At 34.5% G+C, this 134,032-nt stretch overlaps 4 protein-coding genes and 3 pseudogenes across 5 annotated transcripts; 3 read left to right on the forward strand and 4 right to left on the reverse strand.

Moving 5' to 3' along the window:
* The first annotated feature begins 3,828 nt into the window (after positions 1 to 3,828).
* LOC120180465 lies at positions 3,829 to 6,816 on the forward strand (annotated as a pseudogene).
* A 1,558-nt stretch (positions 6,817 to 8,374) lies between these two features.
* Positions 8,375 to 14,860, reverse strand: LOC120180441 (annotated as a pseudogene).
* Positions 14,861 to 28,458: 13,598 nt separating this feature from the next.
* Positions 28,459 to 32,044, reverse strand: LOC120180447 (annotated as a pseudogene).
* A 23,422-nt stretch (positions 32,045 to 55,466) lies between these two features.
* On the reverse strand, positions 55,467 to 58,608 carry LOC120180426. The gene is made up of 5 exons (XM_039185748.1): positions 58,133 to 58,608; positions 57,265 to 57,335; positions 56,995 to 57,170; positions 56,127 to 56,235; positions 55,467 to 55,826 (listed from the first exon to the last, which is right to left on the reverse strand). The coding sequence occupies exons 1-5, from the start codon at positions 58,458 to 58,460 to the stop codon at positions 55,635 to 55,637; spliced, it is 876 nt and encodes a 291-aa protein (XP_039041679.1). The 5' UTR covers positions 58,461 to 58,608; the 3' UTR covers positions 55,467 to 55,634.
* Positions 58,609 to 60,497: 1,889 nt separating this feature from the next.
* Positions 60,498 to 67,254, forward strand: LOC120180425 (protein LAZ1 homolog 1-like). The gene is given in 11 exon segments (XM_039185747.1): positions 60,498 to 60,582; positions 60,986 to 61,067; positions 61,970 to 62,540; positions 62,660 to 62,716; positions 63,606 to 63,714; positions 64,813 to 64,997; positions 65,095 to 65,183; positions 65,339 to 65,594; positions 66,210 to 66,455; positions 66,594 to 66,684; positions 66,687 to 67,254. Coding segments are annotated over 9 exon segments (1,446 nt in total). The 5' UTR covers positions 60,498 to 60,582; positions 60,986 to 61,067; positions 61,970 to 62,324; the 3' UTR covers positions 66,884 to 67,254.
* A 2,502-nt stretch (positions 67,255 to 69,756) lies between these two features.
* LOC120180427 lies at positions 69,757 to 100,808 on the forward strand. 2 transcript variants are annotated; one of them, XM_039185749.1, is made up of 10 exons: positions 69,757 to 70,085; positions 70,190 to 70,255; positions 98,126 to 98,224; positions 99,252 to 99,332; positions 99,448 to 99,501; positions 99,583 to 99,651; positions 100,051 to 100,113; positions 100,377 to 100,459; positions 100,556 to 100,621; positions 100,720 to 100,808. In XM_039185749.1, exons 1-10 carry the CDS (start codon positions 69,840 to 69,842, stop codon positions 100,757 to 100,759), a joined length of 867 nt encoding a protein of 288 aa, XP_039041680.1. In that variant the 5' UTR covers positions 69,757 to 69,839; the 3' UTR covers positions 100,760 to 100,808. The 2 variants fall into 2 exon arrangements, with proteins under 2 accessions (XP_039041680.1, XP_039041682.1); XM_039185751.1 differs by lacking the exon at positions 98,126 to 98,224.
* A 3,014-nt stretch (positions 100,809 to 103,822) lies between these two features.
* LOC120180452 (dof zinc finger protein DOF1.2-like) lies at positions 103,823 to 105,031 on the reverse strand. The gene has a single exon (XM_039185773.1). It carries the CDS (start codon positions 104,970 to 104,972, stop codon positions 104,034 to 104,036), a length of 939 nt encoding a protein of 312 aa, XP_039041704.1. The 5' UTR covers positions 104,973 to 105,031; the 3' UTR covers positions 103,823 to 104,033.
* Positions 105,032 to 134,032: the final 29,001 nt, after the last annotated feature.

Below are 134,032 nucleotides of genomic sequence, written 5' to 3' on the forward strand. Positions count from 1 at the left end.
TATGAACATGTTTGCTTCAAATTTTGGCCTGTAGGATAGATAAGTAAATTGGTTCAACCAAAACACTTGAGTAAGAAGGTTTATCAAATCGGCAAGTACAGAAGATTTCAAATTAAATGAACCAGTAATTAAATAATTGATTAGAAAAAGAAGTCTTGAATCACCGCAGAAGATACACGTTGATTCAGAAAATAATTACTTTGGAAAATATAATCAATTTGGACAGCCTTGGAAAACAAAAATCGACAATCTTGTTTTAGTGCAACAAAATCCTGACTTTTCGATTATTGAGATCAACATGATTCTTAAAAGAAAATCTTTATCTCTTCAAATATTCATTCATGATAAGATTAATAAATAATATATTAAATTTAACTTTAAACAAAATATAACAATTAATTATGTAAAATAAGCCGAGGCCATTGTTGCACCGGTGACCAAATTTAGTATTAGAGTTTGGGGTTCAACTTAAAAATTTAGATGTTCAAATTAAAAATTTTAAAAATTGTGAAGGGTTAGGTTACATTTTTTCAAAAAAAAATTGAAGTCTAACTAAATTTTTTGAAATTTTGAGAAGTTTAATAAGAATTTTTAAAATTTATGGGAATAATTTAATTAAGAATATTAAAAAAATGAAAGATTAATATAAAATTTTAAAATTTTATTGAGGCAAATTTAATATTTTAAATTTTTTAAAGGTTTAAATTATATATTTTTTGAATTAATCAACGGTATCTGATCTATTGAGCGACTAATCCAGATCGGGTACTTCAGAGGCGAGGGCGACCCTCCCAACCCAGTTTGTTTCATTCGCAAACGCCAAGATTCAAACCTCTGACCTTGTTTAAGGGACTTAGTACATCATCCCACTAAACCAACTTATTGTTGGTAAATTATAATTTTTTTAATTATATATAAGTATATATAATGATTATTTAACATTCCAAATCAAAGTGGGTAAAGATTATACAATCAAATACGGATAAATTCAAAATTTTATGTTAAGGAACTGGTTTTTAAAATAATAAGAGACAAAAACATAATTAATTTTTTTAAAATAATAGTCTCCGTTACCCCTTTGGATTTATCCATAGAATCAAGCCGCCTTGATTCCTTGGTAGATTAAATAACCTTGTGTTTCATATGCTTTTGAGGGTAATTTTTTTTTTCAAAATTGGTATACACTGAGAAGTTGGAACGGTTATTAATATATAATATATTTCAAATAATTATACCTACCCATTTTCATATGCACACAAATCATGTTTACAGTTATAACATTTTTTTTACAAACAGTTGTAACATATTTTGATTACATTTGTTTACAATTAATTATATTAGAGTGGTCAACGATCTTTAAAATAAGTAATATTCATTTAATATTTATCTTTTTCTTTAAGTTATAAGTTTAATATTTATTAAGAGAAATTTTTTTCATATTTTATCTCTGAATAGAAATTGTAAAAAAAATGGCAGAGTACACCACCTAATAACTTTTCATACTTAATCAATAATTAACCCGACCTTTCTACCCAATGTAAAACAAATATATAATTTGTTGTAACCCATAACTAAATATGGCATTAGTCCAGTGGTAAGGACGCTCCCCCTAAATTCAAAATTCTTTAATTTGTTTTCTCTCGAATTCAAAATCAAATGGTGATATGTGTCATTGTTTGATTAGAGAGAAAAATTATTAAATAAAATAGTAGTAGTAATCTCTAATTGGGTGATGACATGTGTTATTATCATATTGGAGGATTAAATTTATTAAATTAAAATTATGATTAAATTGCTATAATATGTAAATAATAATGACCAAATATATAATTATATCAATTTTTAACTACCACGTCAGCTTATCTATTGAATGTTAACGTTAGGTGGTTTGATTGATAGTATTTAAAAAGTTAAGTGGTTTGATTGACAACACTTAAACAATTAACTGGTCAAAATAAAATCCTCCCATAATTAAGTGATCAGGATATAATTTACCATTAATTTTAAGTAAAATATAAAATAAATTTGTAATTTAAATTATTATTTCCTGTTCGTCATAGAGCAAATTAGTAAAATAGATTGTTATGCTTTCCTTGGGCCATATCTTACTGTGGTTGGTACATTATTCACTTTAAGAAATGGATTGAGTTTCACCCATTATTGTTCTTTTTTATTCTTTAAAAAGCCTTTGGGTTTTCTCAGTCCTTAAACCATATTAGTATTTTCTTTTTTTCAGTAAATAATATGAAAAGTCTCTTATACGTTTTACCCGACCAAATTTGATCACTAGTTCAAAAAAGTAGTTTTAACCCCTTATATTTTTTATACGTTTGATTTTAATCTTTCAATCGTTACCTCTCGTTAACTCATTAACGAAATTTATTAACGGAAACCTAATTAATAATTAAAAATAAAAATAAACTATGTGTCTTCTTCTTCTTCTTCTGTAACTACGAGCCTCCAGCTCAAGCACAGACCAGATTCTTTGAAACTTCTTAGCTCCATGGCTAGAATTCGACACTGTACCAACTGTCGCTCTATATCTAGTATCAATCAACATTTGAATACCAAACAAATCATCAGGTATGAAAGCATTAAAGAAATTAAATTCATCGAGTTAATATTTGATCGAGTTAAGTCAAATTATATAAAAGAATCTAAATTAATAGAGTTGAAGATTATTATTATTTTTTCATTTAAATTCTTTTTTAAATTCTTTTTAATCAAATCAAATATATTTATTCAATTTTTATTTAAATTTAATTATAATTATTTATTATATATAAATAAAATTTATAATGTTGTTTAATAAATCAAATATCATTTATATTTTCTTATATTTTTCTTCATAATTTTTTCACATGTATATCTAAAGTGTAAAGTTGACTTTATAAAGAATATATTTTCTTTTAGGGTAAATTATGCATTTAGTACCTAAACAATCAATTTTGATCCATTTTAGTACTTACTTTTTGTTTCATTTTAATATCTCGTCTTTAAATTTTGAAAAAAATGAAAGTCTAGAGGCCAAAACACGTTTAGTACCTAAATCGTACTTAAGTTTTGAAAAAAATAAAAAAAATTAGGTACTAAAACGGATTAGAACTGATAATTTAGGTACTAAACGCATTAAGTTTTTAACGATAGGGTATTAAAATGAAACAAAAAGTAAACTTTAGGTATGATTTAAAACAAATTGAACGTTTAGGTACTAAAACAAACTAAAATTGATAGTTTAAGTACTAAATGTGTAATTTACCCTTTCTTTTAACCATTTATATCATTGGTTTATTATATCTCTATATAATTTAGTTTGATATATTTTATATATTATAATTTTGAATGGTAAATATATTTAAACATATCTTTTATTTTTTGAATAGTTGAAAATTATTTTAAGATAATATTTGTTTAATTGCTTTTAACTTGTGATAATAGATGCATCTTAGAGACACCATTGTTTGAATAAATTATCAGATAAAATATTATTTTATCAATGAAACCAGTCAATAAATTCTTAAGTGTATATTTTTAAATTTATCGTATTTACTATCTAAAATAATGATTTATCTAAATATCTTCTTAAAATATATTAATAATATTATTAAGTATTTAAATATTAAATCAAACTTTTAACATTTTTTTCATTTTTTTAAAAAAGCGATGTTAAACTAAAAAAACGCTAAGCAGAGAAAAAGGAGAACAAATTCTTTGAAATTTTTAAGAGATGGTGAAAGTCTTGTGATGAAACAGGTTTCTGTGTATAGAAAGTAAGAACTAAGTCGAGTTCAAGGTGAGTTTCTCACTACTTTCTTCTTCCTTTTACTTTAGATTCCGGAATATTTGATTTCTTTCATTTATGCTATTGAATATGAAGTCATGGAATATTGATCTGTTCAGATTTGTGTGTATGGTAGCTTTAAACGCTTTGCAATCCACCTTTATATTTAATTAAATATTTCCTTGTCTGGGTCTTGTTTTTTTCTATTTGTTTATTTTCTTCCTTACAAGTTTGGTTTTGTTTCTTCTTCTTTGGTGGGGTCTGTCATCTCATCCATACCTAACCTCATAATCTACAGTTTCCTCTTCTTTTTTTAATATATTATTAAAGAATGAGAATAAATGAAGAATATTTGCTTTTGGGCTGGTATTTAATCACTTCAATACAAGGTCAAAAGCCTTTGTTTTTCTTCTCCCCTTGAAACACAATTCTGCTGAATTGCTGGATTTGACTGTAGAAATTATCATCTTTGCTGCTTCCTCTTGATGTCTTTCTCATGCATCAGGTTCAGTGGAAAGCCTTGGAAGCTTTTCATCTTCATTGATTTCCTTTTTCACTTTTAGATCTTTGTTCAAATGATATCATCAGTAACTTATCTTAGAATTAATTATGTTATGATCCTATTGATGTGTTTGTTCTTCATAGTCCTGTTTGATGCCAGTTGTTCCTATCTTAACGAAACTAATTTGTAGATTTGTTTGATAATGCAATCTTTGGTTATGTTCCTCTTGGGGTTTATGCTTGCCCCAACAGATTGTTCTTTTCTGAGGGATATTTACCTGAAGATTGCCAATCTTATTCTATTACTATGTCTCCAGCATCGTAGATCATCTACCTGCTGTCCTGCTCTGTTATTTATGCATGAATGATGTTACCAAATCACGGGCAAAAATGTTCTATTTTTCCCTTTATTTCGCTCCTTGGCATTGTCGTTAAGATGTTTCTAGTCTCGGAATGCTGAAATTTCATTGTCGAGTACGATTTTTGTTTAGATCATCTTGATTTACCTTTCACCATCCTCACTTGTGATCTTCTGGGTTGAACTTCAATTAGTTAATGTTTAACTTGCACTCACAATTTGTTCTTCAGGATTCATTTTGCAATAAGACCACCCCGAAAGTCAAAACCATGTCTTTAGTAAGATCCGCAGAACCAGCTATTGTGGCATGTAGAAACACAAAGCTCTATTCAGTGCAGGGTAGTGGTGACAGTTCTGCCTTGTCCACTCAAATGTTTGGCTTTGAGAAGCAAAAGCCAGTGCATGATTCTTACAGCAGTGAGAGCTATGAAAAGTACTTCGATGACTCCCCTTCAGAAGAGCTTACGCATCCATCTAGTGCTGAGGTTTCAGGAAGTTCGTTTCGCCCGCAGGATGTCTCTTCTGAAGAGGTACTTCAGTTCTCTCCATAACTGCTCAAAAACCATTGAACACTTCTATTCTCTGATTTAGATTTCTTTCATCAGATTACTTGGAAGTCCAAAGTGCAAATATAATAGATTCCGATACAGATAAGATGAAATTGATGCTTCTAGAACTGGAGAGAGATCTGCTTGCTGATAATGATGTTGATGTAGAATATATGTTTGGCACTGATCTGAACATGGAAATAGATAGTGAATGGTCCAATCCTATCAGGACAGAATCGATTCATGAATCACCAAGGAGTCATCCTCGGATTCTAATCTCAGTTGCATCAGCGGCAATAAAGAGGTATCATATGTTACATCCAGAACTCCTAAGCAAATGCTTATCGAGTGCTGCTGTACTCTCAGAAGGCAACATTGAAGTAGCTTCAGCCATAATAAATGAACTTCGCCCGCTGGTGTTGATTCAAGGAGATCCTCCTCAGAGAATTGCAGCATACATGGTTGAAGGTCTTGCTGCTCGAGTGGCTGCACGGAAAATATCTTTATAAAGCTTTAAAATGCAAAGAGCTCCCTCCTTCTGATAGGCTTGCAGCCATGCAGATCCTCTTTGAGGTGTGCCCTTGTTTTAAATTCGGGTTTATGGCAGCAAATGGTGCAATTATAGAGGCATTTAAAGATGAAAAGAGAGTACATATAATAGATTTCGATATAAATCAAGGCTGCCAATATATTACACTGATCCAATCGATTGCTAAGTTGCCTGGTAAGCCACCTCACTTGAGGTTAACAGGGATTGATGATCCGGAGTCAGTTCAGCATCTTAATGGAGGTCTTGAAATTATCGGACTAAGACTTGAGAAGCTAGCTGAAGTACTTGGTGTGTCATTCGAGTTTCATGCTGTTGCCTCTAGGACTTCACTTGTTACTCCATCTATGTTGGATTGCCGGTCCGGAGAAGCACTTGTAGTGAACTTTGCATTTCAGCTCCACCACATGCCTGATGAGAGTGTTTCAACAATAAATCAGCGAGACCAGCTTCTTCGGATGGTTATGAGCTTAGATCCAAAACTTGTTACAGTCGTCGAGCAAGATGTGAACACAAATACATCTCCCTTTTTCCCAAGGTTTATTGAAGCTTATAGTTACTACTCCGCTGTCTTTGAGTCCCTGGACGCTACACTTCCAAGGGAGAGTCAAGACAGGATGAATGTTGAACGGCAGTGCTTGGCACGGGATATAGTCAACATAGTCGCATGTGAGGGAGAGGAAATAATAGAGAGGTACGAGGTTGCAGGAAAGTAGAGGGCAAGGATGATGATGGCTGGCTTCACTTCTTGTCCGATGAGTCCAAATGTGATGCTATCCGGAAGCTTATCGGGGAGTACTTGACAGGTACAAGCTAAAGGAGGATTTAGGTGCACTTCATTTTGGTTGGGAAGGCAAAAGCTTGATTGTAGCTTCAGCATGGAGGTAGGATTATCAGGTTAATGTTTCGATTTCGCCCGTACCTGGCTTCTTTATTCTGTTTTGTATGGCATTGTAACTATAAATTTGTGTAAGATCCAGATGCACTTCTTTTGTGCTGATGTAAAAATCTCAGGGACTGGTTTGGATTGCTGATTATCTAACATTTCTTGAATAATATGTTTCTATGTATTTCTTCTGAACCTTGTACATTTAGCAGGATGTTGCAAATAACACAAGCACTCAGGAAGTTTCAACACAGGTTACAAATTTTTCCCAGTATCCAAACAATAACAACTGCATTCTTCCTGGAAAAAAAATTCCAGTTTGACATTCTTCAACATCCATCCAACTATAAAATATTTGTTCTATTGGGTTCTCATGTTAGACATTTTCAAAGTTTATAACCCAATGAAAAGCCCACAGTTGAAGGCCTACGTTTTGCAATTTTTAATGGATGAGAAATTTGTGGTTAGCCAACATAGGAGACTTTTCCACTACCTTGTGATATATTTTTCTCTTTTTCTCAATGTAAAAACTCACTAAATGCTATCCACTTCAATTTCTTCTACTTTCCCTGCACCTCACATTCGTTAAGCCACAAATTTAACATTTATCATCCTTGAAAACTGTTTCCAATTGAGCTCAGTTTGCACCACAAGAGCTGCTGTGATACAAAGCTACCGCTTTCGTTTTTATCTGTGAGAAAATTCAATTGCAGGCATTTCGAGGGTTGAACAAACCCAATCTCTCATTGTCTCCGTCGTCTTCATCTTTTGCTCATTCATTCAATGGCAGATGCCAAAATCCAGGCTCATCTGCAAAGCTCGTGAAGCTGTTGATCAAGTTATGAGGCTATTCCTTTTAATTAAAACATTGCTTTTTTACTTAAAAAAAGTATTTCTTGATATTCAATCTCAAAGTGTGTTCTTTTGAATCCGAATGTAGTTAAAGTTAAAAGAATTTGATTAATATTCAGCATGCACTTTTGCAGTTGAAGCGGTAACAGAAACAAACTGGAGAGAGGTCGTGCTGGGGAGTGAAACTCCGGTTCTGGTGGAGTTTTGGGCACCATGGTGCGAACCCTGCCGCATGATTGAGCCAGTGATCGCTGACTTAGCAAAAGAATAAGCCGGAAAGATCGCTTGTTACAAGCTCAACACCGATGAAAGTCCCAACATTACAACGGAGTTCGGGATCAGGAGCATCCCCACCATGCTTTTTCAAGAATGGGGAGAAGAAAGCATCATCGGTGCGGTACCCTAGTCTACCTTGTCTGCTAGCATGACAATATATTGATAGCTGAAACAGATCAAAGTAAATGATAGCTCTGTCCATGCAATCCCACTTTTTATATATAATTCATTCAAAACGCCATTCTGTGAACATTTTCTTCGTTTACTTATGATGTGAATATTACTAATCAAATACCCCTTTCACATTTTCATTGTGACGATGATAAAAGGAAATGTTAAGATCCGAGCTCGAGTAGCTACATGTGTAATGTGTGCATTATCAATAGGCTGAAAAAGACTCTGAACAAATAATGTATATTCCATTACTTCTTTTTTTCTGAAATAAGTACAAAGTGGGAGGAAAGCCCTTAGAATTATCATAGTTTCGCACCGTGAATCTGATAGAACCACGGGCATTCTGCTGATTCTCATGCTGAGAAAACAGTAGTTATAATGGAATAACCATCAGCTTTGGGAGATCCTTTCACGAGGAAGGTTTCCAATTAAATTGCGAATGTTAAAACTATTAACTGCAGCTAAACTCACTAAGTAGCTGGTTCCCCAACTAATGGTAATCCATACCTTGATCCCGAGCCATAGGTGTCATCCCTACCCTTCCATTCACAAAATGGTTATCGCTCATTGCAGCTCTGATTCCATTGACCATAGCAGATTGCCCAAGCCCACCACCACCGTAATTATGGTCGACTATTCCATTCCCCACAAAACTGTTGTCACCATTGAGAACAGTAGAGTTACTTGTTGGTAACATTCCGTTTACACTTTTCAAATCATTGCCTTCAGCATCAACCCCAACAGTAGAACCCGTGGCAGTAAATTGGCTAGACAATATTTCATGAATAATTTTCTGAAAAGAGCTTTGGAATTCCCAAGGGTCAGTTTCACCACCAAGAGCAGTCTGTTGCATGGGTATATTCCCATGAGAATTCGCAGAACTCGTGTGACTAGAAGCTGGCAAGGAACCATGACGAGCTTGAGGAGAATAATTATTAGAAGAGGGTGTTGGTGACTGAAACGGAGAAGGATTGTGTGTGCCTGTTGTACCGTATTTGATGAATGAGGAGAAAGAATCTGAACAGGATGTCCAGCATAGGGACTGCTTGCATTGTTCATAGAATTCTGCTGCATCGAGTTCGTGGAATTCTGTTGTTGAAGCTGAACAATGGTGGCAGCAGATGGTGGTGCAGATGCTGCATTAAGAGAGTTATTTACATTATCCGCACCAGCAACCTGGAAGCCTGGTCAGAACTTCGATTACATTATCCGGTGTCTGCTACTGCTGTTGTAGTCGTTCCTCAGGCTGTTCAGCTTGACCATGAAGAATACCATATGAAGTCCTGGTTCTATGAGGGAACTTAGTCAAACTCTCTGCAGAAAAATAAAACAAATGATAACAGGCCCTCTCAGATGTTAAGCCTAACGTAAGCATAAATATCCCCAGGTATCAAGAGATTGGCCCCTCAAAGATCGATTCATGCTTTTTTGATTCTTATCTAGCATTCTGTATTAACTACTATCCTAGGATTCGCCATGACTTGAACATCTTTCTTCTTTAATTCCCTTTTAGATTCATGTTAGTGCAAAGTTATTAGCCTAACCATAGATTAATTCTACTGACGAGCTTTCAATTTCCTTCAAGTGCTTGTGACCTTAACCAAGCAAATATCATCTGCTTAAATACAGAACATTAAGTTGACAAGAAGGCCTACAAATATCCCATCCAATTCCAATATAAGATGATTGTATAACAATCACCATATGAATCTGTGCTAGTTGAATGGGAAAACCCAGTATTTTCCGTCTTCCCACTGTTTTTTCAACTTGAGAGTTCAGTCAGTAAAAACGATGCAATGAAAAGGCCACAAAAGGATCCCCCCCCCGGAAGGCTAAAGGCTTTAATAACCTACACGATAGATTGATTCAAATGTATTCTAGCTTATCTAGATAAGAAAAATGGTTTCTCAAGAAAATCTTAAGTGAAAATTGAAAGGATGGCTGGATTAGCACCTTCAAACATTTGAAATTATATATTTACAACAAAAAAATGCAGCTGCGAAGATAAAAAATTATAAATTTAGCAAACTTACCCATGGGCCCTGTCCTTGTTTTCTCTACTATAATCAATCAAGTCTTCCATACTATTAATCACTTCAGCTATCTGTTCAAAGAAAAAAAAAAGAAACGTTGCATTATGAGACTATAAATTTCAATAGCATGGTTCTTTAAGGAGATATAACTGTAAAACTCATCTTCACAACTTACTTTTCCAAGTCATACCATGATAACAAACGTTTCAGTCAATAATGTATATCACAATGACATAGTATTACACTTGGTCTTCATAAACGCAACTGCTAAAACACTTTGGTGATGCAAGTACATTCAACACCACAAGAACTTGGGAAGAATGTGGAAATACGTAATTTGTAGGAAAAAGTTCCCAAGTAACATGAAACGATATAAAAGACATCAATGATCAATCTGCCTTAGAAACGAAAGGAAATTTTGGGCAAAGGAAGAGCAATCTCAAAGTAAAGAGAGATAACACAATAAATCATCAAAGCTTTGTTAATGATAGGTATTAGCTGTGATTCAGCTTTCCTCAAAAGAACTAGAAGCATTTGCTGGCTCATCGATCAACAAAATTGTTTTACATTTTCTCCGGCCTTTATCCAACAGCCACTGGGAGAAAGACCCAATTACATGATTTCACAAACTTTCTTATCAACAAAATGTAGCAAAAAAAGTACAAATACAAATTTCAGTTTAGAAATTAGAACAGTAAGAAACAAAGAGCAATTAATAAAAAATATATATATTAACAAAGTAGACATTAGATCATTGTGAGAAAAATTCCAAATATATGAATCTTCCCAATATCCAAATTTATAGTAAGCAGAAGCAGGAAATCACCTGAAGACACCGTACATATCTCTTTGTATAAGCCAGATCATTTACCAATGGCACGTCCAAGGCTTTTGCCAATTGCCGAGCTCATGCTACAAACCTAAAGTTTATTAATAGTGAATTAAAAATCGATGCAAGCAGTAGATGTCACACATATAATTTTTATTATTTAAACAAAAAAAAAAAGATGAATCTACAGCAAGTCGATTCCATGCCCAAGTGTGTATGTGTTACCAAGATTCCTAGCCAGGATCTTTCCTACCAAGAACACTGCACATCTTTTTCATCTTTCTATTTTCTTACTCCAATTTTCCATCCTTCAATTTTTCTTTCACTTAACCAAGCAAAGCCAAAATTACAATCCTCAAACCTATGAAACAAGAAAAAACGATGTCGATTAAGGGCAAGTGTGAACACAGAGGAACTTTGGAGTTGCAGCTTTTCTTTTAAGTTGGACTGGTTTAGGGCCTTATTTAAGCTAAAATTGATATCAGACACATGTAATTCATATATATATGATCATTAAGAGAAGTTGGTTGCTTCTAGTCCATGATGTCTTTTCGTAATAGGGAACACTATTATTCTGAAATTTTAAGGTGCACTAGAAGTTGAAGATCTGAATTTAATAGCCTCATTTTAGGTTCTTGTGCTATTTTATTTCATTTTCAGTTCAGATAACTGTGCAAGAGTTTCAGCCATCACCTATAAGGAAAATCATCCTCTCACATCTAATTAAACCCTAAAACCATATCCATTTTTTTATGTCCTCAAGGAACAAACATTTACAAAGTTTTGTTGCCTACGATGTGTTTGCATCAGTAGCATGCATCAGTAGCATGCATCCCTTGCATACCATGAAAGATATATTTACGAGGAATGGTACCTAGTCAGAACTATAATATTCTCCATTATAAGAATCATCTATGACAGCTTCACAGCAGATCATCCAACTAAGAACACCAAAAGTATGTCCTCAAGGAAGAGCAAGTAGGAACAAAGAGGTTTCAATCTGTATAAATCTTCAAAGCTGCAAACCGGATGCCTACTTTCGACTATCAGAAATGAAGCGTATTAAGCATACCAAAACGAAACAGGGAAAAAATGTTTTACCAAATGTCAAGAGTTTCACACAAACATAACTGGCAACATCAATGTACGTGTTGTGACTGATACAGCACATATCCCTAGGTCATCAGTAAGCGGAACACATATGGCATGCACAGACTAGAAGATTAAAAAGGAAGAAAGGAGAGAGTTACCAAGCCAACCACCAAACAAAAACGAAAGAATAGTCCATTCAATCAGAAAAAGCACAATAATAAAGATCGTACAAGTTACAGTTATTCTGCAGCTCTGGAGCAGATAGATTTGTTGATGCATTGTGAGTTGCTGCTTGACACTTTTGAGCTGTAAACCCAAGCTGACTAACCTGCACAAGCCACATTACTACCATCAAACATGACCAATACCCCCAAACAAGTAGTAATAATACTCTCACAATCCAAACAAAACCAAAAAAAAAACAGGAAAGATTCTATTAAAGAGAAAAAGGATTTACACATAATTTTAGAGAGGATAAGAAAGAAGAAGAAAGATGAAAACCCAGCATCATCATTCATAGTTGAGCGTGGGAATCAAGCTTGTTTTAATTAGGTAAACAAACCTAATAAAGTAAGCTCAAATAGTTCAATTTTTATCCCAAATCAAGCTCAAGCTTTTAAAATGGAACTTGATTGACCTTGACCTGAGTTTAAGACATCATAACAGTCTTTAACCACCATAGAGTCATAGACTTGTAGTATCTTTGAGAGAACGAAAATGACGGAGTGCTATATGCTGTCATGAAAAGTTCCACTCGTACCGCTCTATTTGCTCGACAGGTTTTATACAATTCAGGCATACTATGCACACGTCAATAGCATATACGAGACGTTTTCAAGCTATAGAGAAAATATTTTATCACAACCTGAGGTATCAACAATTTTCTAGGGATGAGTTCTTCATGACGCCGAGCACAAAATTCCCAAGAGTGTATCTGGTAAAAAGAAAAAAAGAAAGAGCAATGAACTAAGTTAATAAGGCCTCAATTTTTCAAAGTCGGTAAAAAACCATTACTCATTTTGTAACCTTCAGATTTGGAGAGAAAACTATCCGAAGCTGACCATCACGAACAACACGAAGTTGCTCAAAAAGACTTTCTTGTATTGCTTTTGCATAGTCCAACACAATTTGGCCGGATGGATTCTGATACTCACGGGTCATATCAATGTATAGTAGTTCTTCCAAAGTACCACTCTCATATTTAATTTTGAAAAGCCTAGGGAGTACCTCGGAAGTCGCCTCTAAAAGCACAGTAGAAACATATTAGATATGTAAGAGTTATTATATATTAAACTGAAGAAGCAAATCCATGCCAGTTTAGGCCAAATTAATATGACAATCGAGTACGTTGACAACCCCAAAGAAAGATGGCAAACTAGTACATTGACTATAACCTTAAAGACAGATGATCAACAAAAAAGGGGAAAGGGGGGAGAGGATAACATACCAAAACCACGACCTGGCTTCCGATTGCATATTTCACACTGCCATACATCCTGTAATGTTTTTACAAGAGTTCAATTATCCTTGCATTCATACCTCACTATTAAAACCAGAAATAACAGGCAAAGATACTGATGACATCCACAGGCCAAAAAGACTGAATAGAAATTTCATTTTAAGCATACACTTAACAAACATTACTGAGGGGACATAGCAAACTAACAAAGATACAAAGTTCCAAAGATGATAGACCTCATTCAATTTTATAAGATGCCAATTGAAAGATGTTCAGACTTCAGACTTCAGTGTTGGAAGTTTCAGCAAGATTTTCTAGAAACAGACCTGAGGGAAAATACCAGTTGTTTGGCGGCCATTTCCATACATCGAAACACACCACTTCTTTTTGGCATTGGGAGCAAAGTACTCAGCAACAAATTTTCTCCAAAATTCAATATTGTTGTCCTACATGAAAAACTGGAATGTTACATACACAGAGCCATTGACTACATGTGGAATACAGATATTCACACCATGGAGATCTTACTTCTGGTCTATGCCGCTGCTGATACATGTAATGCATCAGACGCCAAGCACACATCCCAGGCTCATACACCGGTTTCACAAGAGATCTCAAAGGCAAAGTCTGCTGGAACTGTTGTGATAATTGAGTCCTTTGCTGAGGCAATGCTTTCAAAAGTTGTTGTAGGTGTATCTGCAAAAGTCTTTGTTGATGCAAAAGATTAATTTAGGCAGCAGCAGCTTGTGAGGGCTGTCGTGACATCTGCTGCAACTGCCGCTGCTGTTGTTGATGGAAAAACAATGATTGATCTGAATGCTGGGGTTCCATTTTATCTGTGCCATAGTTCTCATAGGTGGGATTTGTCGTGGTTCCACTTTCACTAGAGCAAGATTTCACCGTGATTGCAACTGCTGTTGCTGCTGGACATGCTGATCATTAGTCCCTTGTGGCTCCGATTTGATGGCCCCAACACCATCCAACCCTCCTCCAATAGATTGAAATGTTGCTGCTGACCTAGATGGCTGTTGTCGGAGGCAGAGAACTGTTGCATTGCTTGTTGACCATGTTGTGACTCAAGTTGTTGGGATTGCTGTTGATCTGGTAAAACATGGTTGCCAGAAAGGTTTCAAAATTGCTGGCCTTGAACTTGACCAGATGAACCGGTGATAGAAATGTTGATGGAAAAAACAATGATGAGGAAGAATTTAACCCCATTTCACTTACTACATTTGAAAGTGGATCGGACTCAGTGCCGGAGTCAATTCCTACATGCTAGCTACTTCCAGGACGCTGAGGGTTTGAACCCCCATTTCCGAAAGACTGATCAAGAAGGGAAGATGACCCATTCCCAAGCATATTTATATTATTAAACAGAGTGCAAGGTGACACTAATGAAGGGAATCCAGTTTGAGAAGGAAGACCACCCCCTTGAGCTCCTAGCATCCCTGAATTTAACCACAAAAGATAAGGCGGAACAGACTGCATGCCACCCATAGGAGTAGAAGGCCTAGACGGTACCATGTTTCATGAATCGTTCTATAACAAAGACTCACTAAAACGCCACAACTATCCAAAACGACATGAATCAAATGAATAACTACGGTTAGAAAATGCAGCTGTAGAGCACAAGGCGATCATCGGTTTATCCTGACCAGGATGCAAGGTGCGTCATATCACTTCTTGTGCTCAAAAAAGGTAGAGTAAGTTCTGTGCCTAAGCATAAAGCTTTCGGTTCAACAATGTAAGAGGCCAAGATCAAAGAATACAGAAAACCATGAAGGAGTTTGATTCTGAGCATTTCAAAGTCGCACTCATCCATAAGCAAAACTAGAATGAGTTTCGCATGCATTCCTATATACAAAACAAGAATTTTCAGATCGGGAACAAGCTGTGGAAACTGGTATGGTCGGGTTTGGCACCACCAAAGGTAGAAGCGTTTTTGTGGAGACTTTTCCAAGGTCGAATTCCGGTTTGGGCTGAATTAATGAAGCGTGGAGTTGGCAATTTATCTTCGGATTGCTGAGTTCTGTGCAACAAGGAAGTGGAAACCATTAACCACCTGTTCTGCCATTGTGAAGTCTCTTGGAAAATATGGCAGAATTGGTGTGGCCTTTAGAACATTCAAGTCATCGTTCCCTTGTCGGTGGAGCTCTCTGGCAGGTTGCTTTCCTTGGTCGATTTGGGTAGGTATGAATGAGGTGCTATTTAATAATAAACAGTGTATTCAATCTCGTATCTATGATCTAGCGTTGCTTCGGATTGGTTTATGGGCAAAGAATAAATGGCTAGATGTTAGGTATGGCTCATAAATATACCAGTAAAGAGGATAGGAGATGGAGCGGAGTGAGCGAAGCGAACATTAACCGTCCTTACAAAAAAAGTCTCGTTGTGGGGTTACGAATTATGTGGGTTGGGGGTGCGGGGGCGTAGCCCCCGCGGTACGGTACATGGTTAATTTTGTAATTATGTACCAGGGTTTTCTATTATAAATAGAGATGTAACCTAAACCTAAAATATCATTGAATAAAATTCTAGCGCCGCCTAGGCACCGAGGACGTAAGCACATTGCCGAACCTCGTAAAATTCTCGTGTTCTTTTGTTTTCTTTACCCGTTTTCGTCAACAATTGGTATCAGATGTCAGGAGCAAAATTCGAAGTCGCGAAATTCGATGGTCAGGGTAACTTCGGATTATGGCAAACGAGGGTGAAGGATCTATTGGCGCAGCAAGGGATCTTGAAGGCTTTGCGACCTACAAAGCCGGCGTCGATGGATGAGGAAGATTGGGAAGAATTGCAGCAGCGAGCGGCAGGAACCATACGATTATGCTTGGCGGACGAGGTCATGTATCACGTCATGCATCTATCGTCTCCAGACGAAATTTGGAGGAAGTTGGAAAGTCAGTTTATGTCCAAATCCTTAACGACAAAACTGTATCTGAAGCAGCGGTTGTATGGGCTGAAGATGCAGGACGATCACGATTTGGCGCAACACGTGAATGTCTTCAATCAAATCGTTTCTGATCTGGCTCGGCTTGATGTGAAAATTGAGGATGAAGACAGAGCGATGATTCTGTTGTGTTCGTTGCCTTCCTCTTACGAACACATGGTGACTACTCTTACATATGGGAAAGAGACTATCAATGTTGAGGAGATTACTGCAACCTTGTTGGCTCACAACCAGCGGAAGCAGAATGCAGGGGAAAGCTCTCAAGCCGATAGCTTATATGTCAAGGGTAATCGAGATCGTGGACGGAAGCCAGAGAAGGCAGGGTCCGGGAAGCGGAATTCCAGATCCAAATCCAGGGATAAGAAGACGATTCACTGTTACAAGTGCAAGGAGGCGGGACATATGAAGCGAGACTGTCCGAAGTTGAAAAAGCAGACTGATGAGAAGTGTGATGGCTTATCCAAGTCTGTGAACGTGGTCGAGGATGATACTTCTGATTGCAGTGAGGGTGATATGCTTTCTATTTCAACGACACAATTGACGGATGCTTGGATTCTTGATTCTGGATGTTCTTATCACATCACGCCAAATAGGGAATGGTTTTCGACATACAGGCCGGTTAATTCTGGTTCGATTTATTTGGGTGATGATCGATGTTGCAATATTGTTGGTATTGGTGATGTCAGAATTAAGATGCACGATGGCTCCGTTCGGACGTTGAGTGGTGTTCGACATATCCCAGACTTGAAGAAGAATTTGATTTCCTTGGGCACTTTGCACAAGAATGGTTTTATCCCTAAGGCTGACGAGGATAGGGAAACCATTCGGATTGTTAAAGGAGCATTGACTGTGATGAAAGGCAAGATGACTGCAGGGAATATCTACAGATTGTTAGGGAGTACCGTTGCAGGTGGAGTTCACTCTGTTGAGTCCTGTGATGATACGACAAAATTGTGGCATATGCGCCTTGCTCATCTTAGTGAACGTGGTATGGCAGAATTACACAAGAGAAACTTGTTGTATGGTGTCAAAAGCTGTAAGCTCGACTTTTGCAAGTATTGTGTCTTGGTAAACAGACTAAAGTCCGTTTCAAGACTGCGAAGCACACAACTCAAGGGATTCTTGATTATGTGCATTCTGATGTATGGGGGCCTTCCACGACATCGTCTTTGGGTGGATCTAGGTACTATGTTACTTTTATTGATGATTTTTCACGGAAAGTTTGGGTGTTTTTTGAAACAGAAATCTGAAGTTTTTGAGAAGTTCAAGCTGTGGAAAGCTGAGGTAGAAAACCAAACAGGACGAAAAATCAAGTGTTTGCGGTCTGACAATGGTACGGAGTACACAGATTCACAGTTCCTACAATTCTGTAAGGAGCATGGGATTCAGAGGCATTTTACAGTGCGCAAGACACCACAACAGAATGGTGTTGCGGAACGAATGAACAGGTCGTTGAATGAAAGAGCCAGATGTTTGCGGTTGAATGCGGGGCTTCCCAAACACTTCTGGGCTGAGGCTGTTAACATGGCGTGTTACCTTATCAACAGATCGCCAAGGGCATCGCTGGCTGGAAAGTTGCAGAAGAGGTATGGACTGGTCATGATGTTAGTTTTGATAACTTACGGATTTTTGGTTGTCCTGCTTATGTGCATGTACCTGCTGATGAGAGATCCAAACTTGATGCAAAATCGAAGGAGTGCATTTTTCTGGGTTACAAGAAAGGTGTCAAAGGATTCAGTTCTGGGATCCAGTTGCGAAGAAAGTTGTGATTAGTAGAGATGTCGTTTTTTATGAACAATCTATGTTGCAGCAGAAGCAAGACACGACAGTGGTAGATTTCGAGCAGTTTCCATTTGAGAAACCAGAAACTTCTCAACCGACTTCTGGTGGTTCCACTATGGATGATTTGCAGGATTATAGTCTCGCCAGAGACAGGGTGAGACGGACGAATATAAAGCCTCCGAACATATTGGGTTTTGAAGACTTGGTATCTTTTGCACTTACTGTTAGCAGTGATGATCCAGTTACTTTTCATGATGCCGTTACTAGTCAGGAAACGACAAGTGGATGGCAGCCATGGTTGAGGAGATGGAGTCTTTGAATCACAATCGCACATGGGAGTTAGTTCCCCTTCCTGAGGGTAAGAAGCCGATTGGTTGCAAATGGGTGTATAAGAAGAAACCAGCAGTAACAGAAAAAGAGGGGGAGAAGTTCAAGGCTCGTTTGGTAGCGAAGGGTTTTTCACAGCAGAAAGGAGTTGATTATGATGAAATCTTTTCTCCTGTGGTCAGGCACACTTCAATCCGAGCAGTACTTGCATTGGTGGCTAGTTGGGATTTGCATTTAGAGCAGATGGATGTTAAACTGCTTTTTTGCATGGTGATTTAGAGGAGCAGATCTACATGCGGCAACCTGAAGGTTTCACTCAACCTGGAAACGAGCATTTAGTTTGCAGATTGAAGAAATCTTTGTACGGGTTGAAACAGTCTCCGAGACAGTGGTATAAACGGTTTGACTCCTATATGATCAAGATTGGCTACAACCGATGTGAGTATGATTGTTGTGTCTATATTAAGAGCCTTGATGATGGTTCTTTTATTTTTCTATTACTGTATGTTGATGATATGTTGATTGCTGCGAAGAACATGGATGATGTTATCGGTTTGAAAACTTTATTGAGTCAGGAATTTGATATGAAAGATTTAGGTGCTGCAAAGAAAATTCTTGGAATGGAAATTTGCAGGGACAGAGACTCAAGGAAACTGTGGCTATCTCAACGGGGTTATGTTGAGAAAATGCTAGAAAGGTTTGCGATGAGCAGCGCAAAACCAGTTAGCACTCCATTGGCGAATCACTTTAAGCTCTCATCAGAACAGTGCCCCAAGACAGATAAGGAAGCTGAAGATATGGCAAAGGTTCCGTATTCTAATGCTGTTGGCTGCTTGATGTATGCGATGATATGTACTCGTCCTGATTTAGCTCATGCTGTTAGTCAAGTTTGTAAGTACATGTCTAAACCTGGTAAGCAACATTGGGAAGCAGTCAAGTGGATCTTTCGGTACTTAAAGGGTACTGTGGGACATGGAATTGTTTTTGGGAGTCAGCGGGATAACCCTTTGGTTGTAGGATATGTGGATTCAGATTATGCAGGTGACTTGGATAATAGAATATCTACGACAGGGTATGTGTTTATTCTTGGTGGAGGGCCTATTTGTTGGAAGTCTACTGTTCAATCTGTCGTGGCACTATCTACAACTGAAGCTGAATACATGGCAGCGGCTGAAGCTGCAAAAGAAGCTTTATGGCTTACTGGTTTAGTGAAGGAGTTGGGTGTTCAACAAGGTGGAGTTCAGTTGCTTTGTGATAATCAAAGTGCTATTCACTTGGCTAAGAATCAGGGTGTATCGTGCTAGAACTAAACATATTGATGTAAGGTTCCACAAGATCAGAGAGTTGGTTGCATCTGGAGAGGTTTTGTTTCAGAAGGTACATACTGATGAGAATGCGCTGATATGTTCACCAAGCCAGTTACGACAGACAAGTTCAAGCATTGCTTGGACTTGTTGAATGTTTCGAGTTGTTAAAGAATCAAGGTAACCCAACCCACATTGAATTTTTCAAGCGGCAGGATATTCGCCAAGGTGGAGATTTGTTAGGTATGGCTCATAAATATACCAGTAAAGAGGACAGGAGATGGAGCGGTGTGAGCGAAGCGAACATTAACTGTCCTTACAAAGAAAGTCTCGTTGTGGGGTTACGAATTATGTGGGTTGGGGGTGCGGGGGCGTAGCCCCCGCGGTACGGTACATGGTTAATTTTGTAATTATGTACCAGGGTTTTCTATTATAAAATAGAGATGTAACCTAAACCTAAAATATCATTGAATAAAATTCTAGCGCCGCCTAGGCACCGAGGACGTAAGCACATTGCCGAACCTCGTAAAATTCTCGTGTTCTTTTGTTTTCTTTACCCGTTTTCGTCAACACTAGAGTCGATCCCTTCCATTAATGAGTTCATCAGGTGCCCTTATGGCATTTTTTACTCCCCTCCCCAAAGCTCCTAGACCTGTAGCTAGTGCTTGGGTTGCTCCCCAGACTGGAAATCTTAAGTTTAATGTTGATGCTGCAGTACAAGGAAACTTCGGCATGGCTGGCATCGGTGGTGTCCTCCGTGATCACAACGGTATTACTTTTATCCGATTCTAGAAATCCTTAAGGGAGCTCGACCCAATTAGTGCAGAATTGAACGCTATTTTAGAAGCTTGCGAGATAATGTCTGCCTCATCTTAGGTTCACCATAGTAAGTTGACAATTGAATCTGATTACCTTTCTGTTGTTTGTTGGTCCAACAATCCGAGACTATCGCCCCCCCCCCCATCTTGTTGCTTTAGCTAGTAGATGTAAAAGTTTACTGAAATTCCTGGTATATTAAATTTGTGCACAGAGAAAGGAATTTAGATGCTCATTATCTAGCCAAAGAGGGCATTAGAAGACATGAGCCGTTGTTGTAGTTGTTGTTGGATGAAGCGGGGCCGACATTCTAGCTGGTGCATGTAGTTGGATTTCTGTTTCAGTAAAGGTTGTTTGTTGATGCAGTGACTGGCTAGAAGAAGTTTTGCATGGTCTAGTTCGACGACTTGGTTTTAAATGCCGTTTTGTTGGTTTTAAGTTGATGTTTCTGCTAGTTTGTGTAATGGAGTCTGTTTTTTGTGTGCTGGTTTGAATGTTTGTGCTGGTTGGGATGCTTAATAGCTTCCATCTTTAACTCGGAATGTGGTAGGAGTTGCTGGCTTACCTCGATGGTTCTGGAGCTACTGGTGTATTGGAAGATCCCATAGCTGCCTCGTGTTTAGCTCTGGAATGGCCTAATCATGTTCACGTTGCTAGTTCTTGAAGTTCTAATGGTAGTGGTGTTTGAATATGTTTAAAGTATAGTGTTTTTAAGTGCTGTTCGAGCAAGTATGTGGGTGTTTAAAAAGACGATATTTTCGAAGGTGGTAATGTTGCACTTTTTTTCTTCATATAGGGTAAGGGGTAAGGAGGTTTTTTTAATGAGGTACATGCAATTATCCTGTTTTTATATGTATTGTTCTAATAAAACATATAAGCATTCCCCTTTCAAAAAAAAAATCAAAAACGTTTATATTTTAATTCTTTGTTTTCTCTTTGTATTTGTTTTAAATGAAACTCACTTAAAATGAATAAAAAATTCATTTAAAGGTTCGACGTTCTAACACTTCGATCTTATCTGATGATCGTCTGACGAGATTAATTTTGAGATATATCATTTACCTATTCGAAAAAAAATATTTTTTTACTATTTATATAGTTAAGCAGACGCCTTAAATCCTTAAATTAGAAACCCATAAAATTTGTCAATAAAACTAATAACATTGAATAAAAAAGAAAGTTCCCATAAATTAAAGAAGAGAAAATTTAAGAGTAAGGTACACAAATGTTTCCGGATATAAGATACTATTTTTTTAGTACTCTAACTATTAAAAGTTACAAAATCGTCCTTTAAATATAGGGTGTTGCTTTGTTGAGTCTCTCAACTATTAAAAATTACAAAATTGTCATCCTATTGTTTATTGTGTTCCAAACTCGTATTTTTCGTTAAAAAATTAACAATCATCTGAGCTGGACATTAACATGATAACTGAGATATGATAGTCGTTTGATATTATTAGATCAGATTTTATCATACATCAGTCAGCAAGTTAATGTTCAACTCATATTGTTGTCAATTTTTTAACGAAAAATGACGAGTTTGGAACATAATGAATAGTCGGTGACCATTTTGTAACTTTTAACAGTCGAGAGACTCAACAAAGCAATGCCTTATAGTCAGAGGATCATTTTGTAACTTTTAATAGTTAAATGACTCAATAAAATAGTATCCTATAGTCAGGGGACCATGTGTGTATTTTACTCAAAATTTAATTAGTGACCATATTTTAAAATGCAAACAAACGGCAAAAGGTAGTTATCGTCGGAGTCGGGGTGACGGATGAAGAAGAGATTTCGGTGGAGATGGGCCGTGGAGGAGGGAAAAGGAAGGTTTGAACTTCGTAGAGGAGGACATGGGGAAGTGAAAAGGATATTGTGTAATTAGCTAAATATTATTTTTGGCTAGTTTGATGGTCAAAGATAAATTTTATTTTCATTAAATTTATTGCAAATTATTTACATCATTTAATTAGTTGCAATTAATTCAATAAAAATAACTATTTATAATTAATTTAAGGATTAAAATTATTAAAAAATAAAATTAAGATAATTTTTTGATAAAATGTTAAAAAGTGAATTTTGACATTATATAGATTATGAAAATTCATTCTTCATTAAAATACAGCAGAGTCCAAAGTTGACATTAAAATTTCATATACATATATAGGTTAGGATCCACTTACACAATGTAAAATTATTTAGTTTTACACAGATTTAAGACCATTAGATGAGTGAAAACAAATAGTTGTGATTGACTCCTTGTTTTTTTTAGTAAATATCTTTTTATTTCCTACTGTTTATCTCAACCATCTATTTTCACTCATCTAAGGATCTTAAATCTGTGTAAAACTTAAAAAGTTTTAAGTTTTACATTGTATAACAAGATCTTATACTCATATATATATATATATATATTTCCAGGGAGTTTGTTGATTGAGAGAGAGGTCAGATGCAGCATACAGGCTTTCAATTATAATAAATCGTAAAACAATGAATCAAACTACATTTTCTCACAAATTCAAACACCAACATATTCACTCCATGCAGTTAATCCTGGTCATCCATTTCAATCAGATGAAGGCTATAGTCCTACAATCAAACACTCCTGTCAGTCTCGGCTGTTAGATTTGTCTAGAAATTAAGTTGACAAGTTAGAAATTTCATCTTGGTTGGTGGCCAACTTATTGGAAATTTTATCTTGGTTGGTGGTTAAACTTTGAACATGTGAATTTCATATTTGGTGGCTAACTTGTACACATTGGAAAATTCTTTGGTAGGTGGCCAAACTTTGAACATATTATTCTTGAAACTCAACTATAAATAGGCCTAAGTATTTCCATTAGAAATCATCTCAAAAACAAGTTATCTCTTCCTCTTGTATTCTTCATTCTCCCACTTTGGGAATTCCAAAGAATTTCATTTGTTGTAATATTGGCGATATAGTGAAGTTATCATCCGGTGTGGTGCCCGAGGAGTAGACGATATTCTCGTTGAACCTCGTAAATTTGGTGTGTTCTCTCCTTTATTGTTTTTTATTCGGTTCTTTTCCATTGTGTTTCAATATTCAATAGTTTGACAGGTTTATCCGCTGTGCAACCTTGGGTGGTTTTAATCTTGACATTTTAGGTCAATTTTAAAACTACGTTCGTGTTTGAAATAACTCGTTTTCTCCAACAATTGGTATCAGAGCTTCGGTTGAGGTTATCCTGGTGGTTCCGTTGCTGAAAAGATACAGTTCGTGATATTGAATATTGTTCGTTAGAATTAAAATGCCAAAATACGGATCAGTTGAGACATCAAGCTCTTCATCTGGACCGGTGAGGAGGGTGATGTCAAATGCAAATTTCTCGGTGGAGTTGTTCGATGGATCCAGTCATTTTGGCATGTGGCAAGGCGAGGTGTTAGATGCTTTATTCCAACAAGGTCTAGACATCGCCATTGAGGAAGAAAAGCCAAAATATATGGAGGAGAAAGAATGGGGAACAATCAATCGTTTGGCGTGCAGCACGATTCAATCTTGTCTTTCCAGGGAGCAGAAGTATGGCTACAAGAACGAGACTTCTGCAAGTAAGATGTGGAAAGCTTTGGAGGAAAAATTCCTGAAGAAAAGCTCTCAGAATTGTCTCCACATGAAGAAAAGATTGTTCAGATTTGATTATCAACCAGGCACCAGTATGAATGAACACATCACTGCGTTCAATGAGCTAGTGGAAGACTTATTGGGCATGGATGAAACCTTCAAAGATGAAGATTTGGCTTTGATGTTGTTGTCATCTCTTCCAGATGAATTTGAGCACCTTGAGACAACTTTACTTCATGGTAAGGATAATGTTACCCTTAAAGATGTAACTGCTGCTTTGTATAGTTATGAACTCAAGAAGAAAACCAAGAAGGAGAGCAAGTACGAAGCAGCAGAGGCCATGGTGGCAAGAGGTCGCTCGAAAAGTCAAAAGCCAAAGTGGAGAGGGAGATCAAAGTCGAAGTCCAGACTGGGAAAAGATGAATGTGCATTTTGTCATGAGAAAGGCCATTGGAAGAAAGATTGTCCGAAGCTGAAGAAGAAAGGAAAAGCTGCTCCAGATGCATGTGTTGCAGAGCATGATGCACATGACTCTGACATATCATTGGTTGCTTCATCAACAACATTCCATTCCGATGAGTGGATATTAGATTCGGGTTGCACCTATCATATGTCCCCTAATCGGGAGTGGTTCTCCGATTTAGTGGAACTAAATGCAGGAGTTGTTTATATAGGCAATGACAATGCCTGTAAAACTGTTGGGATAGGTTCAATTCGATTGAAGAATCAAGATAAATCAACCAGAGTTCTGACGGATGTCCGATACGTGCCCAGTTTGAAGAAAAATCTCATCTCGTTGGGAGCCTTAGAATCCAAAGGCTCAGTAATCACTATGAGAGATGGAGTTTTAAAAGTCACATATGGCGCACTTGTGATAATGAAGGGCATCAGGAAAAATAATTTGTATTACTACCAGGGTAGTACAATTATTGGAGCAGTTGCAGCAGCTTCTGGAGGTGATGATTTGGACGCAACCCAGTTGTGGGATATGCGGTTGGGACATGCTGGAGAGAAATCCTTGCAAATTCTGGCAAAGAAAGGATTGTTGAAAGGTGCAAAGGCTTGCAAATTGAACTTTTGCGAGCATTGTGTTCTGGGAAAGCAGAAGAGAGTGAAGTTTGACACCACTATACATAATACAAAAGGTATTGTAGATTATATTCACTCAGATGTATGGGGTCCTTCAAAGACATCGTCTTTGGGAGGAAACCATTATTTTGTAACTTTTGTAGATGACTTTTCCAGAAGAGTTTGGGTGTATCCAATGAAGTCTAAAGATGAAGTGCTTCAAATTTTCCTGAAATGGAAAAATATGATCGAGAACCAGACTAGTAGAAAGATCAAACGTCTTAGGACGGACAATGGAGGGGAATATAAAAGTGACCCATTCTTTGACGTTTGCCATGAGTATGGTATTGTTCGACACTTCACTGTTAGCCATACACCACAACAGAATGGGGTGGCAGAGCGTATGAATCGAACACTATTGGAGAAAGTTCGATGTATGTTGTCTAATGCTGGGTTAGGCAAGGCATTTTGGCTGAGGCTGTGACATATGCTGGCCATCTCATTAATCGTCTGCCGTCATCAGCGATATGAGGAAAAACACCATTGGAGGTATGATCTGGTAAACCTGCTACTGATTATGATTCCTTACATGTATTTGGATCCACTGCTTATTATCATGTGAAGGAATCCAAGCTTGATCCGAGAGTAAAGAATGCTCTCTTTATGGGAATCACCCATGGAGTGAAGGGATTCCGCCTTTGGTGTTTAGACACCAAGAAGGTAATTTGTAGCAGAGATGTTACCTTTGATGAATCTGCCCTAGTAAAGAAGGTAACAAGTGAAGCTGTCCAGACAAGTAGTACTCCGCAGCAGGTGGAGCATACTCCAAAACAGGTGGAGTTTCAGCAGATGATGATCCCAGAAGTTGATGCAGCTGATTCTTTAACTCCAATAGAAGAATCAGAAGATGAAGAGGTTCAAACCCAAGAACCATTAGAGACACCAGAAACACTTGCAGTTACAAGGCCAAGGAGAGAAATTCGTAGATCTGCTCGATTTGTTGATATGGTGGCCTATGCTCTTCCAGTTGTTGATGATGATATCCCTATCACTTACCAAGAAGCAATACAAATCTTGGAAAATGATAAGTGGAAAAGTGCCATGGATGAAGAAATGCAATCTCTCCAAAAGAACGACACTTGGAAACTGGCACAATTACCGAAAGGTAAAAGAGCCATTGGATGCAAGTGGGTATTTATAAAGAAAGATGGATCTCATAACAAGAAAGATGTTCGCTACAAGGCACGGTTGGTAGCTAAAGGCTACGCTCAAAAGGAGGGAATCGACTACAATGAAGTATTTTCCCCTGTTATGAAGCATTCCTCCATTAGAATATTGTTGGCCTTGGTAGCACAGTTGAATTTGGAGCTAGCTCAACTTGATGTAAAGACGGCTTTCTTGCACGGTGATTTAGAAGAGGAGATCTATATGACACAGCCAGAAGGATACAAAGATGGTGATTGTGAGAAATGGGTTTGTAAGCTGAACAAATCGCTATATGGATTGAAACAATCTCCGAGGCAGTGGTACAAGCAATTTGATAGCTTTATGAGGAGGCAAAAGTATACTAGAAGCAAATATGATCATTGTGTGTATTTGCAAAAGCTCAAAGATGGATCTTTCATTTATCTTCTCTTGTACATTGACGATATGTTGATCGCTTCGAAGAGTCAAAAGGAGATAGACAAATTAAAGACTCAGTTGAATCAAGAGTTTGAGATGAAAGATCTAGGTGAGGCCAAGAAGATTCTTGGTATGGAGATAAGCAGAGATAAACAGAGAGGGAAGTTTTGTTTAACACAGAAGCAGTATCTGAGAAAAGTATTACAATGTTTTGGCATGAATGAAAATACCAAACATGTAAGTATCCCATTGGCTTCTCATTTGAAACTTAGTTCTCAATTATCTCCTAAAACTAACGAAGAACGAGTGTATATGGCAAAAGTTCCATATGCTAATGCAGTTGGGAGCTTGATGTATGCAATGGTGTGTACGAGTCCTGACATTTCACAAGCAGTTGGAGTTGTGAGCAGGTACATGCATGATCCTGGAGAAGGACATTGGCAAGCTGTGAAATGGATTCTACGGTATCTCCAACAAACCGTGGATGTTGGTTTAGTTTTTGAACAGGATGAAGCACTTGGTCAGTGTATGGTTGGATATGTTGATTCCGATTATGCTGGTGATTTGGATAAGCGTCGATCAACTACTGGATATTTGTTTACTCTTGCTAAAGCCCCAGTAAGTTGGAAGTCTACATTGCAATCTACGGTGGCCTTGTCTACTACAGAGGCAGAATACATGGCAGTTTCAGAGGCTGTAAAGGAAGCAATTTGGCTTAACGGGTTGATGGAAGACTTGGGAGTTGTTCAAAGTCACATTAGCCTCTATTGTGACAGTCAGAGCGCTATTCACTTAGCGAAAAATCAAGTCTACCATTCAAGGACTAAGCATATCGACGTGAGGTATCACTTTGTGCGGGAGATCTTTGAAGAAGGAAAGATTCTACTTCAGAAAATTGCGACATAAGAAAATCCTGCAGATATGATGACCAAGGTGGTAACAGTAATCAAGTTCAATCATTGTTTGAACTTGATTAACATCCTGAAAGATTGAACACCTTCGGGTTTGTGGCGCTTGTGAGCGCAATTAGAGGCACTACAAATTTGGGGAGTTGAAGAAGTTGAGTAGGCTTGGTAATTTCAAGCCAAGGTGGAGATTTGTTAGATTTGTCTAGAAATTAAGTTGACAAGTTGGAAATTTCATCTTGGTTGGCGGCCAACTTATTGGAAATTTCATCTTGGTTGGTGGCCAAACTTTGAACATGTGAATTTCATATTTGGTGGCTAACTTGTACACATTGGAAAATTCTTTGGTAGGTGGCCAAACTTTGAACATATTGTTCTTGAAACTCAACTATAAATAGGCCTAAGTATTTCCATTAGAAATCATCCCAAAAACAAGTTCTCTCTTCCTCTTGTATTCTTCATTCTCCCACTTTGGGAATTCCAAAGAATTCCATTTGTTGTAATATTGGCGATATAGTGAAGTTATCATCCGGTGTGGTGCCCGAGGAGTAGACGATATTCTCGTCGAACCTCGTAAATTTGGTGTGTTGTCTCTTTTATTGTTTTTTATTCGGTTCTTTTCCATTGTGTTTCAATATTCAATAGTTTGACAGGTTTATCCGCTGTGCAACCTTGGGTGGTTTTAATCTTGACATTTTAGGTCAATTTTAAAATTACGTTCGTGTGGGAAATAACCCGTTTTCCCCAACATCGGCTACCTTTTTTTTCCTTCTTTTTATGGAGACACCCTTATTTCCTTATTACATTTCGGAGATGAGCCAATTCTAAAACTTCAAATAACTTGCAACTCTATCATACTTGCTGTTCGGTGTGCGGTATTCTGATTCATGAAGGGGGAGGACGTGTGCTATTCGGAAGTCGTCGGCCATTTATGAAAGAACTGAATAGATGCAAGGCTCTTGATGGTTGTGCAAATGGTACCATATGTGCAGCCCCCCTCACAGTAGCAAAAGTCAATAAATTTCCATATTCAGTCACCCAACCTCCGACCTAACCCAAAAAAAATAGACCCAAGTAAATGCAGAAAGTTGCCGACATTAAAGGCATAACTCTTTATGTATGTTGGCATTGCATTAAAAACCTGGTATTTGTGAAACCATGCTCCATATGGGACTGTAATCTTGAACTTCAAATCATGAGCTAGTTCACGAACCAGTGTTCTCGACCCGAGCAGTGGCACAACCGAGTCTTGATCCCCACTGCAACCATATATATATGTTACATCATCTATGCTACATGCCAAACAAGGTAAGTGATTCAGGGTCTTACCTGAATATCCAAACAGGAATGCCGTTTTGGATTATTTTTTTGAGAATAGGAAGAATGTTTATGCCACCATCCATGTCATTGTACCTTAATCGACTGTTCAGTGCAGAAAAAAAAATCATGTAGTCAACAAGACTTGCATGAAAAGCAAAATATAAAGCATGTCACTGACTTAAGATACCATAGTTCATAAGGTTAATAAGGTACTATACTTGGAATAAATGCTACAGGTGGTAATCCTTATCCATGCATAACCGAACTCCCGAACCCAGTATTCTTTTAAAAATGCCGTAGACTTGTAGTTAACTTGGATTATTTTACAAAGAACTCTCTGAGGTTCACTATTTCAAAAGATGGAAGGGAATGATGTGAAACTGCTTACCCACTGCACATACTCCAAGGATAAGGTAATTTGGTGCGATTGGCATGAAGTGCCATCTGAACCTCAGGGAGGTTGAAGTAGAAACGCCTTTCAAAGCTCATACACACATCAACGCCAATACTTATCTTATTGGCCTGCGTGTATCAGAAAAATGAATTATTGTACAAGTAAACGAATAAAAGAATGCAGGGTTTAATCCAGTTGGTTCATGTAACAAATTCTTAAGAAGTCATCGCCCTTTTTTTGTACCGAAACAAAGGGAAGAAAGTATTACCATTTTCCGCAATCGCAACTCTTGTTCCACTATAGATGGATAACAAACATCTAGGATAACATCATAAGTGTTTATATATTCACCAACAATGCGATTTGCTTCACTTATGGCCTTGTTGCAGGATCGGGATATATTATGAGGACTGTCAAAGGTATAGTCATCGAAATCGCATTCATTCATGATGGTAAGGCCGATTTCATCTGAAATCATCCCATGCGACCAGAAGAATTCATATGTTGCCGGAACATCCCGGTCAAGTGTGAGAAGGGGATTCCCAATCTAAATCAGAGCAAATCAAGTAAAAACATTACACCGATCACAGTTGAATGTTAAACTTTTTGTTTCTTGTAAAAGGACGTAGGGTAGTGCAAGTTTTCTTACAGCAACTCCTTTGATGTTAAACTTGAACCCAGTTGAATGTGCATTATGATCCAGTAGAACTTCAGCCAACTGTGGTATGTAATGTCCTGTATGACATGTATAACCAAGTAATGAAGCTGTAACATATATAATATTCTATTTCGATATGGTAAACGAGTTGGAATTGACATAGAAAACACTTTCCAGAGTGTTTCCTGTAAACATTTCTCTTGGGATCGAACAAAGTGGCAAATTTGCCTTAGGATAAGGGAATCGGTAGTAAGAGATGCCTAGTACGATGTAACTGCATCCTCTTATTGTTCATTTTCATAATAACTCATGTGCAAATCGGATGAATGATTAACGAGCTCTCACGTGGATTAAAGTATAAGTAGGTGATTAATTATCTAAAAACTTACCTGCATAACTTTCTCCAGTAAGAAACAGTTTTCTGGACTTGAGTTCTGGGAACTTCTCATACCATTTCATCATGAAAATATACATATCCTTGGCTGACAAGAATAAGAGATTGAGTTCAGAACAATTTTTCTCTCTCCAAAACTGATAATTTCAATATCTAACAGTGAAGTTCGTTGCTGGAATCATCCTAAAATAGGTTGAAGAAATCAAAATACCAGTGGAAGCGTCCCCACGAATTAAATCTGAAGAGGTATTTGAGTAAGACCATCCTACACCAGCAGGGGACTCAACAAACAGGAGATTTGATACTATTAAGATAAGAAAATGAATAGAGTGAGAAAAACATAAACGTGTCCAACATTTGTGTTTATTAGCAATCAAACACTGAAATGCATTTCATTTGAATGTGATGGAAATGCTTTATACCTTTATTCCATGACATTAAATTCCTCCGAAGGCTTCGACCATCGCCCCTAGGATAAAATGGACCCAGTTCAGTAAAAGCACCCCCTCCAACAGAGGAACACCCCGGTCCTGAAATGGAATTTGAAGACTATATAAACAGATAAACATCCCTATTTCCAGGACCACGACATATAATCAATCTCTCTCAACATGAATAAATTCATAATGCTGAAGGTTTGTGAGCCTCAACATGAATGAGACATGTAGCAGTATCAGGCTCCATTACCCCGAATTTCGACGCTACGGATAAGGGTATATTCAAAAAAAAAAATTTTGAGTTTTCTCATATACTCTGGAATATCATATTCTTATACCATGTTTGAATATTTGTGGAATTTAGGTATCAATTATTGGTATATATGATGAAATCTGGTTAACATTGGTATTAGATTATGCAGTTAGTTTCTATTGGAAGAACGCAATTTCAAAAGATACTCTTTGAGAAATAAGTTAATAATGCCCAAGCATTGGTAAAAGGAACCAAAGTACAGCAAGTTGGAGAAGAAGAAAATGGACCTTCAAAAGGTAAATAGAAAAACCAACAACAATAAAGTCATCTACGGCAAACAAAAAAACAGTTAGAAAACAGTGAAAGAAGAAAAGAATGCAAGTGCTCACCGATCAAAACAGTCAACAATGCCAACATATTTCACGGTAAAACTCATAATTTAGTGGACAAATCAACAAAAGTTTTCGAAAACAATGGCTTAAGATTCGAGCTTTAAGAAGAGCAAAACAAGCAAGCAAGCAAACCTCCATTGAGCCAGAGAGTGAGGGGCTTGTTGGCAGGGTCTTTCTCAGCTTCAACAAAGTAATAAAACAAGCTTCTCCCGGCTTTGACATCCACATCCACATACCCAGCATACTGCTTAAACCCAACCGGCGGCTGACCCGGTAATTTCACAACCAGGTCCTCCGCCGGATACCCTTTCACCACCACCACCACCACCGCCAATGCAAACTCAACAAAACCCCACCAAACTCGTTCCACCTACCCATCTCAAAATATCCTTTTTTTGCCTTCACGCAGATGAATTACATTTACACATCAGAACAGTGTATATAGGCAAGAAACACACACAAAAAAACCCAAAAATGTAAAAAAAAAAATGAATAAAGTGAGGAAAAGGAAACAGAAAATATATTTACAATGATGATAATGATAAACATAAGCAATATGTTAATCCTATTATCCTATTTATATAGTAACATATAATTACGTTGCTGCGTTGCATATACTTACAAGAAGCACGTGAATTATTGGTTTGCTTTAACAAAAATGTAGCTTCTATAGAGTTTTAATAATGAGAAAGAGATGAATTGTGCTCCATATAGGAACTTGCTGTAAAGATATATATAGATGTTTGAATTGAGGAAGATGCTTCAAAGTTGCAGTACTTGTTGCCAAGCTTGTTACAGTTCACTACTTACCCATCCCATACTACTGTTTTTTACTACAAAGGAAAATTGCAAAAGCTAATCATCTTTTTATAAATTAACTTTACTTTTAAAAAATATATATATTTTGGATCTAATGATAATAATTTTTAAGATTATATTTATAAATATTAAATATGTTTTCATCTTTTATTATAATGATACTAAATTACTAATGTATTAAATATAAAATATATTAAAACAAAATTACGGGGCAATGACTTTTAGATTGTTTTATTAAATAAAATAAACATTTTTTAATTGATATAGGTAATTTTCTGAAAAGTGGCTAATTGTTTAAAAAAAACATGTATGCATGGAAGATGACTTAAATTATTAAAAGTATCCCTAATTTTACTTTGTTATTTATTATTTTTATTAATTTCACATTTGACATATGTCATTTGATTTAGGCGAATTTCTCGAAAAATCACTCTTATAATCTTTATTTCCCTGTCAGACACCATTTCGACTTTATTTCCCGAGGAAAGCGCGACCTATGCACCGCGCATTTTAAAAACGTGTAAAAAATTGGGTGCTAATTTTGTAAATAATTTTCAAATGGTGCCTATTATGTAATTAATTTATATTAGGTGATATTTGTGTAAAAACACCAATTTTATTTATTTATTTTTTGTATGATATTATTTTTTAACAACTGTTAATAATGTTTATTGACTTTTAAAATTAATTGTTTAAAAATATAAAAATAAACTTTTAATTACAATTGAGAGAACAAATAAATTATTATTCACTTTTTTAAAAATCAATAAAAATATAATAAAAAAGAATTAAAAGTGAATAAAATTCAATAAAAAAAATAATGTAAAGCTAAAAAATATCACCTCTTTATTTAAAATATTCTTTCTACTGTTAATTTTAAAAAATATAAAATCAAAATCAAAATAATTTTATTAAAAATAAATAAACATTATTAATTGTTGTTAAAAATAATAATTAATGAATAATAATTCAATTAATCACTCAATTGTAATTAAAAGTTTATTTTAATATTTTTTATATTTTTTAAATAATTAATTTAAAAGTCAATAATTTTTTTAAAAATATATGAAATTTATAATTTTTAAATTATAAAATATTATCATCATCATCATTTTGTAAAAAAAATACTAGTTATAAAACTTTTATAAAATTATTCATATTTTAAAATACTTACCCTCAAAGTTTTCTTATACTAGATTATATGTATTGTGTAATTTCATACAAAAATCAAAATAATTTTATTAAAAATGAATAAACATTATCAACTGTTGTTAAAAAATAATAATTAATGAATAATAATTCATTTGATCCCTCAATTGTAATGAAAAATATATTTTTATATTTTTAAACAATTAATTTAAAAGGCAATAAATTTCTTAAAAATATATGAAATTTATAATTTTTTAAATTATAAAATATTTATCATCATCATCATTTTGTAAAAGAAATATTAGTTATAAAACTTTTATAAAATTATTCATATTTTAAAATACTTACCCTCAAAGTTTTCTATACTAGATTATACATATTGTGTAATTTCATGTAAAAATCAAAATTTATCGAGTTATAAAATAATTTACAAAAGAATATTTGAAGATTTTAATGTAGAAAGTTTTTCATCACACACAAAAAATAAATAAATAAAATTGACGGTTTTACATAAATATCACCCGTAATATAAATTAATTACATATGAGCCATCATTTTAAAAATATTTACAAAATATGCATCCGAGTTTTTTACACTTTTTACAAGGCGCTTCAGGGGCACGCCTTACCTCATGTGACGCCACAGCGTAAGGCACGGTACAAGGGTCGCATCTTCCTACAAAGGTTGTTAGATCAAGAAATAAAGTCTAAATGATGTCTGATAGGAGAATAATGATTATAATTGTGATTTTTCGAGAAATTCACCTTTGATTTAACATTATTTATGTATAAATTGGACATAAAATTATGGGCAGAGTCGTCTCTTAAAAGATATTTATATAAAAATAAAACTAAAAGACATTAACATTATTTTTAAAAACAATTGACATCACAATACAAATTTTATGATTTTGTCTCTATATAAAAATTAAATCGTTATACTTGTTATAATTATAATAACGATTAATGGTAACTGAATACGATAGAACAGAAAAATAAAAAAAATTAAAATTTACGTAATAATCTAAAAAGAAAAAAATCACGAAAGATGAAAAAAAAATCATCATGTAGAAAATACAAGATCTATTACAAATGTCATGTGAAAAAAATTCATATATCCTGCAGGCCTCACACTTTTATCACTGTTTTAGTTGTAACTTCACGGGTTATCTAAGAAAAAATTGTGTCGTAACTCTAGTCGCACTCACTAGAATATTTTTTCAGAAAAAGAAAAAGTAATTTTTTAGTGATGAATATTTGCTTGAAGTAATGTATATATAAAGTTTAAGATAAAATTAATTTATTAATTATCAAGTGCTTCTACAAAATGAGATATTAGTTCTTAAAATAAAATTTAGTGTTAAAATGAGATCGTTTAGTTCGTATAACATAATTACATTTAAAAGTAAATATTAATATTAAAATTAACAAAATTAAAAATTTGATAGTATAAACAAATGAGTGTTTAAAGTTTGAGAGTATCTAAAATAATTTTCCTTTTAATTTATATATAGATAAATGATACGGCTTGGCCTCTTCTAAACTCAAGCGTGGATATTTTCAAAAAAAAAAAACTCAAGAGTGGATAAAAAAATCCTAATAAACAATGAGATAAATTATATCATTTATTATTAAATTTTACTCTTTCTCTTATTTTACTGATTTAACTTTTAATTTTTTATTTTTCTTACTAAATTTTATAGATTAAATTATTTTACTCACTTAACTATTAAATTTATAACAATTAGATGTTGTGAAATAATTTAATAATAAATATTCTGATATTAAATAAAAATTATCAATATTTAATGCCAAATAGGATTTTAAAATAAAAAATAAAAAAATTAAATTAAATTAAAGTTTAGTGAAAAACTATATAATTTATCCTAAATAATTAATATAAAAATAAAAAAAAGGATAAAAAGCCTGGAGAATTTTTGCAGTCAAAAAAGCATCTATTTCGGCTGTTTTGGCTGCTCCATGAAATGCAAGTCGTGCTAAATTTTGTTTGCATTCGCAGTGTTGGGGAGTGCAATGCACGGTCCAATGATTGAGTAGATTTTAAATGGAATCTTTCGCGGCAGCGTTATGGGAAGTTATCCGGTGACACCCTTAATATATAATTAAACAAAGATATTATCGATTTTATTATTATTTAAATAAAAAATTGATAAAAAATTATTTAAAAAATTATTATTTATACTTAAAACTTTATATTTTTTAAAATTTCTGATAAAATATTTAATAATAATAAAATCAGTAGAAAAAATAATAAAATCAGTAATATTTTACCGATTTTATTAACAAAACTAATAAAATGTCCAATAATAATAAAATTAATAAAAATAATAATATTTTTAATAATTTTTTACTAATTTTATTATTTAAATAAATACAAAATTAATAACTTTTTTCTTAATTGTATATTAAAAGAACCATCATTCCTCAGCGTTATATTTGTCGTCTTTTAAAACATATGCTAATCCTTTTAAAATGAAAAGTCACGACAAAAAGGAAATAGAAAGTAGCCGTCCTCAAACTCTACAGGCTTTTCAAATCAATCACACGCGCGTCATGCAATACATAGAGCCGTTGAGCCAACGGTTTAAATAGCACGCGCGAAAGAGTTCAAATTGGATATCATCAATGCTGCTCAGTGCTAGCTTTGAATTTTGACCAATAAATTGTAACTTTGTTTGAGAAAATCGTATCAATATCAAAAATGCCTTATAATATATGATTTTAACTAATTTTTTTTGGATTTGTCAAAATGACCAACAAAATCACAATGCGATCGCTAATTCGCAACGAGATCTCCATTATCGCAAATTCGCGTTGCATTTCGCGTTGCAATAGTTGAAAATCGCGTTGCGATGGTCTACAATATCGTTACGATTTTCTCAATTCGCAATGCGAATAAGTAAATCGCAACGCGAATTGGGAAAATCATAATGCGATACTGACTATCACAATGCGATACTTACTATCGCAATGCGATAATACAAAATCGCAACGAGATACTGACTTTCGCAACGAGATACTGACTTTCGCAACGCGATTCTGACTTTCGCAACGCGATTTACATAGCGCCATTCGTATTAACGCGTATTTTTTTTTTCAAATTCCAAACACGAATTTTTTCTTAATAAATCGGAAACTGAACCGTCCACAGTAATCGCAACTCATAACCTCAAACCCAAAATCACAACACTCAGTCACATCTCCATCTCTCACTCTCTACGACGAAATCTGTCCCCATCTCCAAAGATTTCCGTCCCCATCGCCGGCGAAATCCCTCACAACCATTCACAGTCAAAAATCCCTCACAATCATTCAGAAATGGAAAATCAACCTCCGATGGTTAGTTTTTTTTTTTTTAATTTTTGCATTATTTTAGGTTTTTCATATTGAGATTGATGATAAGTTTACTGGTAATTTCAATAATAGATTAACCATTTCACTTAGATTTCTTATTAAATTCATTTGATTGCTGCCAATACTGCTAAACTGTTTAGCCTGTGAAGTTAGTATTTGTCTTTGTTTTGTCTTTTGGTTGAAGTAATGCAGAAGAAGAATAGTTTCGAGAATGAAAATCGCAACGCGGAAATAACTATCGCAACGAGAGAATCGCAACGCGAAATAAAAATCGCAACGCGAAACCAAAATCGCATTGCGATTTTCATTTCGCGTTACGATTTTCATTTCGCGTTGCGATTCTCTCGTCGCGATAGTCATTTCGCGTTGCGATTCTCTCGTTGCGATAATCATTTCCGCGTTGCGATTCTCATTATCTCGTTGCGATTTTCATTTCAACAAAAAGACAAAACAGTGTTGCAAATTTTAGTTTCAAGAATAAACTACTATTTATGTTTATTGTTTTTGGTATGTAGTTTTTGATATATCTAACTTGGTATGTTTATTGTTTTTGTAGAAATTTTTTTCGGCTTCATTGACATTAAGGAATAAAGTTAGCCTAGCCACTACAATTGCTTCAACGCTTTCACCTGCACAAAGAAAATTGTTTGAGGAAACCTGCTTCGGGCCATGGCTGAGAGTACAACATCCGGGTGGAGATGCTAATTTGACCCATTTGTGGCTTCAGACCATGACTAACGATCTACCCGACAGTATACAACGTGGTGAGGAAGAGATATGGTTTCATTTTCCACCGGCGTATACTTGTTTTGGGCGAAAGAAGTTATGCTTAATCATTGGTCTACGATTCGGACACGATGATGTAGGCCGGTACACTCGTCATATCACTCGCCCATCATGGTTATCCAGGGCTTTTCCTGATGAGTCAATAGAGAAGCCGAACTTACACGTCGACGACATGAAGAAATTGTTTAATAAGAAAGATGGTTTTACTCGGATGAATGACGTCGATGTTGTCCGAGTATGCCTTGTACTACTTTTGTATGCCGGCTTTTTAGGCAGAGAGGCCAGACAACCTATTCCTCAGGAGCTAATATTATTGGTAGAGGACCTAAATGCATGGAATATGTTTCCGTGGGGTTCATATATATGGAAAGCTACCTGGACTAAGTTGTCGTCTGCCTTTGATGACCGCAAAAGTTTGCGGGGCGATGGGTCGAAATACACTTTGTCATGCTTTGTTTGGGCCTTTAAGGTAAGAATTTCTATATAATGTTTTCAAAATTATAATTAATTATTTAACAATTACTAATGTTTGTTATTATATTGTTTGTAGATTTGGATATTCGATGCCTTTTCCGCCATGAAGACATATGCAATAAAAACTTCAAATGATATTCCCAGGGCTATTTCCTGGAAGAGGAAACGTCTGTTGGATTGGGAAGACTTAATACCATATGCGACAATAAATAATGTAAGTTAACACAAATACTATCATATATAAACAAGTTATTAATAGTAGACGTTTAACTTTGTTTGAGTTTTTATATTTTTAGGAGGCCAACATTCCATTAATGAGTCTGACACCCACGGAGGCTGAGCTTGCCACTGATTGGTGGCAAGCTAGTCAGCATTTTCTTGATGGCACGAATGATGAGCAGCATCCACTTCCTCCACTTCGAGAGCCATCACCTCACCTAGAGCCATCACCTGATCGACCCGACTATACACCTCTACAACGAGAGCCATCACCTATCCCTTCACATCATCGAGCCTCTTCTCCACCATCACCTCATGATAGGCGACTGGCAAAGATGCCACGACTTCTATCTCCCTGTTCTCCACCTCCACGGGATGAGTCAAGGGAGTTACGTGATGAGGTCAATACCTTGCGTGATGAGATCGGTACTCTACGCGATAACGATGGTGCATGGCGTGTGGAGGTATCTACTTTACGTGGTGAGGTTGCCGCTCTACGTGAGATGGTAGTATCGTTGTAGAATGAGGTTCATACTCTACGCAACGAGGTAAGTTTAAGATTTTCCATATTTAACTTGATGATAAATTTACTCGTAATTTCACTTAAATTAACCATTTCACTTAGATTGCTTAGTAAATTTATTCGGTTGCTGCCAATACTGCTAAACTGTTTATTAACACTGTGAAGTTAGTATTTGTCTTTTTGTTTTGTCTTTTGGTTGAAGTAAATTTATTCGGTTGCTGCCAATTCTGCTAAACTGTGTATTCTTTAACACTGTGAAGTTAGTATTTGTCTTTGTTTTGTCTTTTGGTTGAAAGTTTAAAATATATTTGTCTTTGTTTTCACTGTTTAAATATCATGTCTGTTTATTTACTGATATTTGTATTTAATTATTTAGCGGACCGATAAGGTGGATGCTTTACGTCGGGTTTTTCTTGCACGACAGAGTTCACGCATCAGACGGCGTGCACGTGCTATTAAGTCTCCGTATACCCCAATAGTGCGAATACACCGCAAGAAGAAGCCCGACTTGCCTGTCATCCCTCAAGAGTCCACTCCTATAGTTGAAGAGGCCCCTATCATTCCTCGAGAGTCCCCTCCCACCGTTCAAGAGGCCACTATCATCGTTGAAGAGGTCACTCCCACCATTCAAGAGCCCGATTCACATGGCGTCATATGTAGGATTCTTGAGAAACCCTCTGACGTGTCGGACATGATGGATTCAAGTTGGCTCTCGTATGAGTTACCGGCCAGTACCATACCGGTATCTGAAGTGGAGAGGAAACAACTACCGGACACAATTCTGGATAACACCCTTTGGGCTAAGATCGCAGTTGATTTTTATCTACATGAGCGGAGCCAGGGGTATTTCACTGACATATGCAAGCTCAACGATGATATCTATTTGTTGCTTGATCGGTCTTGGTGGGGCGTATTATTAGGGGTCGAAGACAATGGCTATTTCGATGGAGGGGTAAGTCTTATATTTTTCTCATATTTTAATTTGATTATTATTTTTTAAATTTATGTAAGTTACTAATATATGTCTTTTTTTGTAAAACAGCATATCGATGCGTGGGTGTCACGTCTTCTAATAATTAGGAAAGTTAAGGAAAATAAAAGAAATACACGATATACAATTATGCCGATGTCTTTTAACGCCGCTCACTTGAAGAATCAACGAGATGAATCATTTGCGTTGGGCAATGGACAAGCTAAACTTTATCCTGCATGGTGGGAGGTCGATAAGGTTAGTGTTTATTTTAGATTGAGTTTAAAGGTATTCATAAATAAGTGCGCAAATGAATGAATTATTACTTATGATTGCAGGTGTTTATCCCAGTTTTGGAACGTAAACATTGGCTTCTCGTCGAGCTTCAGATCACATCCCTTAAGGCAATAATATATGACAGCATGATAAATTACATATCATTGGCTGATTTAAGAGATATTATTAAGGGATGGAGCTCTTATTTGGCTAAATTCTTGGATGCGATAAATTATTGGACTCGTTCTGGAAACAAGAAGCCAAAGAAGCTCAATATTACAGTTAGCAGAGACGAGACCGCACCACAACAAACGAAAGGACCCAGAGGGGATTGTGGTCCTCTCGTATGCTTGGCGTTGTACCGTTTGATCACAGGAAGTATAAAGTATCTACCTCCCACCGATAGAGATAGAGTTGCAGTAGGCTTGTGGTTTCAGCATTATATGGCTAGATCGATATATACGAGACGCTGCCTACCTGCATCCGCGTTATAAAAATGTCCATAAACAATTGGTATGTTTATAGGCTTGTGGTTTGAAAATGTTTGGTCAAGTACCCAGAATTCAATAATTTGTTGTTTGTAGGTTTTAGATGTGTAGAAAGTGTTGTTTGAGCAAATGTTTGGTTTATGCAGGTTAATCTCAGAAGTGAGCTGCGTGAAAATGATGTATGGCTGCAAAAGTTGATTCAATAGTAGATGAGGAAATAAGAATTATTGCTTATTTTTTGATTGTTTAATTGATTTGTAAAAGGTGATTTGTAAAAGTTGATTTGTTTAATTGATGTTAACATAATTCTTATTTGTGCTTGTTTAATTGATTGAAATGTAATGGTTGATTTTGTTGATTTCAATCTGCATTATGTTGAAAGCAAAAAGTACTATCGCAACGCGAAATGAAAATCGCAACGCGAAATTAAATTCGCGTTGCGTTTTTCATTTCGCATTACGATTCCCTCGTTGCGATTTTTATTTCGCATTGCGAAATTCGCGTTGCGATTTTCATTTCGCATTGAGATTCTCTTATTGCGATTTTCATTTCGCATTGCGATAGTAATTTCCGCATTGCGATAGACATTAAGATGATTGCCTATTAAGTGATAACAACTGAATAGATCATAGAAATTTTCAAACTCAAGTTACTAATACATGCCTAACTGAAAATGTTAAAAGTTCACACATAAAATCTACATAATACAACGTTTGCATTTAAAAATCACCTAAGTTAACAGTCCCAAAAGGTGAAGCCAGTTGTGATTGAGATTTTAAAGATGATTGCGATTTTGATTGCCTTTTTCTTGACACCATATGAGCTTTGGATTTTGATGATGATCCATATTTTGGTAGAGGAAAAGATGATTGTGATGGCACTGGTGATCCACATGTCAACCTTATATGACCACTTTCCTTGCACCGACTACATGTCGATCTCTTCTTCTCTTCACCCTTAGACGGTATACGATCGTGACTTTTTGGTCGGCCAGGTAGCCTTCTGTCCATGGATGGTGGCAAAACTGTTTGTAAGTCATCTGGTATGTCCCACTCAGAAGGATGTGGAATATGGTAGACAATCTCGGCATAAGTCTGTCGATATACTTCTGTAGTGTAGCAATCCATAGCGTATGTGCTTGAATCATCTTGGTTTAGATGAAGAGCAACTTTTATAACATGGCCACACGGATAACCAGATGTTTGCCATTTCATACAACTACACGTCCTTGCATTTAGATCGACAAGCCCATTTAAGTTATTATCCAGTACTTCAACAAAGTGTTTGAACATGGTTCAACTCTCCATGACGTTGACTTCACAACACGTTTCGTTATCTTTTTTCAGTCCATGGTGTAACACGATGTTCCAATGTTCCTGTAAATTTAAATAAATAAAACTTAGTAAAATATATGATAAGTTACGAATTCAAAGAAATAATACCTGCATGGTTTCTTTTCTTGTAGTACCACTGTTGAATAGAGGCTCGAAAAAACTCCATTAACATAGTAATGGGTAATTTCCGGGAATGACGACTTAGAGCGTTGATTGATTCTGCACTATTAGACGTCATGAAACCATATCTTGCTCCAAGTTGATGTACTCTTGACCATCTTTCAAACCCGACATCTTCTAGTGTTTGAGCACACTGAGGCAAAACACGTCTTAAACAGTTTATATGCTTATTGAAATCCACTTCCCGATAAGCTTTTACAGCCTTCCAGTATGTCCATTTGTACTTTTTTATACCAACAGACCTTGATTTTAGATTTCTATACAAATGAACACCACAAAGTCCATGAAAAACATCTGGGAAACACCTTCTAACAGCGTTGTCAATTGAGTTTGCCCTATCGGATATGATTGTCAGATTACTAATAGGACCTATGCAATCCCTAAGATGCCCCATAAACCATGTCCATGAATCAGAGGTTTCAGATTTGCCAACCCCGTAAGCTATTGGCAATATCCCATTGTTAGCATCCATGGCTACTTCTAATAATATCGACCTTTCAAATGTGCTCCGTCAACTATAATAACTGGGCGCATGCAAGTAATAAACGAACGAATCTACAAAATAATATACACAAGAAATATAATCATTTAAATGTGAAATGCATGTAGCTAACAAAAATGAGTCAACAGAATTATATTGATTTACTAACCGCAGCACCAATGGCGATAAACAGCAACTCAAAGCGTCCATCTCTATCTGTTTTGATATGAGTTACCGACCCAGGATTTTTCAGTTTTAAATTGTGACAATAAGCCGACAGTTGGGCAAACGATGCTTCTGGCGACCCCCTCAACAATTCCAAGGCATAACATTTGGCTCTCCAAGCTTGAGAATATGATATACTAATCTTGAACCGAGCATTCATGTCAGTCATAATTTCATGTCCCCGATATACCCTGCCATTCAAAAACATTAACTCAGCCAGAAAACCACCCAACACCTTTTTGTTTGCCTGTCTATGGTAAGGAAAAACTTGGGTTCTTGAACATGTATGTTTATCAATAAAAGTCCTAACTTGAAACATTTCGCAATCTTTTATCCTCTTTGCAATCATACGCCACGTACAGTTTTTGTCAATCATACACCTTGTTTCGAAACGATCTTTGCTTGATTTGTTAACTTTTAGTTGATAGCTATCTTCCACACATTTCGTATACAAAGCTATCTTCAAGTCTTCCTTTGTATCAAAACAATCATCTTTCTTGATACAAATAACTTTTGTGTAACAATCAACTGCTTTCTTTACCAACTCTTCTTCCGGTATCTGAAGTAATTCTGGCATATTCCAGTTATACTCCCGTGGCATTTTCTTTTCTTTGGGGACTTTTTCTTCTTCTTTTTCTTCTTCAGGATTATATGAATTACAGAATGGATGCTCAACATGTTCATTCACAGTCGTAACTTCCTCCTCATTATCATCAACAACATCTTCCTCGGCAACGGCTGTTTCATCATCAAAATTCGGGAATTGACCAATATCAAAATCATTACACGCAAGGTCTGTTTCTTCTTTTGAAACATCATCAAAATCCGAGTATTGACCAATATCAAAGTCCGGGTATTGACCAAGATCAAATTTCGAATACTGACTAGTACTCACAATTTTTTCTGTTGGCTCATCATCGTCTAATTGGTCAATACGAAAACCGAAATTTGGTGCTGAAAGTTGATTGGGATTTGGATTAGAGAAAGGTTGTGGGTTTTGAGAAAAACTTAGTTGATTACTACCCGCTACTGACCCAACAATACTACTTCTAGGTTCAACAACATACAATGTAACATCATCACTTGAAACACTAATGTAAGCAATGAATCGTTCAACATCTTCATTGTCGGTTAACAAATAAACTTTACCATTTCTCTGATAAGATAGCCTAAATCCACTTAGGGCTCTAAATTCAATTTCTTTGAAACACGTAACATTAGAGTTTCATAAGTTAACTTTTTTAATGACAGTTTTAGTTGAAGATTCATGGGTAAAGGCATATATTGTAAAACACCATGAACATTCTCTCATGACCCTCCAAAACACAAATCTATCCAAACATGATCAACATTAGATGATTTCATGGTTGTAAATTAATTTACTAAACAAACGAGCTGCGAAACTAAGACCTGTTGCCCGATGGGGAAGGATGTAGGAACGGATATAGGAACGGATGTCGCCAGAGAGAGTGAAAGATGGAGATGGAATGAGTTGCGATTTAGGGATTTAGGTTATGAGTTGTTGCTGCTGCGTAGATATATACCCACAAAATTTGTGTTGCGAAACTAAAACTTGTTGCGAACTTTGAAAATCTCATTGCGATTATGTATTATCTCGTTGCGAAAGTCAGAATCGCGTTGCGAAAGTCAGTATCGCGTTGCGATTTTGTATTATCGTGTTGCGATAGTCAGTATCGCATTGCGATTTTACCAATTCGCGTTGCGATTTACTTATTCGCATTGCGAATTGGGAAAATCGCAACGACACTGTAGACCATCGCAACGCGATTTCCAACTATCGCAACGCGAATTTGCGATAATGGAGATCGCGTTGCGAATTAGCGATCGCATTGCGATTTTGTTGGTCATTTTGGCAAATCCGGAAAAAATTGGTTAAAATCGTGTATTATAAGGCATTTTTGGTCACTGAGGCGATTTTCTCTTCTTGTTTTGTTTTTAATTTGTTTTCTTATTATCTTATTTTGGTTTTTTTAACTAAACAGTCTTATTTTGAAATAATTGTACACTGAAAATCTCTTTATCATTAAAATAATGTTTTGTCGACATTTACTATATATAAATATTGAGACATAATAAAAAATAAGTATTTAAACTATTTTTTTTTATCAATTTAGACATTTAAAATATGTTGAACATTATTATTTAAAGTGTCTGACAATTAACCATTGTTAAAAGAATTCGTTAAAAATCAATTAATCAATTTTTATATATGACCTAATTTTAAACTTCCTTTATTTATTTTTAAAAAAAAAATTAATAATTTTTTTAAAAATATATCTTAAATGTTCTTATTTTACACAAACATCCCGAAAATCATAAAATTCTAATTCACAAACTTTTAAATCTTGATTCCTTAATTAAGTTTAAGAATTTAGGGGATTTAGACAATGACAAGGGATGATCGGTAGTGAGGATTCACGACCAATGGGTAAGTATTTGGTGGCGACTGACAATAGAAAAGAACCAAAGATTAAGAGTTTGAATATTTGATCAGATTGTAATCATAAGTCTCATCGATGTTGTTGGATGCGTGGATTCGCCCCCACGTGGAATTATCGTTGTGTTGAGGATAGGTTCCAATTGGATTGCAGTTTGCAATCCCTAACAAAGCGTGAATGGTGGTTGACAGATGGGTCGAAAAAAATGTGTCAAATTTCTCAATTGACTCGCATGGAATTTTCTGTGTGCGTATGATTTAGTAAAGTGGTTACTAGAATACCAACATTAGATTAACGCGTTTCAAGTTACATTATAAAATAAAAAAATAATCCATGGATTCATAAAAAAATATGTAAAATACTCACACCGTATGCATCATAAATTGACTGATATTTTAAACTTACAAAAGAAACTCTGTAAAATGTTAAAATCAATTAATTGTACACTTATTGGACAAACATCATAGTAACATTCCGACTAATAATTTTATTCTACGCTTGTGTGGCGCCATCTAACCTTGGCAGCGGTCATTTGATGTTAAGATAGTCGATCAGCAAAATAAATTAAAAAGTTGTACCTCTATATTCTCTCTCCATCATTTATCTATTTTCCAACCCTTTATTCTTCTTACGTTTCCCATTCGCACCTTTCTCAAATCTCAACCCATTTCTGCTTTTACCTATTTTCTTTATCTTCTTTCTATTCCTCTCGTCACAATGGGGCATGCGCAAATCATCTAAAACTGAAATAGCAAAAGAAGCTTTTTTTTTATCATCGTCATCAAGGCCAAATGCAACTTTTCTCCTTCACAAAGTGGGAAAAAGAGGTGCAAAGAACGCTTGAAGTAAAGTAAGAATTAAAAAGCAAGCGATCACGCCCATTCTTGTTTTTTTCCTCCAAGCTTCTTCCGCATCATTAAGTGTCAGAACGCTTTGCACCATGGCCAGCCTTTGCCATTCATGTTTTGTCCTCGCAACGCCTGCAAGTGAATGAGACCTAAACAACAAAAACTTCCATCATTTCTAACGTTTCTGGTCCTCCTCACTTTATTAGACCTATCCAAAACCATATTCAATTCGGTTCAACACACCTTTTCGTCCGGGTACAATACTCTCAACAACCACGATTTAGTGAGATTCAGAAAACAAACATAACATTAGAGTTTTACTAGGATTCAAACTCCTAAAAATATGATAGAGTTTTACTATGATTCAAATTTCTAAAAATAGGATCATAAGCATTATAAATAGCTATTGTAACGAACAATTGATAGACGAAATACGAACATAAAATTTGGAGTAATCAAAGCATTTTTTTTTGCAAAATTTCGAAGGCAACAAAGGTAAAAAAACCTTATCTTTTTCTGTTGTTAGGCTTGCTTGTGTCATTTGTTTCTTGCTTTCGATTTGTAAAACCACAAAAACTCAAAAGGCTGATGACCAGAGAGAGTTTTTTTCGAAACTAACTTTTTAGATATACGGAACCCCGAGGCTATTTTGTGAAAATCGTTTGGACATTTGGAAAGAGGAGGGAAGAGGTTTAAAAAATTCAATTTTTTAAAATTTTATTTTTTTCTTACTATTATTATTATATATACTTCATTATTATTATTATTATATTTTTATATGTTTTATTTTGTTTTATCTTTTTTAAAATTTATTATTATTATTTAAAACATTTTATTTATATGCATATTTATTATATTTTTTATCTTATTTTATTTCATTTCCTTACCATTATTATTTTTTATCTCTATTATCTATGTATACGTATTATATATATATATATATACATTTTTCTATTTATTTTCTATTTGTTGCAAATATTATATTATTATCACATATACACATGTATTTTATTTATTATTCTTATACCCTTTATTTTTATTTATTTTATTACTCTTTACTTACTATTTTATTATTATTAGTATTATTATTATTATTCTATTTTATTTATTTCTATTTACCCTCTTTTATTTTTTCCGCTCTATTTCATTTTATTTTTATTCCTTATCTTTATTTTTTATCTTCTTTACATTTGTTTTATTTATTTGTATTTTCTTTTTTTTATTTACTTGTTTATTATATATTATTATCATTATTATTTTTTTTTCATTTTATTTTCTTATCATATTCATTTTTATCTTCACTCTTTGTTTTATTCCTTTATTTCGGTCGTTTTTTTTTTTTTTTTTTTTTTTATTTTTATTTTTTATCTAACACGTTTCATGACTCTCTTAAGGGTACACCTTTAAAACCATCTAAGGTAAGTAATTGAGATCGTATTTTTACATTTTAATTTTAAATTACAATTTTCTTAATTTAAGACAACTGAAAATTGCGTAGTACTGAAATGGCAGTTTAAGGGTGCTAACCTTTCCTTGACTGTAACCGACTCCAGAATCCGACACATCTTTGGAAAGACGCAGATCATGTAAGAAATACGGTATGCGATCAACCCATTTGTTTTAAAATAAATGATCGGTGGTGACTCCAATTCGTTTAATCCAAGTCGAAGCTCAATTTCGGGGTCCAACCAAAAGACGGTTGCGACAGTTTGGCGACTCCGCTGAGGACGGTAAGTGAGTCAGGCTAAGATAATTTCCAGTTGTCTTTTTAACGAAAAGGGTAAGTTTAAATTTTAAGGTAACATTTTGATCTTTATTGCTTACTTTTGATTATATTTTCGAGTAAATAGTTGTACTAACTGTTTTCTAATGATTTCAGCATTCCAAACTCATTTTTTCCTCTTAGGCTCTAAACCCGAGCTCTGAACCCGTTTTAAGTGGGGGTGAAAGCGACATCTTCGTGTGAATTTATTCAGCGTATGGGCCTAGCAAGTAACCTTCGGGATTCATATACCTTATGTCTTCGTGTGAATTTATTCTCCGTATGGGCATAAGGGAATGTTTCCTCTCAAGTTTAACTTAGTCCACATAAGCTTGTAATGGGCTTAGGACTAAGGGTCTGGCAGGCCCAATGGGGCATCAGCAAGGAGAACTCGAGTACTTTTTTTAGAACCTAAATCGGGAGACTATGGAAAATTAGAGCCTACCCCCAAAACTCATTCCAAACCCTAGGCTACTTGAATTATTTCATGCTTTACTTTCTGTTCAAAGCATACGAACTAGACAAATATGCGGTTAGGATTTGTTTGAAATTAGCTTGTGGGATAGAGATCATGTCCGGGTAGGAATAATAAGCATGTGGGGTAGAATTTTTTATTTTTATTACTGTTTTGATTTGCCTCACTAACTCTTTTTATTTTTGTTCTCTTTTATTTTAATTTTCATGATTTGCATCATTAAAAAAAGAGGTATTGATCCCAAAAAAAACGTGTTCGTTAAACGTAAATAATTCACATTAATGGAAAAAGGGGTTGTAATATAAGAGGTTAAAAATGCAGGAGTCCGGCTATGGTCAGAAAAGACTCGGAAAGAAAAGAAGGACAATCTGCAAGGTAACTATGTGTCACATTCGATCAAGAAGACGTGGTGCCCACAATCAAGTACATCACAAGTCAACTTTTCAAAAATAAGTTGACAAAGGTGGTAGGGACAAGACGAGAAAAAGGTTACTCACCTCGAGAGTCCTTTCAAAGACAACAAGAACAAGATGACAAAACAATAGCTGAATTGGAAGCCTTTGTCGACAAATTCAAGAAACAATCGAATGAACTTCAGATAATCCCTTTGAGGGAGGATTTCAATGGCGTTTCCGTTATAGAACATGTTCAGCAAATGATGAAAGCTAAAGATGCAATCATTCGATACTTCTGGGAACATGTACAAAAAGTAGCTCGTAACTTGCACGGTTTGGCCAGAGAAGCCAAAGTGGTTCGACAGGGTATTCGACCGGTAACAGATGAAGAGATAAGACTAGTCAACTTGTTTCTGGTTTAAAAAATTTAGTCCGGATGTACTTTTAAATATGTTTATTGTCTCTTAAAATATAAAACACTTTTGTCCCAATAAGGATTATTTATAATAACAGACATGTTTTCGGATCAATGCCTCAAACATTTCATGCATTTTTGCATTTTGCATATACATTTCATTTTTAAGTATTTTTCATAAACATGAAATTTCTTTATGGAGGATTCGATGGAGTGTTCTTAACCACGTGACGACACATGTAAGCAAGATTTTAACAATTAAAAGAAAATTTGAAATCAGTACAGTGGGAGCCTGATCAGCTGATTATAGGACTAAGCTTGCCAGGATGATCTGAGAAAAAGGTTCACATATCCTAAGGGCTACAATGTTGAAGTTGTTTGTAGTTACCACATAGGAAGCTTCAAACATTCATCTAAGAACTGTGAGCGCAAGATCCAAAACCTGATGGATTCAGGGGCATGGACAGTCGAAGAAGGGAGCATGGCAGTTACCATTTGCATTGAGAGCATTGTTTTGTTTGAACACACTTTTGATCTTTCATGTTTGTTTAATCTTATAAATGATTGAATTTATGATACCTTCTAAGGTGGAATAGTTGAACAAATTTTAATCTTTAGTTCTTCGAATATTAAATGAATTAAGGATTCTTTTAATTTTTCAAGAATTATAGATTTTTGACATATGACAAGATTAGATCTTTCTTATCATGTCTCAAATCCCAAAATAAAATACCTTGATTCTTTACCCAAAATAACTCATGGTCATTACCAAAAGACTAGATTTTGACATTATCACCCTTTGAAACTTTTGAACCTTTCTTTGAGTCAATAAAGTCACATCATTTTCTTTTTAGACTCAAAATTGACCTTTTTCAACATGAGAAAATATATATCCCTTGTATCCCCTTTTGAGCCTATAGTATTTTTCTTCTGATTCAACCCTAACCAATGATCACCCTTCACACTGGGGGCAAGGTGGAAAAAATCAGCTCACATTAGTGAAAACATCAATCCAAATGAGATATCAAATGCCAAGTGCGAAGATCCAATCAGAAAAAAAAAAGAAAATAAAAAACAAATGAAAAAGCAAAGAGAAAAAGAAACAAAAACCAAGGAAAAAGTGAAGAAAAAAGAAGACAAGACACATATGCAAAGATTATCTCGATTCATATGATGCATCGAGATTCAAATTATGAGATTGATCAAGTATAATCATTCCAGAATCACTTCACTCGAAGATCATGGAGCATTCAGAGAAAATCAAGAGAAACACATATGAGCTTATTCAAATTTAGCAAGACAGGATTGAAGGCATCCGGATGAATTGATCTTTGGTTCAATACCCTGAAACACTTGTTTGGGCCTATTTATCATTTTCTTTCTTAACCATGAACCATGGCCTACATTACGTGCCTTAAAAGTCCCTTCTGATCATACATGAATTTCTGAACAGAAGAGACTATCTTTAGGTTTCATCCCGTCCATCAGGATTAATCTTTATTTGCAAAAAGTTTTCTAAAATCTTTAATGCATGATAGAGAAAAATAATAAATGGGGGGTTTAAGACATAAATTCTTATTATGCCTTGAAACCAAAGGAGGATTCGAGTTAAAAACTTGAAAAGGCGGCTCGAATATAAAAATTGTACAACTGAGGCGATCATACAAATTCCTTGAAAAGGCATCGCCCAATCTGAGTGTGACCATGAAAGCTGGGAGTCGGAGAACACTTCTAGTAAAGGAGCATGCGAGCTACCCCATGAAACCATTGATAATCAAATAAACTTTTGGTTAAACATTTTTCGAAACTCTTTTAATTGATATTTTCAGAACATTGAAAATAAAAGAGAAAGAATAACATTTTTTTCAAACAAGACAATCTCTCTAGAGTGGATTTTGGTAAATGACATTTGGCTCTCAGACACTAATCTCATGCTTAGAATCAATGTTGAAGCAAGAAATGAGGAACAATGGGGTCACCTTTGAAGATTCAACATAAAATGTTGGGGTATTTTTGGAAATTCAACATCGAATATTGGGGCATCTTCGGGGATTCAAAATGCTGATGCGAACGATCAGATCTTCCGAAGGTCTTTCCTCCACATGCAGGAACTAGTAGACAAAAAATGAGATTTTGTCTGAGGAATAACACAATAATTAATTCATTATGCATACATTTTAGAGCATCATATTTATCATTTTTTTATATACATAATTTTTGTAGCTTTAGAGTCAAATTTCAACTTCAAGGCGAAAGATACTTGATTCAAAAGAGTTTGTAAAAAATCGATGGTGGTTGCTTAACTTAGCAGCGAGGAGCTACACCTCAACTAATTTGACATATTGAAAGATCGATAGATCTTATAATCAACTTCAGACGAGTTCGAGAGCTAATTCAGAACGGATCCAGTTCACGTTTTCAAGCTAGATTTCAACTCCACGATGGAGGATATCCGACTGACAAAATTTGGCTTTCTCATGAAAGGGGTCATCCAAAGAATTATGATCAGTTTAGACCCGCGAATAGGGGTAATCCTTCATTTAGAGGAAATTTATAGCACAACTTAAGTTGAGAAAAGCTGGCTGTCAACAAATAACTTTTCAGTTTCATTCAGAGTCAATTTCAACTTCACAGCGAATGATATTAGACTCGAGACAACACAAGCTCAACTTCACAGCGAAGGGGCGACTGACTGTCAACAAATAACTTTTCAGTTTCATTTAGAGTTAATTTCAACTTCACAGCGAAGGATATTGGACTCAAGACAACACAAGCTCAAGTTCACAGCGAAGGGGCAACTGACTGTCAACAAACAACTTTTCAGTTTCATTCAGAGTCAATTTCAACTTCACATCGAATGATATTGGACTCGAGACAACACAAGCTCAACTTCACAGCGAAGGGACGACTGACTGTCAACAAACAATTTTTCAATTTCATTCAGAGTCAATTTCAACTTCACATCGAAGGATATTGGACTCGAGACACCACAAGCTCAACTTCACAGCGAAGGGGCGACTGACTGTTAACAAATAACTTTTCAGTTTCATTCAGAGTCAATTTCAACTTCACAGCGAAGGATATTGAACTCGAAGCGACACAATTTGCTCGAGAATATATTTCAACTTCACGATGAAAGATATCTAACTCGAAGCCAAACTTCACAACGAATGGGTCATCCACAGTTTCAACTTCACGGCGAAGGGAATCGTGTCCACCCGCAACATACAATACTTGGATTTCAACTTCACGACGAAGGATATTCAAGTCAAGGCTCAACTTCACGAAGAAGGGACCATCCACGATTTCAACTCCACGACGGAGGATATCGTGCCATTTGAGGCTCAACTTCACGACGAAGGGGCTTCCTAGTTTCAGAGCCAATTTCAACTTCATGGCGGAGGATATTAGACTCGAAACAATACAACTTACTTGGATTTCAACTTCACGACGAAGGATATCCAATTCCAGGCTCAACTTCACAACAAAGGGGCCACCCTCGGTTTCAACTTCACGACGAAGAGAATCGTGCACACAAGCAACATCCATCTCTAGATTGGATTTTAACTTCACGACGAATGATATCCAACTCAAAGAAGGAGTGTCTGTCAATAAACTTTCCAGTTTCCGAGTCAATTTCAACTTCACAGCGAATGATATTAGCCTCGGAACAGCGCAACTTACATTGGATTTCAACTTCACGACGAAGGACATCCAATACTCAGGCTAAACTTCACGACGAATGGGTCCTATACGATTCCAACTTCACAAACAGATTGACCCAACTTCACGACGAATGAGACATTTGTAACACATCAACACCAAAGTCTTCAGGTCAAGTTTCACCTTCACGATGAAGTATCTTGAGCCAGAAGACGATTCAGAGGCCACTCGCCAAGAGCTTTGAGCTCGATTTCAACTTCACGACGAATGATATTGTGCTCAGAAGCTTCCAGTTCAACTCGATCTCACGACAGAAGAGTCATCCGCAACTCAATTCGACAGGGAGTTATTGAAACATCAGAGTCAATTTTCAACTCCACCGAATGAAAAACGTGTCTTTTAATCTTTGCCCTATCCTCGTTACACGACTATGTGCAAAGAGGGGCAGCTATCAACACACATTTTCGTCCGGGTACAACACTCTCAACAATCCCAATTTAGTGGGATTCATAAAACAAACATAACATTAGAGTTTTACTATGATTCAAACTCTTAAAAATATGATAGAGTTTTACTATGATTCAAACTCCTAAAAATATGATAGAGTTTTACTATGATTCAAACTCCTAAAAATAGGATCCATAAGCATTATAAATAGCCATTGTAACTCACTATTGTAACAGATAATTGATAGACGAAATAAGAACAGAAAATTTGGAGCAATCAAAGCATTTTTTTCCAAAGTTTCGAAGGCAATAAAGGTAAAAAACCTTACCTTTTTTCGGTTGTTAGGCTTGCATGTGTTGTTTGTTTCTTGCCTTCAATTTGTAAAACCACAAAAACTCAAAAGACCGATGACCGGAGGGTTTTTTTTTTGAAACTAACTTTTTATATCTACGGAACCCCGAGGCTATTTTGTGAAAATCGTTCGGACATTTGGAAAGAGGAGGGGAAGAGGTTTAAAAAATTCAATTTTTTTCTTACTATTATTATTATATATACTTCTTTATTATTATTATTATATTTTATATGTTTTATTTTGTTTTATCTTTTTTTAATTTATTATTATTTTTTAAAACATTTTATTTATATGCATATTCATTATATATTTTTTATATTATTTTATTTCATTTCTCTACCATTATTATTTTTTTCTCTATTATTTATCTATACGCATTATTATATATATATATATATATATATATATATATATATATACATTTTTCATTTATTTTTTATTTGTTGCAAATATTATATTTATTATTACATATATATATATTATTTATTATTCTTATATTATTTTTTATTTTTTATTACTCTTTACTTACTATTATTATTATTATTATTATTATTTATTTCTATTTACCCTTTTTTATTTTTTCCCTTCTATTTCATTTTTATTTTTATTCCTTATCTTTATTTTTTATATTCTTTACATTTGTTTTATTTATTTGTATTTTCTTTATTTATTTACTTGTTTATTATGTATATATTATTATCATTATTATTCTTTTTTTCTTCATTTTATTTTTCTTATCGTATTCATTTTTATCTTCACTCCTTTTTTTATTCCTTTATTTCGGTGGTTTTTTTTTATTTTTTTATTCTATTTATTTTCTTTTTTTTATCTAACACGTTTCTTGACTCTCTTAAGGGTACACCTTTAAAATTATCTAAGGTAAGTAATTGGGATCGTATTGTTACCTTTTAATTTTAAATTACAATTTTCTTAATTTAAGACAACTAGAAATTGCGTAGTACCGAAAGAGCAGTTCAAGGGTCCTAATCTTTTTTTGACTGTAACCGACTCCCGATTCCGACACATCTTTGGAAAGACGCAGATCAGTAAGAAATACGGTATCCGATCAACCCATTTGTTTTAAAATAAATGATCGGTGTCAACTCCAATTCATTTAATCCAAGTCGAAGCCTAATTCCAAGGTACAACCGAAAGACGGTTCCGACAAACCTCTTACGTGAGTGTCGGGTATTCTATCTTTGCGGTTTCCTTTCCAAACAAGGACGTTGATTTGTTTTACTTTTCTTCACCAAGGGCTAATCCTCATAACTGTAATCAGTGAAGAAAACATAAAAAAATAGTCCGTGTAACTAGTTTAACTTGGAGAGAAAGGATGACATTTAACTTAGGTGCATGCATGGGTAATAACAACATCCTTGAATCTCATATTTTGATATTGTATTTTTGTTTTTTACCAACTCAAAATAGGTATTTAAATTATATTATATTTTTATCTAAATATTTGAATATTTTTGTTTTTTACCTATGTCAAGATCATTTCAGGTCGGATATGTTTAAACCCTCAGAAAAACCACACATCATAAACCTTGCTTCTGGAATCAAAACGTCCACTTCGAGATATATCTTTACAACACATGTTTGATGCGGGGCGGATGTACATTGCACATCCATTATTTTAAGAAAATTGTTAAATTTAGTTTAATTTATAAATGAGAATAAAAAAATAAGGAAATTTGCATACCTCAAATATATTCTAGAATAGGATATTAAAATTTTTAACTCCGCCACTGGTTTGAAGACAGTTTCATGTAGTAAATCTCAAATGCTGGATGATAATGTTAATAAAAGCACCACCTAGCTGATTCACTATGTATGTTGTGGGAGGAGAAAAGAAAAGACAGCATTCACATTTCAGAATACAGTCGAACTAAGCGTAAAGAATCGAATGTAGTTTCCAAACGCCATTCTCTCTGTTTTTTGCTAAGTGGTCTCCCTTTCCCTGCTTTTTCTCTGTTTATTCTCACATCAGCCATACCCCAGGTGCAACATTTTGTTTCCATGTCAAAAGAGACAAGCCTGAAAACACCATCAGCTTCTGACAGTTTACCGCTGTCAGCATCTCAGTCACATATTTCACATACAGAGAGCGGTCCTTGAACCGGTCAAGATCTTCTGGTATCCGAACTACTCTCTCAACACCAGGAGATGAAACCTGAAAATAACAGACTTTTAGAACTAACAGCTAAAATAAATTCTGTATGATGTGTAACCGAATACGAGTTTCAACTTTATGGCATTAATCACTAAAGGTTGTGGAAGATATACTAACTTCTGATCCTAAAAAAACATGGTATTTGATGATGTATGCAATCTAGTGTACTTAACCTAAGGCTTAATAAGTTGTCATTGTATTGTACCATAAAATAGGTTTGCCTGCTCAGAAAGGAACTTTTTTTCACCACAAATCACAAAAGAAGTAACAGAAAACGGAAAGATTCGGAAATATCACCACCTCCAAGGTTATATTCTCTGCTACTGATCTTGCAAGTTCAGCTTCATCCAATTTTTCTCTGTAACTTACAGAAAAGGCTTCAATATCTTCCATGCTAGGGGAACCAGATCTGTCAGATCATTATAAATTAGAGTCCAGAGGCGTTCCTTGGCCTTTAAGCGGATGGTTTATAATGAGAAGAAAATTAACAAAGAGCTGACTGAGAACAATTAAACCATAAAAAAAAATCATGATAATTTTGACTTTACAATTAACATATTTTTGAACAAAAAAGGGAGACTCGCGTCCAGAAAAGACTTGGAAGCTATATTGATAAACAACAGGCAATAACAAATTCTTTGATTTCACATGCTAACACGACACTTGGCATGGCTAAAGGGAGGAGACAACCCCATGAAAAAGCTACCCATTTAAAATCATTCAAAGGGTACTTTCACTATATGTTTCTGGTTAAACTTTTAGGATCACCATAAAGGACCACATTAGAAGTAAATATTGTTGCTATGACTACAAGTACCATCAATATGGAAATTTAATTGGTTGAAGCTCATTTGTTCGTTCAACCTCAAGTCTTATGATATGAAATTTGGATTAGTTTAAATTATAGTTTTCACTTTCAATAAGATGCTGAGTATTAAAAATGGAAATGTTCAAGAATATCCTATTAAATAAATTCATTCATGTGTACCATTCAATATCGACTTTAAACCTATTATGATTCATTAGATGATACATGCAAACAAAGCAATATAAATCAGGTGTAACAGTATACAGGTTAATTGACAAAATATCACCACATTATGAAGGAAGCAGATTTACCAACATTTCCGTTTCTTGAAAAACAAAAGGTGCCAAGAAAAATGCTTACTTATTTGTGAGCCTTTCGACACGGACTTGAATGGAGGAATTTGATAATGTTTTGAAGGCATATATGCCCAAATCACCACCAAAGGATTGACATACTTCCTCAGCTAATAATAATGCTTCTTTATCCCACCATGTTCCAGCAAGAGAAATTCCTCCTCCTCCAGCTCCATCACCAACCTTCAAGAATGTACACCCAAGTTTTACCAAATTGTGCAAGCTTTGACCAACAAAAACAGGAAACGTTGCAAATAACTCTTGTAGTAGAACTTACATAGAGTTCAGTATCATTTTCTGCAAACTCCTGTTCGAAAAAATCATCATCCTCGTCCATCATTGCTTCATCTATGCAGTCAAGAAAATTCATTTTACATCAGAGATTCATTCAACATATAAGAAATCTACGAGAACTGTAAAGAATGAAAAAGGTAAACAGTATTTGTTTGGACTTTTTAGCAACTAGTATAACTGGGGTATAACAAAGCTTAGTCAAGTTAAACTCAATACGGTATGAAGCCCCATCTCCAGCTTGACTATAAACTCAATAGGGCAATCCAATTTCTTGCTTTGATTGAGTTTTACGTTTCAATCTCCAGCTCGACTGATGAAAGAATCAAGTTACTTGAGTGTCAAATTATTATACTTATGACTGAAATTTCTATAAGTATTTTTAAGTAGCTTTCAAAAGTTTGAGGGAAAAAGGGTTCAATAAGCTCGAGCAGCTTCCTCAAGCAAGGTGCTAAGATGCTTGTACTCGATACAAGGAACCACTTGAGTTATCCAGCTCACGCTCCACTCAACTAGTTATGAGTATTTCCCGAGTTGAGCCAGCTCTCAACTCACTCCTACCACAACTAAAAAAAACTAGCTTTGTAACTTGGTTTCAATTCTTAAACTACAAATAATACATATTATTATCCCATATAATTCATAACGAGAATTCGAAGTAACAAAAATAAAAGAACTTTAGCTCCATCTCAAGCCATAATTCTTGAAAAAGTAACAGTTTTTGTTCTGGAAATTCCCAATTTTCATTTACTTTCAATTAACAATCAAATAGAGCAGAAACACGGAAGCTTAAAGCACACGCACACAATCATAAACAGATAGAGCAAATGGGTATTGGATATTCATAAAATTACCATCTTCGAAGTCATCAAAGAAAAGCTGCTCATCTTCCTCGTCAATTGAAACTTCTTCAACAAGGGTTGGTTCCAAAGGCGGCTCGGACTTGGTGTTTTTCTTCCTGGCGTAAATTACAAACGGAGGAGAGGACTTGTTTGAGTTTCTATCCAAAGGATGTGCCCGAAATGGGGACGAAACCTTGCGTGCTGATACTCGAGACTTGTAAAAGCTACAACTACAAGTAGTAGCGGCGGGAAATGGAGATGCTGGTGGTACAAGTGGAAGCGAAGGTGATACTGGAATTGAAAGCTGCTTTAAATTCCAACCTGAGACTAATAAATCCATTCCTGAATTTATGAAGAATTTGAAGGTTAATGATTTTTTTTCTCCCAGCAAGCTCTAAACAACTGCTCTGTCAAGCAATGTCTGAGGATATAGAACGATGGGCAACAAAACGCAACGCATGTGGAAGGAATTTGCTAAACGGTGTCGGTTACTGGTAAGTTCCGGACTAGTATACAATATTTATTGGTGGGGCTAAGCGGACTCATGCTGGGCTCAACTATTCCTTAACTTTCTCAAGCCCTAATACATGTTTATATTAATATTTTTAGGGTAAACTATGCGTTTAGTGCCTATACTATCATTTTTAATCCATTTTAGTACTCAAACTTTTATTTTTTTCAAAATAATACCTATTATTTAATTTTTGTTTTATTTTAGTATCTGTTAAAAACTTAGTGTTAAGTTTTGATTTTTTTTGAAAGCTTAGGTACTAAAACGAACCAAAATTATAGTTTAGGTACTAAACATGTTAAGTTTTTAATGATGGGGTACTAAAATGAAATAAAAATTAAACGTTAGATATGATTTTGAAAAAAATAAAAAGTTTAAGTACTAAAATGGATTAAGACTAGTGTTTTATGTACTAAACGGGTAGTTTACTCTATTTTTTAATTTATAATCATTGACACTTTTCTCTATTTTTTGGAATGTTTTTAGTCGGTCTTATTTGTTATTATGTCGATCTTTGTTTATTTGGACCCTCATATTAGATTTGGATATATAATTTACGTTTGTGAATAGTTTTCTTACGTCGTTCGACTATGATTTGCGGTATGTAGTGATCTTTTAGAAGTTTAATATTTTTTTGATTGTCGATGCGATCAAATATGTTCGTATACATCTTTTGTGCGAGTTTTTTTGGTTAGATTTTTAATATTTTACTTGTATAGTTCTTGTGTGATTTTAAGTAACTATTATTTTTTATGTCAATAGATATAATAAAATGTCCTATTATGTGTTTAATTTATAATTATGATCGTAAATTTTTATTGTAATTTTATATGTTTCGCTTTTTTAATAAAATTAGTTTCTAAAAAAAATTAAAGTTACGTTATATCGGTATCTGATAATTTTAAAGGTACTTTATATCAAAATCTATATAACTTTAAAGTTACTTTATATCAATATCTATGTAATTTCTAAATGAATATTAATTTCATTCATAAATGTGATGTATTTTTTAGCAAACGTCAAGTTCCGTGACCACAAAATTTGTATAAAAATTAAAATGAATATCAATTTCATCTATCAATGTGGTCTCCCCCCCCCCCCCAACAGAAATGTCAACTTCCGTGACCACAAAATTTATGAAAACATGGAAATGAATATTAATTTAATCCATAAACGTGGTTCCAGAAATGTCAACTGCCGTGCAGTTGTATTATATTTGCTTAACATCGTTAACGAGAACATGGATAATTTGTAGCCTTTTGGCCATTGGATAATCTGTTTAGGTGAACTTTTAATCCCCAACTATATTTCCTGCTATATATATATATATATATATATACCTTAAATAATAAAATATTTAATTATAATTATTATCTTCTTTTTCGATAATTTAATTTATTATAATATATTTAATCAAAATTTGATATACTATATATCATACAGATACAATAATTATCTTCTAACACTCAAGCTACTCAATAATTCTATAATTATTATATTCTAAATATGTTTAAGAAAATTTGATATTATCTATCAACAAAATATAAATATATGATTGTTCAAAATTTAAGACTGGACAATATAATTATATTATTAACATCGATATTTAATTATAACTAAGCTGATTAAGCAATTGAGTGGGCGCAACAAATCCGAAAAGTGGGTCCTTTCCATCTGCCAACAATCAGTCGTCGTAGTTAATAGGCCAAACTTTTTGTCAAAGAACCACCGTTTATTAATGACGTGGTAATCATCTCGTCGTTTATCTTTTCTCAGCCACGTTAGATCCTTCGTTATAAAGCAATCCTTCTTTTATCTCAGTTTTCAATTCCATCCTCTCAAACGACGGCCTCTCACAAACGCCCATCCTCACAGCCTCACTTGGATCTTGCACCTCAGCCGCTACTTCCGAAGATCAAAGCCACGTGGATCATAAACATAGTGGCTCAAGGTCTTGGAATTAAAAAAACCTTGTCTGTCACATTTTCATTATTGCTTTATAAAAGGAAAAGAAAAAATAATTTCCTTTTCCCAACCGCCTTAAGCAAACATTTGGTTTTCGTTTTTCTTTCGTCCAAACACTTCTATTTTCATTCATTTCTACATGATCAATTCCTTTTCTCGGAATTGAAAACCCTGATTTTTAGTGGGGAATTTCAACGATAGGTTTGAGCCTTTTCTCTTTTTTCATTAAAAAAAATCATATTATCTCCATCGTATTCTTCAATATTTATGTTATTTTTCATTTTCTTTTCATGTGGTTTTAGTACCATTAGGGTTTATTTTCATTCAGTGTAATCAACATTCTAGGGTTTTCTTGCAGTGTTGCACCTTGCTTTCTTTTTCGATTGCAGTTAGGGTTAATAATTTTTCTTGTTTATCTGCGGGGAGAACTCAAGAAAATGCTGCTCTGATTGTTCGTTGTATCAGCGAAAGGTTAGTCAAATACATTTCGTCACTTCTTTGCTTTGCCTTGCTTTGGTGGCCCTGAGATCATTCAGTTTTGAGGAATTACTTTAAATTTGATAAATTTAATCGAACATACTATGGTTTCTTGAATGTTGATAAATTGGGGGCATATATAAAACAAAATTTTGCCTCTTAGTGCAGGAACTTTTCTAGCTAAGTAGTGGACCTCTGAATGTTCAATCACTTTATGTTGGTTTGTCCTTGTTCTTTATGAATCTATGCTTCTTAAGAGAGGCTAAAAGCTTTGTATTGTTCTTGCTGGTTATATATTTATTGTTAATTAACATATATTGTACGCATTAGCCTGTTCTAGTTGATAATGTAATAACCTTTGGATTGCTAAGAAGATTGGTAGATGAATGAACAACTCAAAGGTAAAAGGATCCGGAAAGAATATTGGTTGTCGGTTTCTCATGCTGGATATCTGTATTGGAATAACCACTTTTTAGCATCAGTTTAGTAATTGAAAGTGGGCAGATTATATTATTCTCATATAGTCACTCCTGAGCTACACTGTTAAGTGCTTTTCAACCGTTAAGTTGATTTTTTTGAAATTAAGATGGGTTGTAACTTATTTTACATATTTTTAAAGTGGAATTTTCATCAATCAGCGCTTCTTGTAATTTTACTAACCTGATTTTGTATGTAGATATGTAATTTATTGCCTCTTTATAGGTAGATTAGTTCAGTATCCAATTTCCAATGCTTTTCCTTTGTATTATTGGAACTTTGGAATTGCATTTATGTGATGCTTCTTTTCTACCTGAATGCCATTTTCTCTTCTTCATTTAGTTATGGTGGTTATCATCAATGTGGTGTTTGTTCTTCTGGTATTTCTTGTTGAATCTACGGTTCTATCTTCTCTACAGGTGATTTTGGTCCTGTTCCACTAGATTTCTTTCCTTTTCTTTTGGAAGCAAGTGATGTTAAGACCATATAAAAAAATGAGTGGCAAAGGATAATGAAATTGTAGTGTGGTATGATTATTTTCTTCTCAATTTGTGCATTTTTTTGACAACACAGTAAGGGGATTTTCTTTGTAAATTTGGAGTTTTATAGCAGCTGTTTCTCACAGTTAACGGAAAGGAAACTATATTGAGCGACTGAAAACAAGGAGTGGTGAATATATTTCTTGAGTTGTAGATTCTTCAGCTTGTAAAAATTGTGATAGGCAGACATTGACCTCTTGGACTGTTGAATAAGATTCTTGCGTGTTACGATTCCATGGGATGGAGAGGTGCCTTCTATTCTTCACTTTTTCTTCTCACCCTAGTCGAATCATCAAGTAGGTCAGAGAAAATATCGTTGTCAAACTTGGGTGCTGAAGAAGCTGTAGAATTCAGCTGGCCAGTCTTCAGTGCTAGCATATTTGTATTTGTTGCTCTTGTCCTCTCTGTGTACCTCATCTTTGAGCATTTAGCTTCTTATAATCAACCAGAGGTTTGTTATCATCTTCCTTTCCTTTCCTTTTCTGGATCTTTTCATTTTATTTTGGTTTTTCGTTACCAATATTTTTATGTTGTATGTTTCTATTATGTGCCTTTTCTTCTTAAATTCAGGAGCAGAAGTTTTTAATAGGACTCATTCTGATGGTCCCTGTTTATGCATTGGAATCGGTATGACTATATTAACTATCTATTTTTCTTCCCTCATCTCTATCCTTTTTGGATTAACCTTTTTTTTGTATTTTTTATAATTTTTTATCATTAATGGAAATATGTATTTTGTTACAGTCATAAAAAGTATCCGAGTGAATTATTCAATGCATCCTGTTTAAATGATCCTTCTTTATTACCCCAAAAAGAAAAAAAAATCTAGAAAGGTGTGCATCAATGGTTCAATTTAACTAAACTACATAATTCATGTGCAATCACAACACCTTATTGGATACTTGCATTTCCTATATCCTACTGGACACTGGAGCAGAATTTACTTGTTTATCATATTACTAATATTTGTTGATGTTGAAGATATCATGAACTAATAGCAATTTTGTTTGATTTGTGCCCTACTTTGAATTTTTATTGTCATTGGAGGGGGAAATTGTCAGTATATGATGTGCACTTGTGCAGCATGTTGATTGATAGTGTCTTATTTGCTTAGTCATTGGAGAGTGCAATGAAGCAGGGAAGTGGATATCTTAATGTTATTAATTTGACTAATGGGTAATTTTCACAGTCTGTTACAAATGGAGAATCCTCCGCTTCTAAGGCTTCTGACTTTTCGTTTTAATTTAACATTTAAGCAGGCCAGATGGTCGTTTGTTAATTATGTAGTAATTTTTGGATTTAATTGTATACAATTTTACCTTTCCAATCGCGTTGCTGTCTGCTTTAAAATTTTTGTCCATGCAAGTCTCAGTACTTGGTGTTATTTTACACATTTTATTATAAAAATGTCTTCTGATTCCCTGTATATTTTTCCCAAAGAAATAAGTAAATTGCATGTATTGTTGCAAAGAATTGTAAATTTATATGAACTGTGCTCTGGATTTTTTGGATGCAGTTTTTATCACTGTTGAACTCAGATGCTGCTTTCAATTGTGAAGTTATTCGGGACTGTTATGAAGCTTTTGCGTTGTATTGCTTTGAGAGATATTTGATAGCTTGTTTAGGTATGCTAAGATGGCCGTCTGTTTCCTTTTGCATTTGCAACTAAGAGTTGTTTACAATAAATTAATAGATTACAATCTCATAAAGTACCTTTAAGATATTCAATTTCTCATTTTTTTATTTCCTTTTTGAGTTGATATGTTTTTTCATTATTTTTTCTGTTTGCCTTTATTTGTTCACTTTTTTCAGCATCAATAAATTGTGCAGAGAAATGTGTAAGGACTGCTTATCTGAGGAGTTAATATGTGCTTCGTTGTGTCTTTGGTGGGATCGACAAGAGTGATTGAAATAGGAAATTTGTTTATTACATGGATATGTTTTAAGTCTTTTTTTTTCTCTTTTCAATTAAAGATCCAGAAGATCCTCTTCTAGTAAAAATATATAGACTTATCCCTATGAATGTTGAATTTCGTGGTTACTGCGTATCTTTGCCTTCTTATGTAGGTGGCCCACTGGAATGGAGGTTTAATGGACTAAGTGACTTATGATTATTTGAAGTTGCTTCATTCATATGTAGGCTGTTTGAGGCTTAGCATTTGTTTTATTTGTTAGTGAGAAATCGTTGACTCTGCCTCTTCTAGCGTATCCTACAGTATTTACTGCTGTAGCTCTTCTAGTTAGCTACATTATAAAATGAAATCTATTCCCCAGAAAGTTGCCTATTTGTAATTCTATGTGGTTAAAACTAGGTAGTTTGATGATTTCGTCTTGCAAGTAATATCATGTGTACTAGTTAGGTGATCTGAGTTCTGGCTTAAAATAATTCTTTTGTCTAAATAATTTTGCTCTCATGTATAGAACTTTTCTTTGTAATATACACTTGTCTGGATGCGTGCTTAGAGACATATAGTGACAAGCAAGCAACAGACTGCTTGGATTTCTACCATGGGTTTTATGAAGGGGTTATAGATAAGTGTTGTAACCTCCATGTGGACTGTTAGTGATACCATTGGGATGTCTTGATGGGAAAAGGTTCATGCATGTTACATTCTTTTTCCACTTCTTACTATTACCATTTTCAGCCGGCAAAACATAATTACTACTTAGTGTTCATTTTCCCCCCTAATTTTGATTTGACCTGGAAAAGATGGTGTTTGTAGGTGGGGAGGAACGTACAATTCAATTCATGGAAAGTCAGACTGTAGTCACTGCTAGCACCCCTCTTTTAGAAGATGCTTATTCATATGGAGTTGTGGAACATCCTTTTCCATTTAATTGGTTCCTGAAGGATTGGTATCTAGGCCCCAAGTTCTATCATGCTGTAAAGATTGGAATTGTTCAGTATGTATGTGTTTATATTTTTAAGAATCTTTCATTAGATCATCTACTTATTTTTGAAATTTTACAGCCTTCCAGTGCTTATCAGTGTATCCATCTTTCAGATGATACTGAAGATGATCTGTGCTTTACTAGCAATGATTTTGCAATCCTTTGGAGTTTACGGAGAAGGAAAGTTTGAATGGAGATATGGGTGAGATATATGCTTCCACATTTTAAGAATCTGAAAACTTTAGTGCACATAAATAATTATCATGGATGGCTAAGGATTTTCTTGTATATCATTTTAGTAGTTTTTGGGGTGTTTATCATCATATGCTGACCCTTAAGACTCTGCTTCTCTGGCAGATACCCATACTTGGCCGTTGTTCTAAATTTCAGTCAGACATGGGCCCTATATTGTCTTTTACAGTTCTATGCTGTTACTAAAGACAAGTTGGAACCAATTAGACCTTTGGCGAAGTTTTTGACATTCAAGTCAATTGTATTCCTGACATGGTGGCAAGGTGTTGCCATTGCATTTCTTTTTTCCTTGGGAGCTTTAAAGGGGTCACTGGCTCAAGAACTGCAAACCCGTATACAAGACTACATTATCTGTATTGAGGTATGTTTTTAAACAATCTATCTTTGTTAATAGTTGGTAGCAAGAATTTACAAATTTTTTGTGTCTATCCTTTGTTGGCAACATTTTGTTGATCTGAAAATGTACTAGTCTAGTATCTGTGTAGCTGATCAAGCAATGATGTTTTGCTATTGAAAAATTTTCTGTTGTTGGTCTCCACAAGATAATATGTTGCCTGATCATTACCCCCTTGTCCCGTTCATTTTTGGGTCCTGGTAAGGAATTATTTGTCCAGTCCTACATTAGGCATTTTTACATGAAGGTCCTGTTGTCAAGAGTCAAGACTGAGACCTCTGTTAAAACTATGCTCACATATCTAACATATCCAAGTAGGCATAGTGATAGGGTCTCTTGACACTATATGTAAGAGAAAGCCTAGAGATAGTTGAACACTCTTTTGGATCCATGGCTGACGGTCCCGATTTTGAGTAAAACATAGGTTGGAAATTCCTGTAGTAACATGTTACCTTGCTCAAATTTAGACATGGTACCTTTAGCATTTGGATACATGTTTGAGGCAGGGTCTCATGACAAATTTATTTCCAAAATGTAAAGTGATATTCTTGTGGGAGGTTTAACGTAATGTTTGCAAAATAGATGGGTGTTGCTGCTGTTGTGCATCTTTATGTCTTTCCTGCGGCACCTTACAAGCGTGGAGAAAGATGTGTCCGTAATGTAGCTGTTATGACCAATTATGCTTCTCTGGGAACACCACCGGACCCTGAGGAGGTCCAAGATTGTGAAAGAACTACTAGGATGAGCATGGATCGGCATTATGAAAGAGAAAAGCGTTTAAACTTCCCCCAAAGTGTCCGTGATGTGGTTTTGGGAAGTGGCGAAATTGTAAGACTTAAATTTCTGTTTTCTGGCTGGATACTTTTCCCCCTTGTTTTCTTATTTTTTTAGTTGGTTTCCTTGAGGTGAAAGTTCCTTTTTTATGTTCTGAGTTCCGACTTTGTGAACCTTCTATTATTTTTCTAGATTGTTGATGACATGAAGTATACAGTGTCACACGTGGTTGAACCGGTTGAAAGGGGAATTGCTAAAATAAACAAGACCTTCCATCAGATATCAAAAATGTGAAACGCCATGAAGAGGAGCGGTGGAGGAACTCTAAGGATGACAGTTATCTTGTCCCCTTAAATTCATGGAATAGGGAATTTTCTGAAGCTATTGATAATGTTGTAGAAGGCAGTGCTAGTGACAGCGGTTTGTCAGCCACCGGAAAGAGACATCAGCACATCCAATCCAGGAATAAAACTGCTAAATAGTATCTTCAGCTGTTCATTACAATTGGAGTTACCGAAAGGTATTTCAACATCACTTTTTTCTGGACAATATCAAAAATGCTTTGCATGTACATGCAAATTCGAGTCGTCTTAAATTTTCTTTTTCCCACTTTCCCCCTTTTAAATGCTTGGTTTGGATGATGACATAGTTCGAGGGTGAAGGACTTTGGGGGAAGGGGTGAGGGGGGGATATGACCTCCATACTTCTCTAACTTGAGAAAATGTATAGAGCAAGACCCTGACTGAAACTGCAAAATTTTGCTGGGTTTGGTAAATGTATAGACATCACTTTTATGAACAGGTTAAAATTATGATGTTACCCCATTTTACAAGCATTATTTACTTACTGAATTTTGTTGCCGTTTTTGTCAAGTTTATATATAAATACACATAATATTAGTTATCAGAAGTAAAAGAAGTTACGGAGCAAGATCACTGCCATCAAAGCTGATAGCTTGTTACGGCTTTTGTTTTGGTATAAATCAGCTTTTAGTCCTTGAAATTGTTTACTATTTTCAGCATGGTCCCGCAATTTCTTTTTAGTCTATATTAGTCCGTCCTTGAATTTGAGAACTTTTGATACGATTAGTATTTGTTTAATCCGTCATTTCTTGTATTTTGTGCGTTCTACTCGCTCTAGTTTGCAGTACTAGAATTAATGGACGAAATTATGACATATATACGATTGGCAATTATAGCTAAACCAAATTTGAAGAAATTATTAGGTAGGCTCCTACCATATAGGATATGGTCCCTACTAATAATATCGTGCCACTCAAATAATTTTTGTCACGCAGATTATACAACATTTATGTATCATATAATCCTCTGTATATAACTTGTGCAGGTACGTTAGAAAACCTAAGTAGCTGTCAAAGCATATTTTGCTTACAATTAACAAGAGTATTTACATATGTATGTTTCCCGGGGGGGGGGGATGGAATAAAAGAAACCAAACCAAACTCCATATGCCCCTTGTCTTTTTCTTCAGTCTCATCTAGACTTTAACCAATCCAATCGATAAAAGCTCTGCATATGTTAAGAAAATAAAGCATTAAAAAGATGAACTAGAAGCCGGGTGATACGTTGACGAACATCGACGTATATCCTCACCAGGATAGAGTGGATCTCTTCTTGTAAAGGCACAAATAATGAAATCAATGTCTGCAAGCATTGAAATTTGTTAGAATTTAAATCCAACTTAAACTTTTAACTAGAATTCAAATCCATTTTTGTTAGATTTTGAGTTGAAACTAGTGTAGAAAACTCGAGATTAAGAGTGTAATTATGGGGTATAATTTGAAATTTGGGTTTGAGTTTATATTAAAAGATGACAAATATGATTCAAAAGATTTCAAAATCGACGATGATAAATTATGAAAATTAGAACATTCAAAATAAAAATTCTACTTAATTCACATAATTATTGGGATATTATCGAAAAAGTACACGTTGAATCTAAAAGAATATAACAGCAGAAGCAGCTCTTATAAATGAAAATAAAAAGGCATTCAAATAAACTCAAACAAGAAAACGTTATTAAATTACAACTAAAACATTATGCATTTGATGATGAAAAGTGGCCAGTATTATAAATTTTCTCTAAGCATATAACTAGTGAAGGAGTGGTTTAGGATGATTTATTACGGTGTTAACAGGTAACCAAAATATATTTTTTGGTTCAACTTCCGGTTATAAGGCTTTGCTTTGACTAATACGGATTGACCCGCGTTGTATTTCTGATTTTAGTAGGTGAGTCTCCCAACAAGGATTTTCTACATACATAAAAACTTGTACTTAAGACCTTGCTTAAACGATATCAAGTTGCCTACCACTTAAACCAATCTATGTTGGTATATGTTGACAACATATATTCGATTCTTTCCAAGTATTTTATCTTTTAACATTATTATTTAAGTTAATTTTACGATTTATAAATCAAAGAATAACAGTCCAATTATATATATATAATTTTGATGAACGTTGAGATCTCAAATTTGGGTATTGTTTGTATAGATTATCTTTTTTTTTCCGATTGATTATAGTTTGTATTATCATGTTTAGTTTTGTTATGACTTAATCTTGATACAATTTGATTGTTTTTTTATGATATATTATAATAATTAATTTTATTTATAATTAATTTAAATTTATTATTTACAATTATTATTGTACTTGTAACTTATTAAAAAACAATATATAATAATAAGGTAGTAGGCTTTTGGATTTAGAGACCATATTTAATGGACTTCAAGAGAAGCTAATCCAAAAAAATGGGGGTTGAGACAGGGGGTGTGCAAATCCGGATACCCGGATTTCCGGGTACCCAGAACTTTCGGGTCGATGATTTTTCGGTCCGTGTTCTGACCCGGATGTTACGGGTATCCGATACTCGGTTTTTAATTTTTTATTTTTAAATTATTAATTTAAAAAAATATATACACAAATTTAAATGTTCGAAACTTCGAATTACATACTCTAATATTCGAACATAAAATTTAAAAGTTCGAAATACAAAATATAATAATCCATAATATAAATAATTCATTATATTTTATATAATTATATATAAAAAAATATAAAAAAATATAAAAAAATAAAAACTAACCGGGTACTTCGGGTACCCGAAAAAACTAGATTTTGTGACCCGGGCCCGACCCGGAAAATGTCGGGCCGGGTACCCGACCCGGCCAGATAATTTTTTTTAGAGAATTATCCGATTTTTTTAGATCTGAGTTGGCGGGTCAACGGATCAAGTCAACTGAATCGAATAATTTTACATACTCTTAAAGACAACTTACTATACTGCCTCCCCTTATCATATTACATAAGAATAACGGTTAGCTAATTTTTATTCAAATGATAGCTAAATGTTTGGCAAATTTATCTTATTCTAGTTTCATACTATTTCGGTGGCAGTTGATCGGTTTAGCTTAAAATGGCGGTTGCTGCTGCTGGAGCAGTAACAGTAACCACAGCAGGCGTACGTTTACTTTCAGCCCCGCGCACGTTAGATTCTATCAGGACTTCTTCATTCGTGACAACGGCGTCATACTCGAAGTTGGGTTTTTCCCCAGTGCGGATAAGGAACAATGAACCAGCAAGAAAGAAGCTTTTGGTTATCCGAGCTTCAAGAACCGAGTCTCAAGGCGTTTCTCTTGGTTCCAGGGCTCCTAATTTCCAGGTTTCTCCATTACCAAAACATAAAAAAAAAAACTTACATGTTAAACAAATCTATTTTTTTACCCTGTATTAATTACAAATATTTTTGTTTCCTTTGGGGGGTAGTTGCCAGAGCCTCTGACTGGGAAGACTTGGACTTTGGAGGATTTTGAATCTTACCCTGCTTTGTTGGTAATGGCCCATTACTTCTCTTGCAATATTTATTCTGTTTTACTCATTTTTCCCCTGGATTATTGTGGTTATTTTTCTTTGAATAATAAGTTTTTGGTTAAAAGGGTTATGAGTTTTATTATTTAATTATCTGTTTTCAGCAGTTACATGGTATAGATTGGGATTACATTAGAGATAGTTAAAGTAGGTTTCTTTTTTGAAATCTGTAAATGAAAGGCATTTTTAAGCTTTGGGATATTTTGACTCAATTTATTGCACATAGTTGAAGGAATGTCAACATTTTCAAGCGTTTCATGTGGAAGAGATGTGCATTCCCTGCTTTTTTTTTAAACATTGCTCAACTTGTATTCAGTTTTATTTCTATTGAATTTATAAGAAGTTTTAAGGGTAAGGCAGTATGAGAAATGTACATGGATTTTGTTAATCTGTTCGCTTGGGTCTCATTGGATTGAGATAAGAGCTGAAATGATTGATAACGGTCGCTGTTGGGTTGGGATACATACTTCTGGTCTCCTTGTTCTTTATTTATAGAACAATGCCTCAGTATTTGATGTGCGGTGCTTTACTTTATTTGAAGGAGGATGGTTTTCTTGTCATGAGATTGAGCAACTGAGTTCTTTTACTATGGCAGCCAAAGATACAGTATAACACTTGAAATGAATACGGGTTTGGAATCTCTTATTGCAAGAGATAATATGTTCCAATTGTCGAAACGATTTTTTCTTAAAGGTGAAAAATATGAGATTTTGAAAATCACATCAATTTTTGAATTATCTCTTTCAATTAATTTTTAATTTAAAACAAATGTGATTTAAAAAACCTCGTTTCAAAAAAATTTTGGATTTCCTTTACGATCGAAAATATACGGTTCAAAGAGTCGCCACCAATCTTTGATTAGGGTGTGATTGGGCACCCAAAAATATTTATTATTTTAAATAAAAATTAATTTTAATTAAAACAACAAATTAAGGTATGCGTTGCCAAAATCCGAGTTTGGGAGTCGCTTACGTGCGGGGAAGGATTAGCACCCCCACAACGCTCTAAATCGGTACCTAGTCGATTAATTAACGTCTTTGCAATGAACTTTACAAATTCAAACTTAATTTGACTTTTAATCCCATAAAATAACAAATATGAATTTTACAATATTCAAAAGCACTCAAATAAATTAAATTAAAATTACCAAGTCGTTTTAGAAAGATAAAGAATGTTCGATTATTTACAAATATCGAGACCAGATCTTAAAAGCTATAACAACATTTTCTCGATAAATTTAAATAAACGAACATTTTCTTTTCTTTCGTTCCCAAATTTTAGGTGACGAATCAATTTTTTTGTTTCACTTTCGGGATACACTTTTAATTTAAAATAGTCAAAACGACCCTCTAATCAGTTAAGACATGCCACTCGAGATAATTTTAAATTAAAAGGGTATTACCCTTAGTCCGATTATATAATAGGTCGAGTTATGCACGTGAAGCTATCATGCAAATTATGCAAAAAGTGGATGTCATGCCAAAATTAATTAAACAAAATTAAAAAATATCATACAACGTGACATACAAAAATTATGTACATGCATTTTAAAATTAAAAATTATAAACCATGCATATTAACATATAATGTACAAATGTGACTCAAATACAAAAAACAAAAACATAACATGTCAAACTATAAATTTTAAAAACTATATATACATCTTAGAGTAAGAACTAAATTTAATTATACATAAAATTAAACATACGAATTAAAAATCAAAATAGAGACTTAAATAAAAAAAACAAACATAAATAACAAGGGATCTACACCTAAATAACCCAACAAAATTACAACTAAATTAAAAATGAGAAAATAGCTAAATCAGGACAAACACAAAGGATTAAATTCAAAAGCAGTCCTAAAAGTGATTAAAACGCAAAAATAAACCTAACATATATGGGCCTAATAACATATTTACCTTAAACTTTCGATGGCTAAAAACTAATTTACCCAAAACATTTAATATAAAAGCTAAATTAAACTAAACCTAAGTAAATTGCACGCATGAAATTCCCTTTGTCGCTCTCTCACTATGTTCTCCACTCATCTTCTCCATGCAAAGCGTTGCTTCGCCCAAGCCGCCATTACCGTCGCTTTTAGTCCCGATTGAAAACACAAAGGACCCCAATACCACTATTTCAGCTATGGATACCTTAAACCGTGACGTATAACTCACCAACAACCCAAAAAAAACTATTAAATCATAAGAACACAATCCCTAAAATCCCAGACAAATAAAAACGAAAAGGATTCGTATGTTACCTCCAATCATCGAGGCTCTCTTTCTGCCGGTAAGGAAAGTGAATGGCTCTTTTAAAAGTGAGGTAAATCGTTTTGATTTATTCTTTATTTTTGAATAAAAAATCCTCTGTTTTTTTTTGTTCTTTAGTTGGTCTGATCCATGGCTATCAAAAAATGAGTGAAGCAGTAGCGTTGGGAGGCAACCATTAAAGTTTAAGTTGTGAGTTTAGCGAGAGATAAGAGGGGATAATGGAGAGGGTGAGGCGTGTGTGCACTTTTGTTTCAACAAATTACTAAGTTTTTTTTTAGTTAAGTTATAGTAAAGTTTTTGGTTAAATTAGGTTTAAGTCAATGATATTTATGCTTGCTTTTCTTTAAGTCTCTGTTTTAATTTTAAATTAGTATGTTTAATTTTACATGTGTTCAGATTTAGTCTGTAACACCCCCAACCCGTACCCGACCCGGATACGAGTCTGAGGTGTCACATTGACTTTTCAAACTTTGACTCTTGACAAAATTCAAAGAAAATTTAAAACTTTCATTAAAGTAAAAGTAGTTTAGTTACATAATTTGACCACAATAACCAAAATCGATCAGAGCATATTTAACTCAATCAATTAGTACATGCCAACTATATTCAAAATAGAAAAAATCATTTAACTCATCTATTTTCTGATCTGAAATCTTGTAAGGGAGATGCTGACCTGTATTGCTCCTCACAGCTTCTATATTCACTTTCTGTAACTTGCGTGTGAAACACTCACACGCTAAGTCGATGACTTAGTGAGGCATAAAGAAAACACGTCTAATGGAATTCATACCCACTAATCATGCATGACTGTTTTATGCTATCAAATTATACAACTCATTTACATATACATCAACATATATTCATGTATATTATGTAACAGATACCATAACCCCTATCACACATATATCATATCATGCAATTCATATCACACATCATATACATATATCACATACATTGTTCTCATATCACCAACCTGTTTATCCTTACTAATTCCCTTGTCATTACTTCAATTCCGTCACATGAGCATATAATGAATATAAACATATTATATATATTTTAATATGCCACAATACATTACTAATTTCTATAATCATATAATACATAAACGCATAGCATCTCATATCACCATGACATATATGCACTTCTACCATGTCACGAGAAATACACATATCATTATATCAAATTATGTTCTCTTTTCAAAGCCCATGTACACATGTGAGAACTATAGATATGTGAGTCTATAGAGGTTGTGCACTATGCTGTCACCACAACTCGTATAATTACACCGAAGTGCCACGTAGAATTGCACCGGAGTGCCGCGTAGAATTGCACCGTAGTGCCATATAATAATGTCCATAAGGACCACATATCATTCCTTAAGAATCATATACATATACTAGGGATCAAGTATGTGTCTCACTAGACTTCACACATGTTCCAAAGAATACACATATGTCCCAAATGACCACATATCATTCCTTAAGAATCATATACATATGCCAAGGATCAAGTATGTGTCTCACCAGACTTCACACATGTTCCAAAGAATACATATATGTCCCGAAGGACCGCGTAGACCCTCAACTCTTGGCATGCCAACTATACCCCTAGCTCTCATGACACATAACATGAGCATTAATATTTATGTTAACATACATTCACATATACACATAGTCATATAATTCTTTCACATAGTTCATCATCATATAAATCACATATCCCATATACATATAAACACATGGTTCACTTAAGCGTAGAACCTTTTCATATAATCGCATAGTCATATAATATTTCATATAACATATATTTTCTCTTTCATATATCTCATATCATGTATCATATCTTGTGATCATATAATCATGTTACTTATAATCACATAACTTCTACTCATAGGGTTCAACATCATTAAACTTAGTTCATTTTTTCATATTATCATACATTTATATACTCTTATATGTCCTATCAATAACCTATAAACTTACTCATATTCTCATATATACTATTTTAATATAATTTGTATAGTAATATTCTATAATTGTATCATATAATGATTTTACCCAAGTACTCTTTATAAAGTTTATATTACAGGTTCAATTAGTATCATTCTATCCTATAAATAATTTCCACTTATTTTATATCATTTTCCCTTTTCACTCACATAAACCATCTATTTATTTAGTTTAATTTCTCATGACTTCCACAATACTCTTTAATAAAACTTTGTAACTCTTCACTTTAATACATAAACCATAGTTTCCTTTAATTTATCAATTTTCCCTATATAACTTATGTATCCTTATTTATGCCCTCGAATTTATACTATTCTCTTAGAGTCTCCTAACATTTCTCGTATAATCACTTATACCATATCATATGACTTATACTTGATTATCTTATTCTCTCATGTTCATTTCATTTCTTATGACTCTATCATATAACTTATTCCATGTTCTTCCATTATTACATAATAAAGTTTTACATAAATCATATAGCATATACAAAGCATATCATTATCTTTAGTCATGCATACATACAATCAATGTAATACATATAATCATATAGTTATAACCAACACATAATCATGTCTATGACTTCATGCATATTACTCTAGGAAATAGACTCATCGCAAGTCTTATTTCCATTAAACACTACATGTCACTAGTATGCACTCACCTTGGCCTCACTAGTCAATTCCAATCTCTTATCTTTCCCTTGATCGATCTTACTTGCCAAATGTTCTGGAATTGTTTTACGCGCAGAATCTACATAAATGTACATTTCAAGGCAATCATTAGATACCTACACCTTGTAATTGGATACTAGCAACTTAAACGAACTTATTAAACCCATATTCATAATTTTCCTTTAGGGGGAATCGATTCCCCTATGAGATTCTGGAATTTCTGGTTCGCTTGAGGGGTATCGATTCCCCATTGAATGGGTACTGATTCCCCTTGAATGGGTACCGATTCCCCTTGCCCAGAAATCATATTTTCAGCACGAAAATTACTTCATTTCATCTTAAACACTTCATATTTCAACCTCTTTTATATACTAAACTCAAACACACATACTTAAGCCCATTTGTACTCATTTAACCCATCTTAATTCTCAAAATCCTCTCATCTGAATGAAATTCAATAATTATACTCAAATTTCAACATGTTCTAAATTCCTTTCTATCACTCCAAATCTCTTCATTCAACTATTGACAAGTCAAATTCAACTTAAAATTCAACTTATCAACTTTATTTCAAGATTTCATTCAAAAACTCAGAATCTTTAATCTCTCATATACATTTCATCTTGTTGTTTTAGAACAAATTAAGCTTTCCTTAAGCTTAATTACCATCTAATGATCAAAACCCAACCTTTAATTGAACAAATAATCAACTAATGAAGAAACTTACCTTTGCCCTTGAGCTCTTACGGGAGGAGAAATAAGAAAGGAAGAAGAGATGAAATGTTTTCATCTTCCACGTTTTAATCTCCTATTAAAAGGGATAAAATATCTTTTATTATCAAATGACCATTTTGCCCTTTACTTCTTTGGATAATTACTAGAAACTTCCAGGAATTATCTCAACATAAATCATTGAACTTTTCAACTTTTCCACTTTAATCACCAAATTCTGAAATTTTACAATTTAGTCACTAACCTATAGTTTGGGATGTTACAAATCTCCCCTCCTTTAAAGAAAATTCGTCCTCGAATTTTCACTGCACACATTGATAAGAACATGTCGGTTAATGTTCTCATGTTGTTTTCTTTACTTAATCTTTCTTTCCCTTAGTTCTTCAACTACTTTTTTTTTTACATCCTTATCATGTCACTTATCATATAACCAATAACATCCGTTCTTATCACTCAAAATCATTAATCAATCAAATTCCTTATCAATCTTTAATTACCTTGCAGTAATTACCAACTTTTATTCCATCATCGCTTAATTACTTCTTAAACTTCCTTAATACATATAAATTATTCTTTATTCCTTTGACTAAATCTGCTTGACCAAGAAACATAACCTTTCTTACATCTGATTCTTTAAACTTTTTCCTTTCATTTCCTTATTCCATTATTCCTTTATTCATTCAAAATCAAAATTTCCTTATACATAAATCATATATTTTCTTTCATGCTCACATACTCTTTTCCTCTCACTTATGCTCATATCTGATTACTAATCTTTATCATCTCTTCATCACTTTGTTAATCAACACTTTTTGCACATACCTTATTAAATCATAATACACATATACTTGACTTCATTCAACTCACATTCTTACTCATTCACGATGCAATTTTCCTGGGTTCAAACTCAGGCATTACAATTCCTTTATCTTATAAATCAATCATCAATGCACCTATTCTTAAACCCTTGCAAAACAGTACCTATATCACTTGATCCTTTTTAAATAATTCTACTTTACCTATTTTCTAGCAGTACTTTTAATCCAATCCATTATTTTCCCTTTTTACTTAACTTCATATTCATTCTTAACTCCTTATTTAATCTTCCAGTACCAGACTCTACTATTCAAGCGTATATGTCTTTCATCAAGTTTTGATCCTTTGATATGGAATACAACTAATTCAAATCGAGTTTGTAATTGACAATCATAATCTAGGTCTCTCTATTCGATAATGTCGATTTTTATGAGATACAAATTCTCTTAATTCTTCTGAGATCTCTCTAGATCTTTAATACAATTCATCACTTCTTGAAAAGAACAATTTTAACACCAATAATATTCTTTTCATCTAGGCACAAACCCTCCATACCTCACTTACATACATCATTTTTCCTTTAAATAACTTAAAAACAATTTCTTCGACTTATCAAACTACATTCATATCCCTACACGTTACGATTCCTCTGTTTTCAAAATCAAGCATTCTAACTTTCTCTGTCTTATAAACTGATAGTTGATATGTTGATTCTTAAACTTTTCTATTACTTTATAACTTTCCTTAACCATACGAGTCCTTATATCCTTCACTACATCACATTTACATGATCGAGATACACAACTATATCCATATCCGTTTCATATTCGGTTAACTTATCCTAACAATATCTTCAATCTTTTAACTTCAATACACTTTTCGTCACATAAATTGGTTAGCCAACGCTAACTCTTTTCATCTAGAATGCAAACCCTTATAATATCCATATTTTGCTTATACACATTACTATCTCTTTGTTTCAAATTCATCACACTGATTGCATTTATCTTATAAACTGGTCACTGATTCACTTATTCTTGAACTCTTCTACAATTCTAGCCACATCCTCAGATCTTTTAACTTTCTTATGGTGACACTTGTTCACCATATTCAATCGTATCCATGAAATAATAAGAATACTTCATATCACTTTTCTGATTCAGACCTGTGAAAACTTTCTATCACTATTCTAATATGATTTCAACTTTCTGAAATCAGTCTTTGATCTTATGAGGCACTTCCTGAGATGTTCATTCTTCATCCTGCCTGGCCAGGGCAGGTGAATAGCTATCACAGTCAGGAATATCACCTTTACTTTACTTCGAAATTATCACGATCGGATTTCTACTATATTAAACTATTCTTATTCTATTAGCAAGACAACATACTCCTTACACTATCAGATCAGAAAGTTTTCACTCTATGTTGGTATGTACACATTTTATGACACTTTGGACTTCGGTTTATGCCGAGAATCGGTTAAACCTTAGCTCTGATACCATTAAATGTAACACCCCCAACCCGTACCCGACCCGGATACGAGTCCGAGGTATCACATTGACTTTTCAAACTTTGAATCTTGACAAAATTCAAAGAAAATTTAAAACTTTCATTAAAGTAAAAGCAGTTTAGTTACATAATTTGACCACAATAACCAAAATCGATCAGAGCATATTTAACTCAATCAATTAGTACATGCCAACTATATTCAAAATAACAAAAATCATTTAACTCATCTATTTTATGATATGAAATATTGTAAGGGAGATACTGACCTGTATTGCTCCTCACAGCTTCTATATTCACTTTCTGTAACCTGCGTGTGAAACACTCACACGCTCAGTCGATGACTTAGTGAGGCATAAAGAAAACACATCTAATAGAATTCATACCCACTAATCATGCATGACTGTTTTATGCTATCAAATTATACAACTCATTTATATATACATCAACATATATTCATGTATATTATGTAACAGATACCATAACCCCTATCACACATATATCATATCATGCAATTCATATCACACATCATATACATATATCACATACATTGTTCTCATATCACCAACCTGTTTATCCTTACTAATTCCCTTGTCATTACTTCAATTCCGTCACATGAGCATATAATGAATATAAACATATTATATATATTTTAATATGCCACAATACATTACTAATTTCTATAATCATATAATACATAAACGCATAGCATCTCATATCACCATGACATATATGCACTTCTACCATGTCACGAGAAATACACATATCATTATATCAAATTATGTTCTCTTTTCAAAGCCCATGTACATATGTGAGAACTATAGATATGTGAGTCTATAGAGGTTGTGCACTATGCTGTCACCACAGCTCGTATAATTACACCGAAGTGCCACGTAGAATTGCACCGGAGTGTCGCGTAGAATTGCACCGTAGTGCCATATAATAATGTCCATAAGACCACATATCATTCCTTAAGACAACAACAACAACAAAACCCTATTCCCATATGTAATGGGGTAAGGGGGAGGTGGGGTGGTAGGTTGCCCCAACGCCAGGTTGAGAGCAGCTTCCGTGGAAGACCTCCGGCAGTAAGAAAATTAAAAATAAAGATAAAATATAATGCATAGATAAATAAGTCAATAAATACATAGTTGAAATAGTTGAACAATTTTCATACGCTGTCTTCATATGCGCGTCTGTAATTTGAAGTAATCCCTGCAAATAAATCCCTGCGTGAAAATCTCTGCTTATAGACAGAAACGTAAGTCCCGACTAAATTTAAAGGAGGAAACATGAAGAGAAGGATAAACAGAAGTCAGCGATAGCAAGCTGCGATAAGGAATAAAGTTAAAATGGTTAAAACCTAAACTAAGGTAACACTACTCCGCCACCCTAATTCTAAGCCTACATAAATTCCAATGACAGAAACATATAAAAAGTAGAATTCATGGAAATTACTACAAAGGCATTAAAAAAGAAGACTGAGATGCCCACACTACTCAGCTACCCTGGTCTTAAGTCTCCATACTTTCCTATCGGAGGTCATGTCCTCGGTAAGGGCTAAATCCTTCAAATCAGATCTCAAGCAGTCTACCCACTTCCTCCTTGGTCGGCCTCTCCTTCTGGCACCGTCGACTGTTATCGACTCTACCCTCCTGACCGCATCCGACGGTTGTCGCCTAAGAACATGCCCTAACCACCGTAGTCTTCCCTCCCTCAATTTTTCGGATACAGGCACCACCCCCAAAGACATCCTAATTGCAGAGTTTGGTGTCATGTCCCACAGAGTCCTACCACATGCCCATCGAAGCATTCTCATTTCTACGGCCTCCATCCTCCTTAAGTGATCCTTCTTGATTGCCCAACATTCTGATCCATACAACAGCGCTGGTCTTATTTCCATTCTATAAAACTTTCCCTTAAGTTTTAGAAGCATCTTCTTGTCACACAAAACTCCAGTTGCAGCCTTCCACTTTAGCCATCCCGCCTTTATACGGTGTGTAACGTCATCATCTACACCCCCATCTTTATGTATCATAGACCCTAAATACTTGAAACAATCCTTTGAGGGGAGAACATGTCCTTCGATGCATACTTCTACATCTTCATCGTTTTGGTTCCCACTGAAGTTTGAATATAAATACTCTGTCTTTTCAATATTGATCCTTAGACCTATTTCTTCCAAGGCAGTCTTCCAGGTAGCCAATCTACCATTCAACTCAGTTTTTGTTTCAGCAACTAGGACAATGTCGTCAGCGAAAAGCATACACCATGGAACACCGTCTGGAGTCGCACAATAGACGTCTTCCATAATCAAGGCGAAGATGTAAGGGCTAAGAGCCGACCCCTGGTGGAGTCTGATTTCCACCGGGAAAGTCTCGGTGTCGCCAACTGTAGTCCTGACGTATGAAGAAGATATACAGTACATATCACGAATCACCCGGATATAAGTAGTTGGGATCCGTCTCGTTTCTAAGGTCTTTCAGATCGTAACGCGGGGAACGCTATCATACGCCTTCTCAAGATCAATGAACGCAATGTGAAGATCTCTATTTTTTTCCCTATATTTCTCCATAAGCCGTCGAAGTAGATGAATCGCCTCCGTAGTAGACATGCCTGGCATAAAGCCAAATTGGTTTTCCGAAACCCTAGTAATCAGTCTCAACCCAGCCTCTATCACCCTTTCCATAGCTTCATGGTATGACTGAGTAGTTTAATACCTCTGTAGTTACCACAACATTGGGGATCTCCTTTATTCTTATAGATTGGTATCACCGTAGACTCTCTTCACTCCTCTGGCACCTTGGCAGTCTCTAAAATAATATTAAAGATGTTGGTCAACCACTTAACTCCATCTTCTCCTAGGGCCAACCACACAGTGATGGGAATTTGATCTGGACCGACAGTTTTGTCCCTCCCCATCTTTCTAAGAGCCATTTTGACTTCCTCAATCCCAATCCTACTTGTAGGGCAGTCATTGGCCGTAGTATGATGGTCGGCTGATCCATCAACGGTACTATCTCTACAGGGAGAGGCATCGTCATTAAATAATCCGAAGAAGTAACTACCCCAAACCCTCTTAATATCATGATCTTTCACTGAAAGAACACCATTTTTGTCCTTAATAAACCTAATGCTACCTAGATCATTTTTCCTATTCTCCCTGGATTTTGCAAGCCTGAAGATGCCGTTTTGTCCTTCCTTTGTGTCTAATCTCTTGTACATTTCCTCGTATGCCTTATCCTTTGCTTTAGCCACTGTTTTCTTGGCTTCCCGCTTTGCCTCCTTGTATCTATGTTTAGCTCTCGATCTTTCTTCGTCGTCATTGCATTGTAGAAACTTCTTGAAGCAAGTTTGTTTTGTCTTCACCATAGTTTGGACTTCTTCATTCTACCACCACGATTCTTTATGTTCCTTGACTTCCCTGTCGATAACCCAAGGGTGTTTTTTCCCACCTCTCTGATGGAATTTGCCATATTTTTCCATAACATATCTGCATAATTTGAGTTTGTAGTTCCAAAACCTGTATGAGACAAAACCTTACTCCTAAAGTCATCAGCTGTTGCTCCATGTAAGTTCTTCCAAATGATCCTAGGTTTACCTAGTTTAGCTCTCCTATGAGTGCTTTGCCCGTGGCGAACGCAAACACCAAAACCAACAATCTGTGTTGTGATGCACATGCCTCTTCAGGGAACACCTTACAGTCAATGCAAGCCCATCGATCCCGATTTCGAACCAGGATGTAGTCGATTTGGGTACAATGTCCCCCGCTATGGAACGTAATCAAGTTCACATCTCTCTTGTTAAAGAAGGAGTTAGTGACCACCATATCGTGTGCAGTAGCAAAATCAAGCAACGTGCGCCCCTCCTCGTTTCTACTACCAAAACTGAAACCCCCATGAACATTGTCATACCCGTCGATTGCACTACCTATATGGCCATTGAAATCTCCCCCTATGAAAACTCTTTGGTCCTCCGGAATGCTCCTAAGTACATCATCTAACGAATCCCAGAAGCAACGTTTCTCCCCCTCCCCTAGGCCAACGTGTGGGGCGTACACTGAAAAGACATTCACCACTTCCGCTTCTAAAATAACCTTAATCATCATGATCCTATCACTGTATCTACAAACTTCAACTACATTTTCCTTGAGCCTAGAGGATACCAAGATACCCACCCCATTTCTAGCGTTATCTACGCCTGAATACCACAACTTGTACCTGTTACACTCTCTGGCGCGAGCCCCTTTCCACCTAGTCTCTTGAATACAAGCAAAATCTATTTTCCTGTTACTTAGTACGTCGGTTAGCTCCAGCAGCCTAGCATTTAATGTGCCTACATTCAACGTACAAACTCTAAGTCTAGTCTCCTTGACACCACTCTGTCGGGCCCGCCCCCTAAACGCCCTATGAGATCTAAAAGAATGACATAACCTCAAGTAATCATTTATAGCTGAAGCTATGAGGAACTATGAAAAAGAAAATCAAAGCAGAAAGAAGTTGCACCAATAAAACGCTAGAGAATTGAGGGGTACTAAGAAGCCTAGTTGGTTACTTAATAGGATTTTAATTTATATAATACTATTTTTATTTTTATTGCTAAAAGTCTAGTGTTAAAAGGCAAGAAAAATGAATAATATTGATTTTACTCTATTCAGATCTAAAAAGAAAATTCAATATGATATGAATTAAAAATAAACTACTAAAAATGTTTATTTTCTACAAAAAAAATGAAATTAGAGAGAGCATAAACAGTACCTCAGCAAGAAAGCCGAACGTTAAAAAAAACTTTTGACTAAAATAGATCTGAAAGTTTAGATATGTAAATAAAAGAGATTTCTAAATGCAATAACAAAAAGATTCAAATCTATGTATATAAAGGAGAAGCTTACAGATTAAAACTGGTATTTCATAAGAAACATAGTTGAGGTTTTCAGATCTGAGAATCCAGTGAAGAGATCACTTAGTATCAATATGGTATTTAACGGTTAACAAAATTTCTGAAGCTTAAAGAAGAAAATTCCTTCGGGTAAAAGCCTCATTCGAATCTGAAACACACACACAGAGGGAGAAATCAAGCTACTTGCTATGATCGAGTCAGAAACCTGCAAGACAGGAGAAGGAGAAAAGCAACACCAGAAAATGACGTGATTGCCTAAAAATCAAAACAAAGCAAGCTTTTACTATCAGATATGAAAGATAAAACAAATTATAAATTATAAAAATTTAAAATCAGTGTTGGATTTGAAAGAAAAGAAAGAAAATTTGATGAGATGACGGCTTCCAGCCTTCTTTCTAATGAGAGAACCGACAGAAGTATGTCCTGAAGGACCACATATCATATACATATACTAGAGATCAAGTATGTGTCTCACCAGACTTCACACATGTTCCAAATAGTACATATATGTCCCGAATGACAACATATCATTCCTTAAGAATCATATACATATGCCAAGGATCACGTATGTGCCTCACCAGACTTCACACATGTTCCAAAGAATACATATATGTCCCGAAGGACCGCGTATACCCTCGACTCTTGGCATGCCAACTATACCCCTAGCTCTCATGACACATAACATGGGCATTAATATTTATGTTAACATATATTCATATATACACATAGTCATGTAGTTCTTTCACATAGCTCATCGTCATATAAATCACATATCCCATATACATATAAACACACATGGTTCACTTACGCGTAGAACATTTTCATATAATCGCATAGTCATATAATATTTCATATAACATATATTTTCTCTTTCATATATCTCATATCATGTATCATATCTTGTGATCATATAATCATGTTACTTATAATTACATAACTTCTACTCATAGGGTTCAACATCATTAAACTTAGTTCACTTTTTCATATTATCATACATTTATATACTCTTATATGTCCTATCAATAACCTATAAACTTACTCATATTCTCATATATACTATTTTAATATAATTTGTATAGTAATATTCTATAATTGTATCATATAATGATTTTACCCAAGTACTCCTTTATAAAGTTTATATTACAGGTTCAATTAGTATCATTTTATCCTATAAATAATTTCCACTTATTTTATATCATTTTCCCTTTTCACTCACATAAACCATCTATTTATTTAGTTCAATTTCTCATGACTTCCACAATACTCTTTAATAAAACTTTGTAGCTCTTCACTTTAATACATAAACCATTGTTTCCTTTAATTTATCAATCTTCCCTATATAACTTATGTATCCTTATTTATGCCCTCGAATTTATACTATTCTCTTAGAGTCTCCTAACATTTCTCGTATAATCACTTATACCATATCATATGACTTATACTTGATTATTTTATTCTCTCATGTTCATTTCATTTCTTATGACTCTATCATATAACTTATTTCATGTTCTTCCATTATTACATAATAAAGTTTACATAAATCATATAGCATATACAAAGCATATCATTATCTTTAGTCATGCATACATACAATCAATGTAATACATATAATCACATATAGTTATAACCAACACATAATCATGCCTATGACTTCATACATATTACTCTAGGAAATAGACTCATCGCAAGTCTTATTTCCATTAAACACTACGTGTCACTAGTATGCACTCACCTTGGCCTCACTAGTCAATTCCAATCTCTTATCTTTCCCTTGATCGATCTTACTTGCCAAATGTTCCGGAATTGCTTTACGCGCAGAATCTACATAAATGTACATTTTAAGGCAATCATTAGCTACCTACGCCTTGTAATTGGATACTAGCAACTTAAACGAACTTTTAAACCCATATTCACAATTTTCCTTTAGGGGGAATCGATTCCCTCCTGTGGGGGATTCGGTTCCCCTATGAGATTCTGGAATTTCTGGTTCACTTGAGGGGTATCGATTCCTCATTGAATGGGTATCGATTCCCCTTGAATGGGTACCGATTCCCCTTACCCAGAAATCATATTTTCAGCACGAAATTCACTTCATTTCATCTTAAACACTTCATATTTAAACTTATTTTATATACTAAACTCAAACACACATACTTAAGCCCATTTGTACTCATTTAACCCATCTTAATTCTCAAAATCCTCTCCTCTTAATGAAATTCAATAATTATACTCAAATTTCAACATGTTCTAAATTCCTTTCTATCACTCCAAATCTCTTAATTCAACTATTAACAAGTCAAATTCAACTTAAAATTCAACTTATCAACTTTATTTCAAGATTTCATTCAAAAACTCAAAATCTTTAATCTCTCATATACCTTTCATCTTGTTGTTTTAGAACAAATTAAGCTTTCATTAAGCTTAATTACCATCTAATGATCAAAACCCAACCTTTAATTGAACAAATAATCAACTAATGAAGAAACTTACCTTTGCCCTTGAGCTCTTACGGGAGGAGAAAGAAGAAAGGAAGAAGAGATGAAATTTTTTCATCTTCCATGTTTTAATCTCCTATTAAAGGGGATAAAAATATCTTTTATTGTCAAATGACCATTTTGCCCTTTACTTCTTTGGATAATTACTAGAAACTTCCAGGAATTATCTCCACATAAATCATTGAACTTTTAACTTTTCCACTTTAATTACCAAATTCTAGAATTTTACAATTTAGTCACTAACCCATAGTTTGGGATGTTACATAGTCATTACTTTAATGTATAATATATATATATATGTATATAAATTTTTTTAAATTGTAGTTTAGCATGTCATGTTTTTATTTTTATATGTAAGTTACATTTTTACATTATATGTTAATATGCATGGTTTATAATCCTTAATTAAAATATATATATGTAATTTTTGTATGTCACGTTGTATGATGTTTTTAATTTTGTTTAATTAATTTTGGCATGATATCCTTTTTTGCACTATTCGTATGGTAACCTCATTTGCATAACTCGACATAATACATAATTGGATTAAGGATAATACACTTTTAATTTAAAATTATTTTAAGTGGGTTGTCATATGCATTTGAGGTCTGCTTTTAATAATTTTAAAATAAAGTGTATCCCGAAAGTGAAACCTAAAAATCGATTCTTCGCTTAAATTTTGGGAATGAAAGAAAGGAAGTGTTCATTTATTTAAATTTATCGAGAAAAGGTTGTTATAGCTTTTAAGATCTGGTCTCGATATTTGTAAATAATCGAACACTCTTTATCTTTCTAAAACGACTCGTAATGTTAATTTAATTTGTTTGAGTGCTTTTGAATGTTTTTAAATTTACATCATTGTTTTATGGGATCGAAAATCAAATTAAGTTCGAATTTGTAAAGTTCAATGCAAAGACATTAATTAATCGACTAGATACCTTCTTAGGGCGTTGTGGGGGTGCTAATCTTCCCGCACGTAACCGACTCCCGAACTCAGATTTTGGTAACGCAAACCTCAATTTGTTATTTTAATTAAAATTAATTTTTATTTAAAATAAAAAAACATTTTTGGGTGCCCAATCACACCCTAATCAAAGATTGGTGGCACTCTTCGAACCGTATATTTCGATTGTAAAGGAAATCCAAAATTTTTCGAAACGAGAGGTCTTTTAAATCGCATTTTGTTTTTAAATTAAAAAGATGATAATTAAGAATTAATGTGGTTTTCAAAATCTCACTTTTTCATTTTAAGAAAAAATCGTTTCGACAGCTTGGCGACTCTGCTGGGGACATTTTTTTAAGAGAGTCACGCCGATAGTCGATTAATTAATTGTCTTTGCAATTGAAAGTTATAAATTCGTTTTAATTTGGTTTTTGATCCCTTGTTTGGTTTTTAATAAGTTTTGTTTGTATTTTGGTTTTTTAATTTAATTTGATTAACAATTAAATAGTTGTACTGATCTGTTTGCTAATGGTTTCAGAATAATTGTGTGTTTTGGGATTTGATTTTGAGTGTTTTTTTTTGTTTGTTTTTCTCTTTTCCTCGCACATTGCAGAGCTGTATTTTCATGACATTAGCTAAAACCCTGCTCCTTCCAAATTAAGTAGGAGTGAGAGACTATGCCCTCGTGTGGTTTTCACCTCCGCATGGGATATTGGATTGCTCCTGGAGCTCACGCCTTATGGTCCTCGTGATGGTAATCACCTCCGCATGGACATAAGGAGGTGTGTTCCCTCGAAATTGAACTCGATCCCCTAAAGCCTGTGATGGGCCAGGATTGAGGGTTTGGTAGCCCAAGGGGGCACCGACAAGGACAATTCGAGAACCTATTACTTTAGAACCGAACCCAGCATATAGTGAACATAGAGCCTGAATTTAGGTCGAGCCTAACCTGAACCTTAAGAGTCCCGTGAGGAGGGTACAATAGGAAAAGCTTTTTGAGTCATTTAATTTTGCTTTTTGAATAAATGTATGCGAACTAGAAATCATGCGGTTATGTTTATTTTTCTTGAACAAGCATGCGAATTAGATATCACGCGGTTAGGATTTTTTCTAAATGAAAAAAGTATGGGGTAGATATCATGTTGGGTAGGATCAACTAAAGTATGATTGGTTAGCCAGCATGTGAGGGTAGGTTTTATTTGATGTTTATGGTACTTATTTTGTTGTTTATATTATGTACACTAACCCATTTTTGTTCTATGTCTATTTTATTTGAATTTTATTGCATTTACATCTTCATGTCATCACAAGGTGTTAACAAGTGATTGACTAATAAGAAGGCTAGACATATTGAGACAAGAAATTCTCAACCATGTAGTCAAAACCGGGAGATCCAAAGATGTTCGACTGATCATGAAGAATGATATCCGCTAAATGAAGAAACCAAGCTGATTGAAGACTTCCTTTAATGGGGAAAAGGCCAAGATGTTAACTCAAGAGATAGATACAATCATACTAAGGATAAGAAGACCCTTCACAAAGACATGAAGACCACTTCGTATTGAAAGTAAACATGGAGACCTCACGATTCGATTTAAAGACATCTGACGTCATCAAAGGTGATAAAATACGCCAACAAATTTGGGTTCAATGTTAGATTCCATGAAGAATATGTCTCAAGGAAATGAAGAAATGAATAATCACATTTATATTTTGACTACATGGTGTTCTGAATTCTTGTTGTCTAAATGAAGGTTGTTCTATGGTGGTCACTTTTAGGATTAACATCTTGTGCATTTGCATTTACATTTGCATTCTTATTAGCTTCAATTTATTTATTTATTTTTTTTTTGCTATTTTTGCTTTTTGTCCTTTTGTTATTTTATTTGTACTAACCTATTTTTATGTTGTTTTTCTCTTTGTCTGCATTGCATAATCATGACATATTCAAAAGGTGTTGATTTGTGAGTGGTCATCATAGTAAAAGGTTTTCATGGCGGACAAGGGGTTTCATGATCAAACAGACTATAACACAGTCAAGAAATGGCATCCTGAGAAAGCTTCGAAAATAGTGGAGAGTTGCGCACATAAATATCATATGTCTGACGAAGAGCACAAGGAGATAAGAGAGATAAAAGAGAAGATGTCCAAGATGATGGATATAATAGATGCTTTGTCCAAAGGAAATGAGACTTCTACCAAAGAAAAGAAAGAGGTCGAAGAAAATAATCTTGAGGTGTCAAATACGCAAGGGACTACTTTAGAACCTGCTGATTCTGACCAAAATGAGAAATCACGCACAATAATTATTCGTATCAACAAGTTGTTTGGAAATACCAAGGAAATAGTGGCAACTATAGAAGTTCAAAATGATGAAAAGAAGACATGCAGTCAAAACTCGTTGGTGTTTGATAGACTATTCCCAACATCAGGGAAAATAAAACTGGAAACTCCAGTTAAACCCAAGTTGAGAGGTGACTCTCGTTGTGATTCCATCCCAATATCATATAAGGAACTGTATGATTAACTGTTAGAAGCCCAAGAAGTGGCCCCGCATTATGGGAAACTTTTGCAGCCTCTATATCCAAGTTGGTATGACGTCAACGTTCGTTGTGAATATCATGATGGGATTCAAGGACATTCTATAGAGAATTGTCCTACCTTCAAACGTCGAGTTCAACTTCTACTAGATCATGGAGTATTGGAGTTTGAATTGAAAGGACAACCTAGTTTGGTAACAGATTATCCTGTTGGGTTCGAACCAAAAGTGACCAAATGTAAGAGTATTAGTGAGGACATCCAAGAAGAAGATTGTTTGCAAAAGTACATAGCTCAGATTCGTCATTTAAGAAATGAAAATGATAAATTGAGCAGAGAGATGGAAACCATACGAGATGATTTTCAAAGGATCAGTCAAGCTTTTAAATTTGCTGGTATAGGAAATGTCCCAGATGAGTGGATAACAGGAGTCGCTAAACTGAATAATGACGCTGAACAGTGGAGAAGGAACTGTAAGGTGCAAGAAGGTCGAGCCGAGAAGTTTTCTCATGATTTACAAATTGAAGAAAAAAGACGCAATATAGATGTTGATAATTTGGGAAGATATTAGGCCGAAATTCAGACGTTGAACAGATCCATTGCCAATATGGAAATCTCATATCAACGCCACAAGCGAGAGAATGACGCTGAGCTAGAAGTCGTTAGAGCCAAGAATGAGAAGTTGATGAAGATTGTGGATAAATTGTAGTGATCTTTTACAAGAGTTTCATAACCAAAATAACTTTCTTACAAAGAATATTCAACAGCAGTGTCTACAGCTTCGAGAATCGGCACTCAGGATAGAGAAAAGAGACAACGTCATGAAAGAAGCTATGACCCAAGTAAGCAATGTGGCTCAGAAATGGGTTAATTTAGCTGGCTTTGCAAGAGAATTGAAGCAGATTGACAACTCGACCCCCGAGCATAAGTTGAAATTAAATTGGCTTTTGAAGGAGATAGAAAAGTTTGAAGTGAAAGATGTCCATTATATATAAAATTTGTTTGATGTACCGAGACCTTTGTGTTCAATGAAAGTTGTTTTAAGATTGTCACTCTGGAATGACACCTTTTGTATTTGCATTTGGCATTTGCATTTGCATTTCATGTATTTATTTAAGCATTTTACATGCATTAATTATAACAACACGGAAATAACTTATGGAAGATTATGTGACAGTAACAACAAGATCATTCATTCATTCTACTTCCTCATCGTCATGAACAAACAAATGGAAACAATGGAGCAATCTCATAAGGAATCACAAGATCAGTTGCAAGAGCAATTAGTCGGGTTACAATAAGATACGAGGAATCAAACATCGGGTTCTTTGCAAGGCGTATCAAATCAAATGATCCAGGTACAGGTACCACATGCTGCTGGTAAAGAGAAAATGGAGGATAAAGGAAATCAGTCTCATCAGACTGGTACATCAAGAGTGATAATTTGCCCTGGAGCATCTAACTCAGACCCTAGGGATGAGCCTCGTCAATTTTGAGCAATTTGAAGACAAATTCAGGTGGTTGAATGAAGTCATTGAAGATATGAAGATTGTTAATGCCCCTCACAAGGAGTTAGAAGCTAGAGAACTCAGTTTGGTCCCTGATTTGGTCATCCCACATGAATTTAGGGTGCCTAATTTTGAGAAATATGATGGCACTAGTTGTCCCATAATTCATCTGAAGATGTTTTGTAGAAAGATGGAAAGGTACCTAAATAATGACAATCTGTTGATTCATTACTTCCATGATAGTCTTGTTGGGCCAGCTGTAGTATGGTATAATCGTTTGAACAAAGAACAGATCAAGATATGGGTCAACTTAGCTGATGCTTTTATGGGGTAATATCAATATGTTAAAGGCTTAGCCCCAAAACGTCATGACCTTCAAAGGATAAGAATGAAAGCTACTAAGAGTTTTAAAGAATATGCCCTAAGATGGAGAGGAGTGGCAGCACAAGTTCAACCTCCTTTGTTAGAAGAAGAAATATCATATATGTTTCACGATTCTCTTCCAGCTCCTTTCTTTGAGTTAATGTTGGGAAATTTGACGAAGGGCTTCAAGGATATTATGATGGCTGGAGAGATAATTGAAGATGCAATCAGCAAAGGAAACTTAAAAGACACTTCCAAACGTTCAACCGATCAAAAGTAAAAGGCTGATGAGGTGAATGAATGTCACATCCATAGCTCCCACAACCGCAAACGAAAAGGGGCAGCATGTTACTCGAGACGTCCAAAAAAAGTCCCAAGATCGAAAAATGCTTTGAAAGTGTTCCAAACTCCTATTTTAGATCTGTATCCCCATTTGATTAAAGGTTAATACCTCACACCGAGGCCAGTAAAAGTGCAACCAGACCCTTCTGCTCATAGCTATGATCAAGATAGTGTTTGTGATTTCCACTTGGGGGCATTAGGGCATTCTACAGGGAATTTTAGGCCACTGTTAAAGGAGATAGAGATGCTTGTGGAAAATAGAACATTGACAAGGGAATTGGTGAAACAGTGGATGATGAGCTCGAGTGGAGCATCAGAGCACATAGTGTAGCATCCGTTTGGGTCAGGTGTTGCTACGTAAGATGAGTAATGGGGCATCCTAGGTAGGAAGAGATCATTTCAATCTATCGTGAAGCTTTATTCCATTTGCAACATCATGTTTGAACTTGTTTTTCATCATTTCTTAGTTTTTTTTTTGTAATGATGTTTAAATAAATTCATGTTACTTTAAGGATGGTGAGCATTGAATCAAATTTGCAACTTGATATTCTTTGAATATCATCTGAATTAAAAAACTCTGTAAATGGTCAGAGTTATTGTTCTTTGACAAAGTGACATGATTGAAACCTGATAAAACAAGGACCTTGACCTTATCCCCAGAAGATACAATCGAACACTATACCATTTTCTTGCTGGGACTGATATAGCCTTATTCTATCATAAGGAGACAAACAAAAGGCTTGGTATTCAGGTATGCACAAGAACGGACAACATGAGGCATCTCTTTTGTATGATGTTACAAAACCGACTAGATTACACTTTTGTTGATGACGTTCAATGATGATTATGATCTTTACGGATGGAATAGTCGAGTAGATGAGTTTAGGTCAGTTGCTTGGGAATTGAACTCTAACGATGAGATTTTCTAACTTTCAACAACACCTAGACTATGACAGGTTCTTCTTGACAAGCTTAAGAAATTGGATCCGTATACCCAAATTATAATATTATATGTATACAATAAAGCTTGAGTTGTCCCTCTAGAGCAATTGGTTAAACGCCCCGGCTTTATGGATAGAATTCAGCTAGCTTGATAAAAGTGATTATATTATATGTATACAATAAAGCTGAGCTATTCCGCAAAAGAAATTGGTTATAGAGGAAACTCGAAAGCCCTGGCTTTATGAATAGATTATATTCAAACCATGACATTGATCGGGTACTTAGCAATTTGGTGTATGCTCCATTATGATTATCAAGTCAAAGACTTTGTGATGAGATGAACCCTTCAGCTAGCCTGATAGAGGCAAATTACAATAAAGCTGATTTCATCTAGCCAAGCAATGGCAAATTAAATCAATTTTATAAATAAGGAGTTTTAGTAAATATGGACTAAGGGAGTCAAGTAACACATGTTATAGTCAATTTCACACGAGCACTCAGGAATTTCATTTTTAGACCGATATTTCTGCACTACCTTTATTAGAGGAGTCTACGAGGCTTGAACAAATAGAAGATTTTAGAGAACTGAAATAGAAGTGTTCTAGAAAGTCTAGTAATTGATTATGCAAGTTGCGTCATTTTGTCCGTATCCGATTAAAATACCAAGCCAGAAAGAGGGGCATGTTGTGATGTTCACAAGGACCGAGAAAGAAATATAAGTTTGTTGGTCGAAACCTTAAAAAATAGGAAGCCAACCTGAAGCCATCCCATCAATTTTGACACTTGTCAAAGAGCTATAACTTTGAAAACATTAAAGAAGCTATTGATTCTTTTGATATTCTGGGAACTCATGTTTGTGATTTGATTCGATTGTGAGTGTGAATTGAGGGGTAATATTTTATAAAATTCTTTCATTTTTTGATCCCTAAAATAAGAGAAAAAGGAAAACATTTTCAAACAGGACATTCTCAAATGTGAAAAGTCCTTGAAGTTAGAAAGGCTTATTTTGCCTCTGTTGTAGAAAAAATAAATGATGCTAGAATAATAAAGCATTTCATAGTATTAAAAGCAAGTGGTCCGAGAGATTAGAAAGACTAAAGAATACAACTTGTAGCATTTCCTTGTGACGTTGTTAGTAACCCGCCAAGAAGAAGATGGTCTCATTATTTGGAAGGGGCACTTATCCCAGCTTGTATAAAAATGCAAGACATTTTGTTAAAAAAGTTGATCACTTCTTAAGTGTTTGTGGAAACATGAAGAGAAGCCTTCGAGCTATTTGACACTACTGTGTAGTGACACTAGATTGAGACTATTCAAGATTAAAATATTTTGGGCACGAAGGGAGCAATAAGTACCCACATTGAGGCATAACCAGAAACCCAGATCATGTTGAGATGACAAGATTCAGACCAATAAGACATTGAGAATGAGTCTTACCACTTGAAGTGTCAGGGGCAAACCGTGAATTTGAGTAGAGCTTACCTTGTAAAGCAAACCAACCGAGCATCAATCAATGGCAGAGTCCGAAAAGAACAACTTAGAAAGCGTAATTGAGCCAAGGATGGAAATGGGGCAACACAGTGGTATTTCTGATCATAGCAAGAAATTGAGAGAGAAAACAATTTCTCCGAAATGAAGATAAAAAAAATGAAGACAACAAGAAGATAGAAGAATATCAGAATGCTCTTCAAAAATGCAAGTTGAAAATTATGAGTTGTTATACGGATATCTAAAGTAAACTCCGAAGAGGAATGATCAAGTAGAAGAAGACTAAGTTTGTCACTTTGAGGTCAAATGAAGATGAAATCGACATTTATGCATTTATGAGAACATCATTTGCATAAAAAATCATTACATCGATTCATTTAATTGCATTCATGTTTCATGCATAAACACATGATTTTGACAGATCTTTCAGTGAAAAGAGAAGATGCAGGATGTTAAAATCCCGACAATTGAAATGTAGAAGTTAAACATCAAATAAGAAATATTTCTTACCCAGTAAGCAATTTAAGTCCTTAGTGTCATCAGTAAGTCTTTCGAGCATGATGATGAAGTCCTTCGGGCCATCAGTAAGTCTTTTGAGCATGATGATTAAATCATTCGTGTAATTTGTAAGCCTTCACCGAAGAGTAGTGAAGCACCATCTTAAGCCTTCAAGGAAGAGTAGTGAAGTAAATCCATCTGTAAGTCTTTAGAGCAAGATGATAAATCCTTCGGGCCATCCGTAAAACCTTCGGGTAAGATGTTTTCACATGAATTTGAAAATGAAAAAACCATGTTTTGAGAAGATGAAATTTTTGAAAACAAAGAATGCAATTTTCAAAATTTCACAATTTACAAGTCCTTCGGGCCATCAGTAAGTCTTTCGAGCATGATGATGAAATTCTTCGTGTCATCAGTAAGTCTTTCGAGCATGATGATTAAATCCTTAAGGTAATTTGTAAGCCTTCACGGAAGAGTAGTGAAGCAAACCCATCAGTAAGTGCCATCAGTAAGTCTTTCGAGCATGATGATGAAATCCTTCGGGTCATCTGTAAGTCTTTCGAGCAAGATGATAAGTCCTCCGAACCATTTTAATCCTTCTCGGAATAGTGTTGGAGCAAGTCATCAGATCATCAGATGTGGGAGGAAATTGAAGGTTCTCGAGTACAAAGAAGCGGATCAATTGATTAAAAGGAAATGCGCACGAGGAGTCATTAACCAATTCAAAGTCCCAGGAAGAGAGAGGTTCAGATGGCAGTCGAGTCCAAGAATATTCTCATATCTAGTTGTTGCGAGACATGCTCCCTCAAGAGAAATGGATTCTCAAAGATTCTCTTAAATTCTAAATTTTTTCTAGTATAATATTTTTCAAATCTTCAAGCATACATTAATAAGTGGAAACGTTTGATTTTCAGGTTTAACCATCAAAGTTGAGCCTTCATGGAAGAATAGTGAAGCAAAATCACACCAGTAGATTGTTCGAGTTCTACTCCTTGAAGCAAGAGGGAGCGAACCCGTAGGCAGAAGATTGTTCGAGTTCTACTCCCTGAAGTAAGAGGGAGAGAACCCGTAGGTAGAAGATTGTTCGAGTTCTACTCCCTGAAGCAAAAAGGAGTGAACCCGTAAGCAGAAGATTGTTCGAGTTCTACTCCCTGAAGCAAGAGGGAGTGAACTCGTAAACATAAGATTTTTCGAGTTCTACTCCCTGAAGCAACAGGGAGCGAACCTGTTTTTAAAAGATTGTTCGAGTTCTTTAATCCCTGAACAAGAGGGAGTGGATACGTCATTTGAATATTTTTCAAGTCTCATTTATCCCGACGTAACAGTGAGTGGTTTAATCTTTTGAAGTTCTCAGAACCGGACAAACTCGATCATCTTTTGATCTTTGCTCTATTCTCGTTACACGATAATGAGCAAAGAGGGGCAGTTGTAGATGCTCGTTTTTGTCCGGGACTAGGTCGCTAAACCCGACCCCAAATCTATTGAAGGCCCAATTCAAGTCCAATATTCCTCAGCAGAGCAAACCAGCCTACGTGAAGCCTGGAAAACAAAAATGGTTAGAAGGAGTTAACAAGGGTGAAAAGGCAGTTAACAAAGAGAAGCACGACTGGGGAATTAAAAAACTGAAAAGGATCAGTTTAAAGGGGGTAACCACTGGAAACTAAAAGAGGAGAGAGGAGAGAACACATAAAGTGGAAATTAACTGAGTGAACAAAAAAGAGGGGATTAGACATTGGGGAAAAACACATAGAATGAACAAAAAAAATCACTGTAAAGGAGGAGAGAAAGAACCTGTTGTTTTTTTACGGAGAGAAACCAATAAACATAAAAAATTTTGTACAAAAAAAGAGGTATTTCCCTCCTATTCGAAGATCAAAGGAAGCAAAGGATCTCTCTTGTCATTGAATCAGAGTAATACACAAAATCAAAAAGGGTTACTTATTTCTATGTTTCCATTCTCAATTGTTTTTGTAATTTACTTACTTATTTCTATGTTTCCATTTTCAATTGTTTTTGTAATTTACTTGTACATGTATATGCTTTGAGTCAAAATCAAGTTAAACTATATAGAAATAACAGTACATTTACCTTAGAGGTTCGGGGTCATTTCCGATGCTACATTCGAAGGAAAAAAATAAATAGTCGGCTTAGGTTCCTAAAAAAATAGAATAAAATCAGTAAATATTTTGAAATCAATTCGTTTAAGGGTTGAATGCAAATAGGAAAAGGGTTTTAGTCCATTTACCTTATTCACCGGAAACATTATCGTCGGTTTTGTCGGAGTAGATAGTTGGTATCATCGTGTGAGCTTCGAAGGGTAGATAGTGAGGGAGAGAGTTTCGATCGAGAGATGGGAGTTGAGGAAGAATAGAAATTATAAGAGGGGTTTGTTTTTTTATTTGGTCTGATCCATGGCCATCAAAAAATGAGTGAGGCAGTAGCGTTGGGAGGCAACCATTAAAGTTTAAGTTGTGTGAGTTTAGCGAGAGAGAAGAGGGTGAGGCGTGTGTGCACTTTTGTTTCAATAAATTACTAAGTTTTTTTTAGTTAAGTTATAGTAAAGTTTTTGGTTAAATTAGGTTTAAGTCCATGATATTTATGCTTGCTTTCCTTTAAGTCTTTGTTTTAATTTTAAATTAGTATGTTTAATTTTACATGTGTTCAGATTTAGTCATTACTTTAATGTATAATATATATATATGTATATACATTTTTTTTAAATTGTAGTTTAGCATGTCATGTTTTTATTTTTATATTTAAGTTACATTTGTACATTATATGTTAATATGCATGGTTTATAATCCTTAATTAAAATATATGTATGTAATTTTTTGTATGTCACGTTGTATGATGTTTTTAATTTTGTTTAATTAATTTTGGCATGATATCCTTTTTTGCACTATTCGCATGCTAACCTCATTTGCATAACTCGACATAATACATTATTGGATTAAGGATGATACACTTTTAATTTAAAATTGTTTTAAGTAGGTTGTCATACGCATTTGAGGTCCGCTTTTAATAATTTTAAAATAAAAGTGTATCCCGAAAGTGAAACCTAAAAATTGAATCTTCGCTTAAAATTTGGGAACGAAAGAAAAGGAAGTGTTCGTTTATTTAAATTTATCGAGAAAAGGTTGTTATAGCTTTTAAGATCTGGTCTCGATATTTGTAAATAATCGAACACTCTTTATCTTTCTAAAATGACTCGGTAATGTTAATTTAATTTGTTTGAGTGTTTTTGAATGTTTTTAAATTTACATCATTGTTTTATGGGATCAAAAATCAAATTAAGTTCGAATTTGTAAAGTTCAATGCAAAGACATTAATTAATCGACTAGGTACCTTCTTAGGGCGTTGTGGGGTGCTAATCATTCCCCGTACGTAACCGACTCCCGAACTCGGATTTTGGTAACGCAAACCTCAGTTTGTTGTTTTAATTAAAATTAATTTTTATTTAAAATAACAAAATATTTTTGGGTGCCCAATCACACCCTAATAAAAGATTGGTGGCGACTCTTTGAACCGTATATTTCGATTGTAAAGGAAATCTAAAATTTTTCGAAACGAGAGGCATTTTAAATCGTATTTTGTTTTTAAATTAAAAAGAGGATAATTAAGAATTAATGTGGTTTTCAAAATCTCACTTTTTTCATTTTAAGAAAAAATCTCACTTTTTTCATTTTAAGAAAAAATTGTTTCGATTCCAATTAGAATAGGTAAGCAGTTATTAGTATAAGTTTAAGATCCTATGATACCACCGTAGCATCAAACGTTGGCATTGGCATTTTTTATTTAGTTTTCAGGATAATTGTGACGCAGCCAATGCTTCAAAAGTGTTAAATTTATGGAATGCAGAAGCTCCAAATAGGTATTTCAACAAGCACCTGCTCTCTCAGTTTCAGGTGCTATGGCAATTTTACAGTAATACCTGGTTTAGTTTGTGTTCATTCATTTACATAGTAAAAAGACGTACTTCACTTTGGCATTTTGGAACAATCCAGAAGGATAAAAATGTAGTTTTCGAGCATTTTTGTTTAATCAATGTGAACCTCTGCCTCTGTCTGCTGCTTAGAAATAGCTGGAGTTGTTTTAGTTCGTTGAATGGAGCCTATCCGTGGCCTAGGTCAGTAGGACATGCTGTAAGGTTGAAGCTTAAGTGCTCATTTAACGAAAAAGCTAAAGCTTTAATATCATGGTGCTTGAAAACAGACAGTTCATTTATAGAGAGACGTTATATCATGGAGTGTCCGCAGTATTCCCTCAAAATCCATGGTCCACTATGCTTCTTGATTCAAGTTGTTTAATGTGTATAACCATCACATCTTCTATTACGGCATTGAGCATATTTATATGGAAGTATAACTATATATTTTCATGTTCTCTGAATCTACTACCTTCAGATGGTGTAGAGCTAGTACTTGAGAAAGGGGCACACTTTTCCCTTGAACAAAGGCAATTTCATGCAGGTGGGAATGTATATGGTAGGGAGATGTTTGCCCCAGTCAAAACTTGAAAATTCCAGATTTAACTAGTATTATACTTGTTTTGCCTTACCCCGTTTCTGATATGTCCTTTTTTGAATGTAAAGAATCAGAAGCACGTATACTAGCTAAATTAATGGAAATAAATTCTGAAAATATCACCGAAGACATTATAGTTTTATTGATATGTAGAGTTGAAAAATTATGTTTGTATGTATCAACTTTGAACCAACATTGAAAAAAGGGGACATGGTTTATAGCGCCACTTAACAGAATTAGATTTTTTTTCCTAACCCAAAAGTAATAATACACCAACGTTTTCAAAATAATTAATAACCCTGATAATTACATGCATCTTTGTTTTTATATTCTTGATTATTTATGGTATTTCTTCTCTTAATTGAAGTATATTTAATTATAAAAGTTGTGGTAACACGTTCCTTTGCAGGTTATGTTTCTATGCAACCACTGCCCATTTGTAAAACACTTGAAGAAGGATCTTGCAAAGCTTTCCAATTTCTATATGAAGGTAGCCAAGTTCCCTTCCACTTTCTGGGTTCTTCAACTTGCTTTATTTCCTGTTAAGGAACTTGGAAAGATAATTAACTGTACGACAATCCAAAATTTATTGCACTCTGCTGCAGAAAGGGCTCGCTGTTGTTGCAATATCTTCAAATTCTGTCGCCACTCACCCACAGGTTCCACTGATCCCCTAATTTGAGAATAGAGATACAATGAAGCTTCGTGTATGATTTCTCCAAATGAACTTTTGTTCACAGGATGGACCACAATTCATGGCAGAAGATGCTAAGCTGTATAATTATCCTTTCCCTTACCTATATGATGAGGTATGCCAGTGCTATCCATGTTCTCCTTTAAAAAACAGTGTAAATAAATGAAAACATTATTACGAGCTTTCCTTTCCCTTGACAAAAAAGTTAAAACATGCAACTGAGATAATTAGAATATGAAAACCTTGGGACTGCAAGAATATGACTAGCATCTGTTTTCTGTTTTCGCAATTACCTGGCTTCTTCATCTGTGATTGGCCCACCTGTTCATATATTTCTTAATATCTTATTATCTTTCGATTCCATTTTTGATATTTAGACCTCTGACACATTTCTTCGGGAGTAGCTTCTGTCTGTTCTGACATTTCATGCGTGCAAATGACATTAGCTTGCTTCGTAATTGATTTTCTCATTAAATGCTTCTTCTTGATCAAGTTAAATATGTTTAAACCTCAGACTCAAGATGTTGCAAGAGATCTTGGGGCAGTTTGTACGCCAGAGTTTTTCCTATTTAAAAAGGTAATCACAAGCTGTGTAACTTATTTTATGTTCCAAACATCAAACGTTGGTTTTTCCCTTGAATTACCTTACTGGGCTAGGCTACCATCCTTGAGTCAGGTTGGCAATGATAAGTCGTGCCATGAAGGTTTTATTGTTGGAAATGTATGATTTATCACTATGTAATCCACTTAGAAGATTGTGGGATTAAGTCTTGGGATCATGTTAAAGAGTCTTTAAAATAATAGCAATAATAACTTGTTAAGCTCTCTCTTTGAGAAAAGGATGGAAGGAGGCCATTTGAGCTGGTATATCACGGCCAATTTGATGATTCCAGGCCAAGTAATAGTGTTCCTGTTACTGGAAGGTTCGGTTATGTGATTTTAGGCTTAATATGATTAATAATTTGATTCCTCATTCCTGTTGCACTAGTAAACAATCTACCTTGTTTAACAATTTCTTGGGACTTAAGCCTTGCTATAGACAGTGTCCTTAGTGGCCAACCAGTACCATCAGTTCAGAAACCAAGGTGCATCTCTTCCTCATGTACTTTACATTTTTTGTTCACTTAATCGTTTGACTAGATGGATTACCAACTGAAAATCATTATTTCCCTTTTGCTAACAGTGTTGGATGCAGCATAAAGTGGCACCCGCAAAAGAGCTAGTAATCTGCAAAAACTTTTCCAGTTATCTGATGAACATACTGTGAGTGCACCTTTGTTCAGAGAAGTGGCATTTGATTATAGTGCAAAGAGATTATATTGGAATGCACTTATTTTCCTGTCATAAATGTTTCCATAAATGCTTTGGATTCCTGGAAGCACAGCGGACATGGGAAGATTTAACATGTAAATTTGATTTGCGTACAGATAAACAGCTGTTACAGAAGTGTACCGGTTAGTATATCAGACTTATCGTTGTCAGCATGCAGTAATCATTTGCTACTAATTCCTTAGGTTCTAGTATGCAGGCTTCTGACTCTGAGAGACATTGAAAGAAGTGGTTCAGGAATATATAAATAATCAGAGGCAAGATTTTATGTTAGGGGCGAATTTATAAAATGTTAAGGTCGAAAATAGATTATCAATATAAAATACTAAAAATAATTAAATTATATGAGAATTTAAAATTTTCAAGAGTGTTTGTCCCGCAAACTCCCCTTGGTCCATCCGGTCTATTCATGTATAACTTTAATCAATAATCAGAATCTGAAACTTCTATTGAAGCCGCGGGCATAGTAGATGACTTGGTATTTTTCGCCGGGGGGGGGGGGGGGTTTACATCTTTGGTGCAAAAATTTGAGTGCCGTGCATAATGCTCTTAAACAGAAAATTCTCAGATCTCCTTTTTCATCCTACCGTGGTCCCCAAACTTTGGCAATATCATATTTTTATTCTTACAAGTTCCAAATATCATAATAGCATGTTCAGACGTGGTAGCTTAGGCTTGGTGATAAATCATAAGTGCCGACAAAAAAATATTCTGATAAATGTTCATACATGCAAATATCGAGACCTAATCGGAGTACTGGGGATATATTTACATTGCAAATAAAGTGAGAAAGTTAATGGAGCGTAAAATAATCCTTCTTGCACGAACAGCTGTTGTCCTTGCCTAGAATATAACAGTAAAAGAATAATAAATTGGTTGTCAGATTATTAATGTTAGAATAAATATAACCAAAACTAGGGTTATATTCCTTCCGCCTGTGTGTGTCGGCTATGGTTGAGGATCTTGCGTGGGCCAAAAACTGGAACATGAACCCATTATCTTATGTTCTTCAACCCATTCAATTGTGTCAGAAAAAATCCCAATTTAAGCAACTGCAATTTGCACAATTACCCATTGATGAAGAGCAAGCAAAGAAGGAAAGCAAGGCCTGGTGCTGTAATGATGGGTCATGTGAGATTGCTCCTCAGTGATCCATCTACGATGATAATGGCGGCAATTTTAATCATTTGACTGTTGGATGGATGGAAGGACAGAACTCCAACTATTTGATTTGCCTTCTACTTCAGCTTTGCAATCTGACCAATAAAATCCTTCAAGGATACTTGACACATGAGATCATCAAGTTTTATTAGGGATGATAATACAGATTTAAATATTTTTATTTATGTGATATATATTTTTTGAGGATTTTTGTAATATTAAGACTATCCTAGTTGTTATTTGTAATAAATTTATATCAAATATCTCGAAAAGCAAAAAAAAAAAAAAGAAGAAAAAAAGTAAGATGCAATGCTTTCACAAGTAATCAAACATATTAGTAATCAAACATACTAGATACAAGGGATGGACCGAAAGAGAAGGGTAGAGCCTAGGGATAGTTGTCCATTTTAAAAGTCTCAAATTCTTATATATTTTAAGTATTTTTTTTTTATATTTACGATTGAAAATCTATTTTCATCCGTCTAAAATTTTATAAGTTTATCATCTTTTAAAATTTTATAAATTTGTCCCCTAACATAAAATCGTTATGTATTTCATGTAATCCATCATTACATATTTCATGTGATACATAAAATGATATTATCATAACTTACTTTGAATAATGAATCTTTTCTTATATGAATCATCTGACGTTATATATTTTATGCAACACATAAAATCGTATTATAATAATTTACTTTGAATAGTGAATTATGTCTTAAATGGATCATCTACCGTTACAAATTTCATGTACTACATACAATCATGCTATAATAAGAGTTCAAACTTTAATATGTAATATCAACTTATGATAATTTTATTGTTCCAACTATAATTTTAGACATGTCTAACCATCATTGCATTAAACATAAATAAAATCTATTATATATTTTTATTTGTTTAATATGATTATATTTCTTAACCTATTAAAAATATACACATCTCATATTACGAATAGACTTGGCGGAAGCTTTAAGGTCGATTATCCTATAATTAGTAATATGAAGTTTTAGATCCGTCTCAATATCATCGAATTATTATTATTATATATTGGAGAAGCATCATGTGAGGGTCGACATCAGACAAGTAGATTAATAGGTGGCAACTTCCAAATTAGAGATCCCACACCAACATCACAGGACAAGCATTAATCCCCCCCCCCAACCTGTTTTCCTATGATCATCAAGGCATCTCTATATTAATTCCATACGTTACTTTCATGTCTTATTCTTCTATCCCTATTATTCTATTTCACAGCATTTATATCAAACCCTCGATTTGTTATTATTGTTATCTTATTCACTTTTATTATTGACCACTATAATCTTCCTACTAACTTGCGTCCATTGCTGGATGCTATGAAGAATTAAGTCTAAACATCCATATGGTATGGCAAAAAGATAATGGGATATTTTATTTTAATTCATTAATTTTATAACTTAATGGAGGGAAATAACTACATAATAATTTTCCGTAAAAAAACCCTTACACCCTCTCATCTATTGCTTAAGATAAGATTGTCCATATTTTTTATTTTTTACAATTTACATTAACTAAGATCCTACATTAATTTTCCTTATTATGAAATCGATTCTACGTTAATTTTCCTTCTCCTTAATAATTTTCATTTATTATTTTTTTTTTAGAATTAAGTAAAAGTTGAAGGAAAATTAATGTAGGATATTAAGAGGAAAAAATAAAAGATGGAGTATTTACTTTCTACTAGTACCATAATTAACTATTTAACAAATACATTTGACTCCAAATTAGAAATAAACGAAGAACAAGGGTAAGTAAGCTATTGAGATTTATAATGTTTTAGTATTTTTATTGCATTCAAATAAATCTTACTTTTTAATTTATATCTAAATAAATCCTTAATTCATTTGAAATAAGGCTTTATTTGGATAAATCAAATGGTCAAAGCTTATTTAAATACAATAAAAATAAAAGTCTTCTATATTACTAATTGTTAATATTTTATTTAAAAAAATAGTATAAGTGTTACTATATAAAATTGGAAATTTGACTTTGGCTTCCGGGTTTTGAAAAAAGTTCAAATCCAGACAGATCAAAGACACTCCAATTATCAGCCATTAAGTTTGCAGAAACCTTTAGGTGATCATCAACCGGAAAGGACTCGAACTGTTGCAGTTGAACCATCGATTGACATTCAAAGCTCGGAGTTTCTGATGCAGAATTAGACCAGAAAACATCTTGTACCATTTCCTCAGCAAACAAATTCTGCAACCCAAACGCATTCATCGGGTCAGTTTCCAGCAATCCCTCGACACTGTTATTATCCTCTTTTAGATGTTGCTTAAAACGAGGAATTTCTTGAAGCAAATAAGATTCTGGACTCGGATGAACCACTGGTAAATCCGGGCACTCCATCGATGAATCATTTGGGGTGTTGATATCTTGTTCTAAAACACTCCATGGATCGATCCCTTCATTAGGCCATTCTTGAGCAAGAATCTCGTGCTGATCTGAGCTTGTGTTTTGGTTCAAGAATTGAGAAAAGATAACAGCTAGATCAATATCCGACCCACTAGCAGGAGTTGGTTGGTTCGCTGGGTTTCCATCGGAGTAACTACTGGTCCCAATCGTCTGCTGATCGTGATTACTATGATTCTCAGAAACCTGAACCTGACCACCATTTTTGTTGACACTGGTGGACTTGCCACGTCGAGTCTTACGACAGCCACCACCGACAGGCACATTCCTAAGGGAACCACCTTTGGTCCAATACCTTCTGCAACCTTTGCAAAAGTACCTGGGCTGCGACAAGCTGTAGTTGTTGTAATAACAGAATTTGGTGTTGGCGGAGGCACAACGTGGACAATTGGGAGCAAGTTCAACCTTGGATTTCCACTTTCCGTTAATAGGCAACATTGGCCGTGGAACACCGCACTGCAACATCTGGTCAGTACTAACTGCGAACATTTTTTTGCGATAGAACCGCAAAGCAAAGGAAAGGAATAAGTGGGAGAGGGATGGGAGTTTAGTGGGAAAAGAAGGGGGCATGTGTGTATGTATAGCGTTTGATGGTGCAAAGGGAAAAAAACGTGGGCGGTTGGCGAGCCGTCGGGACCAAGAAATTGTACGTTATGTAGTGATGGATGTATTGTTATGTGACGGAGTGAGGGTTGTTTTGTAGTATAACTGTCATTTAATTACTAAGGTAGATGGATCGTGTGTGACTCTCTTTACATTTCATTATTGTCACTAATGTGCCGTTTTCTTCGTTGCCCCTCATCTAGATTGTGATTGAAGTACAAGTCAAAGCAACCCTAGTTGTGCTTCTATTATTACTATTATTATTAATCTTTGCTTAATTATAGTCTTTCTTTTTTATTAATTTGAAATAAGTATAAGTTAAAATCTGTTTAAAGATCATTCTTAATCATTTGATATTAAACATTTAAATCCCTTGTATTCATGGTGTTTGAACTCAAAATCTAAAAAAAATCAACTATTCATTTACAATTAAGACCGCTTAGTTCATATTTTAATTACGATCTTAAATGTTTCTCTGTGTTATGCATGCATACATGCACAGTCACTGAGTAGAAATAATCTATTCATTAACTTAAAGAGCAAAACAGATTATGTGATTCAACTCTATATATCTCGTGGGTTCAACAAATATAATATATATATATATATATATAATATTTTTTAAAATAGTCTAAGATTATTACATGATTATATTTATTTATAATTTTCTTAATTATTGATAACATATACCCATCCAGTAAAAATAGTTATTTAAATCTAAGATTTTCAAAGAAAATAATATTTATTTTTATCACTAAAGTCAATTAACGAATTTATTTATTTAATAACTTAAATCAAACGAATGCATAAAAAATTCAAGCCAATGCATAAAAAATTGAAATATAAATCCTAGTGATATGATTAAAAAATCATGATTGATCTTCACTATCTTAATAATTGAATGAAATTATTTTCTTGGAAAATGCAAAAAAAAAATTGAAGCTAACCTTTCACATGGGTAGCATTTATAGAGGGTGAAAATAAGCGAGAATGTGGGTATGATCATTAACGAAATTCTCTAGTTCGTGGCTGTGTAGTAATAATAATAATAATAATAAAGAGAAAATCGCCTCAGTGACCAAAAATGTCTTATAATATACGATTTTAACCATCTTTTTTTGGATTTTCTAAAATGACCAACAAAATCGCAACGCGAAATAAAAATCGCAACGCGATCCCCAGAATCGCAAATCAGTTTCCAAAATCGCAACGCGATTCTTGAAAATCGCAATGCGATAGTACAAATTCGCATTGCGATTTTCCAGAATCGCAACGCGAATATGAAAATCGCAACGCGAACACATAAATCGCAACGCGTATCCGTAAACCGCAACGTGTATCCGTAAATAGCAACGCGTATCTGTAAATCGCAATGCGTATCCGTATATCGCAACGCGTATTCGTAAATTGCAACGATAATCCGTAAATCGCAACGAGAATCTGTAAATCGCAACGATAATCCGTAAATCGCAACGAGAATCTGTAAATCACAACACTGAAATTTTGGGTATATAACTACGCAACAGCAGCAAATCATAAACTAAATCCCTAAATCGCAACTCATTCCATCTCCATCTATCACTCTCTCCGGCGACATCCGTTCCTATATCCAACGACATCCTTCCCAATCCGGCAACAGGTTTTAGTTTCGCAGCTCGTCTGTTTAGTAAATTAATTTACAACCATGAAATCATCTAATGTTGATCATGTTTGGATAGATTTGTGTTTTGGAGGGTCATGGGAGAATGTTCATGGTGTTTTACAATATATGCCTTTACCCATGAATCTTCAACTAAAATTGTCTTTACAAAAGTTAACTTATGAAACTCTAATGCTACGTGTTTCAAAGAAATTGAATTTAGAGCCCCTAAGTGGATTTAGGCTATCTTATCAGAGAAATGGTAAAGTTTATTTGTTAACCGACAATGAAGATGTTGAACGATTCATTGCTTACATTAGTGTTTCACAAGATGATGTTACATTGTATGTTGTTGAACCTAGAAGTAGTACGAAACGCGTATTCGTAAACCGCAACGTGTATCCGTAAATCGCAACGCGTATCCGTAAATCGCAATGCGTATCCGTAAATCGCAACGCGTATCCATAAATCGCAACGATAATCCGTAAATCGCAACGAGAATCTGTAAATCGCAACGATAATCCGTAAATCGCAACGAGAATCTGTAAATCGCAACACTGAAATTTTGGGTATATAACTACGCAACAGCAGCAAATCATAAACTAAATCCCTAAATCGCAACTCATTCCATCTCCATCTATCACTCTCTCCGGCGACATCCGTTCCTATATCCAACGACATCCTTCCCAATCCGGCAACAGGTTTTAGTTTCGCAGCTCGTCTGTTTAGTAAATTAATTTACAACCATGAAATCATCTAATGTTGATCATGTTTGGATAGATTTGTGTTTTGGAGGGTCATGGGATAATGTTCATGGTGTTTTACAATATATGCCTTTACCCATGAATCTTCAACTAAAATTGTCTTTACAAAAGTTAACTTATGAAACTCTAATGCTACGTGTTTCAAAGAAATTGAATTTAGAGCCCCTAAGTGGATTTAGGCTATCTTATCAGAGAAATGGTAAAGTTTATTTGTTAACCGACAATGAAGATGTTGAACGATTCATTGCTTACATTAGTGTTTCACAAGATGATGTTACATTGTATGTTGTTGAACCTAGAAGTAGTATTGTTGGGTCAGTAGCGGGTAGTAATCAACTAAGTTTTTCTCAAAACCCACAACCTTTCTCTAATCCAAATCCCAATCAACTTTCAGCACCAAATTTCGGTTTTCGTATTGACCAGTTAGACGATGATGAGCCAACAGAAAAAATTGTGAGTACTAGTCAGTATTCGAAATTTGGTCTTGGTCAATATCCGGACTTTGATATTGGTCAATACACGGATTTTGATGATGTTTCAGAAGAAGAAACAGACCCTGCGTGTAATGATTTTGATATTGGTCAATACCCGAATTTTGATGATGAAACAGCCGTTACCGAAGAAGATATTGTTGATGATAATGAGGAGGAAGTTACGACTGTGAATGAACATGTTGAACATCCATTCTGTAATTCATATAATCCTGAAGAAGAAAAAGAAGAAGAAAAAGTCCCGAAGAAAAGAAAATGCCACGGGCGTATAACTGGAATATGCCAGAATTACTTCAGATACCGGAAGAAGAGTTGGTAAAGAAAGCAGTTGATTGTTACACAAAAGTTATTCGTATCAAGAAAGATGATTGTTTTGATACAAAGGAAGACTTGAAGATAGCTTTGTATACGAAATGTGTGGAAGATGGCTATCAACTAAAAGTTAACAAATCAAGCAAAGATCGTTTCGAAACAAGGTGTATGATTGACAAAAACTGTACGTGGTGTATGATTGCAAAGAGAATAAAAGATTGCGAAATGTTTCAAGTTAGGACTTTTATTGATAAACATACATGTTCAAGAACCCAAGTTTTTCCTCACCATAGACAGGCAAACAAAAAGGTGTTGGGTGGTTTTCTGGCTGAGTTAATGTTTTTGAATGGCAGGGTATATCGGGGACATGAAATTATGACTGACATGAATGCTCGGTTCAAGATTAGTATATCATATTCTCAAGCTTGGAGAGCCAAATGTTATGCCTTGGAATTGTTGAGGGGGTCGCCAGAAACATCGTTTGCCCAACTGCCGGCTTATTGTCACAATTTAAAGCTGAAAAATCCTGGGTCGGTAACTCATATCAAAACAGATAGAGATGGACACTTTGAGTTGCTGTTTATCGCCATTGGTGCTACGGTTAGTAAATCAATATAATTTTGTTGACTCATTTTTGTTAGTTACATGCATTTCACATTTAAATGATTATATTTCTTGTGTATATTATTTTGTAGATTCGTTCGTTTATTACTTGCATGCGCCCAGTTATTATAGTTGACGGAGCACATTTGAAAGGTCGATACCTTGGAGTAAACTTATTAGCAGTAGCCATGGATGCTAACAATGGGATATTGCCAATAGCTTACGGGGTTGGCAAATCTGAAACCTCTGATTCATGGACATGGTTTATGGGGCATCTTAGGGATTGCATAGGTCCTATTAACAATCTGACAATCATATCCGATAGGGCAAACTCAATTGACAACGCTGTTAGAAGGTGTTTCCCAGATGCTTTTCATGGACTTTGTGGTGTTCATTTGTATAGAAATCTAAAATCAAGGTCTGCTGGTATAAAAAAGCACAAATGGACATACTGGAAGGCTGTAAAAGCTTATCGGGAAGTGGATTTCAATAAGCATATAAATTGTTTAAGACGTGTTTTGCCTCAGTGTGCTCAAACACTAGAAGATGTCGGGTTTGAAAGATGGTCAAGAGTACATCAACTTGGAGCAAGATATGGTTTCATGACGTCTAATAGTGCAGAATCAATCAACGCTCTAAGTCGTCATTCCCGGAAATTACCCATTACTATGTTAATGGAGTTTTTTCGAGCCTCTATTCAACAGTGGTACTACAAGAAAAGAAACCATGCAAGTATTATTTCTTTGAATTCGTAACTTATCATATTTATATATTTTACTAAGTATTGTTTATTTAAATTTACAGGAACATTGGAACATCGTGTTACACCATGGACTGAAAAAAAGATAACGAAATGTGTTGTGAAGTCAACGTCATGGAGAGTTGAACCATGTTCACACACTTTGTTTCAAGTACTGGATAATAACTTAAATGGGCTGGTCGATCTAAATGCAAAGACGTGTAGTTGTATGAAATGGCAAACATCTGGTTATCCGTGTGGCCATGTTATAAAAGTTGCTCTTCATTTAAACCAAGATGATTCAAGCGCATACGCTATGGATTGCTACACTACAGAAGTTTATCGACAGACTTATGCCGAGATTGTCTACCCTATTCCACATCCTTCTGAGTGGGACATACCAGATGACTTACAAACAGTTTTGCCACTAGCCATGGACAGAAGGCTACCTGGCCGACCAAAAAGTCACGATCGTATACCGTCTAAGGGTGAAGAGAAGAAGAGATCGACATGTAGTCGGTGCAAGGAAAGTGGTCATACAAGGTTGACATGTGGATCACCAGTGCCATCACAATCATCTTTTCCTCTACCAAAATATGGATCCTCATCAAAATCCAAAGCTCATATGGTGTCAAGCAAAAGGCAATCATCTTTAAAATCCCAATCACAACTGGCTTCACCTTTTGGGACTGTTAACTTAGGTGATTTTTAAATGCAAACGTTGTATTAAGTGGATTTTATGTGTGAACTTTTAACATTTTCAGTTGAATTAATGACTCAGGCCAACCATTTTGACTTAACCAACTCTTGTTATTCAGTTGTTATCACTTATTAGGCATGCATTTGACTATCGCAACACGGAAATTACAATCGCAACGAGAGAATCGCAATGCGAAATGAAAATCCCAACATGAAAATCGCAATGCGGAAATGAAAATCGCAATGCGAAATGAAAATCGCAATGCGAAATGAAAATCGCAACGAGAGAATCGCAATGCGGAAATGAAAATCGCAATGCGAAATGAAAATCGCAACGAGAGAATCGCAATGCGGAAATGAAAATCGCAATGCGAAATGAAAATCGCATTGCGATTCTCTCGTTGCGATTTTCATTTCCGCATTGCGATTTTCATTTCGCATTGCGATTCTCTCGTTGCGATTTTCATTTCGCATTGCGATTTTCATTTCCGCATTGCGATAGTCATTTTGCCTTCAACATAATGCAGATTGAAATCAACAAAATCAACCATTACATTTCAATCAATTAAACAAGCACAAATAAGAATTATGTTCGCATCAATTACACAAATCAACTTTTAAAATCATCTTTTACAAATCAATTAAACAATCAAAAAATAAGCAATAATTCGTATTTCCAATCATCTACTATTAAATCAACTTTTACAAATCAATTAAACAATCAAAAAACAATCAATTAAACTATTGAATCAACTTTTGCAGCCATACATCATTTTCACACAGTTCACTTCTGAGATTAACCTGCAGAAACCAAACATTTGCTCAAACAACACTTTCTACACATCTAAAACCTACAAACAGCAAATTATTGAATTCTAGGTACTTAACCAAACATTTTCAAACCAAAAGTCTATAAACTTACCAATTGTTTATGGACATTTTTATAACGCGGATGCAGGTAGGCAGCGTCTCGTATATATCGATTTAGCCATATAATGCCGAAACCACAAGCCTACTGCAGCTCTATCTCTATCGGGGGGAGGTAGATACTTGGTGCTTCCCTTCGTCAAACGCTCCAACGCCAAGCATACGAGAGGACCACAATCTCCTCTGGCTCCTTCCGTTTGTTGTGGCGCGGTCTCGTCTCTAATAACTGTAATATTGAGCTTCTTTGGCTTTTTGTTTCCAGAACGAGTCCAATAATTGATCGCATCCAAGAATTTAGCCAAATGAGAGCTCCATCCCTTAATAATATCTCTTAAATCAGCCAATGATATGTAATTTATCATGCTGTCATACACTATTGTCTTAAGGGATGGGAGCTGAAGCTCGACGAGAATCCAATGTTTACGTTCCAAAAACAGGGATAAACACCTGCAATCATAAGTAATAATTCATTTATTTGCGCACTTATTTCATAAAACCTTTAAACTCAATCTAAAATAAATACTAACCTTATCGACCTCCCACCATGCAGGATAAAGTTTAGCTTGTCCATTGCCCAAATCAAATGATTCATCTCGTTGATTCTTCAAGTGAACGGCGTTAAAAGACGTCGGCATAATTGTATATCGTATATTTTTATTTTTCTTAAGTTTTCTTATTATTATAAGACGTGTCACCCACGCATCGATATGCTGTTTTACAAAAAAAGACATATATTAGTGACTTACATAAATTTAAAAAAAAAATTAATCAAATTGAAATATAAGAAAAATATAAGACTTACCCCCCCCATCGAAATAGCCATTGTCTTTGACCCCTAATAATACGCCCCACCAAGACCGATCAAGCAACAAATAGATATCATCGGTGAGCTTGCATATGTCAGTGAAACACCCCTGGCTCCGCTCATGTAGATAAAAATCAACTGCGGTCTTAGCCCAAAGGGTGTTATCCAGAATTGTGTCTGGTAGTTGTCTCCTCTCCACTTCTGATACCGGAATGGTACTGGCCAGTAACTTATACGAGAGCCAACTCTCATCCATTATGTCCGGGCACGTCAGAGGGTTTCTCAAGAAGCCTATATATGACGCCATGTGAATCGGGCTCTTGAATGGTGGGAGGGACCTCTTCAATGATGACAGTGGCCTCTTGAACGGTGGGAGGGGACTCTCGAGGAATGATAGGGGGGGCCTCTTCAACGATAGGAGTGGACTCTTGAGGGATGACAGGCGAGTCGGGCTTCTTCTTGCGGTGTCTTCGCACTATTGGGGTGTACGGAGACTTAATAGCACGTGCACGCTGTCTGATGCGTGAACTCCGTCGTGCAAGCATAACCCGACGTAAAGCATCCACTCTATCGGGCCGCTAAATAATTAAATACAAAAATCAGTAAATAAACAGACATGATATTTAAACAGTGAAAACAAAGACAAATATGTTTCAAACTTGCATTGTATTCACCCAAGTCATTATTCTATCATAGTTCACAAAATGCATCAGATAACAAAGAAAAATATGTTTCAAACTAATACCCTGAAGTTAGTATTTGTCTTTGTTTTGTCTATTGGTTGAAGTAATGCAATCCATTCAAGTTTCAATTTGCAGAAGAAGAAATAGTTTACTTTCGCAACACGAAACTTAAAATCGCAACGCGAAATGAGAATCGCAACGAGAAACCAAAATCGCAACGCGAAACCAAAATCGCAACGCGAAATGAAAATCGCAACGACAGAATTGCAATGCGAAATGAAAATCGCAACGAGAGAATCGCAACGCGAAATGAAAATCGCAATGCGATTTTGGTTTCGCGTTGCGATTTTGTCGTTGCGATTTTGGTTTCGCGTTGCGATTCTGTCGTTGCGATTTTCATTTCGCGTTGCGATTCTCTCGTTGCGATTTTAAGTTTCGTGTTGCGAAAGTAAACTATTTCTTCTTCTGCAAATTGAAACTTGAATGGATTGCATTACTTCAACCAATAGACAAAACAAAGACAAATACTGACTTCAGGGTATTAGTTTAGCAGAATTGGCAGCAACCGAACAAATTTACTTTCAACCAAAAGACAAAACAAAGACAAATACTATTTCACAGTGTTAAAGAATACACAGTTTAGCAGAATTGGCAGCAACCGAATAAATTTACTAAGCAATCTAAGTGAAATGGCTAATCTAAGTGAAATTACGAGTAAATTTATCATCAAGTTAAATATGGAAAATCTTAAACTTACCTCGTTGCGTAGAGTATGAACCTCATTCTGCAACGATACTATCATCTCACGTAGAGCGGCAACCTCACCACGTAAAGTTGACACCTCCACACGCCATGCACCATCGTTATCGCGTAGAGTACCGATCTCCTCACGCAAGGCATTGACCTCATCACGTAACTCATCCGTGGAGGTGGAGAACAAGGAGATAAATGTCGTGGCCTCTTTACCGGTCGCCTATCATGAGGTGATGGTGGAGAAGAGGCTCGATGATGTGACGGGATAGGTGATGGCTCTCGTTCTAGAGGTGTATAGTCGGGTCGATCGGGTGATGGCTCTGGGTGAGGTGATGGCTCTTGAATTGGAGGAAGTGGATGCTGCTCATCATCCGTGCCATCAAAAAAACTCTGACTAGCTTGCCACCAATCAGTGGCAAGCTCTTCCTCCGTGGGTGTCAGTCTTTGTAATGGAATGTTGGCCTCCTAACAATATAAAAACTCAAACAAAGTTAAACGTCTACTATTAATAACTTGTTTATATATTATATGAAAGTATTTGTGTTAACTTACATTATTTATTGTCGCATATGGTATTAAGTCTTCCCAATCCAACAGATTTTTCCTCTTCCAGGAAATAGCCCTGGGAATATCATTTGACGTTTTTATTGCATATGTACGCATGCTGGGGAAAGCCTCGAATATCCAAATCTACAAACAATATAATAACAAAATTAGTAATTGTTAAATAATTAATTATAATTTTAGAAACATTATATAGAAATTCTTACCTTAAAGGCCCAAACAAAGCCTGACAAAGTGTATTTCGACCCATCGCCACGCAAACTTTTGCGGTCATCAAAGGCAGTAGACAACTTAGTCCAGGTAGCTTTCCTTATATACGAACCCCACGGAAACAGATTCCATGCATTCAGGTCCTCTACCAATATTATTAGCTCCCGAGGAATAGGTTGTCTGGCCTCTCTGCCTAAAAAGCCGGCATACACAAGTAGTAGAAGTCATACTCGGACAACATCGACGTCATCCATCCGAGTGAAACCATCTTTCTTATTAAACAATTTCTTCAGGTCGTCGACGTGTAGGTTCGGCTTCTCCATTGACTCATCCGGAAAAACCCGGGATAACCATGATGGGCGGGCGATATGACGAGTGTACCGGCCTACATCATCGTGTCCGAATCGTAGACCAGTGATTAAGCAGAACTCCTTCCGCCCAAAACAAGTATACGCTGGTGGAAAATGAAACCATATCTCTTCCTCACCACGTTGTATACTGTCGGGTAGATTTGATGTCATGGTCTAAAGCCACAAATGGGTCAAATTAGCATCTCCACCCGGATGCTGTACTCTCAGCCATGGCCCGAAGCAGGTTTCCTCAAACAATTGTCTTTGTGCAGGTGAAAGCTTCGAAGCAATTGTAGTGGCTAGGCTAACTTTATTCCTTAATGTCAATGAAGCCGAAAAAAATTTCTACAAAAACAATAAACATACCAAGTTAAATATACCAAAAACTACACTGTGAAGATATACCAAAAACAATAAACATAAAAAGTAGTAGTTTATTCTTGAAACTAAAATTTGCAACACTGTTTTGTCTTTTGGTTGAAATGAAAATCGCAACGAGAGAATGACTGTCACAACGAGAGAAATGAAAATCGCAACGAGAGAATCGCAACGCTTCGCGTTGGGATTTTCATTTCTCTCGTTGCGACTCTTCTGCAAATTGAAACTTGAATGGATTGCATTACTTCAACCAAAAGACAGAACAAAGACAAAGACAAATACTAACTTGAAAATCGCAACGAGAGAATAGCAACGCGAAATGAAAATCGCAACGAGAGAATCGCAACGCGAAATGAAATCTAAGTGAAATGGTTAATCTATTATTGAAATGACCAGTAAACTTATCATCAGTTTCAATATGAAAAACCTACAATAATGCAAAATTTTCAAAATAAAAATAATTAAAAAAACTAACCCTCGGAGGTTGATTTTCCATTTCTGAATATTGTGAGGGATTTCTGACCGTGAATGGTTGTGAGGGATTTCGCCGGAGATGGGGACGGAAATCTTCGGAGATGGGGACGGATTTCGCCGTAGAGAGTGAGAGATGGAAATGGGACTGAGTTATAATTTTAGGTTTTAGGTTATGAGTTGCGATTACGGGATTTTGTCTTAATATTCGTTTTTGTAATTTGAAAATAAAATACGCGTAGCGATTAAAATGGCGCTTTAAAAATCGCGTTGCGATTTACGGATACGCGTTGCGATTTTACGTATTGTCGTTGCGATTTACGGATACGCGTTGCGATATACGGATACGCGTTGCGATATACGGATACGCATTGCGATTTACGGATACGCGTTGCGATTTACGGATACACGTTGCGGTTTACGGATACGCGTTGCGATTTATGTGTTCGCGTTGCGATTTTCATATTCGCGTTGCGATTCTGGAAAATCGCAATGCGAATTTGTACTATCGCATTGCGATTTTCAAGAATCGCGTTGCGATTTTGGAAACTGATTTGCGATTCTGGGGATCGCGTTGCGATTTTTATTTCGCGTTGCGATTTTGTTGGTTCTTTTGGCAAATCCAAAAAAAGTTTGTTAAAATCGTATATTATAAGGCATTTTTGGTCAATGAGGCGATTTTCTCAATAAATCTGATGACCATCGAGTGGAGGGGCTATGTGTTTGGAGGTGCATCATTAGCTACGTGTGCTCCTTTCCTCCCATAAAACAGTAAAACTTAAAAAGGGGCATTCTTTGACTTATCACGTGATCGGTGCTTTACATCCTCATCAACCTAATCAATTGTTGGAGTAATTTTAACATCAGATCATATAATAACCTTTTTATTTCATCATTTTTCATCAAATAGTTTCATTCAAATATCGATAAGAGGTTGATTAAATATGATTGGAATCACAATTAATTATTATAATATATATAGATTGATAATTGAAATATATTAGTAAGATCTAAACTAAAATAAATTTAAACAAATTTTACATCACTCAGTAAAAAACTCAATTTAAATGCCGAAACCTTACAATTTGGTAAATAACTTGTTGATAAATTAAATAAACTATTTAATATATTGTTTTCTAGTTCCAAATAAATATGATTGTATATTTCATCCTTTCGGTAAATAAAGCATGCTAAAACTTCAATGTAATAATTGGAACACTTCGTGCCAACTCAAAATTGCTGTCACAATTTTTATGATCACATGTGTTTTATAATTTAAGAGTAACTCTATTTATATCCGATAAATTTTAAATACAATTCTTTTATCGGTAACAATAATAATTTTAAAATTCAAATTAAAAATCTATATTACCAGTAAGAAAGAGAAAATCATGGCAGTTTAAGTTGTCAGCATACCTTGCTTCATGAGGTTTACTTCCTAGTTCATACTAGCAGGAAGCAACAGTATTGTCTAAGACAAGATAGGTACATATTCATCCTGAAATTTTAAATTTCTTTTATTAATTATCTATTTTGTTGATTATATCAATTTTAGTTTTTTATTTATGCTCATCATGTACAAATATTTTATGTTATTAACATATAAACTACCTACTTTTAACAATAATTTTAAATCTGTTATTATATATATAAATACGAATTTTTTGTGCTTGTGTAAGTCCTTTCAAGTTTAAACTAGATGAAGAATCACGTCACATTTCATTTCTTCACATTACTTCCTTACAAACCCCAAAGTAAATTAACTAGTGCTAGCTAGCATTATTAAATATACTATTATGTGTTCAAATTGAAGATAAAATCAACAGATATATATATTTATTTAAGAATATGTTGTTTGAGTAAAGGCAGGCTGTTGATTGCAAATATTTATTGAGATTTGGGTGACTTTTTTGAAGCATTGGATAAGATCACGTGGGGGAGGTTTTGAGTCGTTTTCATGAGAATTATGTGTGAAATAAAGGATTGAGGGTTCACATAGCTTTCCTCCCACGTACGTACCTCCACATTTCCATCATTTTCTTCATTTGATCGCCTTACCTATTCATTTATTTGCATTGCATTCCTCTCACAAATTATAATACATTGCATTATAAATATATCATCTTCTCCCTAATTTTGATTGGATATCCCTTATAAGGTATATTATAACATAGTTGCTGATTTCATTTTTAACCTATATAATTCACAAAACATATTAAAAAGATTTTATAAGTTCGTGTTTCATTTTAATCGATCGTGAATATAATACACATTGGTCATTAAACCCAGATTTCATTTTACTTATAAATCTTCTATCTTTAGATTCCTGATAGACTTGATATTGTAGGTTAAAATTTATCAACTTAAATACAGAAAAAATACATTTCTAAATAATGATAAAAGTAATTATAATATTTAAATAAAACATCAAAAAAAATTATTTAGGATGTATTAAAATATTATATATAGTTAAGACTATTTTTCTGTTTATTAGTTAGTTTGTTGAATTTAATTGAATAAGTTAATTTATTAGTATACAATTTTGGGTTATATACAACTATTGATATATTAGGATAAAGGTTAAGCTTCTGTAATTCGTTTTTTTTTAATTTAATAATAAGGATCACATTTCCTTCTATTTGTTTTTTAACAGTAATTTCATTAAATTTTTTTAACGATTGGATTTTCTTTTCTTTATTTACCGTTGTCGTTCGACAGCCTCCTATCATTATGTCAGGATTTTAACATAATATATCTAAAAACATTAGAAACCCTCATCCAAACATATTGATATTATTAAGCAGGATTTTATTTTAGGGGTAAATTTCTAAAATTTTAAAAAATGATAAATTTATAAAATTTTGGAGGGATAAAAACATATTTTTAACAAAAAATACATTAAAATATATAATATATAATAATTTTAAATTTTCAGAGAGTAAATACCTCCGCTCACCCTCTCGATCCATCCTTGATTCGTAGTGCATCTATTACATTAGTAAATTTGCAAGTAAAGTTAATAAATTTATATATTAATCTTTTATTATTCTACATATATTATTTATTAAACAAATTTTATAAATATGTGTAATTATATATTAATACATTTGCGTTCTTCCGCATCCATTTCGTAAGTACGAGAAAATTACTATACACTGTTTGCGTCAACTTTCGGGATCTGGACCCAACAGGATATTGTGGTGAGTAATGTGCTTGGGCAAGGCCTATGGCTATGGATGATATGAAACTATTGGGCTTCTTAAACCACCGATATTCTTACTGTTTTCTTTACAGTACAATGATTTGACATTAATCTCAACATATAAGTCTTACGAAACCCTATTTATTCCTCTAAAATTTGAGGCTTCTTTGAAAAGGTGTAATGACAAAATTGATTGTTAATATTCAGATAAATAATTACTTTATCTTCTATTTTTTTTAAGTATTTAATTTCTTAACGTTTTAATTTCTAACCAAAATAACCCATATTAAATAAAAATTGTTTTTGATTGACTATAAACATATGTTATTGAAGTGACATTTTAATATATATTTAACTGATAATGTATTATGTGCTATGTCGTTAAAAAAATTATGTGACATGTGTCATCCCACCTGAAACGATTACATGATAAGTGTAACGTCACTTAAAGTAATGACGCGATCAATTAAATACATGTAAAAATGTCATGTTAATAAGATATGTTGATCTTTACTTAACAAACGTTTCTTTCTATTCAACAGGATTATTTTGACCAAAATTTTAAATATTAGGAACTAAAATACTTTTAAAAAATAAATAAGAGATAAAGTAACAGTTTGTAGAAATGTTGAGTACTAATCTTGTCACTATACCATTTAAAATTTAATATATAAAATTAAAAAATTAAGATACTCAGAGAATTATCTCAAGAAATAGACTAAAAAAACAATAGGAAATAAAAATTTCTCAATTGCAAACATTTTTCTAAAATCTAGGTTTATATAAATTCATTATCAAAGTAGGTTCCAAATGTTGAAGATTTTGGTACTAAACCTTTTTTTCTACAAAGGACGATAACAATACTAGAAAATGAATACGTGAGTTTACATGTCACAGACACGTATTATCACAAATTCGATGAAAAAAAATATATGAATTATTTAAGTATACCTCTAAATAAATTTTAAAACAACCAAAAATACAAATTCTTAACTGAAAATATTTTTATAAATTTAGGAAGATTTAAATGTAGGAAAAATTAAGTAATTATTTGAATATATATTTTCAAGTTTTAAAAATTAAATTATATTTATCGATACTTTTATGATTAATTATAATGGTTAGTGACATTGATACTTTTTTTATTTGGAATTTCAATCTGATATTTTCGTTTAATTATAAAATATAAATATCTAAATTATATTCAAATTAGAAACGTATTAATGTTAACATTGAGCAATGAAATTATCACACCAGAACTCATAGCCCATAGGACACACATCAGATGTAATAATGAATAAAGATATAGACAGTTAAAATTTGATGAATAAATGGTATTAAATATAGATATAAATTATAATAATGTTGAGACGTGATCATCTTTAAGTTCATAAATAATTTTGACCATAGGTTATTAAAAATTAACATAAAACTCAATAGATTATCACATAAAACTGTTTAAAACCATCACGCATGCCTATTCCTTTGGACATTAAAAGAAAACGATTGCAGTAAAAAGCTTAATTAATTCTAGTGATGAACAGGTGAAGGGTTAACCCCCAACAGTATGTTTGATGTCATATTCTTGTTATACAAGCCACCATCATACCAAACCTCTTTCATTTTATATAATATAATTCCACACTGGAGTCCCTCATTCCCCCTCAGCTTATCAACTCCAGTACCTTTCCTCCTTAAACTGATTCAATGGGCAGCAGAAAGCCTCTGGTGTTGATGTTTTTGCTTAGAGAGTCAGCCCATGATGGTTCATCATCTCGTGTCTTCAACATGAACCCAGAGTCGTCTCATCGGGATTCACAACGTCCACGTAGCTTCTTCGGTGCGCTGCCTAAAACAATCCCGATCCCGCCTTCTGCTCCGTCGAGGAACCACAATGAAATAGGGTTACAAAGCTCAACAACATTCCCATGAAGATCAAATTTTTTTCTCTTCCAACGAAGGAAAGTATATTGATGCCATGACATGGGAATGTAGATGAAGATTGTTTGAAAACTTTTTTTTTTTGGTTTGTTCATATATATAATAAATGTTTTTTCATAATTTTTCATAATAATTTATTTTCTCTCGTTTTAAAATTTTATAAGTTGTCATTAACCTAAGATTATATGTTTTTCAATGCCTTCAATAGTTATTATTAAAAATAATATTTAACCTATCTATATCTTTTGAATGTCTTCAACGTAAGCTTCCTTTACACCGAAAAGATTGAAAAGAAACAAGAAAGGGTCAAATGGAGGTTGAGGCAGCTGAGTTCAACCAAAGAATAGATACATGCAAATGCTCATAAGTTACGTAGGAATGACATCATAATGTTATCATTTCATTATTATTTTTCAAAATAATTAGTTAAATCTATTTTTTAATAAATTTTGTTTTAATTTTATCAACTTAAAATTCCCCCACCCCCAATCCCCATAAGTTCTATTCTCCACTATATCGTATTACGTGCATACCTACAGGCAAGTATTTTTTCTCCGTTTAATATTTTGTTTTCTTTTGGTGAGGTCATCACCCTCGCACAAGTCTTCTTTTGGTTTCAAATATTAATTGATATAGTCAAAGGTTTCTATCAGATATTTGAAATATACACGTTAACAATTTTTAAAGTTATGCAAGTGCGTTAGCTTGTTTGGTAAGTATTTTTTTCTTCTTCAAAATATTGATATTAAGTAATTATATAAATTAGATTTATATCTGAAATTAAATTAGATTAGACTTTCAACGGGAATAAAATTCATTTAATATTATATTTTATATTTATAATATTTAAGTCCGAAATTTCATTTTATTAAATCAATTTTTTATTATTTAACGTTAAAAATGATAAATACACTTTTTTCCTTCTAAAAGTTGCTCCTAATTATTTTCAGATAAAATATGCAACGCAGAACGAACTGGTTGACTTCAATGGTTAATAATTTTAGATTTGATGTTATTAAATAAATAAAACATTGGTTATAGTGTTTCTAACAAAGAATATCTTATCTGGACATAACTTTTTCGTAAACAAAAAATACAAAGAGTTTCTCTTAAATAGAGATGAAGGTGATGAAATACATGAGGGGAGTTCTGCGGTGCGGCGCCTAAAAAACGGTTAATATATGGCGTGACTGGTTAAACAAGTGATCGGTTAAAATTTAGACCGGTTATGTTATATTATTTAACCGGAAATATTATAAAGTACAATAACATACTAGGTAGCGCTTATATAATGTAATAGGTAGCAATTATATTTACCTATTTTATAAATAAACCGGTATATTTATACCGATAGCATTGCAAATTTACCTATTACATTATAATATGTTGAAAGTGTCCATACTTTTTATAAAAAGGATCGATACTTTTTTTAAAGTTATGTAATTTATGTTTCAATTTTTTTTAATAGTGTTTCATGTTTTTCACCTACAATATTAATTTAATAATTTTATTTGCACAAAAAATTATTTGATTGTTTTGATATTTTATAAAATAATATTTAGAATTTAAATTTAACATATTAACCAAATATAATAATATATGTAATATATATGTTTATTGTTTTTAATTTAATAATAATATATATCGTAACGTAAAAAATAAATCATTAGACGCCTATAATTACTAAATTAATATCTTAAAACTCACTCAAAAGATAACCTTAAATTAATGTTTTCCACAGTGAAAAAAGTATGGACACTTTTATAAAAAGGATAGATACTTTACAATATAAGCACTACCTATTACATTATATAAACGATACATATTACATTATATAAGCGCTACCTATTACATCATATTTTTACCTATTATATTGAAAGTGTCCATACTTTTTATAAAAATGATCGATACTTTTTTTAAAGTTATGTAATTTATGTTTCAATTTTTTTAATAGTGTTTCATGTTTTCCACCTACAATATTAATTTAATAATTTCATTTACACAAAAAATTATTTGATTGTTTTGATATTTTATAAAATAATATTTAGAATTTAAATTTAACAATATTAACCAAAGATAATAATAAATATGTAATATATATGTTTATTGTTTTTAATTTAATAATAATATATATCGTAACGTAAAAAATAAATCATTAGACGCCTATAATTACTAAATTAATATCTTAAAACTCACTCAAAAGATAACCTTAAATTAATATTTTCCACAGTGAAAAAAGTATGAACACTTTTATAAAAAGGATAGATACTTTACAATATAAGCACTACCTATTACATTATATAAACGATACCTATTACATTATATAAGCGCTACCTATTACATCATATTTTTACCTATTATATTGAAAGTGTCCATACTTTTTATAAAAAGGATCGATACTTTTTTTAAAGTTATGTAATTTATGTTTCAATTTTTTTTAATAGTGTTTCATGTTTTCCACCTACAATATTAATTTAAGAATTTCATTTACACAAAAAATTATTTGATTGTTTTGATATTTTATAAAATAATATTTAGAATTTAAATTTAACAATATTAACCAAAGATAATAATAAATATGTAATATATGTTTATTGTTTTTAATTTAATAATAATATATATCGTAAAGTAAAAAATAAATCATTAGACGCCTATAATTACTAAATTAATATCTTAAAACTCACTCAAAAGATAACCTTATACCTAAATATGTAGTTATTGTATATACCTAAATATGTAGTTATTGTACATACCTAAATTTAATGATAATATATACTTGTAGTTATTGTATATACCTAAATATGCACTGCGAATTTAATGTTGTACCCACCCTTTAACTACCACTACCAATGCCACATCCTATTGAAAGCAGCACGACTGAAACATGTTCAAAATGAACCTTTGTTTACATCTCCATCAACTCCTGGACCACTGAACTTACACAACAAAATTTTTGCCATGGATAATACTGATGTAGACAATGTTAAGCCAACCGAGGAATGCCATGAAGTACATAATGTTGATGAATCTGACAGATTGGTTGGTCAGCTCTTATGTTAACGTGATCAAGCTTGGTACCTTTACAAGGGATTCGCACGGGAACATGGGTTTAGTGCACGTAAGGGAACAACACGGCTTGACGTGGAAGGGAATGTGAAGACACAAGAATTTTGTTGTTCCAAAGAAGGGTTTCGAGTATCAAAAGTCAATACTGTTGATCGTCAACGTGCTCATACGCCAGTCACAAGAACAAGATGTAAGGCTAGAGTCGTAGTTACAGCAACAAATACAAACAATCAGTGGGTTATAAGTAAGTCTGATCAGAAACATAATCATGCATTGTGCACACCTGCTATGACACCATTTATGCGTTCTAATAGAGCTGTAAGTAAGGCTGATATCGATGAGGCAACAACATTGAAAGAGGTTGGTGTTGGCACGTCACAAGTAATGAACTATTTAACGCAGCAGGCAGGGGGCTATCATAATGTTGGATTTACACATAAAGACCTCTACAATGCACTTCAAAGAGGTAAAGCAAAGGAAATCGTCGATGGGGATGTGAATGCGCTTATTGCCTACTTTGATTATAAGAAACATGATGATCCCGGGTTTTTTATGACATACTCGGTAGACGAATCGGGGGCATTGTATAATCTTATTTGGTTAGATTCTACATCGAGATCGGATTACACATGCTTCGGTGATGTAATTGCGTTCGACACAACGTACAAAGATAATTTGTATGGTCGACCAATTATGCCTATTGTTGGTGTCAATCATCACCATAACACAATTGTGTTTGCCACTGCCATAATCGCTGACGAGACGTCTCAATCTTTCGAGTGGGTGCTACAGAATTTTTTAGAAGTCATGATGAATAAATCACCTATTTCCGTTGTAACCGATGGGGATAGGGCAATGCAGAGGGCTATCAAATCTGTTATCCCTTATGCTAAGCACAGATTATGTTCTTGGCATCTTTCTCGCAATGCACAAGCTAACATTGGTGACCCAAAGTTTACAGCAGCATTCTCAAAATGCATGGCTTCTTGGTGGACAACCAATGAATTTGATATTCAATGGCGTTCGGTTGTTTCAAAATTCAACGTCCAAAAGCATCCATGGGTGATTGAGATGGGAAATACACGACACTTATGGGCACAAGCATATCTAACCGGTCATTTCTTTGCCAATATTCGCTCAACACAAAGGTGTGAGTCTATGAATGCTTCACTAGCTATTGCACTGAAACACAAAGAGACATATTTAGATGTTGTTCGTGCAATTGAAGATGAAATTAGTAGAATGCGTATGAACGAGTTGAAAGCGGATTACTTAAGTTCCCATACGAAGCCCTTCCAGATCACAAAACTGGTCGACGTTGAAAGTCATGCCGCTGCGATTTTTACCCGCGAATCTTTTCGTGTGTTCCAAGATGAACTTATACGGGAGACATTGTACGGATTGAGGCAGAGATTAAGTCCTTATCAGATGAATGTCAACATTATATTTTGTCAAAGTACGCAGAAAAAAATAGGAAATTTGAAATTAGTTTTGATTCTCGTACGAAAACTCTAATTTGCTCCTGCAAAAAATTCGAGACCGTTGGACTTCCGTGTCGCCATCAACTTCACATTTTGAAGCAATTGGACTACACATATTTGCCCGGGACTTTGATTCAAAGTAGGTGGACTAATGATGCGAAGGCTTCTGCACCCAGCTATGTTGATTTGAATGTGTCTCCAGAAGTGATGCAAATGGCAAGGTTCGCTGCTCTACGTTCAACGTCAAGTAGGTTATGCTACATTGCATCAAAGACAGACGAGTCTTTCAAAACCGCAAGAGATGAGATGAAAAAACTAATAGAAGAATTAGAAAACTCGTTTGGTTTGAATGATTCAGTCAACCAGAGCATTGTAGTAAACAATGTTTGTGACCCTCAACGAAAACAACACAAGCGAAAAGATGTGCCGAAGAACAAGGTCGAGAAGAAAATTAGGCGATGTGGGTACTGCAACAGTGAGGGACATAACAAACTAACATGTCCTCAAGTCAAGCTCAGTTTGAGTACAAGGACACAACCTACATCAACTGATTTTTTCGAAGACGGAATGGAATGACACATATATCGTAAGTATCAACATGACTCCTATTGTATGTACATATAAATATTTTGAATGAAGGAAGAAAAACCGCGTTACTTACAAGTACCGACACAATATTAGAAAGTGTCGATATAGGTTGTAGACCTATTCGCTCATAAAACCGGTATATTTATACCGATTATATTACAAAATTATCTATTACATTATAAATCTGGGTTCAAATGTGTAAATGTCGATACTTTTTTAAATGGTATCGACACATTTTTCTTCCAATATGGACATAAAGTACCGACACAATATTAGAAAGTGTCGATATAGGTTATAGACCTATTCGCTCATAAAATCGGTATATTTATACCGGTTATATTACAAAATTATCTATTACATTATAAATATGGGTTCCGATGTGTAAATGTCGACATTTTTTTTAAATGGTATCGACATATTTTTCTTCCAATCTGGACATAAAGTACCGACACACTATTAGAAAGTGTCGATACAGGTTGTAGACCTATTCGCTCATAAAACCGGTATATTTATACCGGTTATATTACAAAATTATCTATTACATTATAAATCTGGGTTCCGATGTGTAAATGTCGACACTTTTTTAAATGGTATCGACACATTTTTCTTCTAATCTGGACATAAAGTACCGACACAATATTAGAAAGTGTCGATATAGGTTGAAAACTTTGTTGTGGATATCATCGAAAACAATGCTATAGTCATGTATTTTGATACATTTGCAAGCAGATGTAAAATATATTAGTATTGATATTTCAACAATCCTCAAATGTATATGTACACATAGAAGCGAATATGGAATAATTAATGAAAATATACACACAATATAATCACACCAAAATATAAATACACAAGAATGTTCAAATAATGTACCGACGAACAAAATTAATCTGATGAAAAAGGGTTATTTCTAACGAAGTCCGGAACATTAGAGTCCTTCAACAAATTTTCCAAATACTCTCGTATGTTTCCGCCTTTTTCTGAGGACATACATAAATAACTTCAATTATCAAACTAATGAGGTGCAATTTTACTAACAATAAACTAAATTCGCATAAGCATGAATAAATTTGTGTCATACCTAGAGCATTTTCGTTCGAATGGGAAGCAGCGTCAAAGGTATGTGGACATATGTAATTGTATTTCTATATAAACACATAAGTTGTTAAAATAATCAATGTCTGAACACCTGTTCAACTGGAAAAACATATTGCATAAATGCAACTTACCGGATTATAAATCATTTTTTTCCGCTGATCATCGACCAAAAGTGTATTTAGCTAGTTAAAATCTGGACACGCGTTCCAAACATCATTGAGATCTTTACAGTAGGTAACAGAATCGTATGTTTTGCATTTTTTTTGATCCTGTTCACAAACAGTCGAACATAAATATGTAGGAATCATAGACAACGAAAAGTCAGCAAACTGTAATGACATTCATCTTACCCACACGAATAGAAAATGCTCAGAAAATACAGGTAGTTTCTCAAGTACACGGTCGACGTTATGCCTGAGATTGTAATCAAGTTTGAATGTTAACATTCAAATGTATATTAACGATTTTGACTACAGTAATTCAATTGTTCCAAAATGTTCTAACCTCATCTTTGAAGACCAAAGGGCAACAACAAAATTGTCGACACAAAATTGCATAAATTCAAATAATCCTCTTATGAGGACAACATCTACAACATGAAGAAAATGAGATTAAAGTTCTACGCTTATATGTTAAAATAATGGATACAAAAGAATAGAATTAAAACCTGCAGGCAGTCTTGGGATATAGGCAAGGACACCATTGAGATCAAAAATTAAAAGTTTTCTTGAAGGCGGCGTTGCAGACACGATATACTTGTTTGGATCATCATCATCATCATCATCGTCATCATCTTCATCGTTAGCTTCATCGTCATCTTCATCGTCATCTTCATCGTCAGCTTCATCTTCATTGACCGCTTGGTTGTCCACATATGTTAAAAGAAAATAAAATACAGTTCAGAACGTGTAAATGTTTAGAAACATAAATAATGAATTACCTAACTCGTTTGATATCGTTGACGTAATTCGTTACGCAACATGAAGACCTCATGTTGCAATGATGAAATATCGGATCGCATTCCACTCACAAGGGAATCAATATGCTCCCGAAAATTGACCATGTATTCCATCACGATCTTAATTGTGACATCCTCTGCAACTGGAGCTTCTTCCATCATTGCGTCTCCACTTGGTTGCTCTTCTTCATGGCCAACGGGGTCTATTTCCTCCCTCTCTTGATCTAATCCGACCTCCTTGACACGCTTCCAACCGAGTTTTTCAACAAAATCATATCCCGCTTTTTTAATAAATACCATGTCAATCTTGCGGGTTAATCGAATAGGGGCGTCATGCGAAAAATCAACTTCCTTCTTCTTCAACAGATGGGTGATGACACATCCATATGGTAGTGTAGTTGAAATTGTTGCTCCCTTTGTGACCATATATGCAATTGTATTAAATATGAGTTTTGCAATGTTTGGAGCCGTTTTGGATTTATACTTTGCTATCCACCAATAATCGTTGTCTCGAAGCGTTGAATATTTTCCCCCACTAGGCCGGATATACCATGTGAGCATTTTGTGAAACACTCTCGACTCTACATCGAGGTGAATTGGGCTATTTCTAGCAACCCATTTAATTGTAGACCAATCTACACCATTTTCATCTGAATCCCCTTTATTCGCTATACCTAAACCCTCCGCAATAGTTTTTGGAGATATATATATATCCTTCCCCATGACATGTGTATTAATTCCTATTATATTAGTCTTATTAGGCTCGTTCTGTAAGGAAGCATTGTTGTAGAAGACTCTAACTAGGTTGGGATAATATCTTGGTTCTACACCAAGGAATTCAAGCCAACCCCAAGATGTAAATGTGGAATTAAAACTAAATGCATATTTATCAAACAAGAAACTCAGGTCAATGACACGTTCGGGACGAATCTTCCTTACTTTAAAACTTGTCTGCCATCTTTGTTTCTCCATATCGGATCTAAAGTTCAGAGTTTCGAAGGACCTGATTTCCTCAGAAGAATCGTTTGTTACAGAAGGAGGCTGTGGTTGAGAAGAACTGGGTTGAGAAGAGCTTTGAGAAAGACCGCGCTTCTGACGCTGACGTTTTGGAGCCATTTTGGTTGGATGCTATTACAATGGAACACAAACACATTCAGGAAAAAAACTCCAATATAGAAATCAATCAAACCCATAAAATATCGATAAATTTACCTGAATATCTGATCGTCACTTATGATAACGCTAGAAGAAAGAGGAAGAGTTATCTTCTGTCTGTATGCTTGCCTTTATGTTTAGGGTTTTTCGATTTAGAGTACTATATATAGTGAACGGTGGAAAAACACTTGATATTTAAATTAGTGTCGATAAAACATTAAACAGTGTCGATACATATTATATACCAATTCTCTCATAAAACCGGTATACTTGTACCGGTTAGATTGAAAAATTACATATTACATTGTACTTTTGGTTTTCGATGTTTTTGGGATCGACACTTTCTATATATGGATCGACACTTTATGGTTGCACCCTGTTTTCATTCATTCTGGACCAAAAATATCGACACAAACTAAAAAGTGTCGACATATTATTTACACATATTCTCTCATAAAACTGGTATACTTGTACCGGTTAGATTGAAAAATTACATATTATATTATACTTTTGGTTTTCGATGTTTTGGGATCGACACTTTTATATATGGATCGACACTTTATGGTTGCACCCTGTTGGCCATTCTTCTGGACCAAAAATATCGACACAAACTAAAAAAGTGTCGACACATTATTTAGACATATTCTCTCATAAAACCGGTATACTTGTACCGGTTAGATTGAAAATTACATATTACATTATACTTTTGGTTTTCGATGTTTTGGGATCGACACTTTTTATATATGGATCGACACTTTATGGTTACCCCTGTTGGCCATTCATTCTGGACCAAAAATATCGACACAAACTAAAAAAGTGTCGACACGTTATTTAGACATATTCTCTTATAAAATCGGTATACTTGTACCGGTTAGATTGAAAAATTACATATTACATTATACTTTTGGTTTTCGATGTTTTTGGAATCGACACTTTTTATATATGGATCGACACTTTATGGTTGCACCCTGTTTTCCATTCATTCTGGACCAAAATATCGACACAACTAAAAAGTGTAGACACATTATTTAGACATATTCTCTCATAAAACCGGTATACTTGTACCGGTTAGATTGAAAAATTACATATTACATTATACTTTTGGTTTTCGATATTTTTGGGATCGACACTTTTTATATATGGATCGACACTTTATGGTTGCACCCTGTTGGCCATATTGTAAATTTGCCTTTTACTTTAAAGTATCAACATGACCCTTAATGTGTATAAGAAACATGTACAACAATATGCTAACTTTTCTCATATCATTAATAATTATATTCACATACAAAATTATAAATCGTATACAAAATTATAAATCTTATATAAAATTAACCCTACATTTACATCATTACATCCTTTTGTTATTCTTATGTATCATGGCAGCTTTTGTTATCTCCTGTCTTCGTTCATTTTGATTGTGGCTTACGAGATCGTTTAATATTCGCGATCGATCCCACTCTCCAACAACCTATATTCAAATTGTCAGAACGTTAAGTATTGTAAACTACAGCATTCAATCTACGACTTTTAACAATTTTACCACAAACGAATTTTTCTTTCCACTTACAAAATCACCAGTTGCCCCTGTAGAACCGATCGATTCCATCCACATCATCACATACATGCCGCAATTATGTCTGTTACAAAATTTGAAAACCACACATGTCAATTATGATGAATACTGCATAAATTAAGCTTTCTATTTGTGATAACACCTCATACCCATTCAATTGCTTATTCTTCTTATGCTCCACAAATTTGAAATTTTTCAAGGGATACTTTCCTATAGATCCACAGGATTCAACCCAAATGCGTTTCTTATTATAAGAATCTAATATTTAATCTGCATTAAAATAGAAGAAGTATGATCCAAAAAATTATGCATTATAATTTACATAATGTCCTTTCATACATACATACATACCAATTTCTTAGCATCCTTCACTCTCTGTTTAGCTGCTTCAGTTGTAAACATAATCATATATTGTTGCAACACGATCTACCTATCCAACACCAACATATACCAATGTGAATTATGGTAGTTTATTGTGATCATGATCTGCAACAAATTTCACACCCAATTTGACAAAATTCAACATTCTATATCCGAAAACATCATTTGCAATTGGTATGGTGTCTTACCTTCTCACAGTCGGTGAATTTCACAGAGTTATTCAGTATGGGACCCCAGAAGGTAGCAATACTCTCAACACTTTCTTTGCTGTTGGCATCCAACGCCTACTGCTGCAATTACGCAACAAACATTATTAATTTACCGTCTATAATACTACTTATCTTCATTTATTAATTTAACTCACAGCTAAGTGGTATGGAAGGTAGCCAATCCTCCGGAGTGACTTCTGAGAATCGTAGCATACTGTCCAGGCAAGCAAATCAATAACCTAACAAAATTAATTACACAATCAGAACATATTCAATAAGTTTTAACATTTTCTACTTTCTACTTACCACACCGCCAACCCATTCCGTAGAACGTTGCAACGTCGTATACACTAGCGAATTGATTTCCCATTGAGATTACAGAATATCTGTATGAATCATTAGGATTAATATGTTGTCATGAAATATTTAAATATAACTCACAAAGCAATATATTTCACTTACTCCGATTCTAACTCACTATTCCATAAATAATCACAAATTGCAGCTTCGATGTCATCAATTCCGCTTGGAATATCCGCTTTTTCAACTTACAATTTTGCATACAAATTTTTGTCACAACACATAATAAAAACCAAATTAAGTTTCTTTTATTCAACTTACCTTCTGCTTCTTCTTCTGGGGTGCAGGACATTCCGAATCCAAATCTGCTGCTATAACACTCTCCGGTGTATAAATGACATCGACTTCCTTCCTCCTCATTTCTTCCATCTATTCTTCTTCCTCCTCCCTCTTTTCTTCTTCATATTTTTTCAGTTCATCGTATTTTTTTTTCTACATAGCTCTTCATCTCTTTTATTTCACCCTTCAATTGATCTCCTTCATCCAAGTATTTATCAACCACCCCCGTAAGTTCACTCCTCAATTCCACAACCTCCTTCACCACTCCCTCAAATTTTTCACCCGTCACCATCTTAATATCACCCCTTAACACCCCAACTTCTTTCACCACTTCACCCCTCAACACTCTACTTCTTTCACCACTCCATCTATTTTTCCTTCCACTACCCCTTATGCCTCTCAAGTGTATCTTCGACTCTCTCAAGTTTCTCTTTGACTCTATCAAGTTTCTCTTCGACTCTTGATTGTCTTTGCATGATATCAAATTGGATTTTTTTGATATCAGCCAATTCAGACATCAAAAGGTTGAAGTTACTATGTTTTCTCGTCCCACTCACCGTCATCCCCCAATACAACCATCCCTCCTTTCTTCTCCTCTGCCTCCACTGCCTCCTCCTTGCCAATAACCTTCAAAATAAAATTACAATATTAAGACATTGATTATATTCTTAATATTATTTAATTACATTATTACCCTTTCTTGCTTCTTCGCTCTATCCAACTTCAACTTCACCATCACTCTAACCACCTCTTCCTTCCCCCATGCACGGATGCGTGTCACTTCGGTTCTTTCATAAGCCGACACTGCCTCACAGCCCGACCAAAATCGAACAGTGCAACCTGCATTTATAATAAATTTATTTTTATATAAAAACACAAAAAGTTATTCACTCATTTACCTCTAAGATTGCTATGCACCCTTGAGGTATCTCTGGCTGCCCTTTTTAAAGGTGATTATTGATTCAATCAATCTCGAATGGATATATTCAGCCTAATTGAATTCACCCTTCAAGCCTTCATCACAAATGAGCTTCATATGTTCCTTGTTCGTTGACGTATTACTCGTTGGACAAAGAAAGATACCGACAAGGTATAATAGAACTCTGGCCTTTAGCTCATCCCTAACATAAGATCCACTTTTTATTTCCTCTTCAATTTCAGCATATGTCACCTTATGCTTCAAACCATATTTGGAGGCAAGTGCTTTCCAGTCCTTACTCTTACAGACTTCTACAACTTTGCCTTCATTTTCTACCCCAATACGGCTGCAGCACATGGATCCGAGAGGAAATGAAAAATCACCATACTTGCAATACATTGTCTGACATCAAATTGAGCCATCAAGGATCGACACAATTCCCTCCGAATAGGTCGATCCCTTACTCCTACCAACGATCCAAAACCTATTTCTCCCAGCACATTCACTGACCCTTCTCCTTAAGGTGTTTAATTAATAAATTCATCCTCTTAATGTTGCATCTTGTCGACACTTCCTACATTTTTTAAAATATAATATAGTTATAATATTTTGTATCAACGTATTTACAAGTTTAATGAATACCTTATTTTCATGTGCTTTCCTCCGTTCTTTGTATTTTATTATCATTCTTTGACTGTGTGATGTAAGGTTTCTTTTCAGCATCACTCATTGAATTCCATTTGGACCTCACATCTTTTGTCACCTAATATTAAACATAAACGTTTCTTAATCAATACATTAACACTAAATACTACTCAATGTCAATTTCATTTTACATACCGAACCGCTCTGTGTGCCATCTTCCTTCATCCTTTTGCATTCGGCCATACTATCAACATTTAAAATTTGTAATCAATTTAAAGTTTATCGATACTTTAATCCAATTACCATTTCAACAATAATAACAAAAAGACATTGATACTTACTAGAAGTACATATATCCACCCTTTGGTTGCTTTCGAGTCTCGGCCTCAATTTCAAAGTCATCTGCTCCACCAACAATTTCCAACCCATTGACTCCATTTTTCCTTCATATATCAGTTTACGCAAATCAAATTATTTTGTTACATACACTTTATTCATATACAAATATAGATAACTACTTTGTGGTAAAACGGTTTCTTCAAAGAATTTGAATGGCCACACCAAAATGTCGGCACTTATACAACCTATAATATCATTTCTACCTAATATTAATAAAGTATCGACATTATATTTTTCCTTGAATATCACTTCTACCTCAATCGGTCCCAATGCTTCTTTACTCCAAACCCCAAAAACACAT

This window comes from Hibiscus syriacus, unplaced genomic scaffold, assembly GCF_006381635.1.
Source record: "Hibiscus syriacus cultivar Baekdansim isolate YM2019G1 unplaced genomic scaffold, ASM638163v2 tig00112496_pilon, whole genome shotgun sequence".
Lineage (NCBI taxonomy): Eukaryota > Viridiplantae > Streptophyta > Magnoliopsida > Malvales > Malvaceae > Hibiscus > Hibiscus syriacus.

Bases quoted from the DNA above. Each gene is read 5' to 3' on its own strand.
- LOC120180427 (XM_039185749.1), top strand. From the start codon at position 69,840: ATGGCGGTTGCTGCTGCTGGAGCAGTAACAGTAACCACAGCAGGCGTA. The intron at 99,333-99,447 runs GTAGCCAAGTTC...ACTCTGCTGCAG, and splicing joins TTTCCAATTTCTATATGAAG to AAAGGGCTCGCTGTTGTTGC. The intron at 100,114-100,376 runs GTAATCACAAGC...CTTTGAGAAAAG, and splicing joins AGTTTTTCCTATTTAAAAAG to GATGGAAGGAGGCCATTTGA.
- LOC120180426 (XM_039185748.1), bottom strand. From the start codon at position 58,460: ATGGATTTATTAGTCTCAGGTTGGAATTTAAAGCAGCTTTCAATTCCA. The intron at 57,171-57,264 runs GTAAGTTCTACT...ACATTCTTGAAG, and splicing joins AAAATGATACTGAACTCTAT to GTTGGTGATGGAGCTGGAGG. The intron at 55,827-56,126 runs GTGGTGATATTT...TGTTATTTTCAG, and splicing joins CAGAGAATATAACCTTGGAG to GTTTCATCTCCTGGTGTTGA.
- LOC120180452 (XM_039185773.1), bottom strand. From the start codon at position 104,972: ATGTTCGCAGTTAGTACTGACCAGATGTTGCAGTGCGGTGTTCCACGG.